Source organism: Antechinus flavipes, chromosome 4 (genome assembly GCF_016432865.1).
Source record: "Antechinus flavipes isolate AdamAnt ecotype Samford, QLD, Australia chromosome 4, AdamAnt_v2, whole genome shotgun sequence".
Classification (NCBI taxonomy): Eukaryota; Metazoa; Chordata; class Mammalia; order Dasyuromorphia; family Dasyuridae; genus Antechinus; species Antechinus flavipes.
This window is the reverse complement of record NC_067401.1, coordinates 43174431-43318609: the sequence shown is the minus strand read 5'-3', so window position 1 is coordinate 43318609 and position 144179 is coordinate 43174431. Positions and strand designations below refer to the sequence as shown.

The following is a 144179-nucleotide window of genomic DNA, read 5'->3' as shown; positions in this document are numbered from 1 at the left end:
CCAAGCTTCATGAAATACAGTGCTTTCAAATAAATCAATCACTGGGGAAGCAGATCCTCCTATTATAGGAGCTGTTATAAGGATGCTGTCCGGGAATTTGCCGAGGATGAGCTTTTACTCTAATATTTTTGTTCAATAAAAGAAGCAGCTTTTTATCCACCTTTGTAATATATGTAAATTATTGATCATAAAGGAATTAAAACAGTTTGTCCCAAGAATTTTTCTATCTGAAGCTCATTGAAAAAATGAGAAGAACAAGATGATAAAGATAAGAATGATTGCACATAATATAGTAGAAAGAGGATTGTATTTCAAGCCCTACAACCACTCTTATATTTATTCTCTTTGGATCTTTAGCAAGTCACAGGTTCCCAGAGTTTCAGTTTTTTGATTTGTCAAATAAAGAGTTGGACTACATGGTGCTAAATTCCCCATTAGCTCTAAATCTATGATCCTATGACATCCCTTCCCATTTCCCCATCAGTGAGTCATGATCCCATATGGGGACCCGTAACTGAATGTGGGAGGTGGTGAAAATTTGGCAACAGTAAAAGATATCAGATAATTCTATCAAGATTTATTTCTTTTTGTAAAAATAAACATTCATTTCATTAATATGCAAATTTTCTTTCATCTTTAATAAATCATATGTGTACCAAAGAATTGTTTTAAAATAAATTTCTTTAAAATATATTATCAATAAATGTTTAGTTTGTTTACCCATTTTATATACCTATTATACCTGGGGTTGCATAAACATTTCTCAGGTGAAAAGAGGAAAAAAGAGGAAAAAGACATACTCTAGGCAAATTTCCAAAGACTATATTACAGAAAAGGTGTTCACCTGAATTGTACAGGGAATGTCCTCAAGTGGGAATCCCATTTATCAATGAAATTACAGATCTAATCCATATCAGCCCCCCTTTCCTCCAGGCTAATTTGCATTTTCATCCTCATTACTTATTATGAGATAAAAGAACAAAGGAACTGTAAGTGTCAGCAAAATTACGGCCCTGCTTCTGGCCTTGCAGGGAACAAGGAACATTCTGTATGCTTCTGAAATCATAAGTACTCAGCCTCCTCCTAAGAGCAACCCTTTCCTCCTCCTCTTATCAGCTCCTACTCTGGCCCAATTTCTTCCTTTCTTCAATCTTCTTTCTTTTTTTTAACCTATTCAGGTCTTCCTAATTTTGAAACAGCTAACATTTAATTTAGTTGTTCCTTCCAAAAACAGTCCAATTTCCTTTCTCTTTTTCCTAAATAATCTTTTGAGAACATTGTTTCCATTCAAGGTTCATATTGGGTAGCCATAATTTTATTACAGGAATTGTGTTAATTTGATCCTATATTACTCAATTTTCTTTCTCTTTCTCCTCTCTGTTTCTCTTTCTCCTCTTCTTCCCCCTTTTCTCTTTCTTCCTGTCTCCTTTCTTCCTCTTTTCCATCCCTCCCTTTTCTTTCATCTTCCTATTTTTCATTCCTTCATTTTTTCTCTTTTCTTCTCTTTTACTTCTATCCCTTTCTATGCTCTCCTTCCTCCCCTTCTTTACCCTTCACTTCTCTTTCCATCATCAGACAGTGGGATATGATCCCATCATCCCTCCAGAGGTTTCAGCATCCTTTGGCGTTAAGCAGCTGCCCCTGGCGCAGATATGGCCCATCTGTGACTTCATCACTGTCCACACACCTCTTCTGCCTTCAACAACAGGTAAGTTGTCCAGTCTTCCTGTCTTGGACTGGACACAGGCTCCAGAAGACCAGATGATTGCACTGGTCAGCCAATCAGTAAATACTTATTAAATACTTCCTATATGTCAGGGACTGTGCTAAAGATATAAATATGTAAAGTTCCTGTTCTTAAGGACCTAATAGTCTAATAGAAAAGAAGTATGCAAACAGCTTTGCATAAACAAGATATAGAATGTATAAATTGCAGATAATCAACAGAAGGAAAGAAGTAGCTGTTGAAGCAGAATGGGAAAGGTTTCCTATGGAAGGTAGGAGTTTAACTGGGACTTAAAGGGGACTTGAGGGAGAATATTTAAGGCAGATGTCCAGAGTTAGGAGATTAGAGTATCATGCAGAGAAGAACAAAACCAAAGAAATCTTTGGATTACAGAATGGAAGGTAGATAAGGTATCAGAAGTCTGAAAAGCAGGTTATAAAGGGCTTTGAATGCCAATAGAAGATTTTAAATTTGGTCCTGCAGGTCACTGGGGATCACTGGAGCTTTATTAAGTAGGCTGGTAGCACGGTCAGATCCGTACTTGATTATGAATGATTATAAGATGATTATGAATGGAGGATGGGTCACGATATTTCGGTGGCTTGAATGTGAGGTGATGAGGGCAGTCAGAAATTGCCTCTTTAGCAGGGGAATGGAACCATTTCCCTAGTTAAGAGAGCTGAGGAATCAGAGGGGTCCCTGGTGGGATGGGGAAGGCAGCCTGGCTCCTAGGAAAACTCCTTCTTCCTCTCATCCAGGTTTGCTGAATGACAACACCTTTGCCCAGTGCAAGAAGGGGGTCCGTGTGGTGAACTGTGCCCGCGGAGGGATCGTGGATGAGGGAGCCCTGCTGCGGGCCCTGCAGTCGGGACAGTGTGGCGGGGCTGCCCTGGATGTGTTCACAGAAGTAAGTGTCGAGCCGAGTGAGGAATCCAAACAGTGAACGGAACCCTGGTTTTGTCACTGGAGCCTTCACAAATGTGCTTCTGCACTGCAAGGACCAGAATCTTAAGGAAAGCTCAAGGGGGATGTGAGAACTGGGGTGTCTATTGATCCAACACAAGAGAAAATGAGTCATCCTCCCTTCTCCATTCTTGCTCCCCCAGACTCAAACTGGGGACAGGTCTTTGGGGGATTTCCCTGTTTTCTGTTGAGTAGCTCCTTTGGGTATATTGACCTTCAGACCAACTGAGTAACCCAGAAGCAAAATGAGAGACAACTTAGTAGAGTGAAGAGATTGCTGGCTAGCCTGGAACCTGGGTTCACGTCTTCCTTCTGACACAAACTAGTCTGCACAAATCACTTAACCTGCTCTAGGAAATTCTCTAATATTATAAGTTATAGAGAAAGGGCCAAATTACCCCGATCCCTAATCAGGGCCACCCTCCCTTTAAAGCAATGGTTCTCAAAGTATGGTCTAGAGAATCCTGGGGGTCTCTGAAACCCTTTTAGAGGGTCTACAAATTCAAAAATAGTTTTTATTTCCAATAGGGTAAATGTCTATAAATATAACCCAGATAAACAAAAACGCTTTGAGAGATCCTCAATCATTTTTGATAGGATAAAGATACTGAAAACAAAAATTTGAGAACCTCTGCTTTAGAGCATTGATATCAAACTCCAATAGAAAGCGGGATGGACTTAGAAAGCCATCCAGTAACATTCTCTGTGTTCTGTTGTATTTTATTTGTTTTTGTCAAATACATCCCAACTACATTTTAATCTGGTTGGGTCCATACTCAGGAGAGTGTCTGACTGCTCTGTCTCCCTGCTTCCTACTCATCTCATTTTATTTTCATAATTCAGTCAGGCACTGAATGCATCGGACCAGACCCTTTTCTCGGAGTTCGGTTTCATTAACTGATCACTTTATGGTTTGCATGTGGGTTCCTATTTGATCCTTAGCCGTGCTTTTCCTGCAGGAGCCCCCCCGAGACCTGGCCCTGGTGAACCACGAGAATGTCATCAGCTGCCCCCACTTGGGCGCCAGCACCAGGGAAGCCCAGAGCCGCTGCGGGGAGGAGATCGCCGTTCAGTTTGTGGACATGGTGAAGGGAAAGTCTTTGTCTGGGGTTGTAAGTACGCCCTTGGCCGGGGAAATGGAGAGGGGAGGGGAGGGAATGAAAAGGGGGGAGAACAAAGGGCCCCGGGCTGGGAAGCAGCAGAGGGAGGAGAGAGGGGGCGGAGGAACTGGGACCAGCGCCCGGGCTGGGGATTTGGATAAATGAGACACGTCTCCCTCCCCGCACTCTGGGCAGTCTGTCCCCTTCGTGGGTCTGGGCCAAGGACTGTGGGCTTGATGTGGGTGGGAGAGGGAGGGAAGGAAGCAGTGAAAGACAGCCCTGCTACATTGTATCCTAGGCGCAGAGGGGGTGCCGTTTCCCAGGGTATCCCCCCCGATGCTCTGCCAGAAGCCCGTTGCTTGGGTGACTTTTGTGTGATTAAAAGCTGGTGGCTGCAGATCAGGGAGATGCCGTGCCCTGGGAAGGAGGCTGGGGGTGTTAGAGACCCCCCCCCAACTTACCAGCCACTGGCTAAGTGAGCCTCCCTCCAAAGCAAGAGACCCAGGGTCCAGGATGCCATCTATGGCCTCTCTCCGATGCTATTAAAGATAATTTTCTCTCCCCTGCTTGCCAACCGCCCCTCTCCCGACTATCTCTATACTCCCTCAGACGCCCCGGCTCGTACATCATCCCTGGCAGTGCAAGAACACAGGAGTCAGTCAGTTGTGGAGTTGTGGGGTTTCCTCCATCCTTTCAAGTCCCACCATCACGTTTCCTCGTCCGGCCTCTTATCAATGATAATGAACATTACTTAACCCCAATGGCCTCAGAAAAAAATTTTTTTTGTAATGAGCATTAACTAGGCTACCTGCCTCCCACTTTAATGTGGCCTGCACTCCACCGCCAATTAAACATTGATTTTTACGGTGCTTCTCCCCTTCAAAGGCTTCCTAGTCCACCACTTAAAGCCCTCTTAGTTATTTTTTTTTTCTCTAATCTGCCCCAGGGCTGACTTTTGTTGGAGCAATAATGGTACTCCTTCATTTCCTCAAAACACGATCTTTCATCCCTACTTTGGATTGTTTTCCCTGTTTGAGCTCCTCCACCCCAACTCAACATTTAGTCTCCTAAAATCCCACCCATCTTTGAAAGCCTGGCTCAAGTACCCCCTCCATCATCAAGCTTTCCATGAGGAAACTTGGTGGTCTCGGGCAAAATCACTGAATGTAGTAAGTTAGGCTCCCAATCCAACTTGTGTTTGATCCAAGATCCCCTCTCCAATATTACTGACTGGGGGTAATGTCAGCCAGTCTCTGGGGGAAGCCCTGCAGTGGAAGGGGAACAGCTACCTCCGAGGAAACTTATTCTACTTTCAGAAAATGAATTCTTAGAAAGCTTTTTCTTATAGAGAACCTAAATCTGCTTTTCAACCTCTACCTGCTAGAGTTCTACCTTCTCTATCCAAGTAGGACAAATTTCTTTCACACCCCAAGCCTTCAATTAGGTAAAAGTAGCTATCATGCTCTCGTTCCTGAACATAGAAAGTGCTTAATAAATATTGATTGATTGATTCTCCTAGGTAAGTGATTTTTTATCCCATTTCTCTGCTACATGACCATATAGCGTTAATACACACAAACCCACCATTTTGAAAAAAAAAATGAGACCAGAAATGCTGTCTAGAATCCTCTCTCCTTTAAGAGGCTGAGGGGCTGGCAGTTCAGGAGTTAGAAACTTCAGTGGGCAATCACAATCAGGCATCTGAACTAAATTTCTCACTAACACGATAAGCCCAAGGTGGGCTGGGGCACTAAGTTGCCCAAGGAGACACAGATCAGAACAGGTCAGAAATAGCATAAATTTGCACTCTGAAGCTGATCCAGATCCGAGCAGACACCCTGCTCCCAGCTTAAGTGAAGTAAGGAGAAGAGAATTCTTGGGTTGGCTCATAACTGCCCAGCTCTTTGAGGGACTCAAATAGAAGAGAGATTGTGTTTTCTTGGCCCCAAAGGAAATTGCAAAGAGGGAAAAATAAAAGGAAGGAGTTTGGTCCTGATTTCTGAGCTGGACTGGGCTGGTCCTGTCCTTAATCAGCCTTCCCTCTTCTTGCAGGTGAATGCCCAGGCTCTCACCAGCGCCTTCTCCCCCAGCACCAAGCCCTGGATTGGTTTGGCAGAAGCTCTGGGCGCACTGATCCGCGCCTGGGCTGGATCACCCAGAGGGTCCGTCCAAGTAGTGACACAGGGTGAGCCCAGATTTTACTTTGTCTCAGTAAAAGAACTGAGGGGTGATAAAGGGAGTGGGATGGGAAATTAGCCTGCCACGAAAAGCTTCTCATGTAAATTCTAGCTTCCAAAACAAATACGTGACTCTTTTATTTAGAAAATGGTTCTTGCATCTTTAAACAGGGTACCAATTTTGAATGACATCTCTAAGGCAATGTAATAAGCATTTTGTCTGTGGCTCTTACTATTCAGCATATTCCTCAGTGGCTTGGTCAAAAGTGTGTATATAGCCTTGCCTATCAGACTTGCTTGTGACATTAAGGAGAAATGGGTAAATCTTTTGTGGTTCCAGTTCTCTCAGCCAGGCTGGAAAGAAAGGCTAAAATTAATGAGAATGCAGTTTAACAGGTATGAGTGTAAAGTCTTGAAATCCTAAACCACATTGATAAAAGTCAATTTTATAAAGCAAAAGAGGTAAAATCCCCCTGGCCTTGGACTGATCAGAACACATCAGAAATATTTGGAGGAGATTGAAGCACTGAAATATATCTAGAAAGCAATGACCAGGAAAAATTGGTATTTGAAAACCATATTTAGGAATAGTTTTGAAAGCTTGAGATATTTTATTATTACTTATATTATTGCTGATTTTATTGTTGTTACTACTAATAATAGTAATTCAATCTAGATGAAAGGAAATTTTAGTGAGAATATCTTACTTGGTTTCTCACAGCTGAAGGAATGAAGATTAGATTTGTTCTGTGAAGCTCTAGAGCAGTTTTCAAAGTATGGTCTCTGAAACCCTTTTAGAGGATCTACAAATTCAAAATTAGTTATTTCCAATATGGCAAATGTCTATAAATATAATCCAGATAAACAAAAACTCTTTGGAGAGATGCTCAATAATTTTTAATAGGATAAAGATACTGAAAACAAAAGTTTGAGAACCACTGCTCTAGAGACTAGGACCAGTGATAAAAGTTATAGGGAGACAGATTTTGGCCCAAAGGAAGGAAGGTGTTCTGACAGTTCAGGTTGTCCAAAAGCAGAATCGGTGGTGAGTTCTTATTAGCATAGGCTGGATGATACTATACAAGGGGGTTGTGATTGTAGATTTTTGTAGACTAGCCGAGGATAGATACGTAGCTGAAACAATAACCAAGTCATCATTGACATCCCCATTGAGTATCATGTATATTATATTATATCAGTATATTTAATATTATAATTATTTGTTGTTATAATATAATTATAATTATTATAATATACATAAATGTCAGTATATTTAATATTATATAATGAAATTCTTCTTCAGCGCATTTGACAGATTAGGAAACTGAGGCAGACAGGGTTAAGGGACTACCCAGGGTCACACTCTGGTCTGAGTCCAGATTCAAACCCAGGAAGATGTGCTCCTAACTCCAGGCTTCTTATTCTATCCACTGGAGAAGGAAATGGCAAACTACTCCAATGTTATTGCCAAGAAAGCTCTCAGTGGGGTCACAAAGTCAGATGCGATTAAAAAAAGAAAAAACAATTGAACAATAACATTGTCATCCAGTTCTATGGCAGTACATTCTACTTTTAGACAATTGAAATTGTTAGGAAGTTCTGGGAATGAGTCAAAATCTGCCTCCCTGTGATTTCCATTTCTGGTCCTAGCTCTGCCCTGGAACTACACAGAATAAGTCCAAGTCTTTTTCTCTTAGCAATATTTCAAATGTTTGAAGATAGCAATGCGATTCCCCGATTAAATACCCGATTCCTAGCTTTGCATAGTGAAGGACCTTCTGCAAGATCCAGAGCTCTTGTTACTTGCTGGATCCAATCATTATTCTTCACTCTGCTTCTATCCTTGGCTGAGCAGCCCCTGAGCCATTTGTGAGAGTGGCCAAAAATAGTTAAAGCAGTTCTGATCATTCTCAGAGGACGTTTGGAGGATGGAGCTGGAAGATAATGAGTTTGTGGTCCGGACCAAGATTTGTGCTTTTGTCCAGGGATGACAGGAGGGAAGGAGGACCAAAAAAAATGACAGCATGGTCTGCTGCCGTATTTCTCCACCTCTGAGTGTGAGAGCGCATCTCTTGGGCGCTCTCCAACAAAGTAACACGCCATCCAGACATACCTTGTACTGACCTTCCCTCTGTGTCCAGGTTCATCTCTGAAGAACGCAGGGAACTCTCTGAGTCCTGCGGTCATCGTGGGGCTACTGAAGGAAGCAGCCAGCCAGGCAGAAGTCAACTTGGTGAACGCCAAGCTCCGGATGCAAGAGGCTGGGCTCAGTGTACGTCCTGGCTCCGGGCTCTCCTGTCCAGCGGGTGTTTCTCTCCTTCTGTCTGTCCCTTTTCTATCATCTTCCTCCAAATCTGAGAGACCACATCTGTGCTTTGGGACTCCCTACCTCCTTTCTTCCCTAAAATATTTTTCCTCAAAATTTTACACAGGTTAAATTGGGTTTACACAAACATTAAAAGTAATTTTGAAGGGGAATTGCACAGGAATTAAAAGGAAGGGGGTGTTGTTCATGATGTGACTTGCCCTGATCTACCTAACCCCACATCCCAAGGATGTTTCTGCTTCCAGAGGGATTTGGGAAGGGACGCTAGCAAAGAGGCAGTTTGGTACAAACGGTTGCTCTACTTGGAATCAGTAAAATATGGATTCAAATCCTGTCTCAAAAGTTACTAGCTCTGACTGAGCAAGTGATAATTTCTTGGTGCTTCACCTTCCTCACCTATGAGAAGATTGATTCTATAAGGTCTCTTACAACTAATTTATTGTCCTATGAAATGTCTCTATTGATCGGACATCAGGATGATTAAGGGACTGAAATTATGCCATACAAAGATTAGTTGAAAGAACTAAGGATATTTAAGAAACTGAGAATCAGTGGATATAATAACAATGGAAATAACTTTTAAGGTTTCACAAATCACTTTATACATGTTGCCTCATTTGATCCTTACAACAACCCTGGGAATTAGATGCAATCATTCTTCCTATGGACCTATTATGCCCACTTTGCCACCTAAGCTGCCGGTCTTTAATACGTAACCAGAGGCATGCTGGAGAATTGGTTGGGAGCCGATAGTTAAAATTTTAATGGAAACCTCGTTTGGAGGAGCCAGGTTCCAAGATGCATTTTGGAGGGTCCGTATTTAAGGTGTGTATGTTTGGACTTGTAGATGGACATTAAGACAGTATCCAGAAGGGCTGACTTTCTACCTCTTGCTGCCTCTTGCCTCCAGGTCACTGCCACACATAATCCAGCCTCTCCCCTGGATCAGAGCCTCGGGGACAGCCTGCTGACCGTCTCCCTGGCAGGAGCCCCTTACAGAGCAGTGGGTTTAGTCCAGGGCACTACTCCGGTCCTGCAAGAGCTCAATGGCGCTGTCTTCAGGCCAGAAGTGCCTCTCCGCCGGGGTGTCCCCCTGCTGTTCTACAGGGCCGGGTCCGCTGACCCAGAACTGCTGCCCACCATGATTGGTAAGAGTGATACTGCCCTCCAGGGCCCAACAGTCCCTAGGCTATCACAATCGCCCAGGGAGGTGGAAAGGGCCTTCCCTGGAGTTTGTGTGTCTGCCCAAGGGGCCTGGGGGTCTCCCATCTCCTCCAGCATCTTTGCTTCAGGGCATCTCCATCCTGACACCCAGAGGTCGTCAGCTGAACCCTGAGCATCCTCTGAAAGATCCTGAGCTGTCCCCAATGGGGCTGCTCACGTGGGACGGGACCGATGAAGCAAGTGACAGACACTGCAGAGTTGTAACTTTGGGGAGGCCATGAATGAGCTTCCTGAGCCAAATGAAGGCTAAATTTTAGAGCCAAAGACAGAACCCCCTTTTTTGGGCCAGAGACATCAAGTAAAATTTGCCCATGGCAGCCTTTCTAGGATGAGTACCTCCATACCTTCCTTCTAGGATAAGGGTCTTCAAACTACAGCCCAGGCCAGATGCAGCAGCTGAGGACGTTTATCCCCTCGCTCAGGGCTATGAAGTTTCTTTATTAAAGGCCCACAAAACAAAGTTTTTGTTTTTACTCTAGTCCAGCCCTCCAACAGTCTGAGAGACAGTGAACTGGCCCCCTATTTAAAAAGTTTGAGAACCCCTGTAATCTAGGACTTCCAACTTGGAAACTCAATCCTGGTGATTGATGAAGTGGCAAGGACCTCATAGACCAAACCCCACACCGACCTTCTTGGAGATGGAGCCCAAAGTTACCACAGACTTCCAGTCTTCACCTTATACTCTTATGGGGACCCCTCTAGACTATAGAATCTAATGTCACTAATAAGTTTGGGAACCTAGCCTCCCTCCATATCCCCTCAGTGACAGAATCATGGGGTGATGGACTTAGCCCAGTGCATAATGCTCCAGATTTAGTGTCAACAGATTAAATTCAAATCCTACTCCAGACAGTTGCTAGCTATTTGGTTCTGGTCGAGTTACAAACCTGCTGTCTGTCTCATTTTCCTCAGTTTTACCTGTGGAAAAAGGTTGTATATTTGGTCTCTAAAGCGAAGAACTTAGATGAGTCCAACCTCCTCAGACAAATTCGGGTTTTTCCTTTCTTTTCCCAGGTCTCCTGGCAAAGTCAGGGGCAAGACTGCTGTCCTACCAGACCTCAGGGGCATTGGATGGGGAATCATGGCACGTCATGAGTCTCTCTTCCCCACTGCCAAACCTGGATGCAATGAAGCAGTACGTGACAGAGGCTTTCCAGTTCAACTTTTAAACCTGCTCATCCCTTCCAGGGCCTTCTGAAGCAAACCTAGCGAGAAGAGAGCCCTGATGTTTCAGCAGTGGCTTCTGTCACCGTTCCTATTCCAGAATGTCATCCTTACTGTAGTTTGCAAATAACCATTTAATAAAGAAACACCAAAAATTAATCCAGCGTCCTTCTATCCTTGCAAAGCCATCGCAGAGCATTGGGGTTGGATAGAGGCAAGTAACTAGAGACTTTATTGTATGTGGTAAACCTGGATCCCCAGTAAGTAGTGTTCCCACTGCCAGTCTTTCTAAAACCAGAATGTTTAACTTTTCTGTACTATGGACCCTTTTAATAATCAGGGAGCACCCATGGATCCACTTCTCAACATTTTTAAAGACATAAAATACATTGGATTATAAAGGAAACCCATTATGTTGAAATCTGGATATCAAAATATCAAGAAAATAAGTTCATAGATCCCAGTACTTTTTTTTCTTAAATAGCGTAAACTTCATTGTGTGAATGTGAGCTTAAGAATCAGAAGGGTTTAGTTTGAATTTCCAACTCTGCAACTAATCACCTCATGCAAAATGAATGCATTGGAAAAGGTGATCTCCGAGGTTCTTCTTACAGACATTTTAACTATAAATACCTTCATTTAGACTATCTTCCAGCCAGGAACTTTAGAACGATACACAAAAATTGAAGGACTATTCAAGGGATCACCAGTTTTGAGCTAGAAGAGACCTAGAAGCCATCTGATCCAACTAACATCTTAATTTTACAGAGGTAGAAATATACCCAGAATGGTCATTCACTTGTCCCCATTAAGAAGCCAAGCCAAGATTTTCTATCTCCCTTTTGCCCTTTCACTATGAAACCTCCCTGTTGACAACAACTTTTTAAGGATCCATGGGTTCATAAGTCATGACAGCTTGTTCCTCTGGATGGTTTCACAGGTGGCAATGGCCAGAAGGATTCTGTCACCCAGTGACCCACAGTCTGCTTAGGAACTTTTTCATATGGCTTTAGTGCCTCCCATAGCTTGAAGAGGCGTCCTCAGGGGACTTTAGCAGAGGCTTTTCTGTGATATTTGATAAATATCTTTCTTTTTCCAGCCCAAACGTTTTATTTTACAGATAAAGAAACTGAGACACAGAAAAGGTAAATGACTTGACAATGGTGACAGAATATTGGAAGCCAAACTTGTAGTTGAACCAACCAGGTCTCCCAAAATATGTTTTTTTTAAGCCTTATATAGACTATGATGCACATTTTATAGCACAGATCATTATAGAATTCATATTGCTATCAAGCGCTTAGTTTATCAATTAAATCACTTATTTAGTTTATCAATTAAATCACCTCCTACAGGCAAAGTTTTGTGCTTAAAGCTCAGACACCAATATAATAGTTCCTACCTTGACAGATAAACATCTTATTACCTGAAAGTAACTACATATCTGAATTGGGTTTTTTTTTAATTCATAGTGATAATGAGTTTGTCCTGATCCATCCCCACTGTCCTCCCCCATATAGGGATGATACCCATTTGTGATCCAGTTGGGCAGAGGAAGGAACCATAAAATAGAGCAGAAATACCGATGACTAGTGATTCCATACTGTGTGTGAGATAACTCATCACAGACTATTCACAGGAAATGATGGGGTGTGCTCTGTGCTTTTTACAAATTTTACAAATTGCATTTTACAAATGTCATTTATTACTGATACTAATGCTTACATAGAATGCATTCCAAAGAGTGCAAACAACTTTTCATATTTGTCATCTCATTAATCCTTGTACTTTTTCTTTGGTGGATGAAAAATAGGAATTGTTATCCTTGTATAGAGAAGGAAACAGAAAATCATGTTCTTCAAAATTACACCATTCTTTACTAACTGCTGAGCTAGGACTGAAATATAGAACAAAAATTATTTTTCTCCCTCTTTCCCTCCCTCCCTCCCTTGCTCTTTTCCTCCCTCCTTTCTTTTCTCTCTCTCTGTCTGTCTTTCTTTCTCTCTCTCTGTTTCTGTCTCTCTCTCTTTCTCTCTCTCTCTCTGTTTCTCTCTCTCTCTCACCTACATACACACACTCCTTTATTCCTTTTTTTAGGAAAAGTAAGGCTCAAATGTCTAAGATTACTAGCCTGGTAAAAACCAGCCTATGTTTTCTGACTCTAGACTCTCTTCTCAAAAACCTTAGATATGGTTTAGCTGTTCTGAGCTTAACCACTTCCTGGACCATGAACATTGGTTTTTTTGTCCAAAACAGGCAGAGATTTATGGCAGGCAATGAAAATAAATTCCTAAAATAACTCCTTGGTACAAGCCAAAGGAGAGGTCGTAAATGACAAGCATCCTCCCCGTGCTTCCCCTAAGTTTTTGGCCATAGGAACTGAAAAGGCCCCGTTTGGTTGTCAGCAAGAAGGGGCCACAAATGTGATTTTTGCCTTTGGTTTGTCACCCCTCTGAGCCAAGTGTACAATGACATAGTCAAAATAGGACTTTTACTCTTGTGCCTGTTGGTTCTTACCAGTGCTTTGTGTAATCTCTAGGAGTGGGACAAATGGAAAGGTGGACAAATGTTGAAAAAATTCAGTATACTTTCACAAGCATACATGAAGCGCCTATTCATTGCAGATCACTCTGAGCCCTAGTCGGATCCACTAACTCAACTCTAACACAGTAATGTTATTTTGGTCTCCTTTGAGAATGAAGGATACCAACCAGCTCTTTGCAGGACACTATGCTGGGTGCTGTGGCCACAAAAGGTAGATAAGAGCAAGATAATTGGAGAAGGTAGGAACACTACTAGCTGGACTGGGAGGAAAGAAGAGATCAGGGAGAAAGTAGTGGGTTTAGCAAGACCCACGTTCGAATCCTGCCATCCTTACTCCTTGCCTGTGTGACTGGGGCAAGTTATTTCACTCCTGAACCTCAGCTTCCTCCCCCATAAAAATGAGAACAATAACACTAATGAGTATCTCTCTGGATAAAAAAAAAACTGAAGAAAATTATCCTCAGAAAACTAAGTAGCATATCTGATTATACTTTTCTTGTTGCAAAGTCCATTTTAGGAATAGGGACCAGAATAGGGATTTTGCTGCAATTAAGATACAAAATTCTTTGAAAACCTTAAAGTACTATATAAATGGTACGTATTTCACTCTTGCAATAGGGAATTTTTAACCCAGAAAAAGATGATAATTTCCCTGAGAGAAAAGAGAAGAATAAGAGTTTTTGGAGGACTGAAAACACATAATTCTCTCTGCCCTGGTCAGGTTGGGTAAATTTGTACCCAAAAAGCCTGAACAGGTGGGCTAGCTCTCTGAGCAGCTGAAATGAGCTGATATTAGGAATGGATTCTGTTAATTTGTTCTCAGGTTTCTTACATCCCTCCTCTCCACTCCTTTTGTTGTTTTTAAAATCATCTCTTTTAGTCTTCATTATAAGTATAGTAAAATCTTGGCAATACCAAGGAGATTAGGATACTAAAAATAAGTGCCCACTTGGGGGAAGTGAGAAATGTTCACACGTATACCCCACTCTCCACCCATCTCAGTATTTTCACCCTCTACCCTTGGGATTTGCTAAATTATTTGGAATAATGACTGCCGGGTCCTGACTTTGATGAGAAACCTTCCTCTCAAGTTACATTGTAAGGAGGGAATGGCTATAAAAACAGAGAAGGTTTAAAAGTAGAATGGAGAGTCCTGGAAATGGCAGATGGACGGTCCAGAAGCTTGGGTTGTATCTGGGTGGATGCTGCTCTGAAGGAACCCATCACAAGTACAAATCCCATTTTCTTTCCCCCTTTTCCTTCAATAATAAGCAATAATTACATATCTACAGTGTGCTGCAGATTATGCACAATTAAAGGCAAAAAACAGTCCCTGTTCTCAAGTAGCTCCTAGTCCTTTGGGAAGATTGAATATGTGAATGGCTGTGTACAAGGCAGATAAATCAAAATAAAATGGAGATCACTCCAAGCATGAAGAGGGTCAGGAAGGCCTTCCTGCAGAAGGTAAGACATTAGCTGGAAACTGGAGAAAGGTGAGAAGTAAAGAAACCAAGATGTTGCCGAGAGGAGGCCAGGGAGGATTCCAGTATGGAGGCCAGAATGGCCAGTAAAATGCCCAGAGTAGGGAGATGCAATCAAAGAGACCAAGTTCACAGATCATAGAGATGTCCTTCCCTCTCTTCCAGTGAATTGACACGTTGGAGATACCCTATTTCTGTCTACAGTTTTTCATTAAGTGTTTCCTTCCAGCAATTATGATGAGCTGTGAAATCCTTTCTGAATCCTAATAAAGATAGAGTAGAAAGGAAATATTGAGGAACTGTAAACAGAAATATTTTAAAACTGTCCCCAACAATCCACCAACTAAGGGCTTAGAGTTTTTAAAAAAATATATTGATTAATTTTCTGAAATTTCCCAGGAGAGGGAGAGAATATACTGAATATATACTGAGATCCATGAATGAGTTAGTAGTAATCAGTTAACAAACATGTATTAAGCAGATACTATGTGCCAGGCATTGGACTAAGAGCTGGGGGGGACAAATAAGAAAAAGAAAGTTGATTTCTGATCTCAAGGAGCTTAAAATCCAACCGGGGAAACATGCACAAAAGGAAGCTTAAAGGGGGTGGGGAGAAGGTACCCAATGCAGTCAAAAGAGGGAAGCTGGTAGGAAATGAGTTTTTTGCCTTACTCCCAATCAGAGGTTCTAATGACATGGAACAGATCTGGGCCAGGAGTCAGAGGACTCATCTGTGTGAGTTCAAAAATGGCCTATGGCTTTAGTCTATTTTTAAGAGTCAACTATTGTCAAGTAAAGAATCATGAAATGTTAGAGCTGTAAAATACTCAAAAGATCATCTAAACCAGGTGTTCCTTCTTAAACTCTAAAACCATCAATCTCCAAGGACCTAAGAAGAGATTTAAGAGTATCTATGAATTTGGATAGGAACTTTTGTTATTTTTGTACATATGTATATGTTTACATATATACACACACACACAAATAAGTGTGTATGTATATATACATATGGACATGTGTATGTGGGTGTGTATTTACGTACACACATACATATGTACATATATGCATGTAAATGTGTGTATACATATCAAGTTCATCTTATCACATTTTTTCTTAACCCGGGATCCTTGGATTCCCCCACTAAGGGATCCAAGAAGAGATTTCAGAGTGTTTATGAACTTGAATAGAGAAATACAAGTAATTACGTGGCTCATCAGATAGAGTGCAGGATTCCTCTTCCTGAATTCAAATCTGGCCTCAGACAGTGGCTACCTTTGGGACTGTGAGCAAGTCACTTAATCCTGTTTCCCTTAGTTTCCTCATCTGTAAAATGAGCTGAAGAAGAAAATGACAAACTGCTTGAGTTATCGTTGTGAAACAGCCTCATGAAACTTAATTGTTAAATGTAAAGTGTGAATATCTACACCTCAAACAGGAAAAGAACAAATCAGGGTTTGAATAATTGTTTTGTTAATTATCTAGTTTTAAGAAAGTGATGGAGAAAAAATGGTAATAATACAGATCACACTTTAAAGTGTATCCTATGCATGTATTTTTTCCAGAAAGTTGGTTGCTAAACATTTATCAACATATCCCTGATTTATCAACATTGTATTCATGAGCAGTCCCTATGGGTACAGCCTGTGGAAGATGAGAGAGATAAATTATGATTTCCTAGAAAGCCCTAATGTTCTATTCCCTTGGTTAATTCATGGCCATAAACTCTTACAGGAGCTACAGGCTTCTAAATAAATAAAATAAAATAAACCAGCCTCAGTGATTATGGCTGGACTATTCTGGTGGTCTGGACCTGAAAACTGAATAGGAACCACAGTTCACAAGACACTCTAATGTAGCAGCCATCTCTCATCATTTCATCTGTCCAATTTAGAAACAATGGATCAGCACCACTTACTAGACGTAGAGCAGTGCTTTCACAAGGTAGTGCTTAATAAATGATTTATTAACTCAAAAATAAAACAGTAATTTTTTTTTATTTCTTCACTCTAAGAAGTTGCAAAAATGAATGACTCTCAAGGAATTAGAGTAGGTGATGAGGAAACCAAATTATCACTCTGCAGATGATATGATGGTATACTTGGAGAACCCTAGAGAATCAACTAAAAAACTATTAGAAGTAATCCACAATTTTAGCAAAAGTTGCAGGATACAAATAAATCCATATAAATCATCAGCATTCTCATACATCACTAACAAAATCCAACAGCAAGAGATACAAAGAGAAATTCCATTTAAAATAACTATCAAGAGTATAAAATATTTGGGAATCTATCTGCCAAGGGAAAGTCGGGAACTATATTCCACACAAATAAAGTCAGATCTAAACTACTGGAAAAATGTCAAGTGTTCTTGGATAGGTCGAGCAAATATAATAAAGATTACAATACTACCCAAACTAATCTATTTATTTGGTATTTTACCAATCAAACTCCCAAGAAACTATTTTTCTGACCTAGAAAAAAATAACAAAATTCATCTAGAAGAACAAAAGGTCAAGAATTTCAAAGTAATTAATGAAGAGAAAAGCAAATGAAGGTGGCTTAGCTGTACAAGATCTAAACAGTATTATAAAACAGTGGTCATCAAAACCATTTAGTACTGGCTAAGAAATAGAGAAGTTGATCATTGGAATAGGTTAGGGTCACAGGACAAGATAATCAATAACAATAGCAATCTAGTGTTTGACAAACCCAAAGACTCCAGCTTTTGGGATAAGAATTCACTATTTGACAAAAACTGCTGAGAAGATTGGAAGTTAGTATGGCAGAAACTAGGCATTGACCCACACATAACACTGTATACCAAGATAAGATCAAAATGGGTTCATGATGTAGACATAAAGAATGAGATTATAAATAAATTAGAAGAACATAGGATAGTTTACCTCTCGGATTTGTGAAGAAGGAAAGAATTTCTGACCAAAAAAAAAAAAAAAAAACAAACTAGAGATTATTATTGATCACAGAATAGACAATTTTGATTATATTAAGTTAAAAAGTTTTTGTACAAACAAAACTAATGCAGACAATATTAGATGAGAAGCAATAAACTGGGAAAACATTTTTACATCCAAAGGATCTTATTAAGGCCTCATTTCTAAATCATATAAAGAATTGACTCAAATTTATAATAGTTCAAGCATTCTCCAATTGATAAATGGTCAAAGGGTAGGAACAGACAATTTTCAGATGATGAAATTGAAACTATTTCTAGCCATATGAAAATATGCTCCAAATCATTATTAATCAGAGAAATGCAAATTAAGACAACTCTGAGATACCACTACACACCTGTCAGACTGGCTAGAGTGACAGGGAAAGATAATGTGGAATGTTGGAGGGGATGTGGGAAAACAGGGACACTGATACATTGTTGGTGGAATTGTGAACACATCCAGCCATTCTAGAAAGCAATTTGGAACTATGCTCAAAAAGTTATCAAACTGTGCATACCCATTGATCCAGCAGTGTTTCTACTGGGCTTATACCCCAAAGAGATACTAAAGAAGGGACAGGGATCTGTATGTGCCAAAATGTTTGTGGCAGCCCTGTTTGTAATGGCCAGAACTAGAAACTGAGTGGATGCCCATCAATTGGAGAATGGTTGAGTAAATTGTGATATACTTATGTTATGGAATAGTATTGTTCGGTAAGAAATGACCAGGAGGAGGATTTCAGAAAGGCCTGAAGAGACTTACATGAACTGATGCTGAGTGAAATGAGCAGGACCAGAAGATCATTATGTCAACAAAAAGACTATACGATGATCAGTTCTGATGGATGTGGCTCTCTTCAACATTGATATGATTCAAACCAGTGCCACTTGTGCAAGGATGAAGAGATCTATTTACACTCAGAGAGAAGATTGTGGGGACTGAGTGTGAATTACAACATAGCTCATTCTCTCTATTTGCTTACTTTTTTTTTTCTTTCTTGGTTTTTCTTTTTCTTCCTTCTTGATCTGATTTTTTTTTTTGTGCAGCAAGATAATTGTATAAATATGGGTACATATCTTGGATTTAACATGCATTTTAACATATTTAACATGTATTGGACTACCTGCTAGCTAGGGGAGGGGGTGGGGAGGAGGAGGGGAGAATTTGGAACAAAAGGTTTTACAAGAGTCAATGCTGGAAAAAATTACCCATGTATATGCTTTGTAAGTAAAAAGCTTTAATAAAAAAAATGAATGAGTCTCTTAACTCTAAGCCCCCATCCATAGATTTCACCCTGGCAAAATACTCTCATTTAATTTTTTTTCTTTTCGTGGGCATTTCCAAAGTTCTGTCTCAATACTCCATTCGAACAATGAAATATAAAATTTAAAAATAGAGGAGTCTATCACATTTGGTGCTTCAAGAGACAAATAAACAGTTCAACAGAAAAAGGTAAACTCGTTTTCAAAAAAGAAAGGTGGGAAGGGAGTAGGACAAGATTTCAGGGTCCTGTTCCCTCAGAAGAGAAGGAGAAAAGGAAGGAAAGAAAGTGAATGCTCTGGTCTGAAGTCCCTAAAGATTACAACAACATAAAATTTGCCCCCAATGTGCCTTAAACATGATTTTCTGAAACTATCTTGAATCTGGAGTCCCATACTGGGAACCTCATTCACTTCAGACCTTCTGCTATTGCCATGGCAACCCACCTCTTACTTCTCTCTGTTTCTTCCTTTCTTCAATACTTTTATGGGATAAGGATGGGGAGAGGAGAGGAAGGTAGATTATTAGTCTAAATCAGCCCCTCCACCAATCCCATTGTCAAGGCAAAACTCCCCGAGGGAATCAAGTAGGAAAACAAGAAATTGTTCCCTCACACAGCTGATCTTCTTGGTGACACCTGGAGAAAGCATATCCAAAACAACTCTCCATAGGATATGTAATATTCAACATCCATAAAAGTGAATTGTACCAATGGCAGAAAATATTGAGAGTCTCATAAGGCATTCACATTTTGGAATGAAAAAGGGCTTTCAGTCATTAGGTTGTAGCTAATCCAGGAGCCACAGAAGTATTAAATCAGCATTTCTCCCAAGGCCTGAATGTTTCTCAGCTCTCATTGGAGTAACTAGTCAGCACACATTACCCTTGAGGAATTGCCAAATACCAAGATACAATATTTTCATTGTAAGCACATTTAAAGAGAGATTAATGCATTCTCCATACAGCTTTAAATGACTACCACTAGAGGGAACAATAGTATTTACTGGATTACTGGAAACTCCCTTAAATAGAATTGTTAAGTGTTGACCTTAAGAAAAGAGAAAGTAAATATAAAATGTATGTGTAACCTTTTGTTCTTGATGGAGATTTTTTGATTATTAAGGAATAAGTTGCATTAAATTTCCTAGAATATTGTGGGAATAAACTAAATGTCATTGAAGTAGCCCATCTATTTCTAGAGAATAAGGATATAAGGGAAAGATATATAAATAATCATTCCCTCCTTAGTAAAGTTGGAAGGGTCATGGAATAAGATAAAGTACAGGTTAACCTCACTGGATCTGAATAGGGAGATCAATGTCCAGGCCTCTGGTTGTAAATAGGATACTATTATAGCTAAGGTACTAGTACCATATTGGTTGTGATCCAATTTTTCACCTTTGTATAGCTCTTCATGACCCCATTTGAGGTTTTCTTGGAAAAGATACCAGAGTAGTTTATCATGTCCTTCTCCAGCTCTTTTACAGAAGAGGAAACTGAGGGGAACAAGGTTTAATGACTTTTTCAGGGTCATAAAGCTAGTACGTATCTGAGACCATATTTGAACCTAGGAAGATGAGTCTTCCTGGTCCAGCCCCAGAACCCTATCCATTGTACCACTTATCGACTCAACAACCTTTTAAAAAAATCTATCTCTAGCTCTATTTTTGCCCCTATCTCTGCCAAAACATTTTCTTCCCAAACTTCTGTACTTATATAAAGAAACCTCCTTCTGAGGACCCCAGAACTGTGCACTCAGAAGAATTTGTTCCAATAGATATTGAACTAAATTTGGTCATGGAGGACTTGGTTTGAGGAACCAATAACACTATATGCAAACAGTATTCTTGATATAAGGCTGCAATGACAACCAAGATGCTGACCTCCAGAGACAAGTTTATCAAGGGCAAAGGGATCTTAGTAGAGCTTGTCCTCTTCCTCCCAACTTGACCCACAGTTAAATTCTAGAACATCCTAACTGGTCCTTTCCAATCACCAGCTACTACAAGACCCAGTTTGAGCAAAAAGAGCAGGGAATTATGTGGAATTGTCCATCCTTAGTAAGATCAAATGCTTCTGCAATTTTGTACTTCCCTGGTGGATGGCAACTGAGAAAAGTGACATGTACCCATGTAGTTCTGAAGAATTCAGATAAGGAACAGCAGAGTCTACACAGGGATAGTAACTAATAAAATCTGATTACTATTCCCATGGAGAGGAGAACAGGGAATAGTCTCAGTGAGAAGCATCCCAATATTCAGTCATTTAGCATCTATATGGGATAGACACTGTAGGTGGCAATCTCATCACACTGCTGCTTCTCAAACTGAATTACAATTAGACAATTTAACAGCATTCTGAATGCCAAGAATATTGCTGTACCGAGACACTTCATTTTATTTTTTTTATTATTAATGCATATTCATCGTGTCAAAATGAGAAAAAAAGAGGAAAAATATTAACTCACAGAAGACTCAATTTTTTTCTGGACAAGAACCGCCCACTATTATTATTATTAAAAACTGAGTAGCTTTGGAAATAAGATTTTGCTGCAGACTTAAAAGTGTTTCTTAATGAATTCAGCCAAAAAATCACAAAGCAAAACAGTGTTTGTGTATAAAACATACTGAGGCAGAATCACAAGTTATGTTAAGCTGCTTTAATATATTCCTCATGTTGTCAAAAGTTAAACAAGAAATATAAACTCCATTTCTACACAAATTTGCAGCTGATATATTTTCCAAACTATAGTTCCTGTAGTGTATTGTGGACCTCATTGCTGGTACAAAAGAAATTCCCATATTCAAAATCCATTTAACTATTAATTAAGGTGTTTCCACCTAACCTTCAAATGAATGTGATGATATTTTATTGATGAGGAAACTGAAGCAAACTTTATTTAAGTGATTCAATGTAGAATAACACAGATAATATTTGAGGGCAGATTTGAATTCAGCTCTTTGTGATGGCCGTCCCAGCTATGCTCTATCCACTGTATGATCTAACTATTCTGACCACTATGATGAACAGATCATCAGATGAATATTTGTAATTGACTTTGATGAAAGGAAATACTAACCCCAGATCTTAAGGTATTTCTAAGAAGGATTGGGGATAGCAAAAGCAGCTTTTTGTAGAAGGTGATACGTGAGCTGCAACTTGAAGGCAATGAGGGATTTGGTGAAATGTAGACAAGGAAGACATATATTCCAGAAATGGCATATAACAAGTGTAAAGCCCCAGAGATGAGAGATGGAGGACCAAATCTGAGGAATACAGGGAAATTAAGATGGCTGGATCACAGGGAGCCTAAAAAGATGTTATCTGTAACAAAGTTAAAAGGGTGAAATAGGAAAACCTAGGTTCTAAGGGCTTTAAAAAGAGTTATGTTTTTCCCCTCTAGGGACAAGAAGGTGCCAGGGGAGTTCATTGAATAAGTGTGTGACATGATCACAAATGAGCTTGAGCAAAATCATAAGACAGATTTCTCTAAGACTTACATGAACTGATGCTAAGTGAAATGAGCAGAACCAGGAGATCATTATACACTTCGACAACGATATTGTATGAGGATGTATTCTGATGGAAGTGGATTTCTTTGACAAAGAGACCTAACTGAGTTTCAATGGATAAATGATGGACAGAAGCAGCTACACCCAAAGAAAGAACACTGGGAAACGAATGTGAACTATTTGCATTTTTGATTTTCTTCCCGGGTTATTTTTACCTTCTGAATCCAATTCTCCCTGTGCAACAAGAGAACTGTTCGGTTCTGCAAACATATATTGTATCTAGGATATACTGTAACTTATTTAACATATATAGGTCTGCTTGCCATCTAGGGAAGGGGGTGGAGGGAGAGAGGGAAAAAATCGGAACAGAAGCAAGTGCAAGGAAGAATGTTGTAAAAAAAATTACCCTGGCATGGATTCTGTCAATATAAAGTTATTATTAAATAAAATAAAATAAAATATTTTTTAAAAAAAAGACAGATTTCTCTAAAGTCTAAAATTCTCCTCTTGTCCACTTTCCAAGACAATATCCATTTGTAAGGGAATATGTTTATTTGCAGAATGGATGATGAGAATGTTTTTAACATTTTGTATGTCCTTGTTTCATTCAATTAAATGCTTTTGCTTATTTGAAACTTTTGATATCTAGATTTCCATTAGCAAGAATAACTATATATTTATATAGTATTATATATTTATATTTTTTCATTTATATTTTACATTTATATTTAATTTATATATTACATTTATATATTTTCAAATAGCTGAGAATTAATTTTGTGAATTATAAAATCTGCCTTTATAATTAATCCATTTGTAGATGGAAAAGTTAATAGACTCCATTTTTAGCTATCTAGTGGTGATGTTTGCCTGGATTTCTTTGACAAAAAGAAATTAGCTACTATTAACAAAGCATCTATTATGTGCTGAGTATTGTATATATTTTAAATAAGACATGGCCCATGTCCTGAAAGGGCTCACAGTGTATGTTGTGAAGCTAGTAACTTGTAAGGGGGAGACTTCTGGCTTGGGACATTAGCAAAATAAACTATGAGAAACAAAATGTAAACATAAAAGTAACTGATAGGATCATAGTTCTCATCAATTGTTCCCCCCTCAAAAAAAAGACAAATGGTATTTTAACCTCTGATTACCATGATCAGACTCCAGAAATTATCAGCTGCTATAATAAATATACGCATAAAATTATAATCCCTAATGAGTAAGGCGAATGAGCTACCTTGACTGGAATCTCTGGTGCCAAGGAAACACTTTCCTCAGCATCTTGAGGTTGGCACATGTGGAAGTCCACCAGGATCCCATAAGATCTTGGCTAGGAGGTTGAAGACTTTTATTTAACTCAGAGGTCAGTAAACTTATTTATGATTAACAATAGATTGATAAATGTTTTATCTAAAACAATAAAAAATTAGTCATCTAGGAAAACATAGCCATTGAATTTATTTTAGCAATATTTATATGTGCAATAGGAAGAACAGCTCCCACTTTGCAAATAATGCTGTATCTGATATCTTTTTTTATAACCCTTAAAACCCATGGATTTTACAGAGAAAGAATCTTCCTGTGTTGTTAAATCTAATAACATCCTCATAAATTATCTATCTTTCTAAAACTATGTTTACACATATCTTTGACCTCTTGTCTATTGGGGAGTAGCTATTTCTTCTTCTCTTCCTCATTCTCCTCTATTTCTACTTCTACTCCTTCTCTTCTCATTTCTCCTCTTCCTTTTCTTCTTCCTCTTTTTCTTCTTTCTCCTCCTTCTTCCTCTTCTATCTTCTTCTCTTTTTCCTCCTCTTCCTCTTCCTCTTTCTTCTCCATCTTCTTTTTCTTCTACTATCTTCTTCCTCCTCTCCTTTTCCTCCTCTTCCTCATCCTTCTTCTTTCTCCCCTTCCTCCTCTTTCTCCTCCTCCTCTCTCAATTTACTACCTCTTCCTTCTCCCCTCCTCCTGATTAAACAAACATAATAGAAATGATCAGTATTATTGCCACCCCATGTGTTCTGACCAGAGTATACTCCTGTTGAACTAAGCTGTGCTATCCTCGTCATTTCTGAGGACACCTGTGGTCATCACTAAAATATTTTGGGATGATGTAACCATCTCATGGCTCCCATGACAGCAGCAGGGGCAGAGATTAGATCAAAGAGGGAGGGTTCTCCCTCCTCATCTTTTCCTCTTAGCTTCCCTGGTGTTCCAGGAAAGTCTCAGCTAAAATTCCACGTTTTGTAGGAAATCTTTCCTGATCTTTCTCAACTCTGATGCCTTCCTCCTGTTTACAGTTTCTAATGTATGTGTTTGTGTGTATACATATATACATATACATATACTCTGTGCATTTGCGCAGAGTGAGAGATGATATAGATATATTTGTATGTTGTTGTTAGCATGCTATTCTTCCCATTAGACTCTGAGCTCTTTCAGTTCTTTGAGTATTTATCCCAGAGCCTGACACATAGTAGGCACTTAATAAATAGTTATTGACTGATTGAAGGGAAAGAGGAAAAGGATTAAGAATGAAGATGGATTTGATGAAAAAGAGGAGAAAAAAAACCTAAAGGAGAAAGACCTTTGAGAAGGACGTGCAAGAGGAAAAAAAGACCCAAGAGAAAAGAGAAGGAGCTGGAGATGATCAAGAAAAAGGAATTGAAATAAGGTAAATAAAGCAAAAGAAAAGGGAAGTAAGAGAGGAAAAAAGAAGTTAAATGTCTGTCAAGTTGCTAAGGATGTTATGAGAAGAATAACTCCAGAACTGAAGACCACTGTAAGCAATTTATCAAGCAATTCTCCAGGGTAATTATTAAAGACAAAGGACTAAAGATCTTCCAGAATATATGGAGTACAAGGAAGATTTTATCATGATCTGTATAGATTATGCAACATTTCCATTTTTGTGCCACAGTCGAATGACTTTTACCTATAACCTGTGAGAGGCAGAAGGTATATAATGGTTGGAATTCTGAACTTGGAGTTTGAAATTTCTAGTTTTAATTTCCCCCCTAGACACCTACTCACTGTGACCCTTGGCAAGTCATTTAAACTCTTCCAACCTCAGTTTCCTTTCCTGTAATATGAAAATAATAATGATTATTGTTGCCTTTATTCTTGAAAAGGACCAAAATGACATCTCTATGTTTAGGTCAAAAAATATTGTGTCTGATTGTGGCTGATCAGACCAATATGAGCTCAGGAGGCTCTACCACATAAATAGAACATGTGAACATCTGAAGTGGGGATGTCTCTAAATTTGCATTTCTCACATTTCTTTTGAGCTATGGGAATTTGGTTTTGCTCAAAGAGCATGTCATGATGGGCAGTCCTGTGTCAATGTCTACCATACAATTGACTCCAAAGTTCTTAAATTCTTAAGAAGGATGAGGATGAGGAAGAGGAGGAAAAGGAGAGGAGGAAGAAGATAGTAGAAGAAAAAGAAGAGAGAGAAGAAAGAGGAAGAGGAAGAGGAAAAAGAGAGGAAGAAGATAGAAGAAGAAGAGGAAGAAGGAGGAAAGACTTAATACTAAGTCCCTGTATTCTTTCCTCTGTGTGAGCACTTGCCCTGTATGATTTCTCTATAAAATATTCTTTTAGAAAAATGTACTTTTGGCATTCAAACAATGTAGCCAGTTGAGTTGTATTCTTTGCAGTAGAGTTTGAATGCTTGGCAGGTTAGCTCAAGAAAGGGGTTTGGTACCTTTTCTTGCCAGGTAGTCTTAGAATCTTCCTAAGACAATTCAGATGGAAGCAATTCAATTTAATGCCATCTTGAAACTGGAATAAATACTGATGAACTTCTCTGGACAACTTTTTTTTGCCATCATCTTTCACAAACTCTGACAATATCAAAGGCCTTAATCATATCAATGAATTGACCAAATTGAAAAGAAGATATGAAAGTTCACTGAAAAAATAATTCTTTAAAAATTAGAATTGGGAAAATGGAAACTAATGACTCCATGAAACATCAAAAAGCAATAAAACAGAAGTGTATAGATCTCAGAGTTGTCAGAGATTAACACCATATTGATCATTCCTTGGCTTTTTTCTGAAGCTTCCCTGGCTCTTAACTAGATGATCCTCTTCCAAGTGAAAGAGCAACTCATCTAGGAGGATTCTGCAAGAATCTTGACGGCAGTGACTAAAAGAAATACCTCCTTGTGATTGTCACAGGACACCTTTTTTCCTTCCTCCTCTCTTACATAAGGATAACAATATTACCCACCTCACAGTTGTTTTAAAGATCAAAAGAAATAACATATGTAACATACTTTGGAAACTAAATTACTATATAAATGTTAGCAAAGGGTGTGTCTGTGTTTCCCATGTAGGTTATATCTGTCCATCCACATAATTCGTCTAAATGTGGTTTGTGGAGAGACTTTGATAAGATATCTCAGGAATCTTACCCATATCTCTCCAAGAAAGACTTTGACTCCTGCTTGAAGGGGAAGAAGAGAAAGCACCATAAAGCTGGCTATCTGGTGATGGGAGATCAGGCTAAAATTATATCTTTTTGTACCCCTAAATATTGCTGGTCTGGGAGAATGATTTTTATTAAGTTCATGCTATTTTCCTTAAAAAAAAAGGTTACTACCTCAAGATTATCCTAAAGCTTGACTCTCTTCACCCATTGATAGTTATACAAAAGGTCATCACAAACAATGAATAATGAGAGACTGGAGTAGGTTCTATGTGTGTACCAAGGGGAGAAAAAGCTTTCCCAAAATCCCCTCGTCCAACTAAATAATTACTTGAAATAATGCCTCAAAACAAATGCTAGAGTGACAAAACCCACAAAAGGACAGGATAAAACAATTTTAGTCCAAGTCAACTTACAAGATAGGCAGGAACACAAGAAACCAACTGCTGTTTCTGTAACTCTCAGCCCATAGGTGGTAAAGGGGTCAGACAATTGCTGAGAGGGATATTATAGTGTTCAAGGTTGAAGAGGAGCACTAGCTCACCAGAGCTTGCAACCTTAGAGGGGCAGGGAACCTGTGCTTGTGATCAGTCACAGGCTACAACATGGGCCAAGAAAGTAATAAGCAAACCTTTCCTTAGATCATACCATCTTGGAAGAACTGAAAGCTTACAGATTCCCAGAATTAGCTCTGAAAACAAATTCACAAAAAACCTAAAGCTTGGGATATTGCCCTCTCCACTCCATGAGCAGAGCCTAACTTTAATATAAAGCTAAAAGTCAAGAAATTGATTGGGAAAATAAGCAGACACCAACAACAAAAAGATCCTGACCATAGAAAGTTACTGTGGTGACAGGGAAGATCAATTCACAAACTTAAAAGAAGGCAACAAAGTCAGAATTGCTATATCCAAAATATCAAAGAAGAATGTAAATTGGTCTCCAGCCAAAGAAAAATTTCTGGAAAAGTACCAAAAAAAAAGATTTTAAAATAAAAAAAGAGAGGTAAAGGGGGAAAAGGGGGAAAGAAATGACAGTGATGCAAGAAAATCATGGGAAAAAGAATTAACAGCTTAGTAAAGAAGATACAACAATACTGAAGAAAATAACATTTTAAAAAACAGTAGAGGTCAAATGGTAAAAGAGACCCAAAAATCCAATGAAGAGAAGAATGCCTTTTAAAAAGCAGAAGTGGCCAAATAAGATATGTGTGTGTATGCAAAAATTCACTGAAGAAAATTCCTTAAAAAGTACAATTGACCAAGTAGAAAAGAAGATATGAAAGCTCACTGAAAAAAAATTCTTTAAAAATTAGAATTGGGAAAATAGCTCCATGAGACATCAAGAAGCAATAAAAACAAAGTCAAAAGAATGAAAAAAATAGAAGACAATGTGAAATTTCTCACTGGGAAAACAGCTGACCTGGAAAATAGATCCAGGAGAGATAATTTAAGAATTATTGAACTACTTGAAAGCAATTATCCAAAAAGAGCCTAGACATCATTTTTCAAGAAGTTATGGATAAAACCAAAAAAACTGAAAGACTCCATCAATTAACTCTTACTGAGGCAATTGGGGTTAAGTGACTTGCCCAGGGTCACACAGATAGGAAGCATTAAGAAAGAAGAAAGAAAGAAGGAAGTAAAGGAAGGAAGGAAGGAAGGAAGGAAGGAAGGAAGGAAGGAAGGAAGGAAGGAAGAAAAGGACCTATGTATACAAAAATATTCATAGCAGTTCTTTTAAGTGGCAAAGAACTGAAAACTGAGGAGATGCTCATGGGTTGAAGAATGGCTGGATAAGTTAAAATATATGATTGTGATGGAATACTATTGTACCATAAGAAATGACAGGGAAGTGCTGGAGACTTCTGAACCTTGCAACCAGGGAACACCAGGAAGGACTCAAAAGGTCAGTGGACAGGTTCTGTGGCAACAGTGTGGGAATCCAGTGCGCAGTCCCAGTGCAGGCCCAGCCCCAATCTGGGACCAAGCAATAGCAAGGCAGAAAAAAGGGAGAGCATGTTGAGTGAGGGAGTGGTCAGTACCAAAACACTTTTGATGAGGCTCAGGGTGAAAGGAGACAGAATAAATGTAGGGAAGTACAATTAGCGATAGTAATTATAAAATGTATTTTAAGGCAAATTTCTCTGAATAAGGCCTCATTTCTCTAACACAGAGGGAATTAAGTCAAATTTATAAAAAAAAAAAAAAATAAAAAAAAAAGAGTCACGCCCCAATTGATAAATGATCGAAAGATATAATCTATGACCAAAGGACTATAAATTTAGGCATATTCTTTGACCTAAGAACACCCCTCCTTGACATGAATATCAAAAGAGATTTGGGGAGAGGGAAGGAAAATGACCTATATGTACAAAAAATATTCATAGCAACTCTCTTCACAGAGCAGAAAAATTGAAAATTGAGGGAATGCTCATCAAATGGGGAATGGCCCAAAAAACTGTGATATGTGTTTATGATGGAATATTGTTGTTCTATGGGAAATGACGAGCAGGATGCTCTCAGAAACAAAAAGAGTTGAAAAAGTCCTCCATGGACTCATATACTATACGTACCATGTACAAAGTAATAGCAATGCTCCTGGATGACCAGCTGTGAATGACTTTGCTATTCTCAGCAGTACAATCAGCCAAGAATACTCTGAAGAATTTAGGATGAAAATCTTATCCATACCCAGAGAAGAAATGATTGTGTCTGAATACAGACTGAAACATTCTCTCTTTCTCTCTCTTTTTTTTTAATTTAATTTTTCTTGAAGTTTTTATTTTTATTAGGGTGGGAGATCTACAGTTTTTTTTTCACAACTTAACTTTTATGAAAATGTTTTGCATAACTTCACAAATGGTTTCTTAATTGTGGGTGGGGATAAAGGAGAGAACTAGGAGTCAAAATTTTGAAAACAAATGTAAAAAATATTTTTAAAGAAAGAATAATAAATCAAACCAAGAAAAAAAAAGAAATGACAAGCAGGATGCTCTCAGAAAAACCTAGACAGACTTAGATGAACAAAGTGAGGTAAGCAGAACCAGAACAAGAGTGTACACAATAACAAGTGATTGTGTAAGGTGATCAGCTGTGAATGACTTAGCTATTCTCAGCAATATGATGATTCAAGACAATTCTGAAGAATTTATGATGAAAAATCCCATGTGGCTCCAGAGAAAGAACTGATGGGGTCTGAATGCAAATAAAACATGCTTTTTTTTTTTTTACTTTGGGGGGTTGTGCATATTTTCTTTCACAATATGACTAAAAGGAAGTATGTTTTACATGACTGCTCAAGGGGGAAAGGGAAGGAAGGAATTTGGAACTCAAAGTTTTAAGATAAAAATGTTAAGAATTATTTTTACATGTAATTGGGGAAGGGAATAAAATATTAAAGAAAAAATAATGGATAATAACTAAGCCTATTGTTCCAAACAGATAGCAAGAATAAATCAGATAAGTTGTATAAATTAGAATATGCCACAAAATAGAGTGAATAAATTCTCCAACTATATGAATGAGATAAGAGAATTGAGAAAGGGAATGAGAGAGAAAAGTAAATAAGAGAAGGAGAGAGGGAGGAAGGGAAAAAGGGAGGAAGGGATGGAGGGGGAGAGAGGGAGGGGAAGGGAAAATAAAAGGAGGGGAAGGAAAAGGGAAGGGAGGGGAAGGAAAAGGAAGGGAGGGAAGGGAAAATGAAAGGAGGGGAAGGAAAAGGGAAAGGAAAAGAGGGAAGGGAAGGGAGAGAAAGGAAAAGGAAGGGAGGGAAGAGGAGGGAAGAAAAGGAAGGGAAGGAATGGAAGGGGAGGGAAAGAAAGAGGGGAAAAGGGAGGAAGAAATTAGAGAGGGATGGAGGGAAGAAGAAAGATGAAAAAAATGGCCCTTGCTTTCAAAAAATTTACATTATAATAGAGAAAGAAAAAAACATAAAAGAAAACTAGAAAGGGAAGGTACCCATATCAATGCAAGGTAGTTGATGAGGAGGTGGAACAAATCTGAGAGAAAACAGAAAGAGAAGCAAAAAGTGTGGCTGAGCTCCTCAGGATATGTCTGTCCTGTACAAAACTCAATAATCAAAGAGCATCCCTCTGAGTAAAGTTACACCCAAGTTGTCAAGAAATATACAAATATTCTGACCAGGAATGGAGTGCATGTGGTATTAGTAATATATACACATATAAAAGTACATATACATATATGTGTGTATACACATACTAGACTAATATTTGAAAGTCCAATAAATGGGCTTTAAACTGAAAAGGGAAGAAGAAAGCTACTTATGTACATCCACCAAAGTAAACACCATAGAGACTATCTACAGTATATGAAGCATAGCAGCAGAAGTGCCCAGAAATTTTGGCAAAAATCCAAGATTCAGTGATAAGATCTATCACCTCAAATGTCTACACCCAAATACCTAAGGTGTGGGTAACAAACTAGGTGAGCTAGCCTTCTTAATTCAAAGAGATATATCCAACTGCACATATCTGAAAGTTGAGGGGATAAAACTGGAATAAGGCTCTGAAAACATATTTTATTGAAAGGAAACAAGATGGGTAAAAGGGAATAGAGTGATGATTGTTGTCCCTCATTCTCGAAGATAACCAAAATGGTATCACTATGTTAAAGTCGAGTTACAGTGTGTCCGACTGAGGCTGATCAAATCAATACAAGCTCAGAATGTTTGCCACAAGTTAGATCCAAATAGTCCCTATGAACATTTAGGGGGCTTCTATAACTTTGCACATCTCGTGTTTCTTCTAGACCCTGTGCCAGTCTCCCATGTCCTATAATCAATTCTAAGGTTCTTAAGAGAGACATTGAGAGTTCTTTGTATCACTTTTTCTGGTCACTTTGTGAGCGCTTGCCCTCCATGAGTTCTCCATAAAATATTTTTTTTTTTGGCAAGCATCCATTTAGCATTCAAACAATGTGGCCAGCCCAAGGGAGTTTTGCTCTCTGCAGTAGAGTTGGAAAGCTTGGCAGTTAAGTTCAAAAAAGGATCTCGGTGTCTGGTACCTTATCCTGCAGGGGATCTTCAGAATCTTCCTAAAACAATTCAAATGGCAGCAATTCAGCTTCCTGGCTCTAATGACTCATTCCCATAGGACTTTGTCTTCCTTGCCATGGAAACCTCTGCATCCTGGAAGTTTACTGCATCCCTGGTCTACTACTTCTCATACCAGAGGGACCCTGAGACTTCTCCATCTGATTGACTGGTTTCTTCCAGAACTTCCATTTTTAAGTAACCTTCAATTCTCTCTAAGTTTCACTCTTGACCCATCTCCACAAGATTTCATCTACTATGTCCTTGAACCCAATCCTTTTATTTGCCAATTATCTTCTGCCATTACAATGTAAGCACTTTGAAAACAGGCTCTCCTTTTTTTTCTACTTACATTTTTATTTCCAGTACTTAGCACAGTGCGTGACTTAACAATTTTTTTTTATGATTGATCAATTAACTGAAATTAACTTGATAGAGAAAACAGGAATTTGAATCAAGATTGATCAAAGCAGAAATTAAAGTGATTTTGCCATTGAATTATACTACCGATGAGTAGAACAGGAAGAGGAAATAAATGAGAGGTCTGGGAGAAAAACCACAAACCTTACTTAGAAACATGATATAGTTGTGATAGAAAATTTTAATCATTCAGAAATTAGCTAAGTCTCTCTCTCTGTACCTCCACCACTCAAATGAAAATTGTTCCCTGCAAAGTTACTAATGATTTGTCTCTTAATTGCTATAAGTCAATTGTCTCTTAAATGCTATAAATCAATTGTATTTTTTTCTGAATTGTCATTCTTGTTGACTTTTCTTGTAACCTTGAACATCATCCCAGATGATGTCTTCCCAGATATGGTATTCTCCCCTGGATTCTCTTCTGACACTAGTACTTCTTCTACTTGTTCTTATTATCCTTTGGGGTATAATCCTCCTATCTTGAGTATAAGATCTTTATTTTTCTTATTTAAACTTCAATTTCTACATCTGCAAAAAAAGATTAATAATTCCTATACCCCCTTACTTATAAAATTGTTGTAAAGGTGTAAATACACTAGAAATTGTAATCAGAACCCTGCACTCAGATAGTTCAGGACATAGAGACAGACTTATCACTGGATTGAATCAGCAGGGAGATTCAGCAGCCTCCCCCTTCTCCCTCCAGATATCTGAGCAGCCTTTTAAATAACTATTGCTTAACTTCTGGCATGAAAAAGGAGATAAATGGTGCCCTAAAATTGTGTACTTTGTCTAGTGCTGGCCCTACTTACTAAGGCAGGCATGGATTCCCACTCTGAGGTCACCTTAATATTAGGCACCTGGTGGTAGAGCGGAAAGAGAGGGAGTTCAAATCCTGCTGTGTGATTCTAGGCTTAACCTAACTTTAATCTCTCAATTCCTTCAACTATAAAATGAGAATAATAACTTTTTGTTATGAGGATCAAATAAGATGATATTTGTTTAAAAGCCCCTAAGAATGTAACTGGAACATAATACTTGATAAATGATTATTCCCTTCTCTTTTCTTCCATTCTCCTAATCTGAATCCATATTCTCAAACATGTTTTTTCATCCTCCCCATATCCACTGTCATATTCAAGTTATTCTGAAGTCAGGAAGTCAGTCTGAGTCAGGAAGAATTGAGTTCAAATCTGGCCCTGACATTTGATAATTTTGTAACTCTGGGCAAATAACTTAGGCTCTTGGTGCCTCAGTTTCCTCATACATAGAATTGAGATAATGATAGCACTTCCCTCCCAAGATTAGTGAAATAATTAAATTAGATAATATTTGTAAAGTGATTTGCAAACTTTAAAGCATTATATAACTTCCAGTATTGGTAGTAGTGGTAGTGGAGGTGTAATAGTAGTAGTAGTAATATAGTAGTAGTAGCAGCAGCAGAAGCAGGAGGAGGAGAAAGAGGAGGAAGAACAGAAGGAGAAGTGGGAGGGGAAGTGAGAGTGGTAGTAGTAATAATAGTAGTAGTAATGATAGTAGTAGTAGTGGTGTAGTAGTAGTAGTAATATAGTAGTAATAGCAGCAGCAGCAGAAGCAGGAGGAGGAGAAAGAAGAGGAAGAACAGAAGGAGAAGTGGGAGGGGAAGTGAGAGTGGTAGTAGTAATAATAGTAGTAGTAGTAATAAAAGTAGTACTAGTAGTAGTAGTGGTGTAGTAGTAGTAATATAGTAGTAGTAGTAGCAGCAGCAGCAGCAGGAGGAGAAAAAAAAGGAGGAAGAGGAGGAGGAGGAGGAGGAGGAGGAGGAAGAGAAGGAGGAGGAAGAGGAGAAGGAGGAGGTGGAAGAGGAAAAGGAGGTGGAGGAGGAGGAGGAGGAGGAGGAGGAATGGTAGTGGTAGTAGTGATTGCAGAAGGTGGTGGTGGAGGAAGAAGAGGAGTAATTGTTGTTGTTATTGTCTTGGTTTAGAGTAGAGCTTGACTGATCCTCCCCAAAGGTTTATGGATAGATTTCAGAGAATGCATGAACTTAGATGGCAAAAAAAATTATATTTTTATTTCAATATGACTGGTTTTCATTACAATCCCATGTATTTTTTAAAAAATATTGTTCTTAGAAGGGATCCACAAATTTTCCCAGATTATTAAAGGAATCCACCACACAAAAAAAGGCGAAGACCCCTAGTTTAGAAGGAGAATCTTGTCCTGGTCTTAACAATTTCACTAATTCTTCACCAACATCTTTGTGTGAAAGCATACTGAGCATTCTCTCTATTCCTTCTTTAAGCTACATATTACAAAATAATATTAGTCGTTTAGTCTGAAGTCCTTAATCTAGTCTGAATAAGAAGCCTTTATCTTTAACTATCAATTCTGAAACAATGTTCTGCACTAAATAGACTTTCCTTCTTACCAGCAATCTAATCATTTTCTGTTAGACAAGTTGATAGAAGTTTAAGCAGGAACTAATAAATTCCTCAAACATGAATTAGAATAGTAACCTGATTTAGAGTTACAATACTTTAACTAACTCATCTTTTCCCTTGACCCAAAGGTGGTCAATTAATGACTTAAAGCTGATGTTGATAAGAACAGCTTTATCTGCAATTTCTTGGAGTTATCTGACGATTAATTTGGGGGCTTGAAAGTCAGGTGAATGGGATTCCTTAATCTTAATATAAGAGAATTATAAGGCAAAGAGATTATGCAGAAAGCATTATGAATAGCCTAATTTCCCATTTTAAAATGAATGTTTTATTTTCTAATAAAAGAAAATAAATGAAGAACATCTATCTTTACAAAGTAAATATACAAGATGATCTTGGCTATTCTTGTTCAGAGAAAGAACAAGATATAGATGCTCTTTCTCTCTCCTTTGCTAAGAATTCTTTGTATTAACATATATTGTATCTAGGATATACTGCAACATATCCAACATATAAAGGACTGCTTGCCATCTAGGAGAGGGGGTGGAGGGAGGGAGGGGAAAAAAAATCAGAAAAGAAACGAGTGCAAGGGATAATGTTGTCAATATAAAGTAATCATTAAATAAAAATTTTTAAAAAAAAGAATTCTTTGCATTTTTAAAATGTTTAACTATTTATTTTTAGTAAACGAGTATACCATATCCACTGATACAGTGCCAGAAAAGAAGGAGGGAAAACAAAAAGATTCCACTTTAGGTGCCTGAATACACTCTTTCTCCCCTCCCATTTTGAGGGAGGTCCACTGTCAATGCTTCCTCCATATCCAGGCTCAGTGCAGAATGGAGGGGCCCATCCAAAGTCACAGTGGCAGTTCCTCCGGTTATTACACACTCCTCGACGGCTACACTTCTGAGGGTCACAGTCATAATTGAGAAGAGAGCTACTCTGACAAGACTTGTTAATACAGATGAGTCCCTTGCCACAAGGGGTACCATCTTTCACCTCCCCCATGTCAGGTAAATTAAGGGTCGCCATTGCAGCATGATAGTCTGTTCCCCAACAAATAACATTACCTAGATGGGTCTGAACTATTGAAGTGTGATCAGGCATAGAAGGGATGCCCTTTACATTGACACACTGTATTCTTCCACACATTATGTCCTGAGGTTTACATCGTTTATATTCCATGTCCTGGAGTCCACAGTTGCCAAAGCGATCACCTTGGTTGATCTGTGCATAGCAACAAGCTGGACCGTTCAGAGCACTATGACCAAAAAGCTTTCTGCACTGCTGGAGATGAGAATGGCAACTATTTCGGTAACAAAGGCCAGACTTGTTATAACCACACGGGGTACCATCTTGTTTATAGAAGTCCTCTGGGCAGAGATTGGTGGTACCATTGCAGAACTCATCAAGGTCACACTCAGATCTCTTGGGTCTACATAGCTTTCCAGGTGGATGAAAACGGCAGTGTTTACAGCAAAGACCAGAAATACACTGGGCCCTTCGCTTAAATTTGCAGGTTGGCAAACAACATTTATCATGTCTACATTCTGCTTTGGAGCCACAGTCGCAATCCTCTCCTTTCTCCACCACTTTGTTGCCACATCTCTCTACTCTGTATACCACGCCTGGAACGTTATACAGACATTGTCCTCTCTTGGTGACAAAATCAAAATAACTCTCAAAGCTACAGTTGCTGAATGTCCGTCCTCCCAAGGAAGAGTCCATGAGGCACCTTTTGGCTGCACAAACACAGAACTCTGAATCGTGGGCCATGCCGAAGCCGTGCCCCATTTCATGAACAAACCCCAAAGCGTAATCGAGATGGGTTTCCCAGGGCAGGCTGCTGATTGAAGATGCCGTAAATGAGTGACAAGCACCAGAGACCCAAGCCCATCCCGCAGCATCCCCAAACTGCTTGCCCACAAATAAGTGAGCCCAATCCATGGAGATCCGAGGATGAAGAACATATTTTTTATAGAAAGAAAATAATTGTAAGACTTGGAGTAACCTGTCCCCATTTTCATCAATTTTATTCTTGTCTGTCCATATTTCAATGGCTATCAGATGAATGTGAGCGTTCAAGTTATTAAAGTTTGCGTCCGCTATTACTGACAAGGTGAGGCAATCAGCTATCATCTGGGTCATATTGGAGTGTCGAGTCAAGTACCTATCGTGGTCCATCACGAGCATCAATTCTATATACTTTAGGTGTACATAGGACTCAGAAAAATCTGTCTTGCTAAGCACCTCCAGCCTCTGACTCTGGGCTAATTGGCGGGCTATTTCTTCGTCAGTTAAGCCGCAGGTCTGGTTGGCCATCCGTTCTTCTGTCAAGCGATATAATATATGTTCAAATTTGGTGGAGGCCTTCAGGGGTTCCACTTGGTAAATGCTTCCATTCATGTTCAGTATCCCCCGAAGTCCCCCAAAGCAGGTGCTCAAGATGGCCTGGGAGTCCGGGGAGCCCTCCACGAAACCCTCATAGTTGCAGTCTGCAGGGATGTGAGGTTGATCCTCCAGTCTGGCTCCGCGTTCTGTGAAGGAGAAAACCCGCAGGTGTCTAGACGACAGAAGCTTCTTGACCCGCAAATGAACGACGTGCCTCTTGCCCTCCACGCGCAGGAGGTAGGACACCCCGCCGGCTACCTCGGGGTCCCCCCCGCGCGTTCCTAGCTGCAGAGGGGTGATCACTTCGTAGGAGGAGAAGCCCCCGTCTGGAAGGGAAACGAAGTCCTGAATGAGGCAGGACAAACTAGGGAGGAGCGTCACCAAGCAGAGTGATAGGAGGGAACCTCCCAGGGAGGGCACAGCATCCATAGTCCCCAAAGCGTTCCCCGCTTCCCCCCCAGCAGCTTCAATTCCGGGACAAAGTGGGAGGGAGCCACAGGCACTCTAGACAGCGATAGCAGCCAATAGTAGGAGAGGCAGGGAAAGACTCTGCTCCCAGGCTCCACCTCTGGAATTTAAGGTAAGAATCAGAGGAAATGAGGAAATGAGTTGAGAGGAACCAAGATCATCCCTACCGAAATTTGAGAAAACACAGGAGTGAATCTGGCGGGGAGAGTGGGAGTAGGAGACTGGTGGATGGGGTGTTAACTAGACCGGGAAAGACCAAATCATCAGCTGAGGAGTTACAATTGTAAAGATTCCCTCTTTACAGGATGGAGGGGGTTGGAGGTGGGGCAGGGATTCCAGTCTAGTCTCATTTATTACGTAAGTGACAAAGGTATGTGATAATGCAGCATCTAATAATGCCCTGAGAGGCGGCCTGGTCCCGTGCAAAGCTTCTTAAACTGTGGGCCGGGGTCCCATTAATTGAATGTGAGGATTGTAAAATTATGATTATTATTAAGATTATGATAAATCAAACATTTATATATCTATTCCATATACCTATATATCTGGAGTTACCTTAAAATATCTCCAGCAAAAAGGAGTCAGGAGTGGAAACAATTTAAAAAGTCCTACTATGAATCTGGATTCAAAGACTGCCTCTGACACATATGACATATAACCCCTCAGTACGTCCAGACAGCTCCAAGACTATAAACCCTTAATCTTCATCGGTGGAGGGAATTTCCCACACTAAATGAAATTTCTATTCCAATAAATGACAATACAACAGTGGAGTGAGGAGTACATCATCCCACTTTATAAGGATAATGTTACTTATGTCCCTTACAGAGGTGATTGTAATGTACCATAGCAGAATCCAGATGGACCATCTGTCCTTGTTAAACATCTGACCATTCCTGTCAAGTCAGCTATGCTCTGTGAAGAGCTGTAGCTGAATTGGACTTTGCAGAAATTTCTCGCCTGCCTCCACAATTTTGCTTTGAGATAATCATCAATAAATCTATCTGCTCCTGGTGCTGCCTTATATTAAGCCTTTAGAACTGCAGTTACACTAGCATTAATGTATCTTTCAATTGAATCATGACCTAAAACTATGGTACTGACCAAGGAGCAAAGTCCACCTTTGGTTGACTAATCTTTTAAGAGTCCTCTGGGGAAAAAGGGGGAAAAAAGAGTGCTCTGGGATAATAGGTAATCAGAAATCTATAAAGTGATAACTCCCTCTACTTGGGATATTTACATTTTTGCAAATGAAAAAAGTATTCTTTGGATGATGTCAAAAGAAAATTTTAAATGTAGAATTAATCTCAGAGAGATAGAGTTTTAGGAAGGAGAAAAGGGTAGAAAAAACCTGATTTTCCCCCCAAATTATACCTATTCTTGGAGGCTTCCTGCTGGCTTTCCCCCATATCTGAAAATGTTTAATTGCCTACTGGAATTAAATACTGGGAGAGTTTAGAAAAAGCTTTCTAGAAGTGACACCTGAGATGAATTTTGAAGGAAGAGAAAGATTTTTGAGAGATTAAAATTAATAGATTTTGTATTTCAGGAATTGGACATAGGTGAAGCGCAGGTAAACAGTAGAACATACTCACTCCACTACTAATTTCTGTAATTAGAGGATTCCTGCTAATTGAGGAATTAGATTCATTCATACCAAGGAGCTGGGTCTAACTAGGGCAGCTAATTACTTCTCACTCCCCCAACCCCAAGGCTTTTTAGGGCTGAGGTTTTTAGCTATCACTGTAGGGAGGGTGGGCTTAAGTTTAGAGATCCCATGTGACCAAGGGGTAAATGTAGCTTTTTGTTATGGGAGTAATATTCTCCCTAGAATCCTTATTAAATTTCCCATAGATGTCATTTTCTTCTGGGCTTCAAAGTTAAGCATCCTTGTAGAGTTCTAAAACTGATTTTCCTTCATATATCTTATATCTCATTGTTTTTAATATATGTCTCAGATCTTAACTAATGCAGATGCTTTTATCAGCAACGGCTACTCCCAGGACACTGCTACAAAGACCACTATATTAGTTCCAGACATGATGTGGAAACCTGATTGGTTTGAGTCCTACCACATCTCAGAATTTCTGAAGTCAAGCAATCCATCAGTGTCATCCTCTCCACACCAGGGACTATAGGCATGAAACAGTATTCCTAACCTTTCATTGTTTCAATGCAATTACCTGGAAAGGAAGGGAGAATATTGGATAACAAATGATTACCATCACATTCTTTTTAATTATTTATTTATTTTAAACATCCATTTCTTTTTTTAAAAAATTGAGTTTCAAATTTTCTCTTTCCTTTCTGCCCCTCTGTGACCTATTGAGAAATCAAGCAATATTATACCAATTATACATGTGAAATTATGCAAAGCAATTCTATGTTAAGCTATATCAGAAAAAGGGAAGAAAAATAAAGTATATGAAAAATTATACTTCTATTTTCATGAGTTACCTGAAAAGAAAGGGAGGATATTGGATGACAAATGGTTACCACCACATCCTTTTTCATTACTTATTTAACATTAATTTCTTTGTTTTTAAAAATTGAGTTTCAAATTTTCTCTTTCCTTCCTGCCCTTTTGTGATCTATTGAAAAATCAAGCAATATTATATCAATTATACATGTGAAATCATGTGAAACAATTTCATGTTAAGCTATATCAGAAAAAAAGAAAAAATAAAGTAATTGAAAAATATGCTTCTGTCTTCACTCAGAGTTCATCACTTTTTTCTCGGATGCAGACAGCATTTTTCATCATGAGTTCTTTGGAATGGCCTTGGATCATTATACTGATTAGAACAGCTTAGTCTTCTCATTACAATATTGCTGTTAGTGTGTACACTGTTCTCCTGGTTCTATTTACTTGACTTTTCAGTTTGTATAAGTCTTCCCAGGTGTTTCTGAAATCACCCTCCTTGTCATCTTATATAGAACAATAGTATTTCATTGCAATTATTTACCAACAATTTGTTCTGCTATTCCCCAAATGATGAGCATTCCTTCAATTTTGAATCCTTTGCCACCACATACTAGACAAATTTCTTCAGAATTCCTAGAAATTCATAGAGTTTTAATCCTGGAAGAAACCTAGTGGATCATCCAGTTCAGCCATATCATATTGAGGAAATATAGCTAGAAAAGTTCATTGACTTGCTCCAAACCATACAATGTTGTCCTGACTCAGCCAAGGCTACAGTCTAAGTCTTTCAGATCTTTTCCCCATATTATAAAATACCAATATAATCTAATTAAAATTTCACTGATCATAACAAAGATATAGGTTACTTTTTAATGGCTACTGAAAAGTATCTGTCAACAGCTTGAACATACATTTCCACAGGAGAAAATAGTCAAAATAACATAGAGCATGTTTTTATTAGGAAGGAGGTGAATAGAATAATAGAAGAGAAGGTTTGAGATCATGTCTCATGAGAGAAAGATTTGGCATAACTATTTTTGTTGTTTTCTTTGTTATTTTGGTTATACATGTTCATTAATTTTTAAAAATACACAGTTCTTTATGAATTGAATTGGGAGAGAAAAATGAGAATAAAAGGGAAAAGCCACGAGAGAAAAAAAAAACAGAAGAAAAAGGGAAATATGAACATAGTATATGTTGATTTACGTTCATTCTCCATAGTTCTCTCTCTGGATGCAAATGAAATTTTGTATCCAAAGTTTATCAGGATTGCCTTGAGTGACTGAATGACTGAGAAGAACCAAATCTTTCATAGTTGATCATCGCATAATCTTGCTGATACTGTATACCCTGTATTCCTAGTCCTAGTCATTTCACTCAGCATCAGTTCATGTAAATCTTACCAGGCCTTTCTAAAATCAGCTTGTTCATCATTTTTATAAAACAATAATATTCCATTGCTTTCATATACAATAATTTTTTCATCAATTCCCCCAATTGATGGGCATCTACTCATTTTCTAATTTTTTTGGGCATAATTTTATATAAGTTATATAATTATACCAAAAGTGTCCTTGTGAGATCTCACCAAGTAGGAAAGGATTTTGAATTTTAAAAACAAATAAAACAAACTTCAATTATAGAATAACAAATCTGAATTGATCATTGGAGTCATTCTCAAGGCATATATATGATGCCATAACAGAGGACTCAGGTTAAATTGAGTTGCCATCTTCATTAGCATTTTCTAATTATTATATTAATAGAGGTTCATTAGTTAAAATAAAATTTTGTCATTCAGTTCCTTTACCTTAAGAATTGAAAGTAAGGGTTTCATGGGAAACAAAGTGGACACTGAGAAGGACCCATCCAATATTGTCCATTCCATAGGAACCACTTGGTGGTCACTAGAGAATGGCTGAAAAAATTGTGGTATATGAATGTTATGGAGTATTATTGTTCTGTAAGAAACGATCAGCAGGGTGAATACAGAGAGGCTTGGAGAGATTTATATGAACTGATGCTGAGTGAAATGAGCAGGACCAAGAGATCATTATACACTTCAACATACTACATGAGGATCAATTTTGATAGACTCGGCCCTCTTTAACAATGAGATGAACCAAATCAGTTCCAATAGTGCAGTAATGAACTGAACCAGCTACACCCAGCAAAAGAATTATGGGAGATTACTATGAACCATTACATAGAATTCCCAATCCCCTCTATTTTTGTCTATCTGCATTTTTGATTTCTTTCACAGGTTAATTGTAAATTATTTCAAAGTCCATTTTGTTTTGTGCAGCAAAACAACTGTATGGCCATGTATACTTACATTGTATTTAACATATACTTTAACATATTTAACATGTATTGATCTACCTGCCATTTGGGGGAGGGGGTTGGGGGGAAGGAGGGGAAAAATTGGAACAAAAGGTTTGGCAATTGTCAATGCTGAAAAAAATTGCCCATGCATAAAACTTGTAAATAAAAAGATAGATAGAGAGATATAAAAGAAATGATGAGCAGGATGATTTCAGAAAGGGCTAGAGAGACTTATGTGAACTTATACTAAATGCAGTGAGTAGAACCAAGAGAACATTGTACACAGCAACAACAAGATTATATGATTATCAACTGTGGTGAACCTGGTTCTTTTTTTTTTTAACTTTTTATTAACAGAACCCATGCCAAGGTAATTTTTTACAACATTATCCCTTGCACTCACTTATGTTCCGATTTTTCCCCTCCTTCCCTCCACCCCCTCCCCCAGATGGCAAGCAGTCCTTTACATGTTGAATAGGTTACAGTATATCCTAGATACAATATATGTGGCAGAACCGAACAGTTCTCTTGTTGCACAGGGAGAATTGAATTCAGAAGATATAAATGGGTGTAGCTGCTTCTGTCCATCCTTGATCAAATGAAACTGAATTAGCTCTCTTTATCGAAGAGATCCACTTCCATCAGAATACATCCTCAAACAGTATCATTGTTGAGGTATATAATGATCTACTGGTTCTGCTCATTTCACTTAGCATCAGTTCATGTAAGTCTCGGAACCTGGCTCTTTTCAACAATAAAATGATCCAGCATAAAAAGAAAGAAAAGAAAAGAAAAGAAAAGAAATGACCAGCAGGATGATATCAGAAAGGCCTGGAAACACATACATGAATTGATGCTAAGTGAAATGAGCAGAAACAGGAGATCATTATACACAGCAACAACAAGATTATATGATGATCAATTCTGATGCACATGGCTCTCTTCAACAATGAGAGGATTCAAACCAGTTCAAACCAATGACGAAGAGAGCCATATACACCTAGAGAGAGGACTATGGGTGGACTATGAGTGTGGACCACAACGCAACATTTTCACTCTTTTTGTTGTTGTTTGCTTGCATTTTATTTTGCTTCTCTCTCTCTCTTTTTTTTTTTTTTACTGGTTTGATTTGATTTTTCTTGTGCAGCACGATAATTGTATAAATATATGCATATATTGGATTTAATATATATTTCTCCCATGTTTAACATATATTGAACTATTTGCTATCTAGAAGAAAGCATGGAAGAAGGCCAGTAAAATTGGAACACAAGGGCTAATGTTAAAGAATTATCCACACATATGTTTTGAAAAATAAGTTAAAAAAAGATAGCACTTTTCTTTATTGTTACACTTTTAAGATATAGTGACAAAAATAAAATTATTAGATCAAAAGATACAATTACTTTTGTAACTTTTATTGCATCCTACTGTATTGTTTTCCATTAAGGTTCTATAAGCTTGACCTTCTACCAGCTACAAATGAGTATGTACTATTTCATCATAGCCCTTCCACTAGTGAGTTTAAGTGATTTTAATGTTTTTTTTGCCAATTTGATGGGTTTGAGGTAGTATCTCAAAGTGGGTTTTGATTTGCTTCTTTTTGATAATTGGTGAGATCAAGCCCTTTCTGAAGTTTTTACTTAAAATGTATATTCCCTCTTCTGCAAACAATCTGTTCCTATCTCTTGGTCATTATCCATTCAAGCCCTTTCTGAAGTTTTTATTTAAAATTTATATTCCCTCTTCTGCAAACAATCTGTTCCTATCTCTTGATCATTATCCATTAAACGCTTTGAGTTGTTTAAACATTTTTAATTTCTTATGTATTTTAGATATTAAGTTTTTTCTATCATATTTGTCATAATTATGTTTCCAATTTGATTTTTTTCATTTCATTATGAAGCTTTGTTTAACTGAAGTTTTTTTGGTTTGTGGTAATTAAGCACATCTACCTTGAACCTTTTTAGAGATTGCTTCTGTTGATTTAGTAGAAATAAAATTATCTCAGTTCTATAATTGAGGGAAATATTTTATTTAAACAACTCTACCAGTCCTGGGGAGGTACTTTTTAAAGAGAACCTCAGGAGAGAAGATGATTATGGAAAGAGCTAAACAAGACTTTCCCCAGCTGCAGGATGAGGGGTAAGAGATCAACAAAGGTATTTATACAACTCTAAAGAAGGAAACAAATGAAAATCTAAATAATTAGAGGGTTCTGATTCAAAATTAATTTGCATATTGAGCACAATGTCAATAAATTAAGGTCTCAGAACTGAATGAAATTATAATGAAATTTATACAGAAAAACAAATTGGCAAGATTAGTAAAGGAGAGTATGTAAAAAGAAAAGAAGAGCAAAAAGAGCAGACAATAGAGAACTTTTACTTCCAGATATTAGGAATTAGTTATTAAAACTTTCTAATATTGGGCAAAAAAAATGGACAAAAGGAACATTGCAGCTACACTTATCATCCAACTAAATACATACAAAAAGTTAGTATCTGAAAAACCTCAGAAAGTAAATACTCAGGGAAACATTCATTAGTTACTTCTATTCTCAAAAGTAACTAATTTATTAGTTACAACTATGCAACAAACATTTATTTGTTGTTCAGTCATTTCAGTGATGTCTTTGGGACTCTATTTGGGATTTTCTTGGCAAAAAAATACTAGGGTGATTTGCCATTTCTTTCTCCAGCTCAATGTATAAATGAGGAAAATGAGACATATTTGGTTAAGTAACTAGCCCATGGTCACACAGCCTATTAAGTGTCTGAAACCAGATCTGAACTCAGAAATATGAGCCTTCCTAACTCCAGGTCTGGCCTGCTATCCACTTAATTGTCCAAAGCGTTTAAGTGATATGGATTTAAGAAACTATGCTAAATTATGGAGAAACAAAAAGCGCTTACATTTAATGGGGAATTGGAGAGAACATGCAAACAAATAAAAAGCAAGCTACATACAGGATAAATAGGAAATAAATAACAGAGGGGAGGTATGAGAATGAAAGGAGGTTAGGGAAGTCTTCCTGTAGGCAGTGGGATTTTAGTTGGGACTTCAAAGACGCCAAAGAGATTAGTAATTGATGTGGAAGGGGGAAAGCATTCTATGCATGATGGACAGTCAGAGAAGACTTTTGTCATTTGTGGAACAACCAGAAACTGGAGACCAGGAGACTGGATTGAAGAGTATGGGTAAGGGAATAAGACTGGAAAGGTAGGAGCAGGGCTTTAAATGACAAACAGAGCATTTTGCATTATTAATTCTTCACTTACTAACTTTATTTTGCAGCAGCAGCTCTGCTTGGTTTTGACTCCCTGAGCATCATATCTCCACCATAACCTAAAATCTCATCACCAGCAGATTGACTCAGCCTCTGGTACTCAATATCTTCAGTTGTCTCTGTCTTCTAGTTGGAAGACTGAAGGATAAAGAAATCAACTCCTTCCAAAACCTTCTTTTACAGAGGACTCAGAACTTTCTAGACAACTCTTCAATTTCTATCAATATCTCAACCTCACAAACCTCTTGTCTTTAATCAATCAGTGTGTCACATATTGGTTGTCTTTGGGACAATAATATCAATTGTGATTTTGCAATCATTTCATAGCTTTCATTCTTTAACATATCTTGAGCTCAATTTACAAGACACCTTATTGGTTCTCCTAGTTATTAGTGTTCTTTCCCTCCTCAAATTATAATATTAATATTAATTTGTGTATATGTTGCATCTTCCATAGATGAAAGCTACTTAAATGCAAAAACTATTTCTTTTTTTTTTTTTTACTTTATATACCTAGCACTTACCACAATACCTTCTATAGACAATAAATGCTTGTTGGATGTAAAACCAATGTCCAAATTCTTCAAAATGGTATCACCTTCAGCATAGATGTCTTCCATGAATACTTGGTCTGGTCCAGTTACTCATTCCTACTTACTTGTAAGTGTCATTTCTACTTCATATAACATTAGACAGTGAGGTATTTGAATCTACACATTGCACTGTTTTCTTTGATGAGAATAATGTGCTATCAAAATGCAGGCAAGTCCATTTCATTTTGTACCTTCTAGTCATCCTCCTTCTAGTTCTTTCAATACAAAGTATTTGATTAGCTCTCATATTAACCTTTTTGCAGACTTATTTTCCTCTCCTCTGTTTTTCACTATTTTGTCAAATGATGCTGCTCATTACTTTCCAGTCTCCTCTGTTTCAAAAATGATTTTGTACTTTTCAATGGTGTTGGTCTTCACCATTACATTTTTAAAGGGGAGTTTGGGGCTCTTGAATCCCATTGCTTTTTATCCATTTATAACATTAAGTTTAACTTAATGTAGTAATCAAAAGAAATGTCATCTTTTTTTCTCTATCAATAGTTTTTTAAAAGGTCAAGTGAGTACCATTGTAATTGCCCATGACCATTTTTTTTTCATTCTCTTCTACTTTGGTTTATTTTTGCTATCATGAGTCATTGATCTGAATTCATAAAACAGCTGATGTGGACATGAGTCTCACATCCGTTATCAGTCATCTCCTGTCTAACAGCATATTTATGTAAAGTATTTGAATTTTTACCTTATGAAACACAAATATTAATTTACTTCAATACTTAAAGAAAACCTATGCATAGAATCGTAGCTGTAGCAAATATTATTTTACCTCAATATTTAGAGGGAACCTACACATAGAATCATAGCTGTAAAACTGTATGAAACGTCAAATGCCATCTAGTTCAATTCCCTCATTTTACAAATAAATGACTCGTCAGTCATACAGTTAATAAGTAGCAGATATGGGGTTCCCCCTCTAATGCTGTAGATCACAATCCCACTATATCTTAGTAAAGGATTTAATGAGTTGCTGAAGCAAAAACAAAAATAAAACAAAGTCCTCTATGGGTAGCTACCCCTCTGTCACTGAATATGATTTTCATGCTGGAAATCTTTCTAACTTAGAAGGAACTACCAATGTTTCAGATTGGCTAGTCTCCAAAATCACAGGATTACCTCTCTTATCAAAAAGAGCAATCAGAGATATCATGCTTTAAAAACTTTCCCCAAAAGACAATTAAAGAATATGACAATAATAATTCATATTAAAGTAATTCTTTTTCAACAACCTTGTGAGGTTTTTTAGTGTTATCTCCATTTTATGGCTGAATGATATAAAAGAAGTTAAACAGGACGTCATTGGTCATCAAACAGACGTAGACCAGCATGGAAGAGAAAACAATACAACCAGACATTCCCATGCTATCATGGAAAGTCCTAAACAGAAAAGAAAGAAGTAATGGAACTATAAGAAGAAAGGATATAATCAAAAGGACAAAAATATTAATATGGAAAAAAAGGAAATGTTTTTGAAAACAAAGTAGAAACTAACACAAAGTTAAGGATACAAATGATTAATGTCCAAGGACTATTGAGTTTTCTGCATACAGAACAGGCACTCCCAAGCAATCAGATAATTTAGATCACCAAAGGGCTTTGCAAATATTTAATGGTGCCTTTAAAACACAGTTTGACGTTTTCCTATTTATTCAGCCTCTCTCTCTCTTTTCTGAATTACAGATTAAACAATAGCAAAAACTCAGGCAAGTCTGGAGCAAGCACAAATTTAGTGATTTTGTGACTCATCCTCCCAAGATTCCTGATAACTCTAGATACCTGTAAAGCCATCCCTGAATTTGGGAGGTACCTGTGGCAGACTCATGAGAGACTGGCAAATAGAGGGCTTCTCTCTACTCCTCAAATCACATTCCAAATACATCTTCTTACTCCTTACTGCCCGCACCCAGAACTGGATTAATCAATAATCATTTATTAAGCACTTTCTAGGGGAAGAGACTAAGAATTTGTTAAATATGTCAAGCACACTATGTATCAGACACTGTACTCGGTATTTTAAAAATATTATTTCATTTGGTCCTCCCAACAACTCTGTGATGTTATTATCCCCATTTTATTGAGGCAGACAGAAATCAAGTGTCTTGTTCAACTAATTTGAACTCACTATAATCACTTAGCTGCCTCTGTGATTGTTGTGTTAAGAACTAAATATAATACAAAGAAAATAAAATAATATAGTCCCTATTCCTTTCTTAAAGCTTACACTGAATGAGTAAGAAACCATACAAATGATAATGTACAAATGAATTATAAACAATGTGAATGGGATATAATCCCAGAGGGAAGGCACTGGGTGGAAATGGGGTGGAAGACTAGAAAAGATCTTTTGCAGAAAATGGGTTTTGAGTCAAGTCTTGAAGTTAACCAGGAAAGTCCACAGAATGAAAAAAAGACCATTTCAGGCATGGGAAACAGTCTGTAAAAAAAATTAAAAGAATTGTCAGGATATGACATGTCATGTATGAAAAATAGCAAGAAGTGGTTGTCTTTAGATTTTTTGAGTATATAGAGAGTAAACTGTAAGAAGACAGGTAAGTGAGAAAGGGGCTGAGACAAGAAGGATTTTAAAAGTCAAAGGATTTTATATTTGATCCTAAAGGTAATAAGGAAACATTTGAATTATTGAGGGGTTCAGTGGGGAGTCTTAATGGGTATATAAGGGATAGGCAGTCTTAATTTTTCTCATAAAGTAGGGTGCGGCATAAAATTTTAGCGTTCTAATAGGTCTCTTTATAGAGAAAGGGAGAAAGGAAGGACAGATTAAGGAGGAAGAAAAGAAACAAAGAAAGAAACCAAGAAATGAGAATCAAAATGCATTTATAACATTGTGGGGAGGAGAGTAGAGTTGAGAACATAAGAAAACACTTTCACCCTCACAGCCCTTAGATCCAAGGAGAGGTGTGAACCAGTTCCAACTGATCCGGAGCCCATTGCTAAACTTTCAGTGTAAGGATTTACACCTCTGAAATCAACAAATTGCAAAGCAGGACTTGATTTAGTGTTTCATTGATTCTCTAAACTTAAGCGTTTGACAAAAATGTTAAAAATGCAGATTAAATTGAAAGATTTATCCTGGTTGGTTTTTAAACATTTCCTAGTATATCCACAGATGCAAGAGTCTTGAAGAAAAAAATTCAAATACAGCCCTATTTGCAAAGTGGGAGTGGTTCTTCCTGTCTGACATAGGCAAAGCTTATATAAATTAATCATCAATCTTCTCCCAGGATCTCCAGAAAAAAGCTTTAGATAAGATTTTTATGGATTGAATGTTAATTATAAACAGATTTACTGGTCTCAGAGTAGAATAAAGATGATCACACCTGGAGCCGAAGACATATAAGAATCAGTGAATGGGACACTTTCCAGTTTCAAGAGGCTGTTAAGGAGCAGACCAGCAGAGCTGTTGATACCATACAGGTAACTCCTATATGCTTTGGTAGACATAGCTGCCCTCTTTGTTCAGAACCTAATTCAACAGCTGCTGACACATTCTGAAAATTAGTCTGTTATCTAGAGGTTGTTTTCTAAAATGGACAGTTTTGTTTCTGTATTTGAATAGAGCTTCCTTTTATCTTTGTGGGGATAAAGTAAAAGATGTTCTACAACCTGAAATTCAGTGCAAGGGAGTTTTCTCATATTAACGTAAATTTCAAGAGAAAGTGAGAATCTGAAGTTCTAAGAACTAATTTATCTTCCAATTTGAAAGAATGTCAATTACAATATTCTGTGGGGTATAAATGGTACCCAGCAGTGTAATCTAACTAATGACTCAAGTGTAGGCATTTGAAAAATGATTTTCTACCCCATTTATACAATAATGGCATTTTCATCCCTACCTGTGCTATATGAGGCCCTTTACTATTCTCTGAACAAAATTTCTGAAAATCTTTCCTTTCCTCCATTAAAAGGTATCTCTGTTAATGACAAGTATACCTAGATCTGAGTTTTATATCAATTCAATTCAACAAATTTTTATTAAAGAGCTACTATATGCTAAGCAATGGGAATACAATGGCAAATACAAAATAATTCTGCCCTTCAAGGAGTCTATTTGTTTCAGGGAAGATACTATATATATAAAATAAGAAGTAATTTGAGGGGAAAGAGAGCGTGCTGGGAGTAGGAGGAGATCTATGCCTGGTGTATAGTAGGGATTTAAAGTAAATGCAAAGTTATTTTTGGAGAAAATGACACCTGAGTTGAGTTCTGAAGGAAGTTAAGGATTTTGAGAAGAGATATGAGGAGATGGTACATGGTAGGTATGGGAAATCAATTGAGCAAAGATGGAAACTGATTGGATATGGGGGATAAGAGAAAAGGAAGAGTCAGGAATGACTCTGAGGTTGAAAACCTGGGTGATTAAAAAGGTAGTAATATCCTCAACAGAAATAGAGAAATTTGGAGGAAGAACTTGTTTGGAGAGAATGATTGTCAATTTTGTTTGAAAGTTGTTGAGTTTGATATACCAATAGGTTGTCCAAGTAAAGATGATGATGTAGAACTTCATAAAACACATTAGAAGACAGAAATACAGAATTATCTGTCTGAAGATGATAATTGAAGCCACAAAATCCAAAGAGATAGTTAATGAAGTTTTGAGAGAAGAGGTTTCAGGATAGAACCTAAAGGAACATAAAGGAACAATAAATAAATAAAATAGAACAGACAGTAAATAAACATTTAGTAAGATTCCTATGTACTAGCACTATCATAAGTGCTGAAGATACAAAGAAAATCAAAAGACAATCCATTAACTTACAATCTAATGGAGAGAAAATAACACATAAAAGGAAGCTGAAAGTAGAGAATGAGGAGGAGAGGAAAGGAAAGAAAGGTATCCAGCAAGGGGTTCTGATAGGAAAATCCAGAAGAGGGCAACTGGGTGGGAAATGAAGAAATGGCTGGCCTGAGCACCCTTCTTAAATGGAAGTTCTGGAATGGCTCTCTAAGACTAAAAGTTATAGAGAAAGTGCTTAATAGTACTTATAGAATTTCCTCTTTGAGAATTCCCAGTATCAGTGAAATCACAGGTCTAAGATAAAAAAAAAAACTAATTACTGCCATGTCACCGAATTTATGTCTACTAAAATCCCCAGATTTTTTGTATGACCAGTTGTCTTGCCATATCTCCTTCCTGAGTTACAGCTCATAGAGTTGATTTTTTTGAACCTAAATGTAAGTAAGACTTCATATTTATCTCTATTAAATAACATCTTACTAGACTTGGCTCATCTTTTATTACCCATGAAGATCTTTTGAAGATACCAATTCTTTTTTCTAACAGAAATCAATTAGCTCTTCCAACTTTGTCATCTGCCAGCACTAAATTAACTCTTATCCTAACATTTCACGTTCTAAACAACGTTCAATGTCATATCACTTGACACTAAGTCTTAGATTTTCCAGGATTTACTCAGAACCTAGGATTGAGCTCCTGCCTCCATCTCCTTTCAGTCTAGCTCACTTGTTGGTATATAATAAAGGAAACTTCCAGCCTCTAGGATACAAATGGATGCCTTGGCTGGTCTTGGTATTCAGATCACATCCTCTTTGTCTTAATGATGTGATTGTAGGCATTAAATGTTGGGATTGAGTCATATGAAGAATTCACAATGGCCATTCTCTTTAACAAAAGATAGGTTTATTTAGGAAAAGATCTTACAGTTAAAAATGAAGAGATACAAAAGAAACTAGGAATGGTAAATATGAAATAGACTTGAAATAGCATATAGTTAGCAAGGAAAGGAGTTTTAACAATTAATGATGGAAAAGACAAGTTCCCTAGTAGAACTCACAATTAATCAAGAGAAAGGGAACTCCTCATGAAGTTAGAGTATGCCCTTAACTGGCAGGCTAAATCCTAACAGAGATTTAGCACCTTAAAAGAGCTAGTTTGCTTTAAGAAGGGAAAAAGAATAAAGGCATGGTGGGGGATGAGAAGAGAGACACCATGTGGCCGGAGGAAGGATAAGGAGAAAGCCTCATGAAAGTACTATGGTGGCTATTAACCCAAAAGGGGTTCAGCAAAGATGGCATGAGCTATGGACAAATTTATTTTTGAGAATTTTTTTCCATTTTTTTAAAATAACTTTTTATTGACAGAACCCATGCCAGGGTAATTTTTTATAACATTATCCCTTGCATTCTCTTCTGTTCCAATTTTCCCCCTCCTTCCCTCCACCCCCTCCCCCAGATGGCAAGCACTCCTATACATGTTAAATAGGTTACAGTATATCCTAGATACAATATATATTTGCAGAACCGAATAGTTCTCTTGTTGCACAGGGAGAATTGGATTCAGAAAGTATAAATAACCCGGGAAGAAAAACAAAAATACAAGCAGTTTATATTCATTTCCCAGTGTCCTTTCTTTGGGTGTAGCTGCTTCTGTCCATCTTTGATCAATTGAAACTGAATTAGATCTTCTCTTTGTCGAAGAGATCCACTTCCATCAGAATACATCCTCAAACAGTATCATTGTTGAGGTATATAATGATCTCCTGGTCCTGTTCATTTCACTTAGCATTAGTTCATGTAAATCTCGCCAGTCCTCTCTGTATTCATCCTGCTGGTCATTTCTTACAGAACAATAATATTCCATAACATTCATATACCACGATTTATTCAATCATTCTCCAATTGATGGGCATCCATTCATTTTCCAGTGAGAATTTTTTTAAATTTATTTTTATTTTATTTATTTAAAATGAGAATTTATTTTTGAGAAATGGAGAAAGCATCATGAGACAGAATACCATGATGGGCTATAACCCGAAAGGGCTTCAGCAAAGGTGGCATGAGCTATGGAAAAATTTATCAGAGAAGTTTACCATAATTCAGATTTCTGACAAGACATAGCAAGATGGGACTGCCCATGACCTCCACAGAGGATGGGACAATGAGGCTATACAGATTCCCATCAATTCCCTTCCCTGCCTGCCCCAGGGAGCAATTCCATCAATACTCCAATTCCTCTCTGCCAACCATATTCGGTTACTCAGGACCTCATCATTAGTATTGCCACTGTGCTTTTGTCCCTCACTCATTAATTTTCATGAGAGAAGGAAGACACTTAGGGTTTGAAAACTGAGGTTTGAAAAATCATACACTCCAGAGCTCTTTAGGAGTTGCAGAGTAACATTCGTCACTTGATTTATAGTGTATTCTACAGAGATTAAAATTGGGAGGTATTTAGAATGCTTATTATGATGAGTTAGAATGGGATTTCCCATAGAGACTCCAATTCCAATGACCAGGAAGTTTACTCCAAAGAAAATCTTGCTGGAAACCAGTGTGGAGAATCCTTATTTTTGTGCATGTGATTAAAAATCTCCTGCTATCAAGATGAGAGGCTTCATATTCAAGATTCAGAGGAAACAAGAGAATCTAAGGGGAGGCTTTTTTGCTAGTCTTAAGTAAGAGTTTATTACATTTTTAAGGGTTATTATTAGAAAATAAAAGCCTATGGTCATGAAGCTAAAAGATCATACCTACACTCATTCTTTTCTCCAGGAAGAATAGCCAAAGATTTCAGCAGAGCCAGAAGGTGGAGGAAGCAAGCAGAAACCAAAAGACATTGTTTATGTCCATGCTACCTCTTGCAGAACAACAACAAAGACTATGAACCTAGCAAATTGGTGTCTAGCCAAGCAGACTTGGGCAGACTGCACCACAGAGCTTTTTAAACTTTTTTCCACTGGCAACCCTTTTTCACCCAAGAAAATTTTACATTATGCCGGGTATATACAAATGAAATATTTACTGATAATAAATCACAATTTTGCAACCAGTTACAAGACTCTATATGGGCTTGCAATCCATAGTTTAAGAAGCTGAGGACTATAATATCATGAAGAAGCAGGTGCAAATAGGGCCAAGTGATATAACTAGAAGAAATTACCAGCCCTTTAACACTGAGGTGTTATTGAATTACAATACATGGGTTACTAAGAGCCTGGTTTTCCTGATAGACAGGATGGAAAGAAAATTTAGAAATCCCTTTCCCAGGATATTTATTATTACCTGATAATAATTATACTGATGATGAGACTGTGTCACGGGGACAATATAAAGCCCCAATCCTATTTGTTGGCCTGAAACATAGGCCTGAAAAGGCCTGGCCAAGGAGAACATATGGGTCATGATCTCTTTCTTTTAAAAATGTTTCATTGATGCTCTCTGGTTTGCTATTGATATTTTTAATAATACCATAGTCACCGGCTACTACTCTCCCCTTTTCACAAAACACTTCCTTGGAAGAAACATTAAGCAAAAGAAATCATTAACACTAAAAAAAATTACATGGATTACCTCTGTATACATGTGCTCTAGTTGTATTTGTGTCTTGCAAGTGTGCCCCTGTCTCTATGTGGCCCAAGTGTGTCCCCCTGATGCTGTGTACAATTTTGGGAGAATTATATTATACATCTGGAGATGATAGGGAGACTTATTGGTGCTTCTGTTACTACATTTCACTAAATGGCTTTACTTTGAACTAAATGTATTCTCTGGCTGACTATCAATGAAGAGATTCTTCACCTGTAGTTTTATCAGATATAGACACACTGAATTCGCAGTAGCTGCCCCCTCTTCTCCAAGGAAACTACCCTTTAAGTTAAGAGAATACCCCTAGATGTTTCTTTCCTAGAAGCTTAATTGAAAGTTCAGTTAGTCAATAAGATATAAAAAGTATTTAGAACCAGGAATCAGGGTACTCCGTTCCACTCTTGGCTCTGTCGTCAGCTGGCTCTGTGACTTGGTCAAGTCACTCATCTTGCATGGACATTATTTCATTTAGCAACAAAATGGTAGGGTTGGTCTAGAGCATCTCTGAATTCCTTTTGTGCTCTAAGATTAATTGTTAAGTGACTGAATTCTGGGAAATTCGTTGTCCTTTAGATTGTTTTTGCACTTCTTCTATTAATTGTTGTGAGACTTCCTGAAGAGTAGATATCAATCATAAAGAAAAAAAATACCTAATAATTGCTCCATCAAGAGATTTGTTTATATAGCTTAGAGTTTGATCTCTGATCAGGTCTATAATACTGAGAAGACAAATGTATGATATCACTTGTTCACATCTATGAGCTCCCTCTTCCAAGTTCCCTCATCTAATGAATGACCAAGTCCTGTTCATTCTGTATCTGTAAAATCTATTGAACCTTTCCACTCACAATGCTTAGATGGACATGTTTAGATGACCATGAATCTTGCCTTCTCTGAAGCAGACCCTCCAATCCATCAGTCCCATGCCATAGCTGAATTAACCCTTGGGAGATACATCTCCACTCCTGCTATTCCCATCCCCTCAAGATCTTCAGTAAATCTTTATTATCTAGCAAATCAAGTTCAAACTCAACTTGGTTTTCAATGTTCTCTATAACCTGGACCAAATTATCTCTTCAGGCACTATTATTCCCCATATTCTCCATTACTCCTCAGACAGAGCCTATGCTATTCCCTCCCTAAATTTTACTCAGGATTACTTACAATTACAATTACTTACAAATGCTGAAATTTCCTTTCTTTTCATCTCAGTCTGTTAAAATCTTTCCATCTTTCCTTCAATCCACCAATTCCACCCAATCATAAATTCTTTCTTTCTACTGACTGCTGAAAGAATTCAGCTTATACCTCTCAGAATCATAGAATCTTTGAGGACTAGAAAAAGGACTATCCTTTTTTTACTTAATAGTATTTTCCCAATTATTTCACATAATTTTCATATTTTCCAATTATGTGTAAAACAAATTTCCAACATTCATCTTTGTAAGATTTTGAGTTTTAAATTTTTCTTTCCCCCTCCTTCCCCCATTCCCAAAACAAGAAGTTATCTGGTATAAGTTATATATAGGCAATCTTGTTAAATATGTTTCCATATTAGTCATATTAAAAGAAGAATCAGAACAAAAGTTTTGAAAAATCATGAGAAAGAAAAAGCAAAAGCAAACATTTTTTTTTCCTTCTGAGGCAATTGGGGTTAAATGATTTGCCCAGAGTCACACAGCTAGGAAGTGTTATGTGTCTGAAACCACATTGAACTGAGGTCCTCTTGACTTCAGAGCTGGTGTTCTATCCACTGCACCACCCAGCTGCCCCCAAAAACAAAATTTTTAAAAAGTGAAAACAGTAGATTTCGATGTGCATTCAGTCTCCATAGTTCTTTGTCTGAATGTGGATGGTGTTTTCCATCTCAAGGAAAAACATCTAGTCTTAAAATTCTGCAGAATAGGAATCCTCTCTCCAGCATTCCCATCAATTGGTCAATTTTGCTTGAAAACTCTCCACAGAGGGGGAATCCGCTACCACCGCTCTATCTTATAAACCATAAGTGCGTAGATAGTATCTCTGCACTTAATTCTATTTAGCATTAATATTCCTGTTTTGTATTCCTGGCTTATTTCCTCTCATTAGACCATATTCTTAAGGACAAAGTTCAGGTATTGCTTATTCTGGTATCTACTTCCTGCACCTGTCCCCTTCAGTAATCAACATGCTGCTTTGCATGAAAATATATGCTGAATGAATGAAAAATTAATGAATGGATGAACAAATGAAGGAATTTTGAATGGGGAAATTGCTATTCTTCAGGACTAGGGATTCTCTAGCTCAGCAGGTTCAAGCAGATGATGACATTCTTCCTTGCCTTTAGAGACCTGAAAAATCCTGAAAGAAACTGGCTCCTTCACATGTCAGCAAATATGCTTACATTGCAGACTACAGCTGTTCAGAAAATTCAAGGACATAATAGGAGCCTGTGATTGAGACCACCTGGGAGAGAAAGAAGAGGATGGCTTCCAAAAACTGGCTGCTCCTGCTCCTGAGCTGTGCCTCAGTCACAAGCATCCTCGGAGGTGAGTTGTGTCTGACCAAGTATTATCATTTACAGCTTCAAAGCAAAAAGCCTCCCTCTAGATAATCCTTAAGGAACCTAAGTGTAGGGGAATACACTAAACCCAGACTAAAGAGAAGCTCTCCAAAATATAAAAATATAAAATATAAAAAGCCAGTAAATACAGGGCGAGGTAGCCACATGCTGAAAGAAGGACTCAAATAAAGGCACAGAAATGGGAGTCATATTGATCTGATCATCAGTCTTTGCTTCCAAAAGTGATATAATTTCAGTCTTTTTCAAGAATAAAGACTAACGGGACACGTGGTAGTGCAGTGGATAGAGCACCAGCTCTGAAATCAGGAGGACCTGAATTCAAATCTGACCTCAGACACTTAATACTTCCTGGCTCTGTGACTGGGCAAGTCACTTCACCCCAATACCCTCAGCAAAAAAAAAAAATGGCATTGATCAAAATCAACATAAAAATATACCCAGTTTATACTTAAAAGTAATAGGAATAAAAGTAAAGTTCAATACACTTGCAAAAAAAAAAAAAAAACCAACAATACAAGTCCAGAGGAGAAGATTGTAGCTAGACAGTTCATGCAAAAAGGACCTAGACCTTTTTGCTCGTTAAAGGCTCCTTAAAAAGCTCCTAAAAGAAGGAGCTTCAAACTCAAAATGAGCCAATAGTGTGATATAACCGATACATAATTAAATAGTGTGATGTGGTAGATAATAAATTAGACTGGCATTAGCCTCAAGGAGAATTACCAAAAACAATGAGTAGAAGTTAAAAAGAAATAGGTTGCCCTTCAACTTGTGTGTGTATTTAATATTTGTGGTAGTTGCTCCAGTCTTGTCTGATTCTAAATGACCCCATTTGGAGTTTTCTTAACAAAAATACTAGAGTGGTTTTCCATTTCCTTCTTTGATTCATTTTGCAGATGAGGCAGAGTGAAAAGACTTGTCCAAGATCATACAGCTAGTCAGTGTCGCAGTTGGATTTGAATTCTGGTCTTTCTAATTCCAGGGACATTACTCTATACACTGCACTACCCACCTGCTTTGTATTTATTTATGAATATTTAATACTTAGAACTGTCCAAAAATGGTAGGGATAGAGAGGGATAATCAAGAAAAAATGGGAGACCCCAGCTTCCATTTCTTACTTTCATGATGACTAATGATAATCTTTTGTTTACATGAAGATATTCTCTTGAGACCCAGCTGCAGCACAGGATGGTTTTACTACAAATCCAGTTGTTATGGATATTTTCGAAAACCTCACACTTGGTCAGATGCTGAGGTAAGTGCCATTTACCAACAGCTTTTCCAGGGCCCTTTGGGATAATTCTAGTCAATTTGCTTCAAGTATGTGGTCCCCCAAGGAATCCTGAGAGAAAAATGCAATGTTGATTATGCATATTTCAATAGTTAGGTAAATAGAGGACAGCTTTTTAGAAAAGAAAATGAAGACTACAAAATATCAGAACTGAAAGGGAGCTCAGAAGTGATTTGATGTAAAATATCACCAGGCTGAGTCTTTACTACAGCATAACTGAAAAGCTGTTATCCAGCCTTTGAAAATGTCTGGTGTGAGGGAAATTCACTGGTTCCTATGACAAGTCATCCCACTTTGGAAAAGTTTTAGTTATTGGGAATCTTTTCTTACTTTAAGGACAAATCTCCAATTTGCAGCTTCCATTGTTTTTAGTTTTGTCCTCTTATACCAAACAGAATAAATCTTTCTTTCACATAATAATCCTTTAAAAAAGAAAGAAAGAGAGAAAAGAAAAAAAGAAACATTCAAGTACATTGAAACAGTTATCATGACTTTACAACTACCCTCCAAGTCTTCTCTTCTTGAAGCTAACTATACCCAACTTTTTCAGCCCATTCTCAAACGCCATGATCTTGAAGGCCCTTTCCCATGCTTGTGTATAATCTCCTAGACTCTCTCTAGCTTACCAATGTTCTTCTAAAATGCAGTGCCAAGAATTGAAAACATTATTCCAGATGTTATCTGACAAAACAGAATACAGCAAGGTTGTCTATCACCTTTGGAATCACATTTCAGTACAGATAAAGTTCACATTAGTTTTTTTTGCCTGTCATAACATGTTGCTGTTTTGTACCAAGCTTGCACCTCACTCAAATTCCCAGAACTCCTTCAGAAAAACTGCTTATTTAGTCAGACTTCTACCATTTATTTGTAGTGTTGAATTTTCATCTCAAGGATAAAATTTTATATTTATTCTTATGAAATTTCATTGGCCCCTTGTTCTAGCCTATCAGAGTCTTTTTTGGATCTCTAACCTGTCATTCTTCCTGTTCTGCATCATCTACAAATTTGATAAGCATCACTTTTATTCAAGTTTCTAATTAAAATGTTGACTAGCATAAGGTCAAGTCCAAATCCTCAGATACTCCATTGGAGATGTCCTTTCAAGTTGACAAAGTTGGGCCAGGGAATTAAGCCATTTTTGAAGTGCCTAGTCTATCTCTCCATCATGTACACAAAACTATGAAACTTTTCCAAAAGCTTCAGTAAAATCTAATAAATTGTGTCATAGTATTCCCCTAATCTATGACTTCTAGGAAAAAAACTGGATTAGTCCAATAAGATCTGTTTTTTAAGAAGCTTCGGTTCCTTATAATGTTCACTATTCTCTTTAGCAATTTTGCTCATCAAAGTCACTAACCTACAATTTAGACAGACTTCTTTCTAATCCATTTTTTTAAAAATCAGGACAAAGTTTGACTTTCTCCAATCCAGAGGTCTGTCTCCATCATTCTATGATTTTTCACAACTGGCCCACAGTGGTTCAGAGAGAACATACATTAGGCTTTGGGGCTGTGGACTATAATTCATATGAGCTTCTGATCTGGAATCATTAAAGGCAGATTGGTTTACTGTTGCTCACTCATTTTCAGTATTGTCCAACTCTTCATGACCTTATTTGGGGGTTTCTTGAAAAAGACACTGAAGCAGTTTGCCATTTCCTTCTCCAGCTCATTTGACAGATGAGGAAACTGAGGCAAACAGGATTAAATGACTTGCCCAGAATCACATAGCTAGTAAGTGTCTGAGGCTGGATTTGAACTTAGTTTTCCTGATGTCAGATCTGAAGCTCTATCTCCTGCATTACTCAACCTCCCAAAAAAAGGCAGATAGGTGCTCTTTTACTATTTTCTAACTTTATCCTTTCCAATCTAAAAATTGTTCTCCTTTGCAAAGAAAACAAAAGCAAAACAATGATTAAGTATCTCTGGCATCCATTATAATTATCCCATCTAAATCAAATAGTGATCTTTTCCCTTCTTTGATACTTCACCTTTTCCAAAAAAACACAATTTTAAACTCCTTTTTTAAAAAAATCTTTTATAATACCTCAACTTATCTGGATTTTTTTTAAACTGCCCATATTGTTATTATAGAATCATGCCACAGTTTTCAACTTGAGCTTGCTCCTGGTATATCTAGACTAGTCTTTCTAAACAATACTTCTTCATCAGAATTGCTTCTCTGTATGTCTTTACAATTTAATTCTTTAAGATTTTCCTATCTCTACTGGGTTGACATCCCTCCAACCCATACTGGCGGTGTGACCTTGCTCTAGTCACATACTCTTTGGAAATATTCTAGTTCCACTAGGTAATCTCTACAATTATGAGTTCTATAGGTGAATTACATCAACAAAAGGAGTTTTTACTCTTCATCAATTAAATTACAGACATGAATCAAATTAGTCAAGTTGGATATGTATATTTACCCAAAAAGAAAAATCAATTATTTTTATATTCTACATAGTCCTTAAGGCACATGGAATTTCATAAATAATCTATTATTCAGGGTAAAAAAGAAATTCCATTGTATTTTTAGTAGGGACATATCTTCCACCACAATAGATGCCAATTATCGACATGTTAGTAGATGGTAACATGTTATTGTGGCCAAAAATATTCACCACCTAGTGGTCACCTTCCTGGAGTTACTTGACTTGGCCAAAACAAAGCTATTGGCTGAGTTTCAATGGACATGGCTATGCCCAGCTTTGTAGGAGGGAGATACATGATAAATGCAAAAATTCCCAGGATTATGGGGGATCTAATTGCTCAAAGGGGTTTTTGGAACTATAAAATAGTTCAAAAATAAGTTATACATCAGCCCTTGCTGTAGCTAAATTGGGGAAATGATCTCTATTTCAAGTTCAAAGTTCATTACTACTGAGAAAAGATAGAGAACAACAAACAAATATTGTTCTTAGATAAACATTTCTTAAAGGCACCTGAAAATATGATGGCCCTCATTATCTGCTCTCAATAACTCTTAACCATGGTATAAGAGGACAAACCTATTCTTCTGGTAGTCCAACCATCCATTCTGATGGCATTCTTTGGGACAGAACCTTTATTTTCTCAGGTTCAAAGTCATTTTTTGCTGATGATTCAGGTAAATCCTAAATTTCCTGAATGAAGAATTGTGTGTGAATTAAAACTGCTACGACATGTTGTGTCCCAGCCTAGGATTAAAGTGATGACTGATGTAACCTCCCCTTGTTGCAGCTGGAGTGTCAGGCCTTTGGGAACGGGGCCCACCTGGCCTCTATCTTAGATCAAAAGGAAGCCAAAGTTATAGCCAAGCACATCTGGAGCTATCAGCGAAACCAGCCTGTCTGGATTGGTCTCAATGACCCCCAAAAGGTAATCTTGGGGGAGGGGGGTTACTGCTTTTTTAGAAATTGCTTAAATCCTCTGTCTGGGGCTTTTCTGTTGAAAAGGTGAATGGCTACCATTTACCTTGGAAGATCACAGGAGTGTGCTGGTAAATAATTAACAATCGGCCCTTGAGAAGAAAAAAAAAGTTACCTACAATATACAGTTAAATTCAACCTGCATTCCTGAGTAGACAATCAACAAAACAATAAAATCAGCTCAAAAATAAACTGGTGACTGGATATGGTGTTTCTGAGTTCATGGTCTCCTAATCTCTTGAAGATCAAGAGTCTCATGACGCATATATGCACCCAAAGGTTTGTATACACAGACATACATAAATTTGATTTTCTTTTTTTGTTGACTTGCTATATCCTAAAAACCATACAAAGAAAAAGCAAAAAGTATCTGTCTTGAAGGATCTTACATTCTCATGGAGGGAAATAATACAGGTAAATCAAAACCTCATAATAATAGCAAACATTTATTTAATGCTTTAAGATTGTAAAAGCACATTATTTTTATGTTAATTCATTTGATTTCCCTACTGCCCTGGAAAATAAGAGCCACTGTTATTCTTATTCTTCAGATGAAAAAATGAGGCACTGAAAGATTAACTAAATTTATATTTTGTCTAATGTAGGATTCAAAATCAGATTTTCCTAATTCCAAACCTGTGTTATATCCACTATGTCATCAAGCTGCTCTGACAAGAAGTCAGGAAATAGTTACTAAGAGACTCCTGTGTGCCAGGCACACCGCATACAAAAAAAGTAGAAGCCAGTACCTGTTCTAAAGAGTTTGCAATCTAATTCAGAGTAGATGGAGTTGCCTCCTAGAGCAAAACTTAAACTGTGGGTTGTGACCCCATATGGAGTCAAGTAACTGAATGTGGGGGTTGCAAATTATGATTTATTATCAGCAAATGTTTGATTTGTAGATCTATTTTATATATCTTTATACTTGGATTGCATAAAAATTTCTCTGGCAAAAAAGAATCGCTAATAGGAAAAGGTTAAGAAGCCCTATCCTAGAGGAAGTGATGATTGAAATTGAAGTGAGTGGAAAAAAAATGATCTAGTCTTTTCTTTAAAAGGACAAGATAAGGAGGAGAGAAAGAAAAACTATTGTGAATTGAAGCCTTATGAGATGCTGCTCGTGTTTGGGTTCCAAATGAGATGCAATAAATAGCAGAACTTTTCACTGAAAATTCACATGTTCCATTGTTCACTGAATATGTAACTCGTAGTTCAAAAGTCATTTGTATAAGCTCTTCTCCTTGGTGGGGATAGATTGATTACTCAGTGCTGCCCACTTGCTGGAGGGCTACAGCTGGTGAGAGGTTAAGAGAAAGGAGATCCTGGCCTTCTGACTTTTAGTTTCAAGATAAAAGACAAGAAGTTCTAGAGTCTCTTTAGATTCCTGAAAGGACACCAGAAAGAAGCTGACATGTAGATTATAAACCCCAAGCTACATATGGGCCTGAGATCTGGGAGATGGGGGTGGGGAGGTACAGATTTAACATTTGGTGTTTAAATACCATGTAAGTTATTCTTATATTCTAAATATTCAAAGGACAGTTGGAGGTACTGTAGGACAACAAATCTCACTGTCCAGTTTCCTGATCACAATTGAGAATAATTGTCTACTCAAGAATCATCCCAGAATCACTAAATCTGTGTAATCCATGGGAGACAGAGATCCCAAATTATAAATACTCAATTAATATTTGCTGACTTGATTAAATAAAATACCAAGGATCTGGCCAAACAAAGCAAATAGGATCTGAAATAAAAGAAATACCAATTAAATAAGGGAAAGACATCAAGAGTCTAGCAATTACCAAATTGTACCCATCAAGAGTCATATTTAATTACCAGAGTGTACCCACTACTTTCTATTTAAATAATATAAGAGACTGGTTGTATGAGGACATGATGATAAACACTAGAGAGAACAAGAAGAGCCTGAATGAAGAATGAGCTTGCTACACTTGGGAGACTACCCTAAGTACATTCTGAAAGAAACAGAGGCATTCTCTTTGATTTCTCCCTGCTCTCACCCACCACATCCAATCAGTTGATGAATCTTATTCACTCTGCATCCATACTATTTCTCATCCATATTCCTTACCCACCATCTATACTGCTTCTATGCTGCTGTATTCCACTCTCACCTTTATCACCTCTAACCTGGACTATTGCAATAACCTCCTAATTAGTCTCCCTGCCTGCATATTCTGTCTTCGTCTTTTGCACAATTGCCAGATTTGGCTTCCTGACTCATCATCAGTCCCCTGTTCAGGTACCTTCTGAGGGTCCCTATTAATTATGAAATAAAATATGAATTTCTCTTCCTGAAATGTAAGAACTTGGTGAGAGCAATCAGTCAACCAATAACATTTATTATGTGTCAGGAATGGTGCTAGAGATAGTTTTTAAAATGGGGTAAGATTACAAAGTGCCTAATGAAAGAAAGTTAGAATTACTCTTGTAAAAGAAGGAACTTCTTTTAAACTTAAGGAAATAACAGGATCAAGGCCAGGTGATTTTTGGTTTGGGTTCTTCAGATACTAATATTATCTAACAATTTAAGGTTTTCAAAGTACTTTACAAATATTATCATATTTCTCCTCATAGCATCCCTGAAAGATGGTGCTATTATTATGCATATTTTATAGATGAGGAAACTGAGGCAGGCAAAATTAAATCAATTGCTCAGCATCATTCAGCTAATAAGTATCTAAGGCTACATCTAAATTCAAGTCTTAGTGATTCAAGCCCAGCATATTATCCACCAGCATTCTGTCTGGAGTCAGAGAAGCCTGACTTCTAATCCAGCCTCAGATACTTATTGGCTAGTGATGCTGAACAAATGATTTAGCCCTGTTTGCTGCAGTTTCCTCCTTTGTAAAATGAATCATAGGAAGAAAAGACAGTATTTAGCTGCCTGATTGCATGCACAGTAGAAGGAACCTGAAGACAGAAAAAAAGATAAAAATTCAAGAAAGGTGTTTGTTTTTTAGAGTAAGGAGGAAGAAGGTAGGAAAGTCTGGGGCTCAAGGACACACATGAAAGGATTAATCTTGACAAAGATGCAAGTCACTTCATTCTGAAATGGGAGAAAAGGACAAACCGATTAAAGACAGTGTTCTGAATGTTTCTTTTGTTTTTACCCATTGCTTGCAGAACAACAAATGGAGATGGATTGATGGAGGCTTCTATTTCTTCCGATCCTGGTCAAACAAGTCTTTCCAAGGAAACAAAGCCTGTGCTGAGATGGATCATGAGAACAGTAAGTACTGAAGCATCAGCCAGATCAGCTTTTCACAGGTGTTAGTGCTTTCCTTACATGCAGCTAGTGGTGTAGGAGAACACTAGACTTGGAATCAGGAAGACTCATCTTCCTGAGCTCAAAACCAGCCTCAGACACTTATTGTTTCATTTAATTCTGTTTGCCTCAGTTTCCTCATCTGTAAAATGATCTGGAGAAGGAAATGGCAAACCATTGCAGTGTTTTTACCAAGAAAATCCCAAATGGGGTCATGAAGAGTTAGATATGAAAGAAACTATTAAATAATAACTAAAAGTTCTTTCCTTATTAAAAATGAAGTGGAAAGCATCTTGAAACTCTCGCACTTGGGCACATACATAGTCTCTAGCACACGTCTAGCCTTTGATATCAATATCTTATCCATTTGCAACTCTGGGATTCCAGTGGAGAATCTTATTCTCACCCCCATCTCCCTAAACAGGGAGAGTGACCTAACCTATGGTGTCATTAGTATAGAGAACTCCATCTTATCAATGTAGTCATGTAATTTCTCTGAAAAGTCTGAAAGGTTGATTGAAGCAAGCAGAGGTTAAATGATTTATCTCCAGTCACAGTCTACATAAATCACAGGTGAAAAAACTGGCCTTGAAGATAGCTTCTACTATATCATGCTTCCTCTCTTAAACTCAGTGAGATTTAAATGGTGTAGTGGATAGAGATCTGGTCTTAAAACCAGGAATATCCAAATTGTGCTTCTGGTATCTACTGCTATGTAACCTGGTAAATCACCAGGTAAATCACTATGACCTCTCAGCTCTCCAGGCCCAAAGTGTCAAACTCAAGTTAAAACAAAGGCTACTAATCCACACGTAATTATCCCTGGGCAGCAGCACTTTAAATATATATTTAAAATAAAATATAATCTATGTTTTATTGCATTTTTATTTTATTAATATTTCCTAATTGCATTTTAGTCTAGTTTGAGATTATAAATTGTAAAGAATTGCCCCCATGCATTAATCATTCATCCCCAAGGGAATTTTCTATAATACCTCCGAATTCATAGGTTTAGTTTCTATCCTATACTATGAGATTCTAAGATTCTTAGGTAAAATACAATCACAGACTTCAAAAATCACCTGGTCTCTCCCAAAAAAAGCTATATCAACTAAAGCATTCCTGTGACAGTGATCCAGCTTTTATTTGAACAAGTTCAGTTTAATTAATTCCCTAATTATTTATTCCCTAAAGAGATCTGTTCTATTGTTGGACAGTTCTAAAACTGTCTTTTAAAAATTCTCTTTTATTTAGCTGAAAGGTGTGCATTCAAATTTCCACCCACTGATTCAAGAGACTGAAACAATTTATAGAGATAGAAAGAACCTAAAGAAGCTTTTTGTTCTAACCCCATTGTTTTAGGGATGGAGAAATTCAAACTACAAAACAAATGATTCTCTCAGGTCATATGACCAGTGAGAAACAATCAGGACTCACATACAAGTTTCTTGAGCTGAACACAGAGTTCTTCCTTTTTCTTCAGGGATGGTAGCTCATTTTAATTATTTTTTCAATTAATAGGCATATATTTTCTCTTCTTTTCATTCCATCACCCCTCCCCATTGGAATAAAAAAATCCCTATTGCAGATAGACAGAATCAAGCAAAATAAACTCCTGCTTTGGCTATGACTATGACTTGATGTCTCATTCTACATCCTAAGCCCATCACCTTTCTGCCAGAAGGAGGATAGCATATTTCATCACCAGTTCTCTGGAATCCTGGTTAATCATTGTATTGATCAGATTTTTCTAACTTTTTCAAAATTATTTATCTTTATAGTGTTGTTACTATTTTATAAATTGTTCTCCTGTGTCCAATCACTTTTCTCTATATCACTTCATGGAAGTATTCCCAGATTCAACTCTGAAATTGTCCTTTAATAATTTCAAACTAATACAGAAGCAGAACTGATGTTTCTGAGGTTTTTCTCTCTACTCTTGATGAAATTTAATAATTCCCATACTAACAAAGAAAGGCCACAGGAATCCTGGTTAACATTACTGGGGATTTGACTGGGAATTGCTTAAGGAAAAAGAAAAATTTTAGTTTTTTTTAATATTTCTTGCAGATTTCTTAACCTGGAATAAAAATGACTGCAGCAAGCGCCGACACTTTATATGCAAGTACCGACCCTAGAAGCTAGGCTAAATCGTCACACCAGACACAAGCATGTCCTTTTTTCATCTTTATCTCAATGGAAAGATCCCATGAACTACTAGAGAAACTTTTCCCTCTTTAACCTTTTCCAGTGGTTTTTATCAACAATATATCAGCAATGGAGCCAACTGCATTCTGAAGCATTAATTTTTCAATTCTTATGTGTTCTTCCTTCCCTCCCTCCTGCCCCTTTCTTTAGTCTTTGGGCAGACTGAAGACAGGGATAGGAAGAAGGATATTACCCCCAAATGATGAAGGATCTCTGTGACTTTAAGAAGTGGGAGATGGAGGGGTAGTGCGTAAAGCAAGTTTTCTGAGCACATGAGATGGTTGTCTCAGCTCTATGGGATCTTCCTTCTCCAAGTTTGCTTACCCTGACCCTTCTAACCCCGCCATAGCCTCCCAACTCTTGTCAGAAGGACATGTATCCAGTGCAAAGCACAGTCTGTCCGTCAGCAGACCAAATCTAGGTCATGAGTTATGCTGTTCCCTTTTATGTGCACAAAAGCTGTTTCATTTGGGGCTGCTCAGGGTTCAAAGAGCACACTCAACTTTTCCTCTACAATTCTTTCCTCATAGATCCTCTGTCCCACTTCATAATGGCCATCTCTGAGATGCCTATATATATATAAACACATTATATACATACACACACGTATGTATGCATGTAAGTTGTCTCCTCCCTTTGGATATGAGCTTCTTGAAAGCAAAGACAATTTTATGTTATGTCTTTCTATCCTTGGCATCTGACATGTCTGACCCCCCAAGTATTGCTTAATAAATACTTGATGGTTGATTAATTACTCTTTTCTGGGTCTCCTTTCTTGTTCTAACATCCTAGAATTTTACCAGTCCAGACAATATAAAGGTGGTAATTGATCAAGACTTTAAAATTATTTCAAGTTTTTAAATTATTTAGAGGAAACAAGTTTCTCTTGTTTAAAGCTTCTCCCCAGCCTTCATTAGAAATAATTCCCAATTATTCTGAATTATAAAATTTTAGAATTGGAATAACATTTTATCCCAGAACCAGAACAATATTAGGATTTGAAAAAGCATCGATTGCCTCATTTGAACCATTTCAGCTGTAAGACTTTGCAGTTACTTCAGTTTTTTATTTTTTTCTACATCATGCATTTGTAGAAAATTCCTGTTTTAGGCCTGACATAATTCAGCTTCAAATCCAGTTTTGCCCTCTGGAAGAAAAATGAAATCTCCTGTCTACCATCTTACCCCATTCTCCAATCAACCAACAAGCATTTACCAAGGAATTACTATGTATCAGGCACTGGATGCTAGGGATACAAAGTGAAAGTCTCTATCTTCAAGGAATTTAAATTCCATATTCATCAATTTATAATAAAATAAAAACAAGGGAACAGGAATGGAGAAGCGTCACCAACAATGGGAAGAATCAGGAAAGGTTTGTATAGTGGATAGAGGTTGAACTGAGTTTTGAAGGAAGCTCAGGATTCTAAGAGACAAAAGTGAGACAGACATTTCAGAGTTAGGGCAAGTCTAGGCAAAGGTATGAAGGAAGGAAATGGGACACAGATAGTTCTACACCCAATTGTGACCTCTGTCCCAGCACAAAACAATCCCTACTGGAATAATATTTGCTCAATTAGCTGAAATGAGAAAGAACTGTGCAGACTAAATGGGGATCAAAGCATACTATTTTCTTTTTTTTGTTTTATTTTGATTTTTTTCTTTCTCATAGTTTTTTGTTTTTGTTCTGATTTCTCTTTTCCTGCAAGACTTATATGAATTATATATATATATATGCATATATTATATATATAATATACATATATATGAGTGTATATATATGGAATATATATTATACATATAATGTCATATTGGTTGTTATGTTGGAAAGAGAGGAACTAAGAAAGAGGAAGAAAAAAATTGAAACACAAAATCTTACAAAATAGGTTCTTGAAAACCATCTTCACATGTAATTGGAAAAAAATTACATACTATTAAAATAATTTTTAAAAAAAGATTAGCTGGAGTGCTTTCCCTAAGCTAGAGCAAAGCTTTGGGGTCTTATAACTGAATATGGGAGTCATGAAAAAATTGGCAATAGTAAATTTTGTTTTATTTTGATTTTTTTCTTTCTCATAATTTTTTTGTTTTTGTTCTGATTTCTCTTTTCCTGCAAGACTTATATGGATTATATATAATATGCATATATATGAGTGTATATGTCATATAATGTCATATTGGTTGTTATGTTGGAATGGGAGGAACTAAGAGAGAGGAAGAAAAAAATTGAAACACAAAATCTTACAAAATAGGTTCTTGAAAACCATCTTCACATGTAATTGGAAAAAAATTACATATTATTAAAATAATTTTTAAAAAAAGATTAGTTGGAGTGCTTTCCCTAAGCTAGAGCAAAGCTTTGGGGTCTTATAACTGAATATGGGAGTCATGAAAAAATTGGCAATAGTAAAAGATTTCTGAATGTTCTATGTTGCAATATCAAATGATCCACCAAGATTTATGTAAAAACAAATAAGCACATTCATTTCATTACTATGTAAATTTGCTTTTCTCTTTAATAAATGGTAAAAAAAATCATATGTGAACCAAAGAATCAGTTTAAAATAAATTTCTTTGTAATTTATTATTGGTAAATGTTTGATTTGTACATCTATTTTATTATATACCTATGCATCTGGGGTTGATATGTTGTAGCTCCTAGGGAGGATATAGCAATGACAATGACCCTTAAGGTCATTTGGCCTTTGTGTGATCCAGTTAAAAATAACACATATTCTATCTGACCAGAATGCTAAGGCAACAGATATTGCTGCCTATCAGATAACAGTCTGTTGGTCTATGATCACGAAGTTTATAAAACTAATAAGCAATAATAATGAATTACTTAAAGTTAATGCAGGCACATAACAAAACTGGGTGGCTATCACTTGGCCTACTGACATTTCAAGCTTAAAAATACACCTCCAAAAGATTCCCCCCTTACTCCAATTAGCTGTAATAGGAGAATTATGGATACTATACATGCATACAAAGTTAGAACCAGACCACTCCCCAACTTCACCTCTAAACCATAAAATTAACATCTGCTCTGTTTTCCCCATAAATTTGCATTCCTACTCCTGGTTCTTTACTAACTTCTTTTGGAACTTAGCCTGCTTTAATTGGCTTTACAATTATAATAAACTTTGCTTCTTGACTTGGGGAGGATCTGAGTCTGCAAATTCTTTTGAGAGACCTCACAACAGCAGTCTAGAATGCCAACATTTTGGGGGTTTCCCTTATACCCCAAATGGGTCACATAAAAATTTCTCAGATCAGTGGGAAAAGTTTAAGAATCCCTGGGTTAGATAGCACAGAGAATACAGGGCTGAATTTGGAAGCAAGAAGACCTGAGTTTGCATCCTGCCCCAGATATTTTCATAGTTCTGTGACACTGGATAAGTCACTTTAACCGATTTGCCTCAGTTTTCTGATCTGTAAAATGGGGATAGCCCCTACCTCTGAGGTTGTTGTAAGGATCAAATGAGATGATATAGGGGAAGTGTTTTTCAAATTTTAGCGTTCTATAAAAATGCAAACTATTATGATTTTGGAATTGATCCTTCCCCACCCAAGGAGAAATGCAGAACAGCTACTGCCTTTGGTCTAACTTAATGGTTTGCTTATCCAGGAAGAGAGATGCATTCTGCCCTTTCACAAGTTCCTGATAGCCTATTCTATGGTCACATAATCCAGATGCTCGGCATTACCTCTAAAAATATTGTAATAAATTTCATGGTAACTCAATGGTCTTAGAATGGCTTTTGAATGCTGCTTTTCTAAGCAAGAAACCAGAGAGTGAATCTGCCTTAAAATTTAGGTGCAGTTTACAGGTGGGAGGAGATGGAGGGAAGTAGAGATGACGCCTATGTGATTCCATGGAGTTGTACTGACAGCCAAGAACAGAAATAATCTTGTGCCATTGACAAAAAATCATTGCTCTGTTCCTGAACAGGTCACATTCAGACCCTGGTATTTCAGTGCCAAAGAGATACATTGGATTATTGTTCTATTCACAATGGATCCTTATCCATCAATTAACAAATATTACTCTAATAAGTATCAAGTAAGGTTAAGTATATCATTCCTTTAATAAAACAAATATTTACTGAGCAGCAGTCGCTATGCCCATTAACAATTAGAGTTGTTCCAGCTGGAGAAACTTTAAGGATCAGTGGAATTGCCAATGGTGATTCTTTTCTAAAGGGTAAGGTTGTTAAATCATTCCAATTGTATCTGACTCTATGGCCCAATTTAGAGTTTTCTTAATAAAATGGTTTGCCATTTCTTTTTCTAGCTCATCTGGTAGATGAGAAAACTGAAGCAACCAAAGTTAAGTGACTTAAATTAGAAATGTTTGAGGCTAGATTTGAACTCAGGAAGATTATTCCTGACTCTAGGACAGGCACCCTATTCATCCTGCCACTCAGATGCCCCATCTTAAGAGCTATAGGAAACATTATTATTGGGACAGATGAACAAATTCAGATTATAATGAACTCAAGACTGCTTGCTGTCATTTCTAGCCTGCTTACTCACTCCAAAGTATCCAGAAGGAGGTTACATGTACCATATTAAACATCACAGTTGGTCATGAGGATTAAATTAAGCAAATTATGATTCATAGATTAGTTCCATAGTTGGTTAGAATTCTGTCAAAGGAAGACTTGAAGACCCAACAAAATTCTTTATGAGCTATCATAAACTATACAAGTCAGAGAAGAATTGAACAGATTGTGTGTCTTATTCAAAATGTAATTCTGGAAGACTCAATCAACTTTTGATCTACAAAAGGCAACAAAGTGGTCCTGGTTATTTGTAATACAATTTCAACTCTTTTCCTGGTTGTTGAAGAACTCAAAGAGGTGCAAGGACAAGGGAAGGGTGCCAGAAAGGTTCTGCTCCCAGGCCTGGCCCTGACACTAGTCTCACCAAACAACTACAACTGAAGTCCATCCCTGATCTCCTGCAGCGCTGGGCAGCTCCATGGAGTAGCTGGAGTGGCAGGCTGGACTTCTTTCCAGATACCGATGTGACAGGATGGATCCCCTTCATATAGACCACTTATGACCACTCCCCTTTTGCTTCCAGCAACCACAGACGCTGCAGAAAATGGGGCAGGAGAGCCAGAAGGAAATCCTGATGGCACCAGCCCCAGACTTGCACAAGAGGAAGTTCAGTGCAAATAATTTTGAAGAGTTCTTGGGGAATTTGACTATATGCTGCAGAAACTTCCCAGAGCCATCTAAGAAGAATCTCCCGATAATGATAGAGGAGGTCCATCTTGACTCCGAGTCTCTTGGAGTGCTCTTGCTTATGGGGCTTGGAACTTCCCATTTGTCCTAAACATTCAGCCATTAATAGGAACCTTGGTGGCAGGAAATGCTATTGTGAATGAATGAAGTGAAAGGATAGTCACACTCTTGGCCAAGGTCTTTCCTCAGCTTTTAGACAAGGAGCCGTACTCTATTATTAATGTAAAGAAAGGAATTAATTAATTGAGGAGACTGTGCAACTTCTGAAGCAAAGATTTAACTTTATTCTTTTTACTGGGCATGTTGGAGTCAGGATTATCATTGCTGGCAAACATTTGACCCTTGTGACTCTGAGCTTGGAGGGAAGAGTCCATGTCACATTGACAAAAACTGCCATCTTGACATTGATTGCAGACGTTACCTGGAGCAAATCTACGAATTGTGGTCATTGCCGTAGACAACCTTCTCTGGGAGTCATCCCTCCAGTGTCAGATTGTGGTGAAGATAAAGGAAACTGTGAAGAAATTCAATGATGAAGAAATAAAAAAGTCTCTTTGTTATGAAAGATCAACTTCCCTCACTTTAAAAGGATAACAAATTTACTTGAAGAACAAAAGAAAGCTTTTGGAGGGGAGACAGATGAGACTACTCAATATACAGTCCCCTGTCCGTGAAGTCTTAGTGATATCAATCCTAGCTTCAAGGTGATCCAAGAAGAGGTTTTTGTTCTCTGCTTCCAATGGTACCTGTGGAAAAATGCAGAGGAAGCAATGCAATTCATAAACTTGCATGTGTTTTCTATTAACAATTAGCTGATTAAAATAATAACGGAGAAAACCTCTAGCTTTCTATTAGCAATGATGTCCTCATGCATTTCCCTCTCAGCTCTTTGCCCTTTGGAGGAATTGGGGATAGTGGAATGGGTGCATATCATGGAAAACACAATGTTGACATCATCTCTCATTGCTAAGCATGCCTAAAAAAGGGTTTAGAGGAGCCAACAAGCCCAGATACCCCCCAAAAAAATGGTCCATCCAAGGTAGAATGGACAAACTTCTGACTCTTGAAATATTTCCCAAAAGGCAGAATTGGTTTCTTCTTACTGGCTTTTCTGAATGTTCTAATAGCTGTCACTGTCAAATTTCAACATTACAAAAGATGACTCAGCTTTAGTTTGCAAGTTACCTTTACTGGATTTCCACTTTTGTTACACAATGATTTCTGTTAAAAAAAAAATTCATACAAAAGTGTAAAGATTAAATTTAAAGCAGACTGCTGTTTACTCCTTTAAAAAATCTGCCATTTCAATCATATCTCCAAACCTCTTCTAGCAACAGGGTCATTTCAGGTGAATGTTCTAGACTGAGTTTGTTATAGATTAAAATTGTTGTGATGGAGGAGGAAAAGATGCTTTAATTGGGACTCTGGTTCCTGGCCTCCGGCCTCGCCCTCCAAGTAAGACTCCCTGGAAACATAAGGGGGCAGGTGGACAAGGGTATGGGCAGGGCCTTCAAAAGAGTTTCCCAGATGCTGAGAGCTCCTCTTGGCCCTGGAGACCCTGATTATTAGCATGGAAATTGGTCTTAAGTGTAGCTCAGAAGAGAAGCAATCTTAGATTAGGGCTTTGTAATACCACCTGATACCAGGTCAGAGGAGGAGCACAGATTTCCCCTTTGCCACAGTTATATTTGAGGGAATTAGAACTGCAGGCCTTCACAGAGGCCCAGTGAGATGCCATTATCAAAAATCTTGTCAGTGTAGAGTTTTTCCCCAACTTCCAGTTGAAAATGTCAAGTCAATGGTGGTCTCAGGGGAGGAATGAAATTTTTTTGGAGGATTACTTCATTGGCAGCTTTGCTGGAATGAAAATATTCAGGGGTAGATATAATTTGCTGATGAAGCTTCATGCATTATATGTAATCATAAGCTTGTTTTAGGGAATGGAACCGGAAACAGTGACTTTTAGTCATTAACCTTAGAATATTAGCTGTGCTTTTGACCTGCTTTTTCTTATGCAACATGATGAATATGGAAATGTTTAGCGGAATTGCATATATTTAAACTATATTAGATTGCTTCCTGCATAGTGGAGGGAAGAAGGATGAAAGAAGGGAGAAAATTTTGGAGTACAAGGTTTTGCAAAGGTAAATGTTAAAAACTATCTTTACATTTATTTGGAAAAGTGAAGTTATTTTTAAAAAGAAAACTAAAAAAATTAGGTGTAAAATTTAAAATTGTTTTGACTTAGCATATTAAAAGTATGTGTTATTCAAGGGTTCTGATAAAGGCTTCATTTCTAAAATATATAGAGAATTGACTCAAATTTGTAAGAATTCAAGGCATTCTCTAATTAATAATGGTCAAAGGATATGAACAGACAATTTTCAGATGAAAAATTAAAACCATTTATAATCATAAGGAAAAAACACTCTAAATAATTATTAATCAGAGAAATGCAAATTAAGACAACTCTGAGGTACCACTACATACTTCTCAGATTGGCTAAGATGACAGAAAAAGATAATGATGAATATTGTAGGTCAGGGGTCCTCAACCTACAGCCGGCAGGCCAGATGCAGCAGCTGAGGACGATTATCCCCCTCACCTAGGGCTATGAAGTTTCTTTATTTAAAGGCCCACAAAACAAAGTTTTTGTTTTTACTATAGTCTGGCCCTCCAACAGTCTGAGGGACAGTGAACTGGCCCCCTATTTAAAAAGTTTGAGGACCCCTGTTGTAAGGGATGTGAGAAAACTAGGACATTAATACATCGTGGAATTGTGAACTGATTTGAATATTCTGAAGAGCAATTTGGAATTATGCCCAAAGAGCTATCAAACTGTGAAAACTCTTTGACCCAGCAGTGTTTTTACTGGGCTTGTATCCCAAAGATTTCATAAAAAGGATAAAGAACCTATGTGTGCAAAAATGTTTGTAGCACTTTTTGTAATAGGAGAAACTGGAAACTGAGTAGATGCCCATCAGTTAGAGAATGGCTGGATAAGTTATTGGTATGTGCATATTATGGAATATTATTGTTCTATAAGAAATGATCAGCAGGATGTTTTCAGAGCGGATTGGAGAAACCTACATAAACTGATGCTAAGAGAACTGAGTAGAACTAGGAGAAAATTGTACACAGCAACAAGAAGATTATGCAAAGATCAATTCTAATGGATGGGACTCTTTTCAACAGTGAGGTGATTCAAGCCAGTTCCACTCTCTTCTGATGAAGAGAGCCATCTGCATCCAGAGAGAGGATTGTGGGTACTGAGTGTGGATCATAACAATATTTTCACCTTTTTATTGTTTGCTTGCATTTTGTTTTCTTTCTCATTTTTTTTCCTTTTTGATCTGATTTTTCTTGTACAGCAAAATAATTATGGAAATATGTATAGAAGAATTGCACATGTTTAACATATATTGGATTACTTGCCATCTAGAGGAGGTGGAAGGAGAAAGGAAGAAAGAAAATTTGGAACATAAGGTTTTTCAAAGTTGAATACTGAAAATTATCTATGCATATGTTTTGATAATAGAAAGCTTTAATCAAAAAAGTACATGCTGCATTTGCCTTTTTGTTAAAACTAAACCATTGTCTGGTTATTGATATTACAGTTTTAAAAGCTTTACTATGATTAATAAAAAAATTTTTTAATGAAAAAATGAAATTAAGCTAAAACACCGACTGAAGAATGTGAAGGACTAGACAGAATTAAAGCTTTCTAGTCCCATAAAATGAAATAGTGCAGAAGGCTGCCTCAGAAAAGCATATTCCTGCAGAGGAAAATGATCAAAATGTTATACCATCATTTTCCTCTCATAGCTATACCTTCCAGATTCAAGATGGCACACCTAGGACTTTAAAATTAGATTTCATAGTCAAATCATCAAGACTTGTCTGGGTTGTTCTTAGTATAATTGTGTCTTACAGTCTCTCTGCTAAGATCTTTTTTAAAACATATTTTACTGTAACTTTATAGCATACTTGAACAGTTTGAATTGTGTCCATATCATGTGAAACTTCTATCCTCAATAAGGTTCTTATTTTTATGTGGAATTTTCCATCTTAAAAACAGCTATGTCTGTGAGCTCCAGGATTAAATCTGAAAGCACCCAAAAACCTCCCCAGAGAGAAAAGTTACAATTTATCAGCATCAGGAATAGTCAAGGACTGGATGCCAAAGAAGCCTTCACGTTAGCAGGAGAAATCAGGGATTGTAAGAATTCATATCTGGGAAGATAAAAAGGAAAACATCCTTCCTACTCCAGCCTTGAAGCTTATCCGTCCTGCTGATTTCCCATTCCTTTCCCTAGGCTCCACCCTTTTATGGTAACATTTATTGTTAGTACTTTATTGTCAGAATTACAAACCTTTCCATCAGTTTTCTTTTCCTGGCACTATAACCCTGAATGAATTGCTCTTTGTTGAGCTTCAAGAGGTTAGAACTAGGAACAATTACAAAGAGGCAAATAATTGATGTCAGGTAGGGCAACTAGGGCATAATAGTCCTAGAGTCAGGAACACCTGAGTGCAAAATCTGATCTCTGGTCCTTATTAGCTATGTGACCTTGGGGAAGTCACTTAACCCTTTTTCCCTTAGTTTCCTCATCTGTAAAATGGGCTGGAGAAGGAAAAGGCAAACCACTGCAGTATCTCTGCGAAGAAAATCCAAAAAAGGATCATTATCTTCTATGTCCCAATCTCAGCTGAAACTGCTCTCTTCAATGTTCCCAATTCTCTTAATTGTCGAATCCAATGATCTTTTTTCAGTCTACATTCTTTTTGATTTCTCTTCATCATTTAATTCTTTTAATTAACTCCTTGTAGATTTTCCCTTCTCCCTGGATTTTTGTAGCAATGCTTTCTCTTGTTTATCTTTCTATCTGTCTTACTCATTCTTCTCAACCTCCTTTGCTGGATCATGGTCTTTGTTACTGCCTCTATGTGTGGATATACTACATAAACCTTATCCCCTTATCCCGCTCTCTATACTAATCTCATCAGCTCTTATGGGCTCAATAACTATCTCTATGCAGGCAATAACCATATCTGTACATCTAGTTCTAATCTTTCTCCTGAGACTCAGTTCTATATCACAAACCCATTAAACACTTTTATATGACTATTAGGCATTTAAAACTCAGCATGTCCAAAACACGACTCCATCTTTCACCCTACCACTTTACTCTCTTTCTGACTTCCCTGTTTCTTTTGAAGATAGAACTATTCTTTCAGTCACCCATATTCGTAACCTCCAAATCATCCAGTAGATTATGAAGTCCTTGAGAGTACAGACTAATACACTGTTTTGTCATTGAGTCCCCAGAATTGAGCTCAGTGCCTGGCACTTAATAAATGCTCATTGATTGATTCATTTTCCACTCTTCCTACTCTTTTATTACTCTTTTCAGGTGATAAATCTTGTTTCTAATTCTACCATTCATTTCTTATCTAGCCCTTTCAGTCACACTATCCTAATCTTCATAACCCATTTATAATATTTCTTTATACATGAAGCCTCCTGCCTCAAAGTATTAGCTAAAATTCCTTGATTATATATGTCTTAATAATAATAACTAACATGTATATAGTGCTTTAAGGTTAACAAAATACTTTACAAATAATATCTCATTTTATCCTTACAATGAGATATTATTTGTAAAGTATTTTGTTAACCTTAAAGCACTATATACATGTTAGTTATTCCTTACAACAACCCTACAGGTGAAGAGGGAAAAGGTAAGTACCCCATTTTGGAGATGAGAAAACAGGTTAGATAATTTCCCTAGGACCTCTCAGCCAGTAAGCATCAGATTAGATTAGTCTATATGGTTGCTGAAGTCCTTTCCAGCTGTGAAATTCTGTGAATCCCCGATGAGTCTACTGGATGAAATGTTTTCAAGTGTTAAGTGAACTGTATGAGGATGTATTCTGATGGAAGTGATTTCTTTGACAAAGAGACCTAACTGAGTTTCAATGGATAAATGATGGACAGAAACAGCTACACCCAAAGAAAGAACACTGGGAAACGAATATGAACTATTTGCATTTTTTATTTTTTTCCCCCGAGTTATTTTTACCTTCTGAATCCAATTCTCCCTGTGCAACAAGAGAACTGTTCGGTTTTGCAAACATATATTGTATCTAGGATATACTGCAATATAGCTAACATATATAGGACTGCTTGCCATCTAGGGGAGGGGATGGAGGGAGGGAAAGGAAAAAATCGAAACAGAAGCGAGTGCAAGGGATAATATTGTAAAAAAAAATTACCCTGGCATGGATTCTGTCAATATAAAGTTATTATTAAATAAAATAAAATTAAAAAAAAAGTGTTAAGGAACTTCTGCTACTTTATAGTCCAACTCATCCTAGACAAATAATCCAACTTACAGCTCATGCTTGAAGATCTCTAGTGGTTTTATTATTATCATTATTATTTTATGGTATTTTTATTTCTTTTACTAAATATTTCACAATTACATTTTAAAATTTTAACATTTTTTAAGATTTTGAATTCTAAATTTTCTCTCTCCAGTTCCTTCCCCACCCATTGAGAAGACAAGCAATATGATATCAATTATATATGTGAAATCACGCAAAGCATATTTCATGTTCCAATGGTTTAAAAGAGTTCTTCAAACAATAGTCATCATTGAAAATTTGCAGAAGCCTGCCAATATTCATCACTTCTTTCTTTATAGAAGCAGTTAGGTGATACTATGGATAGATCAATCAGCCTGGAATTAGGAAGACCTAAATTCAAATTCAGCCTCTTACATTAACAAACTGGGTAACCCCAAGCCTATCATTTAACTTTTGTTTTCCTTAATCCACTGAAGAAGGAAATGGCAAACCACTTCTGTGTCTCTGCCAAGAAATTTCCCCAAAAGGGTCATATAGAGTCAAACAAGATTAAAAACACCATCAGTTCTAAATATTATGATTTCCTATTAATTATTACCTAACAAAAGATACATGGTTACCCCAAAGCCAGATGGAACATTTTATTCTTTGATAACCTGGTCCAGTTGCTCCTCTTCTTCTCAATCATTCATTGTCAGTCAACCAACATATAGCAAGCAACTATTTTGTGCCAGCCTTCACGCTAGGCAAGAAATACATCAAAACATAAATGAAACAGTCCTTAGACTCAAGGAGCTTACATTCTGTGAAGAAGACTATGAGTATAAATATAAACACGAAAGGCAATTTGCTGGAAGGGGAAACCAGCAGCTAAGGAGTTCAGGAAAGGCCTCACTTATGCACAGCCTCCTTCTAGAGTTTCATCCCCAATACTTAAACCTCTACTCATGTACTTAAGTTACCTAAATCAATCCCAGAATTACAGCCTCTTGAGGAGAAGGCAGAGTGCTTTCAAGTTCCTATAAATTTTGGTCCCATTTATTTGTTCATCATCCCATATTTCCTTTCTTTGTTCTCCCCTTCTTTTCCAATTCTTTTATGTTTCTGTGAAGAGGTTTTAATTTGGCAAAGAATTCCTCTTCCCGATCATCTTCCACTTCCCCAGGATTGGGCAGATTTAAGCAAAATGTCAAACAAGCAATGAATTTTCTTTTCCTTTTCAAATTAGAATTTTCTTTTTTTCTAGGATGGTCTCTCTCTCTCTAGATAACAATTGTCAAGTTTTCACAATAACAACAACAACAATAATGACCAATATTTATATGGTATTTTAAGTTTGTTTTCTCATTTGATCCTTCCCAACTATACTATGAGGTAGGTACTACTGTTATCCCCATTTTACAGATGAGAAAATTGAGGGAAATAGACTAAGTGACTCACCCATCTGCTGAGGCAGGATTAAAGCTCTGTTTTTCATGATTCTAAGTGGGTTGTTCTATCCTAGAGGGTGCTACTTAACAAATGGCCTTGAGACATTTTTATATTTCTAATGTTGGACAGGATTGAATGAACAATGCCTATAAGAATAGAACCAAGTTAGTGAATTTCTATAAAGAGATAGTGACATCCTATGTTGTCTCCCCCTTAAACAGTAAGCTCCTTGAAGGCAAGAACTGTTCTACTTTTCTCTTTGTTTTTCCTGCAAAGTATCTGATATGCAGTAGGTGCTTAATAAATACTTGTCAGAAACCCAAAGCTTTTGGGATAAGAACTCACTGTTTGACAAAAATTGTTGGAAAAATTGGAAATTAGTATGGCAGAAACTAGGCATTGATCCACACTTAATACCGCACATCAAGATAAGGTCAAAATGGGTTCATGACCTAGGCATAAAGAATGAGATTATAAATAAATTAGAGGAACATAGGATAGTTTACCTCTCAGACCTGTGGAAGAGGAAGGAGTTTATGACCAAAGAAGAATTAGAGACTATTACTGATCACAAAATAAAAAATTTTGATTATATCAAATTGAAAAGTTTTTGTATAAACAAAACAAATGCAGACAAGATTAGAAGGGAAGCAATAAACTGGGAAAACATTTTTATAGTCAAAAGTTCTGATAAAGGCCTCATTTCCATAGAGAATTGACTCTAATTTATAAGAAATCAAGCCATTCTACAATTGATAAATGGTCAAAGGATATGAACAGACCATTCTCAGATGAAGAAATTGAAACTATTTATAGCCATATGAAAAGATGCTCCAAGTCATTATTAATCAGAGAATTTCAAATTAAGACAACTCTGAGATACCACTACACACCTGTCAGATTGGCTAGAATGACAGGGAAATATAATGCACAATATTGAAGGAGATGTGGGAAAACAGGGACACTAAGACATTGTTGGTGGAACTGTGAATACATCCAACCATTCTGGAGAGCAATTTGGAACTATGCTCAAAAAGTTATCAAACTGAGCATACCCTTTGATCCAGCAGTGTTTCTACTGGGCTTATATCCCAAAGAGATCTTAAAGAAGGGAAAGGGACCTGTGTGTGCAAGAATGTTTATGGCAGCCCTTTTTGTAGTGGCCAGAAACTGGAAAATGAATGGATGCCCATCAATTGGAGAATGGCTGGGTAAATTGTGGTATATGAATGTTATGGAATATTATTGTTCGGTAAGAAATGACCAGCAGGATGATTTCAGAAAGGTCTGGAGAGATGTACATGAACTGATGCTGAGTGAAATGAGCAGGACCAGGAGATCATTATATACTTCAACAACAATACTATATGATAATAATTTCTGATGGACTTGGCCATCCTCAGCAATGAGATGAACCAAATCAGTTCCATTTGTTCAATAATGAATAGAACCAGCTACACTCAGCAAAAGAACTCTGGGAGATGAGTATGAACCACTACATAGCATTTCCAATCCCTCTGTTTTTGTCTGCCTGCATTTTTGATTTCCTTCACAGGCTAATTGTACACTATTTCAAAGTCCGATTCTTTTTGTCCAGCAAAATAACTGTATGGACATGTATACATATATTGTATTTAACTTATACTTTAACATATTTAACATGTATTGGTCAACTTGCCATCTGGGGGAGGGAGTTGGGGGAAAGAGGGGAAAAGTTGGAACAAAAGGTTTTGTAATTGTCAATGCTGAAAAGGTACCCATGCATATATCTTGTAAATAAAAAAGCTATAATAAAAAATAAATAAATAAACACTTGTCAATGGATAGCTCACAAAAAGATGTGGCTCATGGTTAACAGTATGTGTCCCATGTCAGCAAGAATATCCTATGTAAAAGAATTCTATCACCTTCTATTTCTATCCAGTTGCCAATTAAATTTGAGCTTAAATAAAAGCCTTAGAGTAATTGCTGATAAGGTGTAGCTTGTGAAACACCATGAAAACAGAACAGTTTGTTTTTTCATGAAGCTTTCAGGATGACTATTTGCCCTTTCTCTTAGTTGGCTCTGAAACCTCTCACCTAGCTAAAAAATAATCTATAGATTTTGGGTTTGGGGAGTGGGAAGAAGAAAAGAAAGGGATAGACTCGCTGACAATCCTTCCCTGAGCTCTTGGGAATTAAAATTTGGTATATCTCATGAAGCAATCACAAAAACATGAACTAACAAGAGAAATTTTGGCCTGACACCAAGACATCAATGTATCATCTTAGCTCTCTCCACCCACAGGACCACAGCCAACTTACAGATAAATAAAGAGGGTTCATCTTTGAATAAATGGAAATTTGTCCTGAAGCCTGACCTTACCCAGAGAAATGTCTATCCCTCTCCTTCTAGCCCTTTTCCCATAGCCAATTTTTTTTTTACCACTGTAGTTTAATTCCTTTACTTTAAGGTTGGAAATTTTGTTACAAAGTAAATACACTTGGGAATAAGCAAAAAAAAAATAGAATAAAAAATGATTAACCTTTGAATCCAGGAGGAACTGATGAAATGGAAATTATAAGAAACCTCGGAGAAAGAAACCTTTCATCTTAAAGTTCCTGATCAGACATTTACTGTAGATTTCAGAAATGCAGCTTTTCAAAAATCCAAACAAAAGATAATCCCATGATGAAGCAATATAGAGTGAATATGACTGAAGACAAATTGGAAGTTCTCAAAAATGAAATTCTGGCAATAGATTTAGGATTTATTTAGATAAGAAAGAAAAAGAAATGCTAGTGATTGAAAAAATGTGGCTGCACAGGGAACTATCAAATATATTCATGTTCTAAAAGTCATATACAAAAGATGGCAGAAGGAGCATGTCATTAAGGATGAATATGCACAACCTGAAGCTCTAAAGCCCAGAATGAACATTTGATAAAAAGGATAAGAGCCATTGGTAAAAACAAAGTTCCCATAAATAAAACAAATACAAAGTTCCCACAAATATAGCAAAATGTTTTTTAGCATGAATTAGAAACAAAGTATATGTCGCTCAATTGAGGAATGGCTAAATAAATTGTGAACAACTAGGTTGCACAGAGAATAGAGTATGGATCTTAGAGTCAGGAAAACTCATCTTCCTGAGCTCAGATCCAGCTTCAGATACTTACTATGTGACCCTGGGCAAGTCACTTCATTCTGTTTGCCTTCGTTTCCTCAATTGTAAAATGAGTTGGGGAAGGAAATAGCAAACCATTCCAGTATCTTTGCCAAGAAAACCCCAAATAGAGTCACAGAGTCAGACATCATTGAAATGACCAAACAAGAATGCACAAATACAATAGAATATTATTGTTCTATGAGAAATGACAAATATAAAGTGACCCAAAAATTTTAGCACAGATTTAAGCTTCAGTAGCTTAAATCTAGAGAAATATGCCAAGATCTACATGAGCTGATTCAGAGTAAAGTGCTTACTTTACAACAAAATAACAAATGCAGTGACTATCACCATATAAACAGAATTCACACATATACATACACACAGCACAATCAAAAGGGAATATTACAAAATTATAAAGAACAAGAATGGCTTGAAAGATTAGGTTAATGATATTCCCACCTCACTCTTTTTTCAGAAGTGGAAGGTCCACAGAATTGCATTTTGCATTTATTTTCAGACTTTTTCAATGGATGGATTAGTTATGTTTTTTCTTATTTTTTTTCTTTCTGAGCTTTTGGAAGTAAAAAATGATGAAATACTAGGTGAATGTTTACTGATATCAAGAGGTCTTATTGGAAAACTACCAGACTTGTTACCTGTGAAACCAGAAAAGGTACAAAGACCCTACCTGTTAGTGTTAGAAAGAGTGGCTCTTATCAAAGGCACATTCAGCCTTCCTCAGCAAGTGCTTTGCAAGTACCCAGTGGTCATCTCTAGCCCAGAAGCAGTTTTGAAATCATTTGGAGACTTCTTGAACTTTTTCCACTCTCACCCCTTTTTCACCCAAGAAAATTTTACATGACCCTAGGTACATAAGTCTATAAAATAGATATAGAAATCATTTACTGATAATAAATCATAATTTCATAACCCTCATAATTCAGTTATAAGACCCCATATGAGTTTGTGACCCACAATTTAAAAAACTTAGGACTTTTCAATCTGATCAATTTTTGGTATAGTGTATGTAGTAAGAGTGGAGAGGTGGAAATATAATATTTCTCTGTGGTAAGGTGCAATAAATTGCTTAAGTCATATATTTTAACATATTTAATATATTGGATTACCAGCTATCTAGGGGTAGGGGTGGGGAGACGGAGGGGGAAATTTGGAAGAGAAGGTTTTGGAAGAGTCACTGTTGAAAAATTACCCATGTATATGTTTTGTAAATAAAAAGCTTTAATTAAAAAAATAAGTAAAGAAAAAGAAAAGAAAAATAAATAAATTGCTTAAACCAACTCAATTATGAGTAGTAGGTATTGCCTTCTTGGTGTAATACATAACATCAGAAGGATTACCTTTAGGACCAAAAATTATCTCTGTCTGGCATTTAAAGTCTGACATCTTCCTATCTTTGCAGTCTTCTGTTCCCCTCCATAAACTCTACAATCCAGTCATATTGACCTATTTTCTGGTCATTGGCGGTAACTCTCCATCTTGGCATCTAAGATCTTTCAGCAGCAGTTTCTCCAAGCTTGCAATGCTCTTCTTCCTCACTTCTTCCTTTTTGGATTCCCTGAATTCCTTCCAGACTCAGATCAAACACCATTTTCTACATGAAGTTTTTCTTGATCTTTCCTCTTCTTCCTCCCCTTTCTGCTCTTCCTTTCCTTCTAGAGTTTCCTTCTACCTACTTATATATTCCCATTTATTTACATTCTTCTCCCCTGTTAGAATGTAAGCTCTTTGAGGGTAGGTTCTGTTTTTGCTTTTTTTTTACATCCTCAGAATTTAATACAGTGTGTGGCACACAATCTTATTGATTGAATGAACGATTGAAGTATTGCTTTATAACTGCAAGGTATTTTCATATCTTGAAATATAATATTTTTGGATTTAGGGTCTTAAGCTCATTAAAAGTAACAGGTTGACTCTTACTATCTCCTTATGAATCTCTGATTTTAATTTCCTCCCAACCCTATTTGACCTATCCTTTTAAGTCTAAAGATCAAATCCTTGATAGGAAATAAGATTTCCAATTTCTTTTTGTTGCTTGTTAAGATTACACCATCTGTCTAAGTAGTGTTTGTTCTTCTACTACAAACAACAGTACTACACTTTGATATCTTCTATTTGTCTATTAGCTCAGGAGTGAGATGTGAAGGAAAAGTGCACTTTGATATTTAGGATGGTTAAAAAAAAAAGTCAGCTTCCAAAATAGAAGACATAATCTAAAATGAAATGGTCAGGTAATCTATAAAGCTGGGAGATTTCCTAGAGGAATAGACAGGTGGGTTCTGTGGCTATGGGAGCAGAAGAGAGCAGAACAAAGGAGAAATTGATTTTTTTAATTTAATTTTTTTTTCAATGAGCAAAAGCCTATTTCTTTGTTTCCCCCACCACCCTTCCCTATTGAAAAGAAAAAGAAAAACAAAACCGAATGTAACAAATGTGCATAGTCAGAGACAAAAATTCACACATTGGTGGTATCCAGAACAATATATCTCATTCTATACCCTGAGTTCATTCCCTTTCTATCTGGAGGAATAAGAATAACATACTTCTTCATGAGCCCTTTGGTATCATGGCTGGTTATTGCATTGATCATAGTTCCTAAGTCTTTGAAAATTATTTTTCTTTACAATATTGTCATTATTGTATAAGCTTTTTTTCGTTATTCTGCTCACTTCACTCTATATCAGCTCACAAAAGTCTTCCCAGATATCTCTAAAGATAGCCCTTTCATTATTTCTTATGTCATTCCATTAGACTCATATGCCATAATTTGTTCATTCATTTCCCAGCTGATGGGTACTCCCTTAATATTCAACTCTTAGTCCTTACAGAAAGAGTAGACAGGTAGAAAAAGAAAGAAAGAGAGAGAGAGAGAGAGAGAGAGAGAGAGAGAGAGAGACATACAATACATATATGTATTATGTACATATATAAACACATATATGTGCATGTATATAAATATACACACATGCATATACTTTAGAAATAATTTCTTTTCTTCTTTCTCTGATCTCTTTAAGGGTAGAGTCCTAGAAGTGATATCACTGGAATAAAGGAAAAGCTTAATATTTTCTCAAGGTTAGCTCAAAATTACTTTCTAGAACAGCTGAACCAATTCACAATATATTAATGGAGCTATTGTTCCAAGAAATAACTTGCAAACCAGGAAAATGGGGTTCAAGCCTTGCCTCTCACATATGATGATAACATGATCTTGAACAGGTTGATAAACTTTTCAGTGTCCCAGATGACTTTCTAAGCCCATAAAGTCAAAGCAAATGCTTGTCCACATTGGAAAAGGGAATTTCCTCACAAGGCATTCTAAATGCTAATGAAATCACAAATTTTAACCTTTCCTTCTTCCCTTGCCCCTTCCAACCAATTTTCTTTAAATGAGAAAATAGCAGAACAAAATAATTAAATGCCTAGCTCATAGTCACAAAACACTAAGTGTTGAAGCCAAAATTTGAATCCAGATCTTGTTCCAAATCCAATGCTCTTTCCAAACAAACCATACCAGTAAGACAGAACAAATGCCCATCAATTAGGAAATGTTTGAACGAGTTATGATAAGTGAATGTGACAGAATGCTAATGTTATAAAAAATGATGGAAATAAAGAAAGGAATGGTTTCAGAGAAACTTGAGAAGGCTTGTATAAACTGAAGTAGAGGGAAGAGAATAGAGCCAGGAGAACAATTTATACGATAATAGCACAATTATAGATACAAACAACTTTGAAAGACTTAGGAACTCTGATCAAGCATTAATCCAAAGAATGGTGATAAAATATGCTACCAACTTCCTGACATAGAAGGGATGAATTCACAGAGTACATTGAAATATATTTTGGGGGCGTTTTTGGGAGGGAAATATGCAATGAGTACATATGTTTATTTATAAAGGTTTTTATTTTCTTTCCTTTTCAATAGTTGGGGAAGATGGGAAGGATAGAAGACAGATTTTTGCTAATTAAATAAAAATAAAATTACTGAGGAGAATTGTGCTACTGGTTCTGTGATGCCTCTGGATTCAGTGAAGGCTTTAAATGAACTCTTTTAGAATTCCTCCTTTAGAACTTTTCTCTGCCTTCAAGATTTAAGTCAGACACTTCCCCTTTTTTGTTAAACCTGCTGTAACTAGATGGAAGAGTGGATAGAGTGCTTGGCCTGAAGGTAGAAAAACTCATCTTCTGGAGTTCAAACCCAGCCTCACTTACTATCTGTGTCAGCCTGCACAAATCACTTGTGCTTGCCTCAGTTTCCTCATCTGAGAAGGAAATGACAAATTACTCCAGAATCTTTGCCAAGAAAACCTCAAATGGAATTACAAAGCATCAGACACTGAAATGAACAACAAAAAAGCCTTCCCTCAAACATCCCCACCCCATCCTCCCAGTTGAAAAGCTTCTTTCTCCTTTCATATTTTCCTGATTAGCACAATGTCAGGATCTCTTTTGCATTATTACTAAATCTTGTATTATAGTTATTCATTTACCTGTTGTAATCCTCTAGCTCTTTTGTCACAGATTTCTTTGAAAGTCTGAGGAAGCCTATTCTTAGAATCATATTTTCTTTCTTTTTCTTTTTTTTTTTTTTTTGCAAAACCATGTATTCTAATTCCCTTTCCTCTTCCTTTTACCCCTTCCCCCAGATAGCAAGTAATGTTAAATATGGTAAATATATATGTAACTCCAATATAGGTATATATATTTATACAATTATCATGCTATACAAGAAAAATCAGATCAAAAAGGGGAAAAAGTGAGAAAGAAAATAAAATTCAGGCAAACAATAACAAAAGAAATGAAAATACTATGTTGTGATCCACACAGTTCCCATGGTTCTCTCTCTGGGTATGGATGTCTCTCTTCATCACAAGACCATTGGAACTAGCCTGAATTATCTTATTGTTGAGAAGAACCACGTCCATCAGAATTGATCATTATATAATGTTGCTGTTGCCATGTACAACGTAGAGTCATATTTTCAGTGAACAAAGTAAAACACATAGGATTACAAAAGAAACCAGTTCCATTGAAATATAAACATATGTTTTTCCATCCAAGTGCATGGATCCCATGAACTGAAATCTCTCCACTGACTCCTTGGAGGTTGGTGGACCACAGATTAAGAATTTATGCTGTAAGAGATTAAAGGCTCCTTTAAGTCATGGGCTGGGCTCTCTGTGGCTTTTGGATCTCAATCCCCAGCACTACACACATAGTAGGTACTAAGCCAAGGTTTGTGAATGGGGTTGAATTTCCTCCTGAGTGCCTATGAGGCAAAATAGTTTATCATATATAATAGGAAAGACAAGTCCCGGCTAGAAGTTCACTCACAGACTAGGAGAGAGGCAGAGACCTGTGTTTCTTGCCACATTATTCTACCTAGAGCTATGTATCCAGGAGAACAGAAAAAAAAAATTTACCACAGGCTCATACACCTCCCTGACTTGATGATGTGACCTATGGCCCACAAGGTTCCAAGCCCACTTCCTATTTACCACACTGTCTGAATTTCTCTATCAGAGATTCATTCCTTTGGATTAAGTTTCTCACTCCTCTAGGAACTAGATGACAAGGGAGGTGGGAGGATGTTCCCTCTTGCCCCACTGTTTCCTCAGGGTCTTTCCTAATCTACAATTTCAGTCTGTTTTTTTTTTTTTTTCTCTATGGCTGTATTGTGAAAGAAAAAATAAGGAAGCCAAGAAAGGTCCTCCAGGGCCCACTGAGGTGGGTAAACTGTAGAATGTGATAGAGACTGTTCTTTCTTGTCTCCCATCCCCAACCCACCAGACAAACAAAAGACCGGCACCTTGATTGCCTAACAGAGGCAATGTCTTCTACTGACGTCTCATTTTGGCTGCTGTATAGTGAGACCTTTGGTCCAGTTTTAGAAAATGAAGGGCTGTTACTCTTGATAAACATGGGGTGGAGCCTCCCAGTCTGATTAGTCTATATAAGACCCATCTGCAAGGAACAGGAGCATCCTCCAGTTGTCCTGTGAGCTGAAAACTTTCCTCTCTCCTTTGGAAAATGATTCGCTTATTCCATGCCATGAAGAAGGCCTTGCACATGAAATCAGTGCTCCAGAGACCCAAGAAGTCCTTCATCCCATCATCTCTCCTTCCCACAGCCCACCAAAGGTGAGTCAGACCCCCTGAAAGAATCTCCAGGACTACCCCTTTCCCCTGCTTAAAATGTTGGCTGCCTGCCCTCTTGGTTCAAGAAGCCCCAGATTGATTCTTTGTTGTGCACTAGCTAACTGTGTGTGCACCTTTGGGTTAGTCACTAGCTTTAGTTTCCCTATTTGCAAAATGAGGAAATCCATAAGGGCACTTCCTTAGGGATTGTAAAAAAAAAAAAATCAACTTGTGAAACAGTCTGCAATTCTAAATCAAATCTATAATAGAACATAAATTTTTAATCTAAAGTTAGAGAACTTGGCTTAAAATTAGATAGATAGGAAGGAAGGAAGGAAGGAAGGAAGGAAGGAAGGAAGGAAGGAAGGAAGGAAGGAAGGAAGGAAGAGAGAGAGAGAGAGAGAAACAGAGAGAGACAGAGAAAGAGAGAGAGACAGAAACAGAGAGACAGAGAAAGAGAGAGAGAGAGAGAAACAGAGAGAGAGAGAGAGAGAGAGAGAGAGAGAGAGAGAGAGAGAGAGAGAAAGAAAGAAAGTTATATTTTAATATGGTGGGGTAGGGGATAAAGTACTGGCCTGTAGTCAGAAACTCTTCTTATTTAGTTCAAATCCAACCTCAGACATTTACTCGTTGTATGACTCTGGGCAAGTCACTTAACTCTGTCTCAGTTTCCTCATCTGTAAAATGAGCTGAAGAAGGAAATGGCAAATCTCTCCTGTGTCTTTGCCAAGAAAACCCCAAATAGGGTCAGGAAGAATTGGATGTGACTGAAAAAACTGAACAAAAACAATATCATTCCCTATCCAAGTTCAGAGACATTTTTAAACAATTGAACAAAATATTGCAATATAAAGGTCTCTTTTGTCATCCTATGTATTTTTATTCTATGACTTTAAAATATAATTCTGAAAAGGGTTCTATTGACTTCACTAGACATGGGATATGGGACATAGAGAAGGGGACAAGGAGCTGCTGCCTTAGAGGACATTTTCCTCTCTTTTTGATCTATTCACTCTATAAGCACAATTAGATTCGATATTCTAGAAAAAAAAACTGTTAGGGAAGAATCAATAATGTCATTTTTAATGACATTGGTTCTTTAATCTTTGAACTAGGTTTATGTCATCTGGGGGGATGGGAGTGGGGAGCGGTTCAAGGTTCTCTTGCTACAGATTAGTGCCCACACGCTGACCCCAGTGTGACAACAGGGCTGCTGCTGAGCAGGAATCCCTGGGCCGGGCATCTATAGGATGCTTGTCTTTGACATAGTTTGGGTCTTTAATTGCCAGTGTAAGATTATGTATCATATAATGTAGTATGTTGTATATGCATCAGCAAATCAGGTCAGCCCATGATGAAAAATATTATCCATCTCCAGAGAAACTGACAAACTGAGTGCATATTGAAAAAGACTTTTTTTTGTTTTCTTTATGTTTCTAGTTTATTATTATTTTTATACAATATGACATATAGAAATGTTTTGCATGACTTCACATATATAATTGATATCATATTGCTAGCCTTTTCAATGGGTAGGGAAGGAGCAAAGAGAGAACTTGGAATTCAAAAAAACATTTTAATATTAAAAATAAATTTTTTTAATCAGGTCAGTTATGGGCATTATCTAAATGTGTTTCCACAGGCAGAGTAATACATAAAAATAACACTTAAGGAAGTGAGGAGGACTGGACTTTTGTCCTCACTTTGTTATTCACTAAGCTATGTGAGCCTCAGTTTCACCATTTGTTAAATTTGAGAAGGAGAGAGGAAAATGATCCATATACTAATTATCTGAGAGAATGGTTGTGAGGAAAAAAATGGTTGTGTTCTATAAATTATAATACATCATAGAGATCTGAACTATAATTACTGTTGCAAAAAGCACCAGTAAAAAGGATGGTAACTACCATTAATAGGGGGAAAAAAACACAGATCATGTTGAATAGTTCATGGGGCTTTGCCTTGAAGTCAAGTAGGCTAAGTGATCTTCAGCAAGTCACTAAGTCTCAGTTTTCTCATCCATAAAATGGGATTAGGGGATTATTCTAGTCTTATAAAGACTCTCAGAGACCACCTAAGAGATGATATAACTGTGCTCAATGACACACTAAGGTTGAACTTGAACCTGAGTTTTCTGCCTTCCACAAAACCATGCTACTGCTACCTGCAAAACAAGGCTGATTTAAGCATAACATGAGATGATATATGAAAAGCACTTTGCAAACCTTAAAGGGATGTATAGAGATCAACTGTTATTATTTACCAAGGATGCTGTTGACAGAGTGAGATTTTAAACAAGTCCAGTAGTCCAGCAGAAAGGGCCATATGATAGGAAGTTGTCTGACCTATTAAGTTTCTCTTATTTCTCCCAATTCCCCTTTCTGGGCTTTGTTAAACAGTCATTTCCTTGCATAATATAACAATTTTGATACTCCCTACCATCCAGCCTTAAAGTCTCTCCCTACAGCCTTGAACTTATCACCAAAGTTCCAAAAAAGAGAATGCATGAGAAAGAATACACAGAGACATTGGGTCTTGGGGAATAGGTAATTAGAAGACCCTACACAGAACTAAAAAAATCATATTTTGGCTAGCCATTGGTTCATTGATAAGTGTGTATGTATATATGCATATATGTGTATATTCATACATAGTCATAAATTATATATAATATATACCTATATACATATACACATATATTCACATACACACACAATTATCCCTTCCAAATCTCTACATTGAAGGGCTGAGGGATGCCTCCACAATCTGAAAAATCCAAACAAAAATTTTTGGCCCTCCTTATATACCAAAGAAGCAATCTGAACTTTTTAAAAAAAATTTTATGAGGTGTTAGCTTTATTGTTATTTTGTAAATTTTATTTATTGTAAAATTTGGGTTAGTCACAGGCTCTGGATCATTTGTTGGCCTTTGTGTATAATCTGCAACTTCTGCAAAATTCCCCAAACTTCCCATTTAATTTCTTATACCAACTTGCATATATCAAAATCTTAGTGGGGAAAGTCATAATATGGAAGAGATAACTATATATATACACACATATACATATATAAACATATATATGTGCAAATATATGTGTGAATATATACACATATTGCTACATGTGTGTATATATTTAAGTATATGCTATATGTGTGTGTGTATATATTATTGATGTGTGTGTATATTTAAGTATATCTGTGGGTATATATTTATAGAGAGAGATATACAAATTCTCCTTAAACATCAGAGATTGCAAATTCCAGCTTCAAAAAACACATCCCCACCCCTGGCCAGGACTTCCACAATTTTTCATTCATTTTAATGCTCTTCCCATCTTACAGACATGAGCAAAAGACAGTCACCTCAAGGGGTGCAGTACAATGCAAAGTGTGTTAAATGTGGAATCAGGGGAACTTGGTTTCATTTTGTTCATACATATGAACATATGAACAAAAGTTCATACATTTGAACTTATTTTGTTTTTCCTTTCTGTTCCTCTCTGAGTCTGTCCCTCCCTCCTTTCCCTGCCCATAAAGTGACACTTCGTCTCTCAACTGCCGGCCCTCCCGTGCCTGGAATGCTCTTCCTCCTCACTTCTCCCTTCTGGCTTCCCTAAAGAGTCCATTCAAATCCCTCTTATGCAGGAAGCCTTTTCCATCCCTCCCCTCCACAGCAGCTCATTCTTAGTACCTTCCCTATGAGATACATTTCCATTTATATTATATCTTAAATGTCCAGGTTTTTTTTTTTTTTTCCAGATGTCTCCTCCATTAGAAAGTAGACTCCTGAGATAGGGACCATATTTTTGCTTTTCTTGGTATAGCTAGGGGTTAGCCCAGTGCCATAGTGCTCAATAAATGTTTTATTTACCAACTCACTGAAAAAGAGGGAGATCAGGAAAGCGGTTCAGCAAAATTAACCAACCCATCAACAAGCATTTATTAAGCACCTACTATGTATGTATCAGCCCTGACAATACAAAAATCAAATGGACCTTACTCTCAAGTAGCTTATGTTCTAATGGGTTGAGATGATCTATTTCTAGGTATGTTCAAGATAAATTCAAAAGAGATACAAGATAATCCTGGAGGAGAATTCATTAGCAGAGGGAGGGACCAAGAGAAGCCTTACCCTGAAGGTCATTTGAATGAGTCTTAAAGGACAAAGGGTATTTTATGAGACAAAGGGGAAGAAGAGGTCCCTACTAGGTGTGGAGCACAGCCAGGGCAAAAAATAGGGGATGGAGTGACAGGAGAAGAACCAGCAAGAAGGCTACATACACATTAATGTGGCTGATCTTATAAGGATGAACATTTCCTCAACTTTTTCCCCAGAATTTTATCATGTTTACAATTACATGATCTTTTTTTTGTTTCTTCTTTACATAATTGTAGCCATTGTATATATTGTCCCTCCACCTACCTCCCCTATCATTCATTGGATTGAAGCTGGGGATATTTATAGGTTTTCTGTCCCAGTTTCAATCCCACCTACAGGAGCAATACACCCCCCAACTCTGTTGCATATAGCACTATTTGTCAATGTGTACCTTTATTTCCCCAAATAAACAGGTACGATTAAATAGACCCTATTTCACAAACCAGTGTAGAGGAAGACAAACTTTATAAAATTTGAGCATGAAGGAGAAGGTCCTTAAAGTAGGATGCGGCCTGAGAAAGGTATTTAAAAGAAATGGGTATGAACAAGGAGAGGAAAATAAGAGAAATACAAAACTGCCCTAGAAAGTTGAATGATAATGGCTGGAATTAACCCAATAAATATGAATCTCAATAAGCAAGAAAAGGGGCAGCTAGATATAGAAGCAGTTTTAGATTGAGGAAATCTCATCTCTCTGAGTTTAAATCTGACCTTAGATTTCACAGCTGTGTGACCCTAAGCAAATCACAAACCCTGTTTGCCTTAGTTTGCTCCTCTGTGAAATAAGCTGAAGAAGGAAATGGCGAATCATGCTAGCATCTCTACCAAGAAAACTCCACACAGGGTTACATAACTGTAACAACTGAACAACATGAAGCAAGAAAAGAAAGAGAAAGGGAAGGGAGGAGGAGAATCAATGAAAGCTGTGGTTCTGAACATATCCTTCCACCCAAAAATCTGCAGGGGCTCCATATTGCATAGCAAATAACATTTAAGTTCCTTAAATGAGAGTTTAAGAATTTTTCTCTAGTCTGACTCCAATTTACCTTCTATAAACAAATTATACTCATCTAGGAGATCAAGTAGTGTAGGGGATAGGGCAGAAAGTCTTGAGTTTGAATGCTGCCTCAGACATTGGGCAAGTCATTAAACTTTTTGCCTCAATTTTCTCATCTGTAAAATGGAGTGAGTAATAGAACCTGTTTCCCAAGATTGTGGTGAGGTAAAAGTGAGATAATATTTGAAAAGAGCTTAGCACTAGAAGCTTAATAAAGGCTTGTTTCTTCCCTTCCACTTCTGTTTCACATAATTTATCTTCCAGTTAATCCAGACCACTTGTTTTGCTTCTATAGAGTTCTGAACACCCATTCCTCTTGCTCTGGAGTGGACTTCCCAGCTCCATTTAAAATAACTAAATTCTTTTTTTTTTTTTTTTGACCCAATTCAGGTGCCATATTCCCCATGTTGGTTGAAATAGATACCACCTCCTAAAATTTTTCACATTTTGCCTAGACCTCTCTTTTATAACCTTATCATAAAATCTTAGGACTTTGGAGATCAGTTTTAATTAATCAGATTGCTGTGTTTAGTCATGTCATTTCTTTGACCCCATTTGGAGTTTTCTTGGCAAAAATACTGGAAGTCCCATTTGAAGTCCTTCTGACTCCAGATCCAGCATTCTGTGCACTATGGTGCCACCTAGTGCCCTCATTAGTCAAATACTTAAACTCGAGATAAAGGCTTTTAAAACTCAATTGTTTCTATACATGTCAGTACCTATTTAAATTTTAGTACCCCTAAGTATAGCCCCAGCCAACCTGCCCTAGTTAAAATTTTAAGTTGACTACTCCAGCCATCTCATTTTATTTTTAAATTCATTTTTAATTTTAATTTTAGCTCCAAATTCTCTCCCTCCCATCTTCTCCCCTTATTTAGAAAAGCAAGAAAAAAGAAATTGTTATAAGCAAAGTATAATCAAGCCAAATAAATTCCCCCATCAACCATATTTTTTAAAAAATACACCTCAATCTGCATTTTAAGCCCATCATCTCTTTATCTGGAGGTGGGTAGCATCTTCCATCATGAGTCTTCTAAATTTGTAATTTATTCTTGTATTGATCTGAATTCATAATTTTTTCAAAATTGTTTGTCTTTGCAATACTACTGCTATTACATAAGTTGTTCTCTTGGGCCTTCTCACTTCACTTTGCATGAGTTCATACAAATCCTTCCAGATTCTCTTAAATAATCCCAATCATCATTTCTTATATTACAATAATATTCCATCACATTCATATACCATACTTATTGAACTACCCCAATCATGAATTATTTACATCATAGATCATTAAAATTAATCTGAACTTTGGAGAGTGGCAACCTAAAGATTTTTATTTATTTTTAATAATAGCTTTTAATTTTCAAAATCTATGCAAAGATAGTTTTCAACATTTACTCTTGCAAAACCTTGTGTTCCAAATTTTTTCTATCTTCCTTCCTCTCACAATCTCCCCTAGATAGTAAATAATTTAATATATGTTAAACATGTGCAATTCTTTTAAATATATTTCCACAATTATCATGCTGCACAAGAAAAAATCAGATCAAAAAGGGAAAAAATGAGAAAGAGAACAAAATGCAAACAAAGAACAACAGAAAAGATAAAAATACTATATCCACATTTAGTCCCCAGAGTCCTCTCTCTGAATACAGATGATTCTCTCCATCACAATTCTATTGGAATTAGTCTGAATCATCTCATTGTTGAAAAGAGTCAAGTCCATCAGAGCTGATCATCACATAATCTTGTTGTTGCTGTGTGCAATGTTCTCTTGATTATCTTCATTTCACTCAGCATCAGTTCCTGTGAGTGTCTCCAGGCCTCTCTGAAATCATCCTACTCATCATTTCTTATAGAACAATAATATTCCATAATATTTATATACCATAATTTATTCAGCCATTCCCCAATTGACGGGTATCCATTCAGTTTCCAGCTCCTTGCCACTAAAGAAAGGGCTGCTACAAATATTTTTGCACATGTGGGTCCCTTTCCCTCCTTTATGATCTCTTTGAGATACAGGCCCAGTGGAAACACTGCTAGATCAAAGGGTATGCACAGTTTTATAGCCCTTTGGGCATAATTCCAAATTGCACTCCAGAGTTCACAACTCCACCAACAATGTAGTAGTGTTAGTGTTTCAGTTTTCCCATATCCCCTCCAACATTAGTCATTATCTTTTCCATCACTTTAGCCAATCTGAGAAGTGTGTAGTTTGCATTTCTCTGATCAATAGTGATTTAGAGCATTTTTTCCAAATGACTTGAAAAAGTTTTAATTTCTTCATCTGAAAATTGTCTATTCATATCTTTTGACTAGCATATTCAGCCATTTTATTTTATTTATCAGTCTACCTGGTAACAGATTTATTTCGGTATATTCCTTCTTCCATCCATTAGATTTGGGAGACAAACCAAGATGAGTGAAAACTAACTAACCTATGCCCTATGAATAGCTAGTTGGCTCTTTGGATAGAATGCTGGACCTGGAGCCATGAAGATCTGAATTCAAATTTTACCTCAGGCACTATTTGTGTGATTCTTAACAAATCACTTATCTGATGTCTGCATCAACTTACTCAACTGTAAACTTACCACTCAGGGATATGTTGAGGATAAAATGAGAGAATATTTGTAAAACACTTAGCACAGTGCCTGACACATGGTAAGAGTTAGGTAAATACTTATTTCCTTTCCCTCTATCCTCCACTACATTCCCACCTTCCTCTCCAGGACAAGCAATGTGAAATTTAATAAAGTGAACACAAATACTATCTTTTATTAACTAAATTAGCTTGCTAAATAGTTTTTATTTCTATTACATCAGATTTTCCACAGCCTCTGCTATTCCCCTGGCAAAAACAGATGCTTGGCCAAAAGATGTGGGCATCCTTGCCCTGGAGGTCTACTTTCCTGCCCAGTATGTGGACCAGACTGAGCTGGAGAAGTATGACAGTGTGGAAGCTGGCAAATATACAGTGGGCTTAGGCCAGACCCAAATGGGCTTCTGCTCTGTTCAAGAGGACATTAACTCCCTGTGTTTGACAGTGGTGCAACGGCTGATGGAACGCACCAAGCTCCCTTGGGATAATGTAGGGCGGCTGGAGGTGGGCACAGAGACCATCATTGATAAGTCCAAAGCCGTCAAGACGGTGCTCATGGAACTCTTCCAAGATTCAGGGAACACGGACATAGAGGGCATTGATACTACCAATGCCTGCTATGGAGGTACCGCATCTCTCTTCAATGCTGCCAACTGGATGGAGTCGAGCTCCTGGGACGGTAGGTAGTGATAGACATCCTACTGGGGTATTCTCAAGAGTCTCTTCCCCTGTTTTAACGTCAATTTCCTTACCTATGAAAAAGTAGATGAGCTAAATAATCTGTGAAATTATCCAGTAGGATCCCTCCTTGTCCATGATTACAAGAAGAGGAAATGAGAGACAAATATACAGATACAGAGACAGAGAGAAATTAGAGAAAAGAAGGAGAAGGAAGGAAGGAAGGAAGGAAGAAAGGAAGGAAGGAAGGAGGAAGGAAGGAAGGAAGAAGGAAGGAAGGAAGGAAGGAAGGAAGGAAGGAAGGAAGGAAAGAAGGAAGGAAAGGAGAAGGGAAAGGTGAGGGGGAGGAGGGATGAAGGAAGGGAGGGAGGGAGGGAGTGAGGGAGGGAGGAATGGAGAGAGAGGGCGGAAGGAAGGAGGGAAGGAAGGATTCTCTCACCCTAATCATCATCATTTAATAAGACAGCATAGGGTTTTCATTATGAGGACACTGTTAAGCAAACCAGAGCAAATCTAGGAGCTATATTCTTGTTAAGAATCTTTTCTGTTTTGTGGCTAAGTAGTCTTTTGTTAACTATCAAATAATTAACCTACAACTGTCCCATTTTATTGCAACATCTGACTTAACCTACCAGAGGATCAGTTTGAGTCAGTGCTTCATTTTCTCCTCCAGAGTCCAGCCCAAGATGACTGCCAGTGGTCTAAGACTGTAAGATTCAGAATAGTTGCCAATCTGAATCCTTGAGAGAGGTTTTTTTCATTGATCTCTCAGGATTTAACTCCTTTTTAACCTTTTTGGTTTTGCTTTGTATCTCCCAATCAAGAAGATGATTTCCCTTGATAGATAAAATAAAAGCAAAATATAAGCAGTTCTACATTTTATCTATAATATTGTCTAATTAATAATATTGCAGAAGATAATAAATACCGAGAGCCCATCAAGGCCAATCTGAAAATATCAGTTTGTTCAAAGAATGTGATGCATCCAAAAGGATTTCAAATAAAATTCAAATCTGGTGGTGGGGGGAAGATGAGAAGTTTTGCTTTTAGTTATCATTGTTCCTTTTACCCACAGCCACCTTTCTGTCATGATGAAGCATGAGAATAAGATGTCATAGATATTACAATCACAAATAAAGAATATTTAGCTATTCTTTTAAAATCTTATAAATGAGATATCTACTTACAAGAACAATCATAATGTAGCTAGTATTTAAGTACTTCTGTGATGTCATTTTACCTTCGTGATAGCTCTATGAAGTAGATGCTCTTATTATCCCTATTTTCAGTTGAAGAAACTGTAGCAGATGGAGATTGTCATTTGCCCAGGGTCACACAGCTAGTAAGTATCTGAATAGAGATTTAAATTTGACTCTTCCTGATTCCCATCCAGAACTCTTGTCTACTATCCCATCAAGTTGCCCCAAAATAATGGAAGAGATGCTGGGGTTCTAGGTGGTAATGTGGTCCTTACCAGTGACCTCCAACGTTTACATGTACCTTTTTCTCTCTTCTTACAGGTCGCTATGCTATGGTAGTGTGTGGTGACATTGCTGTCTATGCCAGTGGGAATGCTCGGTCTACTGGTGGGGCAGGGGCTGTGGCTATGCTGATTGGGCCCAATTCTCCCCTAGTCCTAGAACGAGGTAAGTAAATAAACAGTATACTGGTGGGGTGTAAAGTAGGGCTTTTCTCTGACTTAGAGAAAACATATAATCTGTCCATGAATCTGCCTAAACAGGCAAGCAGAGAACAAGAGATGAGGGCTGAGGGAGCTGGATCCTGGCTCAAAGAAAATAAAGCTTAGAGAGGTTCATTTTGAAGTCAACTTTTCTGACTCCAAATCCAGTATGATGATGAAGGATAATGAAATGAGAATTGAACAGAATACATGCTTTTGGAGATGCCTGGAAAACTAAGCAGTTAAAATCAGAGAGAAGTAATTCTCCAAACAGATAGTAAATTTTCTTTCAAGGTTTGCACCTCTTATTTGAGACTTCACTGAGAGACAAGAAAGAAACCCTATAATGACTACAGGGAAGAAGATATCCAGTCCCTTTCCAGGGGTCCTCAAACTACGGCCCACGGGCTAGATACAGCAGCTGAGGACGTTTATCCCCCTCACCCAGGGCTATGAAGTTTCTTTATTTAAAGGCCCACAAAACAAAGTTTTTGTTTTTACTATAGTCTGGCCCTCCAACAGTCTGAGGGACAGTGAACTGGCCCCCTATTTAAAAAGTTTGAGGACCCCTGCTAGAACTATGGGGGACAACTGAGTGAGTTGGGTTTAGGGGTAAATGGAAGCCAATATAAAGCCTTACTATCTGAATCCTTACATCCCTTCTCTCCATCTCTGCCCTATGTGTCCATCACACTGTCCTGTCTTCCTTCCCGAAACCTTTCCAGGACTTAGAGGAACCCACATGGAGAATGTATATGACTTCTATAAACCTGACCTGGCCTCAGAGTACCCTGTGGTGGATGGAAAGCTCTCAATCCAGTGCTACCTTCGAGCCTTAGATCGATGCTATGCATTTTATCGAAAGAAAATCCAGAATCAGTGGAAACAAGGTATGGGATCTGGAGGGCAGATAGTACAAAATACATCTGAAACAATAAGAAAAGCTTCTCTTTAAATGACAGTCATTCTCTTTCACAGAATCACAGCATCTCAATATCAAGAGGAAACTCAGCCATCTAATCCAACTGCTTTACAAATCCAGTCTATAGCATCATGACCCTAAATCTTATCTTCTCCAGGATAAACATGCCCAGTTCTTTAAATCAATCCTAATAATGCTTGTCTTAAGGTCCTTCATCATTCTCTAATTTACCAATACACTTCCTAAAGTTTAACATTCAGACATGATCATGGTACTCCATTTGGGATTTAACCAGAAAGCATAAAACAGGATTAGCCACTGAATTTAGCTTCTCGGTGGCCTCAAACCATGTTGATTCACCTTCCTGATCACCCAAAGGCAAAGAAAGTTCCACTCAGGTGGAGTAGGAATCTTTAGACTTGAAAGATGCTCGAAGGCTGTGCAAGTCATAAGGGGAGCTATATTCTTGTTTAGTATCCTTTCTGTGTTGTGACTAAGACTTTTATTAACTGTTGAATAACCTATAGGTGTCCCATTTTGTTGGAATATCTGACAACCCACCAGAGGACCAGGTCAGGCTCAGCCCATGACAGCCAACTACAACAACTCCTGGCTCCTCTAAAATGGAACTCCTGCTCTCTCGCTTACCTGTTCATATTCATTTCATATCACTCCAATACAAGAACTTTATATTTGTTCTATATTAATAAAGATAATTCTGAGAATTGGAGAGATGATCTGATTCTTTCACCAATTCCTCAGAATTTAGAAGTTAATAATCACTAAATGAATACAGATAAAGCAAACATTATCACTATCAAAAGGTGAAAGCAAACTATAGCTGAGATTAATCCTTGTGAGTTTGATTGCAGGATACAAATTATTTCAGAGAAGAATTGCACCTTGTAAGACCTTAGATGGATAGCAATCTACAACTCAGATTTATCTTTGTGAGATTGACTGCAGGATATGAATTATTTCAGAGATGAATTATACTTTGCAAGACCTTAGATGAATAGCAAGTTCTTCAAGGATCAATTCTGTTTGTAGCACAGTCCTTTGGACCTGTAAGGTTTCTTCTGGTGCTGAGTTTCTTCTGGTCCTGAGTACTGTGCCCATCATTGGAAACACCCAAAAAGATCGTGAACAGAATTCAAATCCCCACATCCATTTGAGTATTGCAAGATGTCTTTGGCAGCAATGTAATTGGAAGCTAGATTACGCTATTTCTCATATCAGTCTCTCTTAGTGAGATCCCTTGTTTTTCATGTGTTCTTGAATTTATGCAAGTGCTAATTGGCTGGATGATACATAGTACAACTTGCAGATAAACTTTTCTGAGTGCTAATTGGTCAGAGTAAATAAGCCTAGATTATGTACAATTTTTTCTGTATTTTCCTGATCTGTGCCCCTATGTTCTCTCCATAATTTTTTTCTCTCTTGAATCTCTGGATTTCTCTATGTAAGAAACAAAATTTATTTTACATTTTTGCAAGAATGGGTGCCTAGATGAGTAGGCACATCTTTGAAACTCCAAAGGCAGCATTTTATTTCCTAACCCGAAGTACGAGTCCCTCCCCTGATTCTCCATTAATTGAATGTTATAGAAGTTATACAACCTGAATCTTCACCCCTCATTACATAGCCAGTCCCAGTCCCAAAGGGTAGAATTAGCCTAATTCTAATGTAGATTCCTTCTGGGAAGAAACAGTCTTCTTTGTTTTTGTTCCTAGCACTTAAAGCAGACCTTGGCCCATAATAAGCATTTAACAAATGCTTTATCTATTTATCTAATCAATAACCATTTATTACACACCTACTATTTATCCAGCACTTTGCTAAGTGCCAGACATACAAAGACAAAAATAGAATGTCCCTTGCCAACAAATGCTTCATCTATTATCTATTAATCTAATTAATGACCTTTTATTAAACACCTACTAAATATCTAGCACTTTGCTAAATTCTAAACATACAAAGAAAAAATAGAATATCCCTTGCCAACAAATGCTTCGTCTATTATTTATTTATTTAATCAATAACCATTTATTAAACACCTACTATGTATCCAGTATTTTGCTAAGTGCTAGACATACAAAGAAAAAATAGACTATCACTTGCCAACAAATGCTTCATCTATTTATCTAATCAATAACCATTTATTAAACACCTATTAAATATCTAGCACTTTGCTAAATGCTAGACATACAAAGAAAAAAATAGAATGTCCCTTGCCAACAAATGCTTCATCTATCTATTTATCTAATCAATCACCTTTTATTAAACATCTACTATGTATCCAGTCCTTTCCTAAGTGCTAGACAAAAAAAAAAAAATAGAATGTCCCTTGCCAACAAATGCTTCATCTATCTCTTCATCTAATCAATAACCGTTTATTAAACACCTACTAAATATCCAGCACTTTCCCAAGTGCTAGACATACAAAGAAAAAATAGAATGTCCCTTGCCAACAAATGCTTCACCTATTTATCTAATCAATAACCATTTATTAAGCACCTGCTAAATATCCAGCACTTTCTTAAGTGCTAGACATACAAAGACAAAAATAGAATGTCCCTTGTTCCCAAGGAATGCACGTTCCAATGAGAGAAAACAAAATGTACAAATAAATATCCACTCTCTGAAAAATTGATATAAAGTCTTTGTACACATTGTATCTTTCCCTAACTCTCAGAAAATCTATAAGCTTCTTGAGGGCAATCCTCAATACTTGAGGGTATACAAAGTCATTGTTGTCTTTGTATACCTAGTGCCTTATTAAGAGTAGGTACTTAGTTAAAATTTATTGAATTGAATTGAATGCTATTTTTTCCTTCCTTATTCACTCAACCATATTCAATTAACAATAGTGCTCCTCTGACATCCAATGGCATTTTGGATGTCTTCTTCTCGATACAATCCACTTTGTATTTTAGTTATTTGTATGCACCTTTTTTCCCCTTCAAAACCATAAGCCAAGAACCATAAATTATTGATCCTTGTATCCCTTATAGTTCTTAGCAGAGGCTTGCACATAGTAGGTGCTCAGTAGGCTCAAGTAACTCGTATACTTTCTTCCCTACCAGCTGGCACCGAAAGACCTTTCACCCTGGATGATTTCCAGTACATGATTTTCCATACCCCTTTCTGCAAGCTAGTCCAAAAGTCCGTAGCACGTCTGATGTTCAACGACTTTTTGTCAGCCAAGACGGATGTTCAGAATAGCCGCTACAAGGGTCTAGAGGCTTTCAGGTAAATTCTCGCTTATAAGAAACCTATTGAGTCCAGAGACAACAGTGATAAGGTATAAGAATCTTCGTCCCCATAGGAATGCCAGATTCACTTGAGATCTTAAGATGGAAAGGCAGGTAAGTGACCCATAGCTACTTAAGATGCAGTCTCTACATTGATCACCAGGTGGCACTCAGGTAGACTCGTGCAGACTAGCCAGACTCCCAAAGCTTCCATACTTAATCCTTCACCTGTGGATCCAGAATGGACTAGATTCCACTTGTCTCCTAGTCACCAAAAAATCAGTCTAGTACCAATCTGGTTTCATTTAGTCAAAGTACAGTAAAAATTGTAATCACTTATTCCATAACTTTCTCATAGAACTTGTCCCCATCACATTAAGATGCTCATTTTCTTCCCAATACTAAAACTGCTGAGTAAAGTCACTCTGATAAGAGCAAGAAATTTCCACTTCCCGGTGATGGTAGACCTTAATCCCTGTTAATGCCAGAGTTTGGAAGTATAGAATCATAGACTTGGAGATCAAAGGAACCTTTGAAGCCATTTTACAATTGAAGAAACTAAGGGTTTAAATGGTCAAGATCAAGGTATCATGGTGGCAGAATGAACTCCGAGCCTCTGATTCTGGATCCATTTATAGGTATAATTGACCTATTATCAGGATGATCCAAATTCAAATCCAGACTCAATCACTTACTAGCTGAGTGACCTTGTGCAAGTCGCTTAATTTGTCAGCCTCAGTTTTCTCAATTGTAAAAGGAAGATAATAATAGCTATCTTACAAGGATTGCTGTGAGGAGCAAGTAGGAGAATATATGTAAAACACTTTGCAAACTTTAAAGTCTGCCTGCCTCAGTTTCCTCAACTGTAAAAGGAAGATAATAATAGCAGCTATCTTACAAGAGCTGTTGTAAGAATGAAATTGGACAATATATGTAAAACACTTTGCAAATCTTAAAGTGCTATAAAAATATAGTTATTGTTGTTATTATTATCATCTTCATCAGTATTATTATTTTATGAGAATTATTATTATTATTATTATAGCTTCCCATCCATCTGGTACTTTTTGAAAGAGAAAATGAGGAGTGAAAAGGAAAGAAGTCTCAGAATAAATCCAAACCATGTTCAAAAATGATTTGAAACACAGGAAACAATCCAAATCATATTCAGCAAGAAAAGGTCAGAGAAAGAAGAGCCTGATGAAGATGAGACTTGAGAGAGGGGATGTAGCTAATTATTCTAGGCTGTAAACATAGGAGACAGATATCTAGAGCTGACTCCCACTTCCATAATCACTTCCATATTACTCACATTTCTGTTCCCAGATGAGGGGCTGAGCTGTTGACATAATACAGATCTCCCATCTTCACACATTTAAAGCAAGACTGACTTTTCCTTTTAGTCATAGCCCCAAAACATTACAAATAGAAGTATAATCCCAAAGAATCTTCACTCTGCTAAGAGGATCTTGCATAAAGGGGTCATCTGCTTAAAAGTTTTGGAAGCATTCCTCATATCACTTTCCTAGCCACCTCTGGGGCATGAAGGTGGTGCAAGGGATAAAGCACTGGACTTGGGGTGAAGAAGATCTGGGTTAAAACCTACCAATTGTGGAATACTGGGCTTAACTGCTTAACTGCTCTCTGCCTCAATTTCCTCATCTGTAAAATGGAGATAATCATAGCACCTACCTTCTAGGGTTGTTAAGGATAAGAGTTGTGGGATCAGAGGAGATATTTATAAAATATTTTGAAAATATTAAAGTATTATTAGTAGCCATTATTATTATCATCTCCCCTTTTCTAGAGCTTATCAGATATTACAAAAGCATCACCTGTAAGGTGAAGCATCTTCACCCTGATCTCTGCCTCTCTTCAGTGTTCACATTTTGTTTCCTCACTCATCTTGCAGGGATTTGAAGCTGGAAGATACCTACTTCAACAAAGATGTAGAAAAAGCTTTTCAAAAAGCTTCTCAAGATATATTCAACCAGAAAACCAAATCTTCGCTCAACCTCTCCACTCTAAATGGGAACATGTACACCTCTTCCCTCTATGGGTGCCTGGCGTCCCTCCTCTCTCAGTGAGTATTTTTTCCCCTAAGAAAACAAGTTCCTTCCATAATTGCTATTGTTCTGGGTCTGCTTCTATCTCTAGTCTTTGAAAGAATACCCAGAATATATCCTAAATTAACTTTCAAGATGATTTTCTTAAAGAATATGATTGATGTTTGTGTATAGTCTTAAGTAGATTGTAAGCTCCCTGAGGGTAGGAGCCATATTCTTTATCTTTTATTGTTGTTGTTTAACACAGTGCCTGATAAATATTTGTTAGTTTTTAACTGGGAAACAAGAGGAGGGATCATATTAAATTCAATAATCCCAATAAATTTAATATTTACATATAAGAAATACCCAGAAAGTAATATAGACATTGTTCATAAAAAGGATAGCTTACATAACTATAACATTTTATCAATAAGCAGACATTTATTATGCTCCTACTATGTACCATGCACTGTGTTAGGCACTGGGTATACAAGTACAAAAGTGAAACAGACCCTTCTCTCAAGGACTCTTGTGTTCTTTGAGGGAAGACAACATGTGCACAGTTACATGTCAGTGCATATATATGTATATTGGGTATGTATATAGGTATATACACAAACATGTGTTTTGTTCACATATACAAAATGGATGCAAAATGATTTGGTCAAAGGGAGCATTAGATGTTTGGGGAGATCAGGAAAGACTATATAGAAATCAGATCTTGATTTGAATCTTAGAAAATACTAGGAATTCTAAGAGGCAGAGAGGATGAAGAGAGTATATTCCAAATATAAAGTCTCAACAATGACAATAAGTCAAGAGTAATTCTCACTATCTACTTTTCTCCCTAAAGTATTCCTTAGATGGTTTTCATACTTGTCCTTCCTTCTTTCCTTCTACTCATGATATTTATTGAGCATCTACTATGTGTCCATATGTCAAGATGGGATGTAAAGATGAAAAACACTCAATCTTCCCTCTTCAGCTTTCAGTCTTGAGAGGAATAAGAGAAATGTCATACAAATAAGAGTGTGACCAATATCATGACAAAGATATAAACCAAGCATTATCAAAGTCCAGAACATAAGGAATCAGCTCTTCCTGGTGTTGGGCATTTTCAGGGAACTTGAACTGGGTCTTGCAGGATGCTTGGGCAACTAGTGGTGCAGTGGATAAAGTTCCAAGGTTGGAGCCAGGAAGGTTTAAGTTCAAATCTGACCTCAGACATTTATTAGCTGTGTGACCAAGACCTGAGTTCAAATTTGGCCTTAGAATTTATTAGAATTGTGACCCTGTTTGCATCAGTTCTTCATCTGATTGGAGAAAGAAATGGCAAATCACTCCAGAATCTTTGCCAAGGAAAACCCCAAACAGGTTCATGAAGAATCAGGCATGACTGAAAAATGATTGAACAACAATAGGATGTAGGAAGTTTGGGATTTTGGACAGATAGCTATGGGAAGGAAGTGAATTACAAGCAAACAGAATGGCACTAAGCACTAAAGCAGGTTCAGTCTGACCAAGGAGCATAGGATTTCATTCATTTCAATTCCACAAAGCATTGATTAAGTTTCTGTTGTGTGTAAAGCAATGAGCCAGGCAGATTTTTACAAAAACAAAACTACTATCAAGGAGCTAACAGGTGGAAACATAGCATGGATACAGATAAATACATACAGATTACTTTTGAGGAAGAGAGTTTTTACTCCAGGGCAATCAGGATGGTGCTTCCCATTGAAAGTAGTATATAGGGGATCTGCTTTGCAGAAAGCCAGGGACTTTTAGCAGTGCAAATGAGGACAGAGTACATTCACACTCTAGGCAGGAGTGATATAGACCAAGAACAAAGTCAGAGAGGCAGAAGGACTACCAGGTCCAGGTCCAAATTTAACTTCAACATAGAATAAGCTGATTTTTAAAAAAAGGTGTAATACATATAATTGATATCATGTAGTTTGCCTTCCCAGTGGGTATGGGAGGGACTGAGAGAAAAGGAAAAAATTTGGACCTCAAAATGTAAAAATAAAAGGACATTAAAAATAACAAAATATAATAAATTGAAATTTTTTAAAAGGAAAAGAAGGAAAGGATAATGTGAAATAGCTTCAAAGGAAAACTGGAACCAGATTGTGAATGGTTTCTATCAGAAGCAATAAGGGACCCATTCTGGAATGGGAGAATAACATGTGGTAAATGTTCATGAAAAAACAAAACAAAACAAAATACCTCTACTTTGACCTTAAGAGAGATTTTCTTTTTCTTTTGTCTCTAATTCTCATACTCTCCCAAGTTCCCTGTTTCTCAAGGACATAATACATTTGCTGTTCTTCTCAATACTATCCAGCCCTTGGGTTTGTCTCCAAGATTTCTCAGACAATAATCATTAGAAAGGACAAGTGCATTTGGGTTGGGGCAGAGGAGTGGGTGAGTTTGGGGGGCCATGGGATTAAATGTTAGTCCTTTGCATGAAAGTGATTTCTGTCTCATGGCAGACACACTCCCCAGCAGTTGGCTGGGGCCAGAATTGGTGCCTTCTCTTATGGCTCTGGCTTGGCAGCAAGTTTATTTTCAATCAAAGTTTCCCAGGATGCTTCTCCTGGTAAGTCTCATTTTTCCTTCAAGTCATATCTTAGCAAGACATAGTTTTTAATAAAAATAGTAGCTCTTGTGTTTTTATCCCTTTGAGGTTTACAAAGTACTTTATCCTGAGTATTTTTATCTCAAAATGAGATAAAATGAAAGAAATCAGTGTCAGAGGAATGAGATGTTTTACCATGTGCTTGTCCCTGTTGTCCGATTTAATCACCAAGCTAACTATAGTACTGAGTAGTTACTGTGTGCTGGATGCTATGAGGCATCCATATTATTTAATTTCATATAAAAAAGTAGCATGTCATTAAAGAGAGAGGGTCAGCCTAAGAATCAGGAAGACTTGGAGCCAAATTCTGTCACTGTTACATATTGGTTATGTGATCCTGAACAAATCACTCTTAACCATTTGATACCCCAGGATCCTTTTAAGCTATAAATTAGGAAGGAGTTTGCAATCTGCGTAGGTAGAAGGACTTTTCCTCAAGATGAAATCAAACACTGGTCCAACCAAATAGTACTTTATGTTTATAGACTTGCTTTTTGGGTTTACAAAGTACTTTCACATACATGAATTATATCATTTGATTCTTACAACAACCCATTAACAAGGACCTTTATTAAGGGCCTACTACAATGAGCCAAACACTGTTGCCCCTAAGGAGAGATAAAAGGGAGATGCTATGTACATAAGTGTGTATGTATGTATATACCAGTTAGATAGATACAGACTGACAGACAGAGAGACAGATAGGTAGATACACATGGATAGAGAGATTGATATAGATTTAGATTGATTAGATAGATACACAGATACAGAGAGAGAGAGAGAGAGATAGGAGTTGGATGATGGATGGAAAGATAGATACATAGACAGACAGATAGAAAAATGGATCAATGGATAGATGAATTTACAAATAGATGATAGATAGATGGATCAATGGACAGATGAATGCATAGATGATAGATAGATAGATAGATAGATAGATGGATGGATGGGAGTTGGGTGATAAACTTTAGGGTCCCTTACAGATCTAAATTTTTGGATTCTATGATTAGAATGTAAGCTCCTTGAAGTCAAGGACTTTCTTTTTGCTTATATTTGTATTCCCAGTGCTGAGCTCATTGTCTAGAATGCAGTAAACTTAACAAATTCTTGGTGACTTGCCTTGACAAAAATATTACAACCTAGGTTTAGATTTTGGTTCTATCATTTAACAGTCATGTAATTATTTAATTACTCTGAGAGTTTATTTATTTATTTATAAGATAAAGATGATAACAACTGCAACTATTTCAGAGTTGGTTTAAGGTCCAAATGAGTAATGTTTGTGAATTTATTTGTGATCACAACACCATGTTAAATAATTTTGATCTGTGATTATGCTAGTATAGAAGAATCCTTGGTATCCAGTTCATTGCCATAAACATTGAAATTTCTTTCTAATAATAGAATTCGATAATGAAAATGAAGCATATTTCATCTTCTCATAATGCATTTTCTCTTCCCATTTTTTCTCCCAGGATCTCCCCTGGAAAAATTAATGTCTAGTGTATCAGATTTGCCAAAACGCCTGGCCTCCCGCAAGCGTGTGTCCCCTGAGGAATTTTCTGAAATCATGACCCAGAGAGAGAAATATTCCCATGAAGGTAAGAGAAAAGTGACGGGGAAGAGAAGAAAGAATGTTCTTCTTTCTACTCCATGTTGTGGTTGGGAGGAAAGCTATATCATATACTACTGTGACTATGCCAGGAAAGGAGATGTTTCAGTGTTAGAAAGTTGGTTTGGGTTTAAGCATCTACAGGATGTGATTGGAAAGAAAACTCTGGGGTCTAGGAAGACAGGAGGGATAAATAAGAGAAAGAAGGACCCAGTGATGATGTATGGAAGGTGAGAAAAGATGTGGTTCAGAGAAAAGGCAACATAGAACTTCCCACATAAGTCAGCTTCAAGACTCTGTTTTAATAGCCTTTGTCCTAAGGGACTGAAACCAGGACAAGTCCAAGAACAGAAATTGAAAGTCAAGTAGGAAAGAGTTCTGCAGAGAATATCAATCTCACTTAGGGATGGGGGCATGAAATGCTGAAAATGAAGGAAAAATTTGTTCCACTGGGTGAATTTCTCAAGGATTACATGAAATCACCAAAGTACAAGAAAGAGATATAGAGAAAAGAGGAAATACAAAGGAACTTCAACCCAAAAACATTAGCAAAGAATGGGAAGGTTTTTTTGTGGAGAAAGAGTGTGTTTAAATCAGAGGGAAAAAAAAACAGATTTCAAGAATTTTTAAAAGTAACTAAATCACAACACCAATAGCCTCCTACTTGGCTCCCTGAAGTCAGGACAGAGAAGTGGGGAACTGTATATAACACTAGGCATAGAATCAGTGTGCAAAAATATTTATAGCAACCCTTTTTGTAGTGGCAAGAAACTAGAAACTGAGTGGATGCCCATCAGATGGAGAATGACTGAATAAGTGATGGTATATGAATGTTATGGAATATTATTGTTCTATAAGAAACAATCAGTAGGATGATTTCAGAAAGGCCTGGAGAGACTTACAGGAACTGATGCAGAGTGAAGTGAGTAGAACCAGGAGAACATTATGCACTACAATAGTAAGATTATACAATGATCAATTCTGATGGAATTGGCTCTTTTCAATAATGAAGTGATTCAGGCCAATCCCAATAGACTTGGGATGGAGAGAGCCATCTACATCCAAAAAGGGGACTGTGTAGACTGAATGTGGATCACAACATAGTTTTTTTTCCCCTTTTTGTTGTTGTTTCCTTGGTTTTTTTTTAATTTTTTCTCATTTTTCCCCTTTTTGATCTTTTTTTTGTGCAGCATGATAAATGTGGAAATATGTTAAAAGAATTGTACATGTTTAACATATATTAGATTACTTGCTTTCTAGGGGATAAAAGGTGAGGAAGAAGGGGAGAAAAATTTGAAACACAAGTTTTGTAAATGTGAATGTTGAAAACTATCTTTGCATATATTTTAAAAATAAAAAGCTAATAAAAAAACCAAATAGGATAACAAAGGGTTGAGCATGACTAAAACAACTGAACAGCAATAATAACTATATGGCCTTCAAAATCTAAAATCATAATATTGAAGTGATTTTAGAAATCACCTAGGTGATAGCACACTAGATAGAGACAGTATTGGGAAGATGTGAATTCAAATCCTACCTCAGGCATTTACTAGCTATGTGACTATAGGGAAGGCTTCTGTCTACCTCACTTTCCTCATCTATAAAATAAGAATAAAAATGGCACTTACTTCATAGGGATGGTGTAAAGATCATTGAATTAATATATGCCTTCTTAGACCTTTACAAATGTTAATTATCATAATGATTATTATTAAAATTTCCTTATTTGACAGATGAAGAAATTGAAGCCCTATAGGGTTAATTTACAATACCTTGCATGATTTTGTGATTCAGTCAATTCTTCATGATCCTATTTGGGATTTTCTTGCAGAGATACTGGGTTGGTTTGCCATTTTTTCCCTTAGTTTATTTAATAGATAAGGAAACTGAGGCAAACAGGATTAAGGGACTTGCCCAGGATCACACAGTCAATGTCTGAGTGTCAAATTTGAACTCAGGAAAATGAGTTCCTGACTCTTGGCCCAGTACTCTATCTATTATACTACATTATATGTATAGTATTACTTAATAAATGATGGTTGACTTGAATTGAATTACCAAAGTCCTTCCCTGAGGTCCTGGAAGTTCTATGATGTTAATAAATATTTATTGATTGATGAGTGAGGGGCCAAGATTTGAATCCAAGTATAATACTTTTTGTACCGTATCACACAATGATACAGCTTTGATTCTTTCATTAAATGGTCATTCAGTCAGTCAGTCAACAAGCATTTATTAAGCACTTTCTATGCCAAGTTCTAGAGATAGAAAGAACAGCAAAAATTGTCTCTGCCCTCAAAGAGTTTACATTCTAATGGAGGAAAAAAAAAACAGAAAACCTTTTGAGTAATTTTGTTTCTACTTTGGGTTTATAACAAATGCTTACTCCTTCCTATTCCCATAATCCCCCAAAGTATTTTGTATATAATGTTTCTTCTTTTTTTCTCCTCCCAGTGAATTTCTCTCCTCCTGGTGACGTAAACAGCCTCTTCCCAGGCACATGGTACCTGGAACGAGTGGACGGGATGCATCGCCGCAAGTATGCAAGGCGGCCTCTCTAGGAGGAACAGATGGACCATTTGCCTGTGGTGAATCATCAGGTTTGTTGAACAGAACCATGGCCTAGTGCCATCTGGGATGCTATGTCCTATTCTAAGCACTGCCCCTAAAATGTCACAGTAGGGCTGAAGAAGGGGAATGGGCAAAGTATGGCAGTACAGAAGAAAATCTGGGACTCTTCATCCTGGAAAGAAGTCTGAAAAGCAATTAGATCAAAGTTTGTAAGCTGACAAAGGGAATGGACAAGCTGGTCCCCATCGGCTCTAAAAGAAAGGCTACTTTCCCTGATTACCAACTTAAGGAGCACCTTATTCTAAGAGGGTAAAAGAGCTTCCCAAAAGGGGTTTAAATGTGTTCCTAGGTGGCAGATTCACAAGGGAAACAAAGCTATTTGAGGTTTTTCTGTTTCTGCCATACACTAGCTGTGTGACCCTCATAAAGTCACACATTCAGTGTTTTAAGACTATAGGTTATACAGACGGTGACAACCTGTGATAGTGGATAGAATTTCCTCATGTGGGAGTTCTCTGGAACTCCCATATGAGTTTTGTGAATCACATAAATTCATGAAATGTGAAATCACACATTCACGTGATTTGTGAATCACAAATGAAATCACAGATCCAATCTTACTTTCTATCCAAAATCTATTGATTTTGTGAAGAATAACCAGATTTTTTGATCACACATTCCTCAATGTCACTTTCAGAGACAGAAACTTGAGTTAGGAAAACATGGGACTGACTAATGTAGAACATTATGGCATCACTAGGGTGAAGTAACCAGGACTTTGTGCCAGTGTATTGAATTTTGGGGAGAGGGATTTTCTGCCCATCCAAAATTCCTCAAATCTTTTTCAAAGCATCCTGAAGATCAAAACTATTTTCATACTAATAATACTAAGACATTTTCATTTCTAAGACAGTAAAATATATCTATACATATCTATATGTATATCTGTAGAGATAGAGTAGATAGATAGATATAGATAGATGATGGATAGATGGATGGATGGATAGATAGATACATAGATAGATAGATAGATAGATAGATAGGTATAGATATAGATATAGATATAGATAGATAGATAGATAGATAGATAAGATGATGGATAGATGGATGGATGGGTAGATAGATACATAGATATAGATAGATAGATAGATAGATGATGGATAGGTGGATGGATGGATAGATAGATACATAGATAGATAAGATGATGGATAGATGGATGGATGGGTAGATAGATAGATAGATAGATATCCCCTCCTGGATCATTGCTTTGTCACGGCAAAAGGGCTGATATAGATCAATTAAACTGAATTGTGCCATGCAAGAATACCCAAGATGGTCATAGTAGAGCCAGTAGAGAAGGAAATGGCAACCCATTCCCGTATCTTTCTCAAGAAAAGCTCATGTATGTATAAAAGCTTGGCATGCTATGGTTCATAGGTTGATCAAGAGTTGAATATGACTGAACCTCTGAAGAACAATATGTAAATATATGTATATAGATGTGTAGATATAAATAGAAATATCTATGTAGATATATAAGTAAATATATTTCTGCTAAGTCTGGAATTCCTGCCCAGGAGAGTTCCAAGCCTCCCCCAGCAAAGGGATATCTCTCCCAAACGGGTAAATATGATACCAAAGAAAACTTCATGATGGTTATATAAGTAGTTTAATAATCACATGGACAACTTATCTTTGGGGCCATCAGACAATCTAATGGATTTCCAAATCCTGCAAAAACCCTGCAAAAGCCCCGTGGTAATTATAGAAATCAAACAAAGGGAGGCAAAACTACAGATTATCATTACATCTATTAGTGTGGCTTGTCTAGTATTTGGATTTACTGCTGGGTTTTGGATTGATTCCCAGGACTCAGGCATCAGAGCAGGTGGTTAGATGTCCAGCCACTCAAGGCCATGTACTGATCAGTTTGAATAAGTTCCCTCACTCATGCAAGGTTATTTGCTGGACACTGTGTCCTTATTATGACTTTCATCCCAATAGGGACCCTATACAACCCAAAAGGAATTTCACGTCTCAATCAGGATCTCATAATCTTTATAGAAGTATAGATAGATATAGATACATACCTCTATAAATGTATACATATATAGATGTAAATACATCTCTATAGCTATATAGATATATATGTATAAATATAGACACGTAGATAGATTTATATGTAGTTGTACATGTAAATATATCTATAGAGATATAATATAAATAAAATGTACCTTCAATAATTTTTAAGATTGTAAAGAGGTCCTAAAACTCAAAAAAAGTTTGAGAATTGTTATTTTAGGATATCTCAGAGATCTCCTCCTCAGAGGATATCAGAGGATATTGGATAACCCGATATCCATGATTGAATTAATAGAATTTTGAATTTGAGAGAACAAAGCTATAAAGTGATTTTAGAGTTGGTGTATTAGGGAACTAGAGCCTCTTCAAAGTGTGGACCCTAAGGCTTTAGTTTTCATGACTTTCTGGCTGTAGCCTTTATCAGAATTGATATTGATCCAAAAGCACCCAACCTGGCCACTGTTATTTCTGCCCCCCCCCCCAAATTTGGGCAACTTTCTATACAAATCTATTTTTAAGGACCATGGACCTCAAATGAAAGCTCATCCCACTCTGTTCTGTTCTGCAGAGATAGTAATAGTTGCATGGATCCACATTGAGGCAGCTTTCCTGCTGTTCTGACCATCTTTGAGGGAGAGTATACATCAAACAGATCACCAATCTTGTATTCTTCCCATATAACATAAAAACAGGAAAGTGGAAATCTATAAATACAAGCTGAGGCTATGACTGGGAAAGGTCAAGGTGAAAATCAGTCCCAGAGCTTTGTCATCTTGCTTTCAAAGAAGGCAAGGGCTTCCTAGGTGGTGATTATGGAGACCACAAGACTAAATTTCTCTCCCTCTGTTTCTCCAGGCCCATCCAGGCACAGGATGAAATGGGCTTCAGAAGATACTGATCACGAGCAACGCAGAAAGTCCACATTTCTGCTTCCAGCAGCAAAAACCTGCCCTCAACTGTCAAAGCACCGCATGGGCTGGACCAAATCAACATGTGCACACAGCATGGAGCTTTCGCTAGCAATGCATTCCAGCGAAGAACGACTTGCAGAGCCTTCTCCCTTTGAAGACCACCAGCACCCACACACACATCCCCTGTGTATGAAGCACATTTATGAAACCAAGTACAAAGGACCCTTAGTGAAGGGGACAAAGATGGAAGACACAAAGTGAAATCTACCATTTATCCCCAGGAGAGTAACATGAGTGAAATCTTTACTGTATTCTATTCAATTCAACAAGCATTATTAAGTGCCTACTATGTGCCAGGTTACCAGTCTAGGAACAGAAAGATTCTAAAATAAAAACATTCCTTGCTTTCAAGGAACTCGCTCTCTAATAGGGAGAGATAGGACATATATACAAATAAATACATTACTAGTTAGAATAAGGGCAAAATAAGAGTCTTGGCAAAGAATAATAACACATTTAGTACTTTTAGGTTCACAAAGTGCTTTCTTCATAATAAATATGTGAAGTAGTAAGCAGCAGAAGAAATATGAGATAGAAGGGCAGAGATGGGGAACAAGGTCAAGAAAGAATTCTCAAAATCAGAGAATTTTATTTTATTTTTATTTTTATTATTTTTACCAGTTGCATGTAAAAAACAATTTTTTGATTATACATGTACACTCATTTTTATATGTTTCTTTATGGATCATGTTTGGACAGAAAAATCAGACTAAAAGAGAAAAAGCAAAAGGGAAAAAAAACAGGAGAAAAAAACAAATGTTAAAATAGTATGTGAAAATCAGAGAAATTTAGAACCAGAAGGGACCTGAGTCAAATCCCAGTCTATCAAAGTCCATCAACATTCCCATTATATTATAGTTGACAAGTGGTCTTCTACATCCAGGATTCCCAGACTATGCCCAGTGGCACCCAGAATGTCAAAGTGAACTCATAGGGGCACAAAAGAATATTTATATTTCTGACCTAACTACTTGATGCATAGAAATATAAGTATTTCTTTTGGACGAAGAGTACCATGAAAAAAAATTACCAAGACAATAAGGGTGTTATGAACAGAGAAAGTTTGGGAATCAATTATCTACATGAAGACTTCCAAAGAGAGGATCCCCGTCATCCCCCCTCCAGGCTGCCCATTCCATTTGGGGATATCTCTCATTGGTAGGTGATATTGACTGAGATCCCACCCAAGTTTACTTCTCTGTAATTTCCATTATTGCTCTTGTTTCTTCCATTGGGAAGAACTCCTCCCCCAAATGGCATCCCTTAAAATCCTTGAAGACATCTATCATGCTAGAAGAAAAGCACTGAAAGAGCAGAAGAATTTCAATAAGTGAAATGTGGAGGCAGGAAATTCCAGACATTGGAATTCAAATGTACAAAGACAGAAATTCAAGAGAAGCCAAGGCAAGGTCCAGAAATAATTAATTAATAGATCTAGAGACTCATGACACAAATATGTCTCGCTTCATCTGTTCCTCTGTCTCTCTTTCCCTTTCCTCCTAATTCCACTGCTTTCTTTTTCCTTATTCCTTTCTTTATACTTATCATAAAAACTTAATTATTAGAAAACAAATAATGCATAAATTTAGAATATTTCAGATCTGAAATACTCAAGATCTCCTACTTCTAAAATTCCTGAATTTCTCCAGATGAAAATTCTTCAGGTTAGGGTATATTTTGACAACAGACATTCTAAGAATTGTGAATATTTGCAAAAATTAATTCATTCTGTGTGACCTTGAGCAAGTCATTTAATTCTGATTATTTTGCCAAAAAATTTTAGCTTATTCCAACTCATACATTATTTTTTTCCCTCACTGCTCCTTCCTCTGAACAGGTAAAGTGTGGGTCTGAGTATTTTGGGACCAGTCTACCCATCACTATTCTAGATTGTACAGCAATTCCCATAATTTTCCCTCTTTTCTGGGGAAGAAGCTTTGAGGATTCCAAGGGTCATTCCAGGCCTACAGTTTCACCTGATCCCTGAGTGAAAGATGTTCAGGAAGGTCTATCCCATGCATTGTTTTACCCCACTGGCAGCACCAAGGGATATGTTCAGCTAAGGACCATGTGTCTCACCATAAAATCTCAGTCTGTTAACTTGGAACTCCAGCCTAAGAAGGATTTTATAGCCCCTTAAAGACATCAGCCAGCAATTGCCCCTTGGTCACAAACTCATCCAGATGGTTTGAAGTGACTATCAATAAGTAGACTTTAGAAGTCAGAATAAGAGAGTAATCTTGAATAATTCAAAGAGAACTTCAGTGAGTGCAAATATTCTCTAAAATGGGTTTATAGAATAGCCATGGGCCTCTGATAATAAATAGTACAATTTCATAAATCAAGGTAACAAAAACCCAACTATTCCCAAATCTCACACTGACTGGAAATTCGTCTTTTGTTACTTCTTCAGTTATTTTTACACATTTCCATTCTTCTATATTTACTGTAAGTACCCAAAACATATAAGCCAGACTAAGATGACAAACGAGAACTTTTTGGTTCGACCCTTGGGAACCCCCTGAGAGAGATATGGACTGGATGACAACACAAGTATATGAATTTGGAACAGGAAGGAACCTGGTCTTAAAATATTCAAAGGGCCATCATATGAAATTAGAAGTAGTTTCTTGGCAGAAGAAGTTATGAATCTTAGTTTAGCAAAAGGGCAAAACTTTCTGTCACCTAAATCAATCCAAAAGCGATATGGTCTGCCTTGGATATAGTCAAGTAGATAATGTTTATGACCTTTTGTTGGGGGTGATTTGGAGGGAATTTCATGTTAGCCTATGTGGTCTTCGAAATTGCTTCCAAATCTATAATTATTTCTATGGCAGGACCAATGTGCACTTGGTTCCAATATGACACAAACTATAAAGAAAAACATGGCTATCCTCTAATGTTTATTACAATGGGAGCCTCACTTGATCTCATAAAATATCTTAAATCAGATAGATTTTGGTCTCTCTGATAGCATGTGACAATTGAGCCAAGAAGTCCTGAGCTGGAATTTTGCCTCCCATTTACTTGTTCTATGACCCTAGTTAATCACATAGTCCTGTTTGCCTCAGTTTCCCCATCTGTCAAATAAGAATGACAGCATATAATCTTAGATAGTGGTGACAAATAGATCTGTTAATGTATATAAAGCACTTTGCAAACCTGAAAAAAAGCTCTATGCAAATGAAATTATGGAAGAGGACTTGTGAAGATCCTTAGGAGAGAAAGCACAGATACTTTGTTTTAACATGCCCTTCCCTCTGGCCAGTGTGGGTAAAAATATTTTAAGGGGCTAAAGTAAGATCTCATTACCTGCCTTAAATCTCTGGTTTGGGGAAAAAGCAAAGGAACCAGGTATATTCAGAACTGAGGTGACTAGCACAGTGGAAAAAAATGGGATCTGGAGACAGAAGACTCCAAATCCAGTCTCAGATACTACCTGGCTGTGTGACCCTAAGCAAGTCACTTAAGCATATTTTCCTCATCTATAAAATGAGCTATAGAAGGAAATAGCAAGAAAACGCCAAATGGGGTCACAAAGAATCAGACTTATCTGAAACAAATGAACATCAAATACTGAGAAAAGCCCTCCTCTTCTCAATTCCCTGTCCTTCTGTAAGGTGTCCTGCCATTTTGAGTGAGGGGGAAAAGTCTGAGATAATTGGGACGAATGATTAGGTCAGAGATCCAGGCAAAATCACTTCAGTAATATCAGGTTCCTCTCTGTATTCATGACATTCATTCTTCCTTTCAGCACAGGAATACTCCATTATAATGAACCACAATTTGTTCAGCCATTCCCTAATTAATGTCATCTTTATTTTCAATTCTCACTATCACAAAATTTGCTGCTATATTGTATTACCTGGAGACTTTCTCAGTATCTTCTGGCATAGCAAATCTAGCGGTGGAATAGCCGGATCAAAGGAGAAGGATATTTATTTGTATTATAATAATCTTCTAACTGATCTCCCATCTTTCCCTACTCCAATCCATCCCCCTTCAATAAACTCTAATAGCTCCCTATTACCTCCAAGATCAAACATAAAAATTCCCACTTGGCTTTCAGAGACCTTCACAATTTGGTCCTTTTCTACCTTTGAAGTCTCCTCACACCTTCCTCCCTTCTATGCTGGCCGTCCTGCTGATCTCTCCGTCTCCTAGATGCTCTCCACGGATGGATGCTCTCCCTCCTCAACTCCTCCTCCTGGCTTCCCCAACTTCCTTCCAGACTCTGCTTAAATCTGCTTAAAGGCAAGGGGCCTTTCCTTGTCCTCCCCCAATTCTATTGCCTGTCTTGACCCATTGACTCCCATTTACTCTTATGTATGTATGTGTACATACACATGCATGCATATATTCACATATTCACACATATATAAGGGGAAACAACCAGAAACTGTATACAGTTTCTCATCTATAAAAGCTCTTTGTTTAATATCACTATGATGGTTGTGAAAAAAATTTTTGCATAGTTCTGTTACCGGATGGGAAGTGCCAAGGGATAATATCTCTGAAAGTTCATCCCTTTAAAACTCCTAGTTTTATAATGTTCCTAGAGGAGTGACTCTTAATCATAAATCCATGGACTTAGGGGTCTATGGATTTCAGAAATTTTTGGAAACTTGGATGTAAAAAGAAACTACACATTTATTTCAATATAATTGGCTTCCTTTGTCATCCTATGTATTTTATGCATTTAATCGAGTAAGCAATAAGCATTTATTAAGCACTTAGTATGCACTAGATACAAAAGTAAAGACAGGATCTGTCCTCAAGGAGCTTACATTTTAATGAAGCAAGATAATACATAAAAGGAAACTGAAAATGGGTGAGGGGTATCTTTGAGGGTCACACAGTGATGGCTGACTAGTTTGGATCCTTCCTCAAAATGAAAGTTCAGGGAGAAACACATTACTGGGAAAAGGATGGAGCAGGAGCAGAAGAAGAAGTCAGAAGAACCAAAATAAGCATATTAACATGATTTGGAGAAGAGATTCATAGATCTTCAACCTAGGACTGACAAAAATAGTTACAAACCTCTGTTCTGGAATATAATAAAGGTGATGAGACAGAAAGGCAAGAAATATAAAAATCTCCACAACAATGAAAGGATCCAAATCAATTCCAATTGATCAGTAATGAACAGAATCAGCTACATCCAGAGAAAGAACACTGGGAAATAAGGGTGGACCACAATATAGCATTTGCACTCATTTCTGTTATTGTTTGCTTGCATTTTTGTTTTTCTTCCAGGTTATTTTTACCTTCTTTCTAAATCTGATTTTTCTTGTGCAGCAAGATAACTGTATAAATATGTACACATATATTGGATTTAAAATATACTTAACATATTTAACATGCATGGGACTACCTGCTATCTAGGGGAGGGAAGAAGGGGAAAAGTTGGAATAGAAGTTTTTGCAAGGGTCAATGTTGAAAAATTACTTAATCCTATGTTTTGTCAATAAAAAACTATTATTAAAAAAAATCTCCAGCTACCTTCTCTTGTTCCCTCACTGCTGGCTCAAAGGAAAAAGGATTTGTAATTACAGTTAGCAATTTCAAATCCAGATTCCACCATTTACCACCTATGGGACCTTGGAAAATTCACTTTTACCTTTCTTGTCCTATTTCTTTGTGAGAATGGAAGGGCATTGAGTTATATGACTATCCCTTATAGCTCTAACTCATACCCTGACCTTTTCCAATGTTATGAAGTACAAGATCACTGGGCTAACTTCTAAGAAATAATTTGTTGGATGGTTATTTTCAAACTACAGTGAAGGCTTTATTTGGGAGTGTGAGCAATGATGGAAACTACTACCGGGGTCCAGGGAAAACACCACAACTCATGAGCTGGGTTTCCTCTATGCTGCTGAGCTGATCTTGCCAGCTTGCTTCAGAAAAACCCAGACCCAGCAGTTTAAAAGATGAACTGAAAGGCTTCTGTCATATGCTGCTTCCAAGTATCAAGGGTGAAGAGTGAAGGGGAGATGCCATGCCAGGATTCCTCATCCAACAAGTTGGAGGTCTGGTAGGATAGTAGCTGTGCCCTTGCCTTTGCCAAGAAACCCCAGGAAAAGAAGCAAGAAATTCATTGTTCTGGGGAAAGGAAGCATTGGGTATGGAAAGAGTCAGGAGTCCAAAGAAGATGAGGAAGAAGGAATTTAAATGATTCCCTTCATTTACCTATAAGCCCTAAGAGTATTTCTACCCATAAGAGGCAAGGAAGGAGGAAGAAGAAAACAGGAGAAACACTCACAAAGTGAGAAGATTGCAAGTTACTTTATCTCTGCTCTCACTCTTTTAAACAGTATATTTGACAATGATCCAAGACAATTCTGAAGCACTTATGATGAAAAATGCTATCCATGGCCAGAGAAAGAACTGGTAGAGTTGAATACAGAATATTTTTTTTTAACTTTAATTTTCTCCCTTTCTTTTTTGGGGAGGTTCTGTGTTTTCTTTTGCAACATGACAAGTATAGAAATAAATTTTGCATTAAATTAGATTTTTTTTCTGTGTAGATAACAGAGTAGAACCAGTGGGCCAAAAAGACCAGGAGTCCAATTTTGGCTCAGGAGGAGAACTATCTAGAGTCCATTGGTGTTTAGATAATGTTCATACTGCACAAAACAACTCACCAAATCAGTATTATTGTCAAGAATATCACATATTCCTACAATCATTAATTCAACAAACATTTGTGAATATCGAATTGTGTCCAGAAAAACCTTTGCAACTTGCTTATATCTTTTGGGGAAGGAGACGTTGCATCTAGTGGAAGCAGGGGTCTAAGAAAAAGGTTGATTTGGATTGATTAGAGTGGCAATGAACCTCTAGAATTTGTTAGCTCCAACAGAGGGCAGCAGTCACTTACCTGAGTTCTGCAAACTCTGCTTATAAAGGAAGCCTGATTCCAGCTGGGAAAACCATCATTCTTGAATTTCCCCTCTCCTAGAAGATGACAAATTTATATAAAATAGATAGTCTCTGCCTTCATGAAAGGCAATCTAACAAGTGGATAAGAGCAAAACTGAAACTGTGATATAACATCACATACATTCATTTGAGAATTTTTCAACAAAATACTAGATGTTCGGAGGGTCTTGAATATCAGATTAGGGAGAACTTTGCTGAGAAAGGGAATTGAAAATTTAACTGAAAAGCACTACACCTTAGATCTTTTTGACAGGAGCAGACATCATAGATACAACATAACTAGAGTTTTAGCACAGCATTCATCAAGTTCCCTGATTAATCACTTTTCTTCTTAATTCAGTTATTGCCTTGTTAATTGTTCTTTTTATTTCAAGTCACTACTTATTCTATCCTATCCTTCACACAACAGCCAAAGCCCAGGTCTGACCATGTTTCTTCTACTCACTCAACGTCAGAGTCTTCCTACTGAGTAAAGGGTCCAATTATTTTTTTTATCTTCAGCTCACCTTTTAAAAATATTTATTTTTGTGTAAATTGAAGTATAATTTTACATTTCCTTACTTTTAAAGTTAATTTTACTTTTCTTGCTTTTGCATTATGATAAGGCCAGAATGGAAATGTTTTGTATGATTTCACATGGATAAATGATAACATACTGTTTGCTTTCTTGGTGAGTTGGGAAGGGGCTAGAAACAGAGAATTTGAAACAACTTTTTTAAATGTTAAAAATAAGTAAATAATGAAATTTTAATCTAAAAAATTAAATATCTGTTTATAACAATTATTATTATAGAAGTACATTTATATATGTACATATATTCTTATTATGTGTGTACATATATTTGAACATCTTTTCCCTACTTATGTATGTGTATGTATATATACATGTATATAAGAGATATTCATATATGTATTAGAGAGAGAAGTGCATCATGAAAAACCTTCAGAACTCATTAGCCCAATGATCCCTGTGATCCTGTTTTTCCCCCAATACAAAGACCAGGTTCATTGGTCTCTTAATTTCTACCTTGGATGGATTCTCCCAGTATTTGCTGAGAGACAGGGAAAGTTCAAGGACTATGGTTTTCCCAACTGACATCAGGCTTCCTTTATAAACAGTGCTTACAGAACCCAGGTAGGTTCTGCTACTCTCTCTTGGTATTAATAAATTCTAGAGACTCATTGCCACCCAGCATTACCTTAATGTATCCAAATCAATCTAATGTTATCTCAGAACCCTGCTTTCACTGGATGCAATGCCTCCTTCCCAAAAGATAAAAACAAGGAGCAACTAAGTGATGCAGTGGATGGAGCACCAGCCCTGAAATCAGGAAGACCTGAGTTCAAATCTGGTCTCAGATACTTAACATTTCCTAACTGTGTGACCCTGGGCAAGTCACTTAACTTCAATTGCCTCCACAAAAAATAAATGAATGAATGAATGAATAAGATAAGATAAAAACAAGTCACAAAGAGGCTTTCATGTCTATCATTCAAGCATAATAAGCCTTCTCACCATCTGATCCTTTTTATCTCCTATATGTCACATGGACAAATGTTGCCCAAGGTTACCCACAACAACTTCATTTCATGTCCCAGTTCCTTGATTAGTAATATAATCAATTACTCTCTCATCACCAAAGCCAGGATCAGGTTCCTCACTATTAAATCCTTTCAACAATTCCCCAAAAGCAAGCCCACCTTAACCCTCAAGCCCAACCTTTGTCCTTCACTACTTGTTAAATCACAGAGGTGTAAAGTGATATAGATGATTTATAATAACAGAGTGCTAGACTTGGAAGTTGGAAAACCTGAATTCAAATTCTGCTTCAAATACTTCCTAACTGTATCATGCTGGACAAGTCACTTAATTTCAATCGGTCTCGTTTTCCTCATCTGTAAATAAAACTAATGACTTCTTGAGTATCAAGTGAACTAATAATTGTGAAAATGCTTTGCAAACCCTGAAGCCCTGCACAGAATGTTAGCTGCTGTTATTACCGATGTTATGAAAACAGCCCATTTTGGTAGCAGCAGGAGTCATATCAGGGGAATTGTTCCACTCAGTTGCTTCTGAAACACAAAGGGAACAATAGTAACAAACATCTCCCTCCACCTTCTGAAAGGTACTATTCACAGTCTCATTGATTACCCTATTCCCCCTCTCTCCAGAAGAAAAGGGATTAAGGGAAATTTGGCTTCCACATTCTTGAGTTCCATCTTCAACTCTCTGCCTTCTACACACCACACTGGGCTCCATACTCTGCCACAGTTCTGTTCTTTTGCTGGTTACTTCCCCTAGCTGATCTATGTGAATTTAGAGGGGAGGAAGAAAATGAAAATAAGTATTTTTTTTTAAATTACATGCTGGTTACTATGCCAATCACTTTACAAATATCATCTTATCTAATCCTAGATGATAAGTGCTAATGTTCTCCCCATTTTAGAGTTAAGGAAACTGAGGCAGACAGCGTTGCTAAGGGCCTTGTCCTAGATCACACAGCTAAGAAGTGTCTAAGGTTGATTTGAAATCCAATTTTCCTGATTCTAGGTGTAATGCTGGAGAAACTGAGGCAAGATAGAGATTAGAGTTTTTAATATTTTATTAATTGGAGAGTTTACTTGATTGGACAGGATTCTCTTGTCAAAGTATCCAGTAGTGAATGTGAGTTGCCTTAACTCACTCAATGACATATATACACACATGGCTCAGCTACAGGGGTAGACCAAGGCAGGGGCAGAGTCAGAACATTGAGAATGGGAACCGACTATCAATCTGGTTCTGACAGGTGGGGGAAACTAGGAAGCCAGAGTCAGGATGTCTGAATAAACAGAAGTAAAAATGTCAATGAGGTATCCCAGATAGTCTTATCTTTTGGAATATTTAGAGGGGATAGAACCATAAATTCTCGAGGACATAAGGAGTTAGGAGCCAGGAAGTCTGATCTCCTCCTTATCTTGAGTCTTACATTAACAATTTATAACCTTAGAGCAAGTAGCCCTCATTCTTAATGAACGGGAGGTGGGGTTTTGCAACTAAGAGGATTGAGGCAGAACAGTTAAGGAAACTAAGGCAGAACAATTTAGGGAAACTGAGGCAGAACAATTAAAGAGAACTGTGGCACAACACAGGACCTATATTCAAGCTAGTGTAACATCTAGCTGAAACTATGTCTCTTATTAGAAACTATGTCTCTTATTAGACTTTAACATCTAGCTAGGTGATTCCCAGAGAGGAAAAAGTTAGTCCCACTTCTTAGATGTCACTAGGTTCCCTACTCTGGTTCTTGAGAAGGGACTCACACAACTCCCATCCATTTCTCTAAATACCTAGGGAATGAGATCCTCTACACCATGGGTCTTATAATGGGTCTGCTTACAATTTCAGAACCATGGACATCGGTCCATCAACACTTCAAGAAATTCTGAAGTGGGAGTTATCCTTATCTATAGGAAATCCTCCAGAGCAAAGAGACAGTCTTCCAGTGTTGCCTTAAGCAATAAACCCATCTCCTTGCAGCCAACCTGTACCTCAAATTCAGCTACAGTCACCACTCATTATTAACCTCCTTGGTAGGACCTGATAAGCAAATCATCAGTGTCTTCAACCAAGTCACCAATATGTTAAGAGAGATAAACCCCATGGTACTTCATTAGAGACTTCCCTCATGGCTGACATTCTAATTATAAGAATTCACAGGAATCCTTCTATAATGTGAAGCCGTCCCCTAACCTATCTGTTAAAAATCACAATTTTCACATGGGAGCTTTTTAGGCAGGGGAGCAGACCATACTTAGAACAAGTGCTCAGTTATGGTGACCAAGGGTGGGCATTTCCTTTACTGAAACCCCAATTTCTTTACTTTGTTTTTGTTTTTGTTTTTGCCAGGGGAACATAGAGATGTCTTTATTTCTGATTTCTTTGTTATTGGACACACATAAACAGGATGTGGGTAAGCATGTATGATTAAATTCAGAAAGCTATTAAGTACATAATACACACACACACACACACACACATTCTGTCTCTCCCTCTCTCCACCTCCCTCCCTATGTATGTGTCTCTCTCCGCTGTCTTTCTCTCTGCATCTATAAGTATGTGTCTCTCTCTCACACACTTAATATATGTACAACTAGTTCTTTAGAAAAAATAAGAGTACCTATGACACACTTTTAAATTTAATCTGCATTCCTAATATTTTCTCCATCACTTTCTTAAGTCTAAATAATCAAAAAACAATAAATCAATCCCTTATTTATCTATTTCTGACATGTAAATACTCATACTGAAAATTGAACAAAGGGATGAAATCAATCCCTTATTTATTTATTTCTGACATGTAAATACTCATACTGAAAATTGAACAAATGGCTTCTTATGAGAAGGTTAAAGTTGGCTCTAGCATACCCCAAGTTAGGAGGAAATCTTAGTCACCAAAGGTAACTTCCCTTCCAACAGGCTGGGATTGACCTAACATCCCTAAAATCATTCTCATTTTCCATGGATACCAATTCCAAACATTCCTTGAGTTATCCTCTGGACAGAAAATCAATCTATGGTTTGAATAAGACCCCATGCAATGGATGTAGGTCCCTTGGACCTGCTTTAGGTCTGTGGGCTTTTCTATCCCAGATTCCCAGGGCACAGGCTTGGCAGAGGATGTAACAGGAAGAAAAAGGCAACTGGCATCAGTGCAGGAATCACAAAAAATGCCCAAAAGCCCAGTACTTTTCCCTATTACCAAATCACAGAAGGAAATAGACCTTTGACAGTTGGAGGAGGATAAGTTAGTAACCTTAGTTTGGATTCAGGACCTTCACTTAGGAGACAAGTAGGGTGTAATTGATTGACATCAGATCCTTTATTAGGAAAAGGTTTGACTGGGTTGAAAGGGGTGGGTAAGTTTGTGCATAAAGCACGGTGGTAAGCATTGAGGTTAAAGAAAAAAAAAAACACACAAGACATATGTGCCCTCAAGTTGTTTGTATTCTATAAGTAAATACAAAAGGTACAAAGATTTAAAAAGAGAAAGGACCTATATGTACAAATATATTTATAGTAGCTCTTTTTGTGGTGACAAAGAATTAGAAATCAAGTAGATTGCCATCATTTGAGAATGTCTGAACCATTTATAGCATGTAATATTATTGTGCTGTAAGTATGATGGGGATGATTTCAGAGAAATTTGGGAAGACTTGAATGAATTGATGCAGAGTGAAGTGAGAAGTACTAGAACAGTTTATACTATTAACAATAGCATTGTAAGAATTCTGATTAACACCATGGCCAACTACCTCCATGATGACACTACCAAATAGAAAGTTGAAGAACTCAGAGTATACATCAAAGCATATTTTTATTTTAGATATGAACAATATTGGGCTATATATTTGTTGCAGAGCAATTATCAGTCTGTACTGGTAAAAGGCGCTTCCTCACATAAGGGTTCCCTATTTCATTAATGTCTCCAAGTATAAAGTGCTCCAGCAATTTTATAAGTATCTAACAAATAGGAAGACACTAATAAGATCATAGATTTGGGCTTTGGAGGCCATCCAGGAAACAAATTTGCTTTGAGCTTAGGAGCCAACCCAAACATCTATAAATAATGTTAAAGTGCCCACTTTAAAAGGGCCTGTAAATCTGTCCAATGTGCTTTGATAATTTCCTCCTGTGCAATCAGACAAATGAATGGGAAGGGGGAAGGGGAGAGGATGGTCCAGGGCCACAAGAAACATGACCAGAGACAGAAATCCCAAATGGGTATATAAGGGAGAAGATTTCTCCTCTTCTCAAACTTAAATAAGGGATGCTTAGGGACTCCAGAGCAGGAAGGAGTAGGAGTAGGATAATGAGGGGAGAAGACAGAAGAGTGAGAACCCAAAAGTCCTTAGTAAAGCTTAGTCAAATAAAGCCTTAGCACAGAGTCTGGCACACAGGAAGAGCTTAAGAAATGTTTGATTCCTTCCCCCTTCTTCTTTCCCCAAGGTGGGTTTGTTGCCTTCATCCCAAAGGGTTGTATACTGATGCCCACTTCTCTCCCGATTCTCCCCAATCCCAGAATCTCTGGGGTTTTCCCATACAGCTTCCATGAACTACAATAGAACAGGGGAGGAAACAGGAAAACAATTTTAAAAGGGGCTTATAGGAACAGTTAGATGGCACAGTGGGTAGAGCACCGATCCTGGAGTCAAAAGGACCTGAGTTCAAATTCATCCTCATCCATTTAATACTTACTTTGATCCCAGGTAAATCACTTAATTCCAATTGCCTCACCAAAAAAAGCAGAGAAGGAATAAGACTTAGGGACTCCCAGCTGAGAAACCTGGGTTTTAGACATAGTTCCAACAAAATGATCTATGTGACTGAATATATCAAATCCCTTCTTGGTTCTTCAATTTTTTTCATCTTCAAAATAGGCAAAATGCTACCATGTCTAAGGATTATTGGGAGACTTAGGTAAGATAGTGGATATTAGGATGCTCATCCAAGGAAAACCTGTGAGCCACCTTCCCATCCAGCTATAACTTCCTTTTGTCTTTTGATTTCAATCACAGGGAAAATATCAAGATTGACACGATTCAGATTTTGCTGTTCACAAGACTAAGGCCTCCATATCTCCATATAAACCACCCTCTTCATTTACCACCTGTGGCTCACTCCTTTGAACATTCTTAACCATAAAGTCTTAACACCAGAATCTCATCTCACAGTAAAGTGTCAAATTATCTATGGTAATCCCATCTCATCACTGCCCCTAGTCTCGCTGATTGAAGAGAGGAACAGTGAGCTCTCCCTTCATTTCCTACTGATACTTCAAAATTTTCAATCATGCTACCATAATGATTGCCCCTTGCCCTCCCCCCATTTTTTAACTTCCTTTTGTGTTGTCTTCCCCTTTGAGATTGTAAGGTCTTTGAGAGCTGAAATTGTCCTTCTTTTTTGTGTTTTATCCCTGCACTTAGCACATCATGGGGGCTTAAAAAATGAAAAGTAAAAGTGAGAAATCTTTATTGACTGATTGATTTACAGTACCAATGGCTAAATCAATGATTATAGGTCATCAAAAAAAAAAAAAAAAACCTGTATAATCCTTAGCACTCTCTCTTTACTTCCTATCACTTTATCACAGTCACTGCAGGATTAAGGGTCATTGTGTGATTTTCTTTATTTCCTGGCTTGTTGGGTCAAAGAATTCATCATCTCCTGGTTCTGGGAAAGACTACATTTGGGTAGGGTTCTTGCTGCCCTCAGACAGCATTATTGCTTCTGATTGAACACTGGAGGAACAAAGGGAGTATTCTTAGCATGGGCATGGCAGCAAGGACACTAGAGAAGGTGCTCACCTCCTCTTTTCATCAACTGTTACAGAGACCACCATATTAAAATGATTAAAATTAAATGTATTTATTAAAATTGTTAATAAATTATTTATTAAAATTCCTCCTCTTTTCTTCCTTTGGATTCCAGGCAGGACGTATTGATTCTAGTCTTTTATCCTTTTTGTCCCTTATTTTGTCTCTATATTTTAATAAGTTTGATAATCTTCTCTGAATTCCTGCTAGGTACAGGGCATCATTGGGGTGCTGGGTTGTGCACGGGGATCTCACCCCGGAGATCCTGATGGATTCAAGAATATGCCATCCTGTGTGCCAGTGGCAGTTCATGCCTTCAACCAAACCGATCTTCCCACAGTTTGTCTCTGGTACCCACCTGTTCCCCCTTCAAGGGCCTCTCCTTCATCCTACAGGTCTGACCCATCCATGGTCACCCCATTCCTATACTTCAGCACCAGCTCCTTCAATGGCAAAAGTTGCTCAGTTCTTTTACTGACAATTCTGGGGCTTAGAAGCAGGTCTTTTGACCCTCTGGAACAGTATCCCTTCCATTCTTTCCTGGCCATCTCCAAAGGCATGGATGTGTCTGTGCTCTTTAGAGGCAGAAAGACATGACCAATGGCTTTGAATTCTGTCTTCTCTCTCTCTAATTGACTGGAATTCTAGGAAGAGGGGAGAAAGTAAGAACATGAGAAGACCTAAAAAGACCATCACTGAAAAAAAAAAAAATAGTGCAGTAAACATTCTCTACTAATGATGATTTGGTCATATTATCTTTGTTCAGTTTTTTTTTTTTTTTACTAAATATATAACTTCATCATATTTAGAGCTAGAAAGGGTCTTAAACATTTTCTAGTTCAGTCTTTTCATTTTATAGATGAGGAACCTCAGATCCAAGTCTTGGTTAAGTGACTTGCTATAAAATATAAATATAAATATAAATAAATGTATAATATGGATATAATATAATAAAAATATGTGCATATACATGCACATATACACATGTATATGTTAATTGTTAACATATCTTGGATCCCAAAACCTTATAAGCCTATATACAAAGATATTTTCCTATTAGACCTCTTCCTATCTTAATTTAGGTGCATTAATTTTGTTTGTGTTGAAGCTGATCAGCTTCATATAATTACAAATAACCATTTTGTCTTTTATAATTGCCTTTGTCCCTTGTATTCTCACCTACCCAAATCTGGGAAAGGAATATGACTTGCTTTTCATATAGAACTTCCTTTTATGGTGCAACTTTTAATACTAAGGTAATGTATCCATTTAGAATATATTGTGGAATATGGAGTAAGGTGTTGGTCAAAGGCAAATTTTTGCCAGATTTCTCTTCAATTTTTTTTATCTAATAGAGGTCTCTTCCCTAAGTAATTTCTATTTCCTGATTTATTGAGTTTTATTGTTTCTGATTCTCTCTTGCATACTGTTCCATTGATCTACATTTCTATATTTTAATCAATACCAAGTAAATCTGATGACTGCTGCTTTATAAATGTAATTGAAATCTGAAAGTGCTATCTGATTTTTATCTTTATCTCTTTTCATTATTTCCTTCAATATTCTTGATATTTTAATACACTCCATTATCACATTTTTGAAACTTAGTTTAGGGAAGAACAAGCTGAGAATAGCCCTCTACCCATCCCTACATTTTGCAATGCCAGAGAAACTGAGGCAAGATAGAGATTAGAGAGTTTTTAATATTTTATTTGGATTTCTGAGAGGGAGAGATTGTGCTGGGGGCATGATGCCCCCAGGGCTGATGTCCAAAGCATCTAGCAGCAAATGTCCGTTTACTATAAAATATATACTCTTGGCTCCAAGCTCTGGTAGCTAAACAAAAGCAGGGAGTGGAGTCCAAACTCTGGTGAGTGGGAATCTCCAGGCAAGGACCATCAATCCAGTTCTGACAGGTTGGGGGTAGGACCATAAATTCTTACTAACTGGGAGTTAAGGAAGTGTTCAACTAGAGCCAGGAAGTCTGAAAATTAGGTATCTGAGATAGGATATCTGGAGTCTTACCTTCTGGAATGTCAGATCTCCACAGCCCTAATTATCTCAGTTCTAATGAGCAGAAAAGCGGGCAGGGAAACTGAGGCAAAACAATTAGGGAAACTGAGACAGAACAATTTAGGGAAACTGAGTCAGGACAATAAAAGGGAACTGTGGCACAACAATTTTCTGTGTGAGTCAGTCAACATTAACTAAGCCCCATAATCCCTGAACCTCAGAACAGGATAACAGTAATGACTGAAAGGTCTGTATTTCCCTAACTGGATCTTCTCAGTGCTTCGGACTGACAACCTGTGTCTGGTGGTCTTACCTGGTGAAATACATGATTATCCCACAGGTGAACTCAGCAGCACCAAGGCTGTTTCCATTGGGAGTGCTGAAAGTCAAAGCAAATAAAAATGCATCAAAGAAATTAGTGAAATGTTACTGCCTGCACAGAGTAAAATAAAAACATCCAGACTCAATTATCTTTCCTGGGTTCTCTGTCCTGCCCTTTGAGCTAACCCTTTCTCACGGTATTGTCCTAATCCTTTTATTCATTTTAAGTTGATTTTTTCCTTTCCTTTTTTAAAATTTACTTTTCTCAGTTTCGTGTTAAAAAAACCCTCCTTTTGTTATACATGTATATTCATTTTTTCACATATTTACTTTTTGCATCATATTGGGTGAGAAAAATCAGAACAAAAGGGAAAAACCATGAGAGGAAAAAAAAGGAGAAAAAGGTAAAAAAAAAAAAAAAGTGATCATAGCATGTGTTGATTTACATTCAGAATATAATAAGGATTATAATATTACCTAAACTAATCTATTTATTTAATGCTATACCAATCAGTCTCCCCCAAAACATATTTTAATGACTTAAAAAAAAGAACAAAGTTCATATGGAAAAACAAAAAGTCAAGATTTACATTCAGTGTCCACGGTTCTTGCTCTGGATGCGAATGGTGTTTTCCATTCAAAGTTTGTTGGGATTGCCTTGGATCACTGAACCACTGACAAGAACTAAGTCTGTCATAGTGGATCATCACAAAATTTTGCTCTTGCTGTATACAATGTATTCCTGGTTCTGCTTATTTCCCTCAGAATCAGTTCATGTAAATCTTTCCAGGTCTTTCTAAAACCAGCCTGTTCACCATTTTTATGGAACAATAATATTTCATATACCATGACTCATTCAGCCATTCTCTCTGATATTCTATCACCCTGATACAAGTCCTTCTTACCTCACTTGGACTTTTGCAATATTTTCTGATTGGTCTGCCTGCTCAAGTCTCTTTCTATTCCAGCTCATTTTCCACTCAGCTGCTGATCTGATACTTTTAAAGCCCAGGGCTAAACCTTGTCACTTCCTTCTATTCAATAAACTCCAACGGCTTCCTGTTAGGAATAGGACCAAATATTGCATTTGTTTGGTCATCTCAGGTCCAACTCTTCATGACCCCACCTGGGATTTTCTTGGCAAAGACACTGCTCTTTGCCGTTTCCTTCTCTTGCTCATTTGACAGGTGAGGAAACTAAGGCAAACAGGGTTAAGTAACTTCCCAGAATCACATAGTGTTATACCACAGTCTCCTTGAACTGTTCTACCTCAGTTTCCCTGCACTAGTTTCCCTAATTGTCCTGAGTTTCCCTGAATTGTTCTGCCTCAATCCCCTTAGTTTTACAACCCCCTCAGTTCATTAAGACTGAGGACCCTTTGCTCTAAGGTTATAAATTGTCAATGTGAGACTCAAGATGAGGAGAGATCAGACTTCCTGGCTCCTAACTCCTTCTGCCCTCAAGAATTTATGGCACTACCCCCTCTAAATATTCCAAAGGATAAGACTATCCCAGATACCTCATTGACATCTTTACTTCTGTTTATTCAGACATCCTGACTCTGGCTTCTAGTAAGAATTTATAGCTTCCCCCCATCCTGACAGAACCAAATGGTTCTGAAAACTTCCCACTCTTTCTTTGTTTCATAAAGACTTGGGATTCTCACATTCGTCACTGGATACTTTGAGACGAAAGTCCTGTCCAGTCAATTATACTCTCCAATTACTAAAATATTAAAAATTCTCTAATCTCTATCTTGCCTCAGTTTCTCTGGCATTACAATAGCCAGGAAGTGTCTGAGACCAGCTTTGAAGTCAGGAAAATGGGTTTCTTACTCCATGCCCAGGACTCTATCCACTGCACCTCAAAAAAGAAAAGAAAGTTTTTGTTACCAGAGTCCTTGATTTTATTAGTAGAACTTACATGAAAAAAGAAGCGTCACAATCAGTTTTGCACTTACCTCCTAAGGAACATAGGACCTTCCTTATCAGCTCACAGCTGAAACCTTCTAGATAGGTTGTTTCCCCCACTAGAAGGTAGCTCCTTGAGAGCTGGGCAGCTTACTTTCCTTTCTGAATCCCCAGGGCTTAAAATAGCAAGGACTTAACAAATGTTTCATTCATTTATTCATCTCTTCATTTTATTAATAAGAAAACTGTTTGCCCAAGGTTACGCAAGTAATAGGAGCAGATCCAGCATTCCAAACCAGTTTCTCTAACTTCAGTCTTCTTGTCAAAAATTCACCTACCTACTTCCTTTTCCAAATTGGAAAAATGAGTTTCAAAGAGGTAAAGGTTCTGACCCAAAGTCTCAGAACCTTTACCTCTTTGAAACTCATTTTTGTCTAATGTCAGAGCCAGGGATAGAATTAGAATTTCAAGGGGCATTCTTTCATTCAATCGGTAAATTTTTCGTCCTTTATTGTGACATTATTGTGACCTCTCATTCTCTCAGCTTTCTGGACTAAATATTTGTGAAATTTCTTCCAGTTACAAAATTCTCTGGTTGTAAGGTAATGAATTTAGGTCTGAAATGAGACAGAGATCTGTATTTTTGTGTTCAGCCGTTGAAGGAATTTGTTTTGCTTCATTATGCATATTTATTATATGAATTTTTTTATTTTTTCCCAGTTGGACTAAGGGATGGTAGGGAAAGAAAATAAATCTCTCTTCCTTTAAAAGAATAGAAATGGGAGATGTTACAGATATGGAATACTACTTGTATTTTCAGGTGAATTCACTAAATTGTGATATAGATGTATTCATTTTATGATTTAACCTTATTATAAGATTCCTCTAAAGAAATGAGAATAATCTGCATATATATATGTATATATATATATATATATATTATATATATATATATATATACTGTAAAAATAAAACATGCAAACACCAAACTGAAAGAGACCAAAAAAACCCTCAGTTCCTTTACAAATATGTGTTTATATGTATGTATATATGTAAATAATTTATAAATACTTCTATTTATCAGTTCTTTCTCTGGATATGGATAGCATCTTCCTTCACAGGTCTTTTCTAGTTAATTAGGGTATTTATAATAGTCAAAATGACTTAGTAGCTCAAAACTGTTCTTAAAACAGTACTGCCATTTCTGTATATAATATCAAAAGGGTAGTAAGTTAGACATACTAGATTGGCAGTCTCATGTGCAATCATCCACTATTCTATTATACTATAGAAATGCTTTTAAGCATTTAAAGTTGGGAATAAAAGAAATAAGTTCTTTTAAATGGGAAAAAAAATCATCCAAAATATCATGACTACAATATGTTTATGATCATGGTCCTAAAGTCCACAATCAGAGCCCAAGGTCCTGTGGTTTTTAGGGATTTAGGTCCTATGTAAAATCAATATTCCAAAGATATGTTCATGTTACCCAACCATCACTTTCAACCTAATTTTTATTTCCGTCTTACTGTTAATGCTTCTTTCAAGACAAGTCATCTTAGATTTTGCCAGAAAATTGTGCAATTTGGCTGCTATTGAGTCACCAAGACTCATTTGGCAGCTATGTAGAATCTGGAGAATATGATTCTTTACCAAGAACATAATTGAGGCAAAACAGACATGAGAAGATATTCAGAACCAAAGTTGTGTTTTCTTTCCTTTAACCTCTCAGTGAATGGTTAGCCAATGAGTAAGAAAGAGGAGAGCAATATGGAGAAGAGGGGAATCCCTATAGACTGATTTAGGATCCCTGAAAATCAAGGTACTTCAAACAGTCTTGGGAACCATGCTTTGTCATGCTAAACTATAATACACTGACTCCTCTCCTGGAGTCCTATTACATCCAATAAAACTCCTCCCACTTCACCATTTGTCTACTTCAGCTCCTGAGACAGTTTGTCTCCAGGTCAAACCCAGTTCCCCCTTCTCTTATCAGCTTTTAAAGCTGGGGTAGCTCTTGTCTCTTCTCAACTGTCATAACATTTTGTTACTCCCTTATAATGTAACAGGATGTTAGTGCCTTGAAGATATATGCTATGTCATTTAAAATCTTTATTTGTTTATTTTAAGCACATAGTAAGGGTTTAGCAAATATTTATTGATTACCCTCAGAGGCCAATAAATTCCTCACTCTTAACATCCAGGATCATTTAAGCTCTTAACAATTTTGCCCTTCTCACCTTTCTAATATTACTCTTTACTGTCCTGCTGAAGCTCTATCCTTATTGATCTACTTGCTCTTCCTCATATAGGATGCTCTATATACTCTCTCTGTGCTTTTCACTTGCTATCTTAGAGGTAAGGATTTCTTTTTACCTTTTCACTGCATTCCTAGCTATTAGTATGGTTTTAGCACAGATTAAATCCTTAAGAAATACTTAGTGATGACTGATGGGTTTTATTTCCTATTTTCTAGGATGCTCAAAATTTACCTCCCCTCACTTCACTCTCAAAACAATATTTCACAAGGATGAGTGTTCTGTAAATATGTGTTGATTGACTGAATAAATGAATCAATTCTGCTGATCCAAAAAGATTTTTTTGGTTCTATGACTCTTTGACATGAAAATTCAGATTCTCCAAGTGTTGGGTTTTGTTTTTTTTAACACACAGTTATACTTGACTATTTGAGGTATGAGGAAAAAAACCATAAACCCTGCCCCCCTCCCGAAGCCATTAGAAATAGGATATGAACATAATAACTCAAACAAATCATGTGGAAAAGAAATTAAATTTCACATTTGTCTCAGAAGGCAGTACCAGAAGTAATAAATAGGTGAAAAGAAACAGAGGCAGATTGACACAGTCATTTAAAATTCCATTTTAATGTCTAATTGATCTATCTATTCTTATTGAAATTCTTGTTAAAAAGAGTATCACAAAAGGAAGCACTTGGTCATTACAAACATAACTGAAAAGCAGGAAAAAGGGAGTCTAAGTTGTTGAGAAAGATACCTAAGGTAATTATCTGAACTAATTAATAGAAGAACCAGATAATTGTTAGTACAAGGGCCAAATTCTGAGGCATGAAAGAAAGAAAATGGGAGTCAGGTTATTGAATGATTGCAAACCTCCTCCCCAAATACATAAGCACATCTGTATTTGCACAGTCTTATGAAATTCTCATTACTAGGAAAAAATTTCTCTCTCTGTAGTGAAAAAAAACAAAGGATGCTTTTGACGCTAGAGCCAAAAGAACGGAGTTTCAAATTCTAGCCCTATCTCTATTTAGCTATGGGCAAATCATTTCACCTGCAGGGTTTGAATTTCCTCATTTGTAACATGTAGGGATAAAATCATCTCTTAAGTTCTTTCCAGTGTTATACAATCTATGACCTATGAAATGCTCAAGTAAAAGTTGTGTGGGGTGGGACAGAAAGTTGGCCCTCCTGAAGCAGGATGTGGGTCCAACCACTGTGACCATGGCTGGTCTCCCAACTAGTCAGAACAGAAAGTGGGATGTGAGTCATTGCTAGAACTTATCCTCCCTTCTTGCTTGTCACTGCTGTGATCATGTGGAGAAAGTAACCAAAACAGCTGGCTTCCCACCATCTCTGGTCTTAGGTATCTTTTTCTTGCTTTCTTGCTTGCTTGCTTTTTTCTCCCTCCCTGCATCCCTACTTCTTTCCTTCCTCTCATTTTCCTTCATCCCTTCCTTTCTTTTTCTTTCCTTCTTTCTTTATGCCTTCCATTCCATCCTTTCTTTTTTCTTTCTTTCTTCCTCTCTTCCCTCCTTTCTCTCTTTTTTCTTTCTTTTTAGAGGGGAAGGCACTGAGAGGAATTAAAACAGGGTTTAAAGCATTTCTTTCTCCTGCAGTTCTCCTCATTTCATTGCCTTTCTAGTCAGTATGCATGGTCCCTGGAGATGATTTTCATTCCTTGGTATTTTACCCTACTTATGTTCTGTAATGAAAGGATCCTAGGCAATAAGTAGAAATAGTTTTTAGTGCCACACTTCAACCTCAGTTCCAGACTTAGCCACAGTCCATTTGAGATTTTCTTCTATTTTTTTTTTACTCAATCACTATGACCTTTACACCTTAAACTTTTGAGGTTATAGCATTCCTACTGATACTGGTCTCTAGGGAATTTTAAAACCAAAGAATTTCAAAGTTGGAAACAACCTCTTCTCTACAACATCTGAAAATCATCAACCAGCCTTTTGCTGGAAAACCACAAGGGATGGGGAAACTACTAACTCTGTAGGCAAACAATTCTTAATCTTGCCTTTTTTTTTTCCGAAGCAATTGAGGTTAAATGACTTGCCCAGGGTCACACAGTGGAAAGTGTTAAGTGTCTGAGGTCAAATTTGAACTCAGGTCTTCCTGACTTCAGGGCTGGTGCTCTATCCACTGTACTACCTAGCATCCCCCAATCTTACACTTTTTTTGCAAAGATAATGTTGGAATTTTGAGACTATGTGAAAATGGTGGCCCCATTTACAGAGTTCAGGAAGGCTGAGGTAAGAACAGAGAAAGTTTGAATAAAAGAAAATAATATCAACTTAAGGTTTGCTGACTATGAGGTACCAGTAGAAGTAGAAATAAAAGATTTCCAGTCATGGGATTGAGGCTCAGGGGAGAGATTAAGTCTAGAGATATAGATTTGGAAGTCATCTGCATAAAAGTGATTATTGAACATAAGAATATTATTGTGATCACCAAAGGAGAATCTCTCTCTTTCTCATCATCAACCTTTTCCAGTCTGTTAGAAAAATGGAAAGGAAGCTAGGGCTGACAATTAAGAAATAATTAGCTGATAGATTATGATAAATCTTTTAAGGTAAGAACCTTTACTCAGTTGAATCAATTTGAGGTCCCTGTCGAATTTCCTCCTCTTGACACGGCTAAATAAACCTTCTTTGTTAAGTGTTGAATGACCTAACAGTGTCTCATTTTGTTCTAATATCAAACCATTCTCAGAAACTTCCTAGCTGTGTGATGCTGGACAAATGATGCTGGACAAATCATTTAACTTCTGTGTGCCTCAGTTTCTTCATCTGCAAAATGAAGATAATAATAGAACCTCTCTTCCAGAGTTGTTGTGAGAATAAAATCAGATAATATTTGTGAAGTGCTTAACATTTATGCCTCTGGGTTTGAGTGGTTTTGAGCCTTCAAGTGTCCTATAGTAACTCCCAAGTGGGAAGTATGACCATTTGGTGAGAAAGCACAGCCCTGAGAGAAGAGAGGGAAAAGAGGAACATGAGAGAAAAAAGGCATTGGGGAAACCAAGAAGAGGATGTAGAAGCCAGATGAACTTTGCTTACTTCACAATTTTTTGGAGCTCTTGAATATTCTGAATGTTCCTGACCATGCATAAGAGTGGGAAAGAAGACTTTTAAATCATGCACTCTTGTTCCAAAACCTTCCTGACATAACAAATCCTGATTTCTCTGTGTAATATTCAATTCCCCCCACCAATAAACATATATAAAATTGACTGAATGACCAAGATGGAAAATGTAAAACCTGCTACTTTTTCCTCAGAGCAAGGGCAAAAGGAACATGGGTAGCATGTTGATGCAATGTCCTGTGTTCAAATGCACCAAATAATAATAAGGGAAAGGGAGAAGAAAAAGGACATAAGACAAAAGAAAAAGGAGACTAAAGTAATGACAGCAACTGCAAAACCAATTCTTCACCTCCCTGTATCACTTGATATTATGAACCACACTCTTTTCCTATGTTCTTTGCTCTTTTGTTTTATATGACATTGACTCTCCTTTTCCTCCCTACCTCTGCTTCTCTACCTGAGCTCTGGCTCAGTCTCCTTTGCTAGACCATAACACGTATAATTCCTCCTAATTGTAAGTGTGGTGCAAGAGTCTTTCCCATGTCCTGTTATATTTTATCACTTGACAGCCTCATTAGCTCCCATGGGTTCGATATATCTCTATTCAGATGAATCTCACATTTGACAGATCCAACTCTAGTCTCTCTCCCATGCTGGGTTCCTGCATCACCAACTGCAGATGAAGCATTTCAAACTGAATTATCTCAAATCAACATGTCCAAAATGAAGTTCATTTCTTCCCAACAAAACCCACTTCTTACTGGAATATTTCTGTCAATTACATTACCATTCTCCTAGTCACCCAGGTTCTGAACATCAGTGTCATTCCTGACTCCTTATTCTTATTCACTTCACGAATCCATCATCTCAACTGATGTTGCCAGCCCCCTTATGGCTTGAACTACTCCAATAACATCCATATCTCAAATGTTTTCCCTCTTTTCTCCAGTCTTGTCACAAAAACAAATGATTTCCCTAAAGTACAAGTCTGACAATATCTCCCCCTATCCCCAATAAATTGCATTAAATCTTGATGGTCTCTAAGGTCAAACACAAACCCCACTTTTGCAATTGAAAACTTTTTCAAACTGACCCTACTTCACCTAAGCAGCTTTATTATATGGAGTGGAGCCCTTCATGCAAGGAAAGAGGGCAGTGGGCAACTATCTCAGTTCAATCAAGCTAGAGAATTGATGAACCTTTACACAGAAACAATTTTATTTATGATCCAATTCAGGAACTGAGTTATGTTTTGAGCTTACTCCCCCAGCCCCAGCCTCAAACTGAGGTAGTATATGGCAGGAATTATGCTTGTAATGGGATGAGAGAAGATTTGTATGTTTATTCTCTGAATAGCTTTGAAGTAAAGGGCTCTTTATTTAAAAAAAAGTATTATTATTATTATTATTAAGTGAATAGATAGATAGATAGATAGATTCCATTGACGTATTCTAAGCAATTCAAAGAAGGAAAAAAAGAAATGGATCCATATTGTGATTTTGTATATAGTCCCCAAGTAGACATTATTAAAAAAAAATCGTTCTATCTATACATTTATATATATCTGTACTTTATGTACCTACCCACATATACATATAGGCAATAGGGTATGTTTGTATGTGTGTGTGTATGTGTGTAGAGTACCACATTTGGAGTTAGGAAGACTCATTTTTATGAGTTGAAATCTGCCCTCAAATACTTACTGGCTGTGTGACTCTGGGCAAGTCACTTAATTCTGTTTGCTTCATTTCCCTCATCCGTAAAAATGAGTTGGAGAAGGAAATGGCAAGCCATTCCAGTACCTTTGCAAGAAAATCCCAAATAGAGTCACAGAGAGTTGGACAGGACTAAATCGAACAACAAAAATGTATATATACATATGCATAAATGAATATACATATATTTCGTGTATGTGTATTTTTATTCCCAGAGCCATGTATACATGTCTATATAATTAGAATATTTAACACTTTTATAACAGCAAAGAAATGTAAACAAAATTAAATAATGATTAAAGAATAGTCAAATGAATTGTGGTGTGTGAATTAAGTAGAATTTTACTACATCGTGAGAAACAATTCAGAGAAATATGGGAAGGATTAGATGGACAAAAGAAAGCAAGCAAAACTAACAAAGTAGTATACAAAATTGCTACAACAATGTAACGCAAAGAACAACAAGAAGAAAAGATGCAAAATCCAATAATTTGTACTTAAATTAATAAGCTTGATTCCAGAGAAAAGGTGAAAAATATGAACATCCCTCCTTTAGCTGCAGATGTGGAGTTCTATGTATGTTTCACATAGCCATGATCATTGTCACTAAATATTTAATAAGCTCCTGCTAGTTCTTAATGCTTTGAAAATTGTTTGTTCTTATATAAATTTTTGTTGTTATTGCATAAATTATTCCCCTGGTCTGTTTAGTTTATTTCAAATCAGTTCATAGAAGCCATTCAAATATCTCCTTGTAATCATCTGTTTCTTCTTTCTCATAATATAAAATACTCTATCACATTCAAATAACACCTCTTATTCATGCACCCCATCATTGATGGCCATCTTTTGGGTTTCAATTTTTTTTTGCCACCACAGAAATAGCTGCTATTTTTGCACATAAATAATCTTTTCCTCTTTCATGTCTTTTGGGCAGAGGTCCAGCATGTAGACAGGTAGCACAGTGAATAGAGCACCATCTACAATATCAGATATATTTATTTCTTTTTGTTGTATATCTGATTTGTTTCATTGTTAGGTCAATTTTTTTTTTACTAGTACCAAATTAGTTTAACAAGCACTGTTTTCCTGTGGTAGACTTGGCTTTTTTCAACAAGACAATTCAAGACAATATCAATAGACTTGTATTAGAAAGTGGCATATGCATCCAGAGAGAGAACTATGGAAAATGAATGTGAATCAAAGCATAGTATTTTCACCTTTTTGTTGTTTGTTTGCTTGTTTTTTTTTTCTCATGATTTTTATTTTGATCTGATTTTTCCTGTGCAATATGACGACTATGGAAATATATTTAAAGAAATTGTACCTGTTTAATCTACATTGAATTGCTTGCTGTCTTGAAAAGGTAGAAGGCAAGAGGGAAGAGAGGAAGAACAATTTGGAACACAAAGTTTTGCAAAGGTGAATGTTGAAAACTATCTTTGCATATATTTGGAAAAATAAAACACTATTGAATAAAAAAAGTATTGTTTTGTACTATAACATGAATCATATTAATAGACCTCTTTCATTCCTTTTTCATTATCTCTCTTGAAATTTTTGATCTTTTTTTCCTAAAAATGAATTTCATTATTCTTTTTCTAATTTTATAAAATAGCCTTTAGCATGTTGCTTTATCATACCTTTGGATAAATAATATTTTCCATTTATTTAGATCTGTCTTTATTTTTTAAGCAGTTGTTTATCTATACAGTCTTGGTGAATATTTTGGAAAGTAGACATTTCCCTCCCCCCCAAGTATTTTATATAGTCAGTAGTAATTTTTTTATTCAGTAGTAATTTTAAATGCAATTTCTCTCTTCCTGTTCAGTTTTTATATATTACATAAAAATGCTAATGATTTTCTAAGTTTTTTTTTATCCTGTAAGTTTGTTGATGGTATTGTTTCAATTTATTTTAATTGAATCTTTGAAGTTCTCAAAGAACAACATGATATCATTTGTAAAATGGGATAATTTTAGTTCTTCTTTACACATACTAATTTTCTCAGATTATTTTGTTGTTATTTATCTTGTTATAGCTAGCATTTCTAATACTATATCAGATAGAAGTTGTGACAATGGATATTTTTTTCACCCTTAAATTTTTTAGAAAGAGTTCTAGTTTATTTCTGTTACAAATAGTGATAGCTTTTGATTTTAGATATTTATCATTTCCAGATAAGGTTTGTTTATTCCTATGCTTCCTATTATTTTAATAGAAATAGGTATGTCATTTTGTCAAAATCTTTTGCTGCATCTATTAATGTAATCAGAGAATTTTTATTAATATGGTTGAGTTTGTCATTTTCCTAGTATTAAAACTACCTGCCCTCTTTTCCCTTTTCCTCTCTTTCTGTTCCTGATTATATAGCTTTATTGAGTTGAATGTGTTTCTTCATGAAACTCTAGGTCTATATCCACGTTGTAGGGGGAATGGGAGCCATATGGATGGTGGGGAGAGGGTGTTCTGGTCTCTTTAGACCAATTAAGATAGAAAATCAAATTCAAACGAGGCCCATTCCCTTCACTCTTTTTA

The 144179-nt window shown here is 37.0% G+C and overlaps 4 protein-coding genes and 1 pseudogene across 4 annotated transcripts in view; 4 read left to right on the top strand and 1 right to left on the bottom strand.

Annotated features, from left to right (window-relative positions):
- Positions 1-10839, top strand: part of PHGDH (phosphoglycerate dehydrogenase) — a 35212-nt gene extending 24373 nt beyond the window's left edge. The window contains exons 6-12 of the mRNA XM_051992882.1: positions 1576-1708; positions 2485-2633; positions 3649-3801; positions 5842-5974; positions 8108-8238; positions 9203-9440; positions 10531-10839. Of these exons, the coding sequence (XP_051848842.1) occupies positions 1576-1708; positions 2485-2633; positions 3649-3801; positions 5842-5974; positions 8108-8238; positions 9203-9440; positions 10531-10685 (1092 nt within the window). The 3' untranslated portion in view covers positions 10686-10839. The remainder of the gene's footprint in view (positions 1-1575; positions 1709-2484; positions 2634-3648; positions 3802-5841; positions 5975-8107; positions 8239-9202; positions 9441-10530) is intronic.
- Positions 10840-35515: 24676 nt separating this feature from the next.
- Positions 35516-37586, bottom strand: LOC127561246 (disintegrin and metalloproteinase domain-containing protein 30-like). The gene is made up of 2 exons (XM_051996539.1): positions 35917-37586; positions 35516-35672 (listed from the first exon to the last, which is right to left on the bottom strand). The coding sequence occupies exons 1-2, from the start codon at positions 37584-37586 to the stop codon at positions 35516-35518; spliced, it is 1827 nt and encodes a 608-aa protein (XP_051852499.1).
- A 12020-nt stretch (positions 37587-49606) lies between these two features.
- Positions 49607-68132, top strand: REG4 (regenerating family member 4). Its single transcript, XM_051992880.1, has 6 exons — positions 49607-49707; positions 57006-57143; positions 58336-58433; positions 61694-61831; positions 65032-65137; positions 67244-68132. Exons 2-6 carry the CDS (start codon positions 57080-57082, stop codon positions 67309-67311), a joined length of 474 nt encoding a protein of 157 aa, XP_051848840.1. The 5' UTR covers positions 49607-49707; positions 57006-57079; the 3' UTR covers positions 67312-68132.
- A 584-nt stretch (positions 68133-68716) lies between these two features.
- On the top strand, positions 68717-73797 carry LOC127561244 (aldehyde dehydrogenase family 3 member A2-like; annotated as a pseudogene).
- Positions 73798-89575: 15778 nt separating this feature from the next.
- Positions 89576-117480, top strand: HMGCS2 (3-hydroxy-3-methylglutaryl-CoA synthase 2). The gene is made up of 10 exons (XM_051992879.1): positions 89576-89748; positions 97791-98245; positions 99765-99890; positions 100651-100815; positions 103934-104099; positions 106014-106184; positions 108642-108748; positions 110263-110388; positions 112857-113002; positions 115911-117480. The coding sequence occupies exons 1-9, from the start codon at positions 89639-89641 to the stop codon at positions 112961-112963; spliced, it is 1533 nt and encodes a 510-aa protein (XP_051848839.1). The 5' UTR covers positions 89576-89638; the 3' UTR covers positions 112964-113002; positions 115911-117480.
- Positions 117481-144179: the final 26699 nt, after the last annotated feature.

Coding starts and splice junctions, on each gene's coding strand:
- REG4 (XM_051992880.1), top strand. CDS start 57,080: ATGGCTTCCAAAAACTGGCTGCTCCTGCTCCTGAGCTGTGCCTCAGTC. Junction 58,434..61,693: donor ACACTTGGTCAGATGCTGAG/GTAAGTGCCATT, acceptor CCCTTGTTGCAG/CTGGAGTGTCAGGCCTTTGG. Junction 61,832..65,031: donor GTCTCAATGACCCCCAAAAG/GTAATCTTGGGG, acceptor CATTGCTTGCAG/AACAACAAATGGAGATGGAT.
- LOC127561246 (XM_051996539.1), bottom strand. CDS start 37,586: ATGGATGCTGTGCCCTCCCTGGGAGGTTCCCTCCTATCACTCTGCTTG. Junction 35,673..35,916: donor TGTAAACCTCAGGACATAAT/GTGTGGAAGAAT, acceptor TGTGACCCTCAG/AAGTGTAGCCGTCGAGGAGT.
- HMGCS2 (XM_051992879.1), top strand. CDS start 89,639: ATGATTCGCTTATTCCATGCCATGAAGAAGGCCTTGCACATGAAATCA. Junction 89,749..97,790: donor CTTCCCACAGCCCACCAAAG/GTGAGTCAGACC, acceptor CTATTACATCAG/ATTTTCCACAGCCTCTGCTA. Junction 99,891..100,650: donor TCCCCTAGTCCTAGAACGAG/GTAAGTAAATAA, acceptor AAACCTTTCCAG/GACTTAGAGGAACCCACATG.